This window comes from Stegostoma tigrinum, chromosome 19, assembly GCF_030684315.1.
Source record: "Stegostoma tigrinum isolate sSteTig4 chromosome 19, sSteTig4.hap1, whole genome shotgun sequence".
NCBI classification, from domain to species: Eukaryota; Metazoa; Chordata; class Chondrichthyes; order Orectolobiformes; family Stegostomatidae; genus Stegostoma; species Stegostoma tigrinum.
In genome coordinates this window covers 19,222,839-19,367,017 of record NC_081372.1, presented here as the reverse complement: position 1 = coordinate 19,367,017, position 144,179 = coordinate 19,222,839, and the positions used below count along the sequence as shown (strand labels likewise).

At 39.4% G+C, this 144,179-nt stretch overlaps 1 protein-coding gene and 1 long non-coding RNA gene across 4 annotated transcripts; both read left to right on the top strand.

The window, feature by feature from the left end:
* Nucleotides 1–77,661: 77,661 nt before the first annotated feature.
* LOC125461464 (uncharacterized) lies at nucleotides 77,662–80,767 on the top strand. The gene is made up of 2 exons (XR_007249503.1): nucleotides 77,662–77,909; nucleotides 80,125–80,767. It is a non-coding gene; the product is annotated as an uncharacterized LOC125461464 (long non-coding RNA).
* Nucleotides 80,768–96,508: 15,741 nt separating this feature from the next.
* On the top strand, nucleotides 96,509–116,337 carry gata5 (GATA binding protein 5). 3 transcript variants are annotated; one of them, XM_048550449.2, is made up of 7 exons: nucleotides 96,509–96,611; nucleotides 97,545–98,268; nucleotides 102,950–103,116; nucleotides 104,275–104,400; nucleotides 108,588–108,675; nucleotides 112,995–113,119; nucleotides 113,502–116,337. In XM_048550449.2, the coding sequence occupies exons 2-7, from the start codon at nucleotides 97,740–97,742 to the stop codon at nucleotides 113,664–113,666; spliced, it is 1,200 nt and encodes a 399-aa protein (XP_048406406.1). In that variant the 5' UTR covers nucleotides 96,509–96,611; nucleotides 97,545–97,739; the 3' UTR covers nucleotides 113,667–116,337. The 3 variants fall into 3 exon arrangements, with proteins under 3 accessions (XP_048406406.1, XP_048406405.1, XP_048406407.1); XM_048550448.2 differs by having other exon boundaries at nucleotides 96,551–96,781; XM_048550450.2 differs by lacking the exon at nucleotides 96,509–96,611 and adding an exon at nucleotides 96,968–97,402.
* Nucleotides 116,338–144,179: the final 27,842 nt, after the last annotated feature.

The window sequence follows — 144,179 nt, the reverse complement described above, 5'->3', positions numbered from 1 at the left end:
CATCTCAGTGCTGATGAATCATATTACTTAAGCTGCAGTGGGTCATTTTGTTGGATGTTTTCTGCTTTGTGAGCAGGACCATGCCTTGAATGAACTTTCTCAGTTATAAATGACAGACATGAATTTACTGTGCCTATGCCTGTAATTAGCTTCATTGCATCGTTAGCATGCAGTTGATGCATTTCAAGCTCAGAGAAAAGAGATCACTGACTGCAGTTAGAACACAAACTTCCATTTTTGTTTTAATAGTGTGCATTTGAACTGCAAATTCAGAGGCATTTCTTTTCATTTCTAACATTTCAATTAAAAGTTGATTGCTTGTGCATAACTGACAGTAAAACTAATATAAATGCAGAACTGTGCTTAGCAGAATTTGGACATGATCATCATACAACAAGAGTGTGAAGGTGCTTTGTATTTCCCATCAATAGGCCATAACAAAATCAATTAACTGTATGAATATTTGTGGTTATTAAAGCTAATGTGCAATTTTGAAAAGCCCATTTTAAACTTTGGTAGCATAAATGACAGCTTTGTTTAAATAATCATAAGCAAAGATACTACCAATGATCATAAATAATGATAACTTGACAGCAATTTAAACTTTAATGTTACACTGCTCTGGACTTGTAATCAACAACTAGTGAGATTTGTTTACTCTCAAAGGACCTCTTTAGCATTAATGCATTTTTTTCCCCTAAATCAAGAAAACAGAAGGAAAATTCAGCTGACTGAGAGGGTGCTTCGGCCACACAACAAACTGCTGGTCTTGGTAAAATTAGGCCCAAAATTGATGCAGATTGGCTGTATTTCTAAAATATGCCATTGTTGAGAGCTCCTAATTGAATGTTCGCCTTGTTTGTATTAGTGATATTATACATGCCTCTACTATCCTGATTTATATAGTGCGTTGACTCCAATAAGTTATCTATAGAGAATTTACACAAATGTTTTCTGCCCCTTGCTGTTTTTTAGCTGATCTAAATATTTGACTTCTTGATTTTCAAAATGAAGACCTTTTTTTCTCTACTGTTTCAATCCCTTCTTAGCTCCGCTCTTCCTCCCTTTCCACTGTATCTAATATTTTAAAATTTAAGTATCCTGGAATATTTAGTTGCCAACCCTGGCTACTTTGCAAACCAGTTGTTGTAATGGCAATTAGATCAGACCTTTTCTATCAAGGCTATCATTCCATCAAATTGCTGTGAAGCTTTGTGCTATCAACTTCCACATTCTTTTCTAATTTTGCTGATGGCACATTACTGTCACAATGCCAAATTAATTTTATTAATCTCTCTGTCCATTCCTGATCCAGTCTACCAAAATATTGCTCTGCTTTAAAGATTTGTTTTATGTTTTGTTTTGAATTTCCCTATTCTAAATCCTCCCACTTCACACTTTCTTTTTAAAGCCCCATCTATTGCTCTAATTATTTGATTCAGCAGGACAATGATCAGTCACCCACCATAAAGCAAAGAGCCTATCTCCCAAAAGCACTCTTTCAGCCACATATTTCTCCTTGCAATAAAATGTAAAAGCATAATACTGCAGATGCTTGAAATCTGAAACAAAGCCAGAAAATGCTGGAGAAACTCAGCAGGGAGAAACAGAGTTCATGTTTCAAGTCCAGTATGACTTTTCTTCAGCATTACCCCAGGAGATATTAATAGCCCTGGCATGAGGCAGGCAACATAAACTGCAGGTGTCCTGGTTTTGTTTGAAGAGAGCAGTCAAATTATGTCAAAGGTTCCAAACTATTTCAGTCTCAGATGATGTCTTTGATTATTAACAACCTTTACCCATCGTGAAAGGGCAGGAATCTATGGCCTCAGAGCTGGCGCATGAATGTACAAGTAAATGACAGAGCAGTCCTGATTGATCTGCTGAAGTACAAATGCTGCAGATAAGAAGATTATTTGTAACTTTCCACAAGGTTGTTCCAACAGGTCCGCGTTGTAGCATGCCTACAAAGAGTTGCAGCTGCACTTCAGGCTGACCACTGTTGAGACTGTACCAATTAGACAAATGCTGCATAGTAACATCATCTACTTTTCTGTGTTGACTCAGACTCAGGTTGTTCTTCATTGTCAGGTCACTGTACGAGGATCTATAACGTTAATTGATCGCACAACCCTCTCACACTATCTTCACTTTTTGACTGATGAAGAAGGCAGAGGAATGAAACATTGTATCACCAACGCCTAAACTTTAAATTCTCATATCTCTGTGAATCCTTATACATTCAAAGGTCTCACCACCATATTGAGCATCTCCATAATCACACGCACACCATCACTCTCCCCCAACCATCACCAAACCCCAATCTAAACCATAACAATCCCTTGTCTCACAACTGGTGGTCATGTCTTCAGCCACTTACACCTCACACTACCCTTTAATTCTGTCCTTAAAGCACTCTGGCTTCCTCTCTTCCTTTTGGACTCTTTTTAAGATGCATTCTTGGATCAGGTTTTGGCCACTTTGAGTTCTTCTTTGACTCAACACCCATTTATTCTCCTCTATGAAGTGCTTTTAGATCTCTTTTCTTTATTAAAGATACTCGGTAAATCCCATTTGTCATGATTACGGTTGTGGGTGTGGCAAATCAAGATCAATAGCTCTTGGCATCCTCTACCAAGACTATATCTTTTTCTCATACTTCTCAACTCGCTGCATACAAATTATTTTATTCTGATTCATTGGATGAGGGTGCCACTGACTAGGCCAACATTTATTGCCTATCCCTAATTCCCCAGATGGCAGTTGAGTCAACCACATTGCTGTGGGTCTGGAGTCACAAGTAGGGCACACCAGGTAAGGGTAGCGGTCAATACAGTGTTGAGCTGGAGGAACACAGCAGGACAGGCAGCATCAGAGGACCAAGAGAGCCGATGTTTTGGGTTTATACCAGTCCTGACAAAGGCTGCAAACCCAGAATATTGACTTCCCTGTTCTTCTGATGCTGCCTGACCAGTTGTGTTCCTCCAGCTCCACACTGTATTGACTCTGACTCCACCATCTGCAGTTCTTGCTATCTCGAGATAAGGATAGCAGTTTCCATCCCTAAAAGACACTGGAACTGGATGGGGTTTTTCCTGACAATTGACTCATGGTCATCATTAGACTCTTAATTCTAGATTTCTTTCTTTATGAAATTCAAAGTTCATCCCCTGTCATGGTGGGTTTCAAATCTAGGTGCACAGAACATTATCTGGGTCTCTGGAGTAACAATCCAGCAATAGTACTACTAGGCCATCAACTCCCCCTTATGATTTTCAATTAACCAATCGGGCTTCATAGTGCCTGCAGTCAAAACCGCCTTCAGATGTATCCAATATCTTGAATAGATCCCTTAAAATGGCCACCCAAGTGGACAGGGTTGTTAAGAAAGCATATGGTGTTTTGGCTTTCATTAACAGGGGGATTGAGTTTAAGAGTCGTGAGATCTTGTTGCAGCTCTATAAAACTTTGGTTAGACCGCACTTGGAATACTGCGTCCAGTTCTGGGCGCCCTATTATAGGAAAGATGTGGATGCTTTGGAGAGGGTTCAGAGGAGGTTTACCAGGATGCTGCCTGGACTGGAGGGCTTATCTTATGAAGAGAGGTTGACCGAGCTCGGTCTCTTTTCAATGGAGAAAAGGAGGAGGAGAGGGGACCTAATTGAGGTATACAAGATAATGAGAGGCATAGATAGAGTTGATAGCCAGAGACTATTTCCCAGGGCAGAAATGGCTAGCACGAGGGGTCATAGTTTTAAGCTGGTTGGTGGAAAGTATAGAGGGGATGTCAGAGGCAGGTTCTTTACGCAGAGAGTTGTGAGAGCATGGAATGCGTTGCCAGCAGCAGTTGTGGAAGCAAGGTCATTGGGGTCATTTAAGAGACTGCTGGACATGTATATGGTCACAGAAATTTGAGGGTGCATACATGAGGATCAATGGTCGGCACAACATTGTGGGCTGAAGGGCCTGTTCTGTGCTGTACTGTTCTATGTTCTATGTTCTATGTTCTATATTGAATGGTAGGCTTTAATGTGTTGAACCATCTGTGTCTCAAATAGTTATCATAAAGAAACCCTAGTTGTGTTCTTACCACTGGGAGTCTCAAACACTTACAAGATATAGCACTGTGAGTCTCCCCCAGTGAAATATGCTACAACTTCAGCAAAGCACCATTTATACCTACTTCCTGCATATGACCACCATGCTGACTTAGTGGATAAATACAAACTTTGAGTATCACTAGTCTATTTGCTTTGAAACTCTGATCGTACCTGTGTTGTGAGGAGTGAGTTGATCTCATGCAGTGACGTCTATGCTGTACAAGGTGCGAATGTGGCCTTCAAATAAGATCACACTGTGATGCCCTCCAATCTACTATCATTCATTTTCTGAGCTTGCAGGCAAAAACTGATCACATGAACTAAGTACTGGAGGGATGTTAATGCTTTTGGAATCCCACTTAGATTCTTCAATACAGAAGAGATAAAAAGAGACTAAAATGGGGGATAAAGATATATGAGCAAACGTGCCGAAAGAAAGCAACTTCGAGCTACATTGATGACAAAAGCAAATGACTATATTTATTCCTATTGATTGTATAAAAATTGTCCCAGCTTTGGGAAGGCTGTAATCATTCCCACATACATATTACTGTGGTTTTAGCTATGTTAGATTTGCAGAACTAAAAAATGTTGCTTGCAATTCTACAAACTCTTACTTTCCTCCTTGACATTCATCTGCAATTTTAATGGAATTAGTATACTGGCTATTTTAAGTGGGCTGTCTCTTCAGGCACTAATGCAGCCAATAGCCATTTCTAGGCTATAGTTATGGAAGGAGATTAGTCATTATGGTATCTTACAAGTAATAATTTATGAGAATGAATGAATCCCATCCTGTATGTAATTTTTTCTGATCTGATAATAGTTTATATTGAAAAATAGAGTTAACAATTCAATTTAAGCAAACTTTAAACTGAGCTGTGAAATCAGCTATGCATATGTAAAGTAAAAACAAAAAGTACTGGTGAAACTCAACAGAAATTCTAGCACTCCCTGCTTTTATTTCAGACTTCCAGTAGCTGCAGTATTTGCTTTTATTTGAGGAAGTATATACATAACCCAAACAAGATTTTTAAAAATCTTATTATTGACATTTTATAAATTCAGGTGTTAATTTGTTATTGACATCTAACTTATGACACAACATTCTGTATTTTGTTATGGTACAGCAATATTTATTTCAATATTAACAGATATAATTAAACTTTTTTTTACAAAAAATCACGAGCACTCATATTACTCATGCAAGTTGACAAAATCATGTTTAAACCAGAAGATTATGAGGCTTGTTGGGCTGGGATCACCAAAAGGTCAGTTCACAAGGAGCAAAAGCAATGAAGGGCCTTTGATAACAAAGTGTGGGACTGGATGAACACAGCAGGCCAAGCAGCATCTTAGGAGCACAAAAGCTGACATTTCAGGCCTAGACCCTTCATCAATTGTTACGTTTATCTTCTGAGACTATGAAGTAGAAATGTTCTTCTGTCAGGGCAGTGAAGGTGAATGTCAAGGACAGGTGCTGGGTCATTTTTGGGCCCAGCTAAGTAAGGAAAGACTCAACTTTCTCTTAAACAAGTCAGGGTGTATTCATAGTCTAAGAACTATACAATCTGATTTTCATGCAGTATCTTCCAGGAATGAACATCTGGCTCCCATTTAATATTTATGGCTGACTGCTGGTTGGCGACAGTTTTCTGAATGGTTCATCACCACAAGGCTAAGTATGTTTTGTCACTTTATTTTGCTAAACTTGCCTCATTAAATACCTAAAGCAGCTATAGCATCCCTTCTTAGTTGATTCTAACTCCAGCCTACCACGTGCCATTCCCATAATCATTCAACATTACCAGGATAACCTAGAATTGACCAGCATCCCCAGTGCCAGTCCCAACTTTAGAAGGCTATTGTCCACCCAGATAAGCACTGTCAGTCCAGAGCTTCCTTGCACTATTGCTGATATTTGCCCATCACATGGTAAACAAGGGAAATTTTGGTGCTTCACTCTGCTGGCAAGGACCTGGAGGTCCTGCTGGATGAGGCGGTGCCCAGACATGACATCCACATCACCCCAGGAACAGAAGACGTGATGACCACACCAGATCAAGCCAGTGTGTTCTGAGGCTACCATACCGTTCTGTGCAGTCTCAGCCGTCTGGAGGATTACACAGCAACATAGAAAGAAGGTCAATATACTTCTCCACTCCACTCATGTAAGTGACACCATCTTCTCTCCAATGCCTCACACTCATTCTGTCTCTGCTAATGTACCCACGCCCCACTAAGTTTCATGCTCTACCACCTTTAATAATGCATGCAACATTTTCCTTAACTTGGTGTCACCTGCCCTAACCCCAACACTGCTTACCCCGTGCTGCCTAATCAATCCATCAAAACACCTCCCCACCTCTTCCAAAAATAACCACTGCGCCATCCACTCTTATCTCCCGCAACACCTGCTCTAACTCATTGCAGGAGGAAAACAGCCCACTACAATGCCCAGAAGCAGCAATGTGTACTATCTACAAGATTCACTGCAGAAATTCACAAAAAAATCTTACATAGCATCTTCCACAGCTGTGGTCACCTCAGTCTAGAATAACAAGACCAGCAGATACATAGGAACATCACTACCTGCAAGTTCCCTCTCAGCTATCCACCATCCTGACTGGGAACATATTATTCTTCCTTTAGTGAGGCTAGGCAAAGATCCTGGAATTTCCACCTTAATGGCATGGTGGGAATAACTAAAGTACGTGGGCTTCAGCAGTTCAAGAGGCAGCTCACTACCATGTTCTAAAGGGCAACTAGGGACAGGCAACAAATACTCACCAGTCAGCGATGCCTGCATCCTACAAGTGAATTTAGAAAAGGTAGAAAGTGTCTAGATGGTGGTGGGCTGCCTTACATTTGGTTCATCACCCCTTATGTGGAGAGTCCTGATCTAACAGCCCTGAGGGCTGACTGACCATTTCCAAGCCCCTGGACTGGTCCCAGAGCCAGCGCTTGACTTAACAGTGTTGGGATCGTCTGATTGAAGGCAATCTCTTTTGATTTGACTGAGGACTGCTGAGATCTATGACAAGCTTCCTGGCTTTATATCAGTAATAATTGGCACATTTAGCAAAATACAGTGAGAAATCTCACCAGGTTCTGCGGCAAAAGACCCTCCAAAAATCCTCTTGCAACTGATTCTTAGCCAAAAAAATATGAGATTCAGCCACAGAGAAAATTGCCACTTTCATGTTAATGCAGTTTTTTTTGTCTGTTTTGAAGGTAAAGCTGTCAGTTGCACAGGAAGCTTTCAGCTCAATCAGTCCACATTGAATAGGATTTAAAAGACATGGGGGCTGCTCAAATATGACATCAGACCAGCTTTGTCTCATGCGCAGGCTTTCACTTAGACCTCCGCTGACACTCTTTAAACCTATTGCCATCTCTTATTTAAGGTTTTGAGAAAGCCTGATGCTGTCAAAACATTACAAATTTACCAGCTGCACAGCAGAGCTTTACATATGTCTGTTTGCACACAAACAATTCATAGCCTGCAGTTATTACTTTCAGACTCGCTGCCTTCATTTCACATTCTGTCACTGCCTGCCTTATGTAATATGCAGCTTTGGAATCTTTATCATAAATTACCTTGGTTGATTTAAAAGGAACCAGCTAAACTATGAGGTCTAGAATATTCCCTTCACCATTGCTCAATATCAAATTGCATGGGAAACCAAGAAGATGAGACATTCTCAGGCTTTATACATTAATGGATAATTCAGGTGGGTTCAGTATTGCAAACCAGCAAACAGTCTTGACTGGTCTGAAGAAAAAATCCATTTCATGTGAATGGAGCTAAAAAGCATCTGGATGGGGATATGATTAGAAAGGGTTTAGAGGGATATGGGCCAAAAGCTGGCAAATGGAACTTCATTAATTTAGGATATTGATCGACATGGACAAGTTGGACTGAAGAGCCTGTTTCTATGTTGTATGACTCTATGAAGACTGAAAAACAGAGGTGGGAGTGGTCAATGGGAACAAACAGGGTGAGGCAGAGGTAATGTTTCATGTGTGTGAAGTTTTGAACTAGTGCAATAAAATATCTGACTTTGAAATAAGCACAGAGCAGAGTGGTCAGTGTGGCATTGCCCATGATACATGTACGCAGTCGGTGTCCTATTTTGGAGAGATATTTGTGTGTAGAGTAAACTCAAGCAGAACGTCTGAGCACAAGGTTTCCTACTATTTGATGACAGGTCGTAGGATTTGCTGGCTGGGCAATTGATACCGAATAATGCTCTTCCTTTACTGTATCTGTATATCCTGACTCAACGCTAACTCCTTTGATTGACAGATGCTTGAGATCTACTCCCCTTAGACTTTGAGACATGGTCATTGGCTGAAACACATACAGTGAGTAAGTTGATGGCACATGCTGCAGATGAGACATTGATGAAACATGGTGCTGTACAGCAACATGAACGTTCCCTTGATTCATTGCTGTTGACAACCATGATAAACTGCCGGGCTTTGTATCTTCACTAAATGGCTTGGCGACACAAAGTTATTATAACCCTTTCATTTCTGAATAAGACAGCAATACACTAAAACTCAAAGCAAGCCAGAGTTGCTGTAAGCCTGTAAGTTCTGAATAAAGTAACACTCCTTCAAAAGGCAAGGCAGAGATTCTATGAGAATCCAAGTAAGCACAAAGTGAATGAGCATTAAGAAAGAATTTAAGAGGCCTTGGAAGATAGCCTGCATAAGATGGCTGTGTGTCCCTGCACCTGCCAGGAGTATTCCAATATAAGGTGTCAGTAAGTCCTGAGTACAGCGGCAGAATGTTGAAGCTGTCTTCTGAGTCTGTCAAAGATCGAATATGATGATAATTTGACAATGCTGACTTGTGTGGATGGAGGCTTGCGGTGATCACAATGAAGATGAGCATGAAGAGAAGAAACCAGCAATCCTATCTACTAGGTATTCACTCTGACATTCACTTGGGAGATGGTGCTGCTGGTTCCTCATCTTTCTATCATTCTTTGTTATCAGGGCTATGCCGCCTCTTTTTCTATTACTACAGAGATAGTATGAACTGCTGATGCTGGAGAATCTGAGATAACATGGTGTGAAGCTGAATGAACACAGCAGCCCAAGCAGCATCAGAGGAGCAGAAGAACGGTCCCGACCCAAAACGTCAAGCTTTTCTGCTCCTCTGATGCTGCTTGGCCTGCTGTGTTCATTCAGCTTCACACCGTGTTATCTCTTTTTCTATTATGCTTGTCTTTATGAACTGTTGCATATCCCAGAATATTTATTTTCCAGCCTTGGTCATCTTGTGATCAAAACAATGGTGATTAGATTTAAATCATTTGTCTCCATCAGAGCCATTTAGTTAATTTATATTATTCAGAATGCACCACGCATTCAGACAAAGTGACTTCACTTTTATTTTTCCTGATGTTCTCTGCAGGACATTACTCTGAGGTGCTCCATTACTGTTAAACTCTGTCCCTTCCCATCCCAGACAGCTTGTCTTCAGTCTCACTGATATTCTTTTCTATTGCCTAAACAGATTTCTAATTCTCCTTTCACCCAAATCCTCTTCCCTCAGTTAGTTTGAAACAATGTTTTCCTTAGTTTCATTTTCTTAAAAGTAGTTAGTTGTTGTTATTGTTCTCATTACAGTATTTTAAAATTTAAAAATCAGATAGATATTTTCCTGACCAAAAGGTTTCAGGCCTAATGAAATATCTGATGTCAGATATTTATGATTTGCAGAATAGTTTCAGGATTTGTACCAGGGCAGTTAATTTCACAGACTATGCAATTGATTTGACTTGTAAGTGTTACATTGATTCTAGAGATCTGTAAGCTGATGGTAAAACCATGAAATATTTCAGATCTTTGTGCAATAGCCCAGTTAATCACTGACAGGCAGATTAATTCAAGCTAAAACAACATGAACCCTACCTTTTGCAGAATGTAATTAGTGTTGAAAAGAACAATAACATCTCCAAATGAAATTTTCATGCAAATAATAATTTATTCAATTATAGATTAGAAAATGGACTGGGGAGTGCATTATGCCTGGGCCAAGGATTCTGTTGAAGAAGAGTAATTGAAAGGTGATGCAAAGGGTGACCTGCCTGAGAAATTGATCAGTCTTTTCTCTTTGCAGATGTTGACTGACCTGCTTCAAATATGCAGCATTTCTTATTTTTACGTTAACTCCTGCAAAACAATGACGAGGGAATTGAAGGATGGGTCAGCAAGTTTGCAGACGACACAAAGGTCGGAGGTGTCGTTGACAGTGTAGAGGGCTGTTGTAGGCTGCAGCGGGACATTGACAGGATGCAGAGATGGGCTGAGAGGTGGCAGATGGAGTTCAACCTGGATAAATGCGAGGTGATGCATTTTGGAAGGTCGAATTTGAAAGCTGAGTACAGGATTAAGGATAGGATTCTTGGCAGCGTGGAGGAACAGAGGGATCTTGGTGTGCAGATACATAGATCCCTTAAAATGGCCACCCAAGTGGACAGGGTTGTTAAGAAAGCATATGGTGTTTTGGCTTTCATTAACAGGGGGATTGAGTTTAAGAGTCGTGAGATCTTGTTGCAGCTCTATAAAACTTTGGTTAGACCGCACTTGGAATACTGCGTCCAGTTCTGGGCGCCCTATTATAGGAAAGATGTGGATGCTTTGGAGAGGGTTCAGAGGAGGTTTACCAGGATGCTGCCTGGACTGGAGGGCTTATCTTATGAAGAGAGGTTGACTGAGCTCGGTCTCTTTTCATTGGAGAAAAGGAGGAGGAGAGGTGACCTAATTGAGGTATACAAGATAATGAGAGGCATGGATAGAGTTGATAGCCAGAGACTATCTCCCAGGGCAGAAATGGCTAGCACGAGGGGTCATAGTTTTAAGCTGGTTGGTGGAAAGTATAGAGGGGATGTCAGAGGCAGGTTCTTTACGCAGAGAGTTGTGAGAGCATGGAATGCGTTGCCAGCAGCAGTTGTGGAAGCAAGGTCATTGGGGTCATTTAAGAGACTGCTGGACATGCATATGGTCACAGAAATTTGAGGGTGCATACATGAGGATCAATGGTCGGCACAACATTGTGGGCTGAAGGGCCTGTTCTGTGCTCTACTGTTCTATGTTCTATGATGCGCACAAATTATATGTTCAGATTTATTTGATGTGTTAACCTGGAGCCCACATTGTACATTCTATCACGCACATGAGGTTAATCTGCAGTTGTAGTCACCTCTAAGAATCAGAGACACAACAAAACAAAAGCATTTTACTGCTGATTTTGGGCAGCGATAATGAGTAAACTAATCTCCACTGCAGCATATTCAAAATGAATGTTACCTTGCAGTGACTGCATTTGCTTATTTCACCAATCATTACTCTGCTGAAACTCACACACTTGCTGCAATCGTTTACTACTGTGAGGACAAAGGATGGAGACAATTACATATCCAACTTTTTCACATGACCAATGCCTAACACAAATAAATAAAGTATTGCATCAACAAATTTGCATTTATACAGTACTCTACCAACATACGACGTGGCAGTGTCAATCTTTTGCATTAGTTTGAATTAAGGATTTACATAGATTTATCAGTTCTACACTGGACACAGCTTCCCGCATTCAGACATTTCAAAATAGGGTTTCCTATTAGCAATTAGAATATTTTTCTATATTAGTGGGGATTCAACTCTCTAATTAATCTCCTTGAGCCTGCCCTGACCAATTTACCAGCAGTCTTGTACAAAGTCAGCAAAAATCAGGACTCCTTTGTTATTTTTAAGCATTTATCATCCAACTTCCTGTGACACAGAATCAATCCTCTGGGCTGAATTTTGCATTTTTTTGGATTAACCTAATTGTCAGTTTTGCCGAGTTCATGGAGGGTTTCTGTGAACAAGGCTGAGCAAAATCTCTCACCGTACCTTGACAAACTCGCTTGACTTGCTAGCTATCCCAACTCTATGACTCCCTTGCATTTGACTGCAGCCAAATTCTACCACATGCCACAACGAACACACCTAGCTGCTCACCAGATATTCGCTAAAAGGCCAGCATCCTGTGTCATGTTCAAAAGGCCACTGGTCCACCTGGATGAGCACTGGCGTCCTGAAGCTATCCTGTTCATGGAGAGATGGTCAGTCTAAAGAAGTCAGCAAAAGGAGAAAATGGAGCCACAATTCTCCAACAAGGACTTGGTGATCCTGGTAGATGGCTGGTCTAGGGGAGAGCCACCCTCTTTCCATCACCAGATCCTGACAACCTGGGTAGAGGTTGCCACTCAAGCCTGTGCCGCTTCTACAGTTCAGAGGGATGACCAGCAGTGCACTAGAGGATCACTGACCTTCTCCACAACACCAGGGTAAGTGTCATCCCCTTTCCTCTGCTACCTCACATTCACCCTATCTCTGCACCAACTTCTCACCAAGCCTCATGGTCTGCCATTCTCACTATTGTCTTCAACATTTTTTCCTGGCTCACTCTCACTCTCTCGCAACGCCCATAACACCACAAACCTTGTGTAGGTCTCGCACTGCCTACTCACTTGCCCGAGACATCTCCCCAACTTTTGACCATCTGCATCAGTGCTAACGACTGTGCCAGGAACTTTCACCTCACCTCAATCCTTCCCTATCATTTGTTACAGCAGAAAACAGCTGTAACAATGTAGAAACAGGCAGGGTGGTTGAAAGTGTGCCCAGTATTAGGTTCATCAACACAATTATGAGAAATTTTGTCGCTCGCAGAAAAAGATCCAAACCATTCATGCAGGGATGCCGAAACAGCTATGCCTTGTGAAGTACCATACTACATTCCACTGTAACTCTCATCTTAACCCAATTGTCAGACACTATCTGCTTGGCTCTGTTATCCTAAAGTTGATGCTAGTAAGTAAATGTACGTTCAAGAGTAATGCAAAGTAGTTGAGTGTTGGGTTATGCTCAGTGCTTGGCCATAGAACTGAGCATGAAATTTTTCCCTGGTTATTCAGGTGGAATGCTGAAATAACAATCTTGGGCAAAGCCTATCTTCTGAAGCAAGCTTGCAAAGAACATGGATCTTCAAAGCATATTTTTTTAGTGCCATGAGGTGTTTAGTAGGAAAGCCAAGGTCAAATCATGAGAATGTGAAGAGCTATGATTATGTGGGAAGGACCATATATTGAAGCGAGCTCAAGCAAGAATGGGGTAAGCTGTACATGAGTGGCTGAGTTGATCTTCAAAAGTGCACATGGACTGTCAGTTAATGTTCATGGAGATGTCTACTTTTTAGGGTTTTCACTCAGCAGATGATTTTGGAAAACGGCACACCTATGCACCATGCAATATCAAAGACAAAGGATAAGTTAACAAACGTGGTTCCTGTATTCAGTCTTTTCTGGGAGATGGCCTCAATATTTAAAATGAGCGTCAGGACATTTCTGAAAAAGGATCTAGGCATGAAACATCAGCCTTCCTGCTCCTCTGATGCTGCTTGGCCTGCTGTGTTCATCCAGCTCGACACCTTGTTATCTCAGATTCCCCAGCATCTGCAGATCCTACTATCTCTCTACAGAATACTCTAATGTCTCTGGATTAATAGGTCGGCGAACAATACCACTAGACCATCACCTCCATTGGCCGTAGCAAGTTTGACAAGTGAGAGAAGGCAATGGAAGTATCTTTACACCAATGCCTTTTTTTTAAGCATGTCCAATGATCTAGTCAATGAAAACTGCCTCATGGTTAACTTGTTAACCTCTGCTAAGCCGTACTCAAAACAGCTGGTAGAAACCCTCAAAAACCACCATCACTCCACCTTCACCTTCTCTTACAACCTGACAATAGAACTCTGTTCCTTTTACCCCAGATCAACAACAGGCTAGTGTTGTAGGCATTCCTAATTGACAAGCAAACAGCCTAAAATCAGTACTTTTCACCAAAACTAAACTGTATTAATATAAGGACATTTCATACCCTCAAGGCATCCTTTAGTACTCCACAAAAAAAATTACTTTTGAAGTTTAGTCCCTGTCGTTATGTAGCCAATTTGTTCTGTAAACAGTGATGAAATAAATGACAAGTTAATCTGTTTTGTGTAAGATTTGTTGAGAGGCAAATCTGCTCAAGGCACCGAGAAGAATTCCCTACTCTGCTTAATATAGTATGATGGATCGTTCACATTCACCTGGGCAAACAAATAAGGTTTTGGTTTAACATTTCATCACAGAACAGCATTCTCCTCTCAGTCATGCACTAGCCTAGATTAAGTCCAGAAGTGAGTTTTGATTTTTTTGATTAAAGGACACTGTACAATCATTGAATCAAACAGATATTGACATCACCGCAAAAACAGAAAGTTTTGGAAGTACTTGGCAGGTCCGAGAGCATCTGTGAAGAGAGAAACAGAGTTAATGTGTGTTTTACTTATGCACAACATCATCAGCTAGGTCAACATGTATTCCGCATCTCCAAATGCCATAAGAGATTGGTGTGAGCTGCCCTTATGAACCATTGGTGAGGGTGGAGGTAGGAATACCCACAGTGATTCAAGGAAGGGAGTTCCAAGGTTTTGATCCAGTAACAGTGAAGGAACGGTAAGACCTAGTTTTAGTGGTCCTGCCATGCATCTGCTGCCTTTAACTTTATGGTTAGTAGAGGGTCCGGGTTTGGAAAATGCTATCAAAATAGCCACGATGAGTCACTGTAGTGCTTCTTATATTTAGATTTTAATTGTTATGCATATGACTTTTATAGAAGAAGAGACTGATGATGAAGAAATGGCATAATTTATAGGAACTTAGGACTTAGGAGCAAGAGTAAGCCGTTTGGCCCTTAGAGCTTTCTCCACCATTCTGTGACTTTCATTCCCACTTTCCTGTCTACCATCCGCAATTTTTAACTCTTATGTTGATGAAAAACTTTAGAACAAAAGATCGAGGCATTTAACTTGACCTCTATAGCTCCAGTTCAGAGATGAACATGGCACATACATTATACAAAAGCTCAGAGGCAGATCCATATCTGATGAGTCATCTGCAGCCAGGGTGAGGGGCAAAGACAGTGCAGATACCAGCCTTCAAGAGAGTGAGATTTCACACAGTTTCTGACACATAAGTTTCAGATGTGGAGTTCAATGGAGTAACGTACAGAAAAATTCTGATAGATATGAACCAGATAATATCGGATAATATGCAGATAAATTTCCTCTATTCACTTTTGAATGCCTCCCCATCTCTCCTGAAATGACATGCCCAGAATTGTCCACTGAGGCCTCACTTATGACCTGTGAAGCTCTAACATGGCTAGTTTCCTTTCATTTCATATTTGTCAATATTAATCAAAGCAACTCATACATCAGGCATTCATGTATTAAATGTGTCCCATTCCAGTCTGAAATGAAATAAATGCAATTCTCTATTTTAGCCACTAAGCAGAATCATGACCTGCTTTCAGAAAACCTAAAACTTTATTACATACAATTGTATATTTTAGCCCAGCTGTGTGAGCAAAGGTTAACAACATTGTCAATATATGGCTTATTTTGGCAATAGCTCTCATAGAGCCTTAATGATGGGATTTTGGTTAAATAAACATTGAATGTGCAGAAACACATTTTAGCAACTTAATTATGGGAATTAGAGATTGTCAATGAGATAAAGAGAAGTTGTGAACTAACGGCTAAAATTGTGATAACTTAGGTAAGGGAGTAATCAGGCACCTGTGCAGTTTGGAATAATAGTATTGCTTAACGTTTCTTTTATTCATCCCTAGGATATGGCATCGCTAGCTGGGCCAGCATTATTGCTAATCACTAACTGCCCTTGGAAAGGCGGTTGTGAGCAGCCTTTTTGAACTGCTGCACCCTTGTGGTATAGGTGTATTCACTGTGACGTTAGGTTAGACTTAGTGCTCCAGGATTCTAATGCAGTGACAATAAAGGAACAATGTTATATTTCTAAGTGGCTTAATAGAGCATTATATGTTACAGAGTGTGCATAATGCAGCCTTGCACCCAGGCAGTACTAAGTTTTTCTATTGAACAATAGTACTCTGAAAATAGTGCAGGAACTCTTCTGTATCATATGGGAGTTCATGAATTATGGCAAAATTTTATTGATGTTGTACTGTTACCAAACAGCAACGAAGCGCATTTAGGTGCTTAAACCACATAGCATTCTCTGTCCATCAATAATAAAGTTTAGTATTACCACTGAATCGTTAGCTGATGCTCGAAGAGGTTCAAATGCATGAAGTGTAATTTCCTTAATTTCAACTGTATGACATCAGCCATAGCCTAAGGTGCCAGGGATTTTTAAGCTTTAATGGCATGGTTCTTCTCTGGCTGCAAGAATCTGCCGTCAGCCCAGTGTGGGGACAGTTATTGGTCTAGGGACTGGTGCGGGCCATCAGCAGCTTACAAGCCTGGTCAGACCATGTGTGAAAGCCCCCTGCGCTGTTCTACCTCAGGCCCTTCATAGAAGGCTGTAATATTTATCTTTTTAACTACTGTTCTTATTTTTCTAACTTATTCTATGAATAACTGTAAGATAATGTAACTTTTTTTCTTTATCTCTCTATTTTATTTCTAAGATTTGTACCTCAGTACTTTGTACCCAAGATGGCATGTTGTCATGGGGGCAACATTGTAAACTTTTCACTGTACTCTTGTACTTCCGCACTTCAGTAAACGTGACAATAACTTTAACTCTAATTCTATTTCCAAGCAGGGGTCAAAAGTCTGCGCTGCTTGGAAGGCAATCACTCACCTTTGATTTTCTCCAAATTGATTAACTAATGACCAAATGATGTGGCCACCGTCCATTTAAGGGCAGGTGGGTTTTTAAAACTAAAGAATCAATAGGACACCATCCAGGTTAATAGCAGCAGCAAGTGAGTGAAAGAACTAATGCCACAAAATTCTCCAAATAGTTCAAAGTTAAAGTTTTCAAAAAGGCCTTTGAACACAAGCCATCAATATCAGGAATATTCCTTCTACAGAATGGCCTGCGGCTGGTGCTGAGCCTGGGTAACAGGGAGAGATGTTCCGCCTATCAGAATTATTGGTCCTCCAAGTCTGAGAGGTCACCTCCATGTCACGAAATTGACTCTCACCACCTGAGGAACCAGGATATTATATTCAAAATGGGCTAACAATATTCAACTTTCACCATTTTGTTTTCATATTTGAGACTTTCGTGGACTAAAACATGGTTTGGAAAATGACACTGCTGACCTAAAATAGTCACCATGATGACTTGATAAGCATAAATCAAATATATGAAGTTGCCTGGCTCAGAATTAACACTTATAATCAAGATGCTCTGAACCTCAATGATGCACCAAGAAATTTGCATCTCTTGCTTTATTCACAATACTTGATAATGGCACTTATTGAGAAATGAAAATTGCCCCTACAGCTATCCAGCTGAAAATGAAATAATGACAGACACCAAAAACTGCAAAAGAATGGTATGCCTTTGCCTTTGAGTAAAATATGGGAAAGTAACATGGACTGATGAAAGGAATAATGCTGGAAGTTTCTCTGTCTGTCTATCTGTCTCTCTCTCTCTCTCTCTCTTTCTCCCTCTCTCTCCGTCTCCCTCCATCTCTCCATCTCTCTCCATCTCTGTTTCAAACACAAAAAGCAGTGCTGGTGAAAAAGCACTTGGAAAAAAACATAATTCACTGAGAAGTCAAGATGTGCAAACTTTGCCACTTCTAGAGAAACAGGGCAGCAACTAAACATTTGAACTCAAGTGCTTTTCATTCTCCTAACCCAAGGGACCTTTAAGATCTGGATGTGCTGTACCCTTTACCTTCCATGTCTGTTGCCCCTTATTTGTAAACTCATTACTTTTAGTTTTCTGATTGTGGTCGAGGTCGAGGTAGCATTTTTTTGAGGTAATAGGGAATAAAAATTTCACTTTCTTACACGCAAGAAAATGTGGAATTTGACTCTCCTTCATTTTGATCTGGTTAACTAAGTTTGATTCTCTACTCTTTAAAAACATTCCTTAGTCAAGTTAAATTTCTTTTTTCCTTTGAAAGGACCTTCTAAACCCATGACTATGTCCATCTCGGACAAAGGCAGCAGATACTTGGAAACACATGAAATTTCCCTTCCAAGCCAATCACTATCCTGACTTGGAAATATAACGCCATTCCCTCACTGTCATTAGGTCAAATTCCTGGAATTACCTCCATAATGGGTTTACTACAGCATGTGGACTGCCGTAGTTCACGAAGGCAGCTCACCACCACCTTCTCAAGGACAACTAGAGAGGGCCATAAATGCTGGTTGAGCCAATGATGTTCATATTCTGTATATGAACTGAAAAGCAATTGTAGTGCGATTGCTATGTGCTAAAAAAATGGAAAAAAAGAAAGGAAAACGTTATTACAAATAGTAAGAATGCGAAAAAGGAGTGGGGATCTGTGACACCTTTTCATGTGGCAATGACAGTAGCAGCACAAAGACAGTATTTTTCTCCCTGTGATTTATGAACCCTGATGGAACATGGTACAGATAGCCTCTGACAATAGCCCTCATTAAGCCTTAAATAACTTAATAAGTTACCTGTTGTTCAATGCTTCTAAACCCTTATCTCATCCCCTAGAATGAAACTTGGGGGTAAGACGGACTCAAAGAACAATTTTCCGAGACTAGCAGCTTCCGTTCCCACTCTATGGTTAAAAATCCAGCCCTCAGTCTTGGAAGAGCCTAATCCCATGACCAAGATGAAAATAGCCTTTGAATTTCTTCCGTTTGTGTACAGACATTTCTCCAACAAAATAAATAATTACAGAGATATAATGTGTGGATACACATAAGAAACTCATTTAAACTAGGCAATGAATATTAATATAATGCCACAAATGTATTACATTAGAAATGGTGTTCATTTCCTCCATGGACTGTTGAAACTCAGCTATGAATTCTTAATTTCAGCAACAAAAATTATATCATTTATTTCATAATAGGCAAGTTAAAATCTAAAACATTGCAATGACAGTAGCATTGCTATTTCATGATTTTTTTCCAATAATGAGGCTATCTTTGGTTTAGTTGAAGTAAAAATGTGTTCATTTGCAATTCAAATATTACCAATGAACTATTTTTGCGTGAGCTTGTTAAGTTCCAAAACCTTGTCCATTATTTCACCAGCATTTCGATATTGTTCGGTGCCTCTCTAAATGTATTTATTTTGTAATGTCGAAGATGATGAAGAAGAGCATGTAGCTGCTAGGTAATCATTGATTTCAACCTAAATGTAATATTTAATTGTTGCCAGAGCATGATTAGCAATACAGGTTGCACATAAATATTGATTGCATCTGGTTTTACCTTTCCACTATATTTCTTGATCCTTCTACTGCTTCTTGTAGGTCACACTGGCTGACTGAGGTCCATTTCTACTTAAGCAGAAATTTCTTATCCACCAAAATATTGAGGAGATAAATTTCATCTTCAATGCCTCCCTCAAGTACATCCCTTAAGAACTGACTCCATTCCTCATGCTAGCAACTGTCTGAATCTAAGCTAGGCTACTCACTAGTATTGCATCTTATCCTGAGCTGAATTCCAACCAACATGTCAGCTATCTCATCTAGATTGATGGCATCCAACTTCATGATGTTGCATGTGTCTGCCTGAGCCTCAGCTCATCTGCTGTTGAAGCCCCCGACTTACGTCTTTGCATCTTCTAGACTCAACCTTATCAATAATATGGGCGAAATTCCAAACTCCTACCATCTACATAATTGGTTTAATCTGGAGTATGATTAATGCCCTCATATTCTAGACTCTAGAACCCCTTCAAAATGGCCAGTCTGGCCTGTTTCCAAGACTTCTACCCCATTCCGATTTCTGGAAAGTTTGGCTGCCATGTAGGTATGTGTAGCCTAGTCAATGCAATACATCCACACATTCCAGTTGAATGATAGGCTAAGTTAACTTCCTACAGCCCACAATTTCTGCAGAGTTGTGCCCCTTCCTAGTCCCAAGTGAGGAATCAGAAAAATAATCATCTACTCCTGGAATCCTTCCACTGATGCTTTAAAATGCCAAAATAATCTTTCCTTTAAATTCCAATAGTTATAGTAGATGCATTTTAACTAAAGTGATTAACTATAAGACTGCATCCTGCAAACATAAGTTGCCCATCGCATTCACTAGTATACTGTAAATGCTGAGATACATTAGAGTATTTATCCCACTGGGAAAAGTACTATTATGCATTCAAAACCAAAGGAAACCTGCCATGGATCTCTAACTATCTCAGTATCAAAATCTGAATTCTTTAAATATCCACAAGCCTTTAAATTTAAAGAAAGCTCTGTAGCTTCTCTTTGGAGAAATCAAAATACAAATACCCAGTCCTGAGCTGCTTTGACTGACAAGCTATCTTGTCCAACTGAGAAAGAAAAACAGCAACTTATTTTTAAAATTTCAGTCAACTTTTCTGTTTGGGCTGCGATAATGGCCCATTTGATAGCTGAGGTTATTCCAAATGCTTACCTGAATTTCAGATCCATTTATCACAACAGGAAAGTGTTCACAATTTGCTTGACAGTTTTTAAAAGACTACTAAAGGCTCATATGTCTTTGTGGCTAATGAATGGACATTTTCTCATTTTTGCAACAGATTTGAGAGGGTTAGCAATTTGCAAAATGTCTTCTTTTAGTGATAAGTTTTTCAGTATGAAGCTGTTTGAATAACAGCTCTCTTAGATTATCAAATGTTTAGTTTTGTCATGTTCAATGGGCATATGGAGAGGGTATGAAGAGACATCATATCCCTACAATGCACATAGAGGTTATTTGACCATTGACTCTACACCAACTCGGAAAAGCATCCAACGTCTTCCTAGCTCCCATCTGTGGAAGGGTCAGCAGATCCAAAACATTAACTCTGTTTATTTCTTCACAGATGTTGCCAGAGCTTAACTAGCAACTTCTGTTTTTATCATCCTAATGCTCATTGAATTACATTGGATCCTGCTCTATCAAAGCCTTAATGTTAAAATTATTATTCTTTCTTTCAATCTCTCCATGGTCTACCCTTTACCATTTTTCTCACCTCCTCCAGCCCTGCAGCTCTTTAGGTCACAGCACTCCTTCAATTCTGATGTCTTGTGTATTTCTTTTTTCAGTCGGTCTACCATTGGCAGCTGTGCCTTCAAATGCTGATGTCCCAAAGCTCTGGAATTTCCTCCTGAAATCTCGACATCTCTAACTCTCTCTTCTGCCTTCAGAGATGCCTTAAAACTCATGTTTGTGACAAATCTTCTTTTCCTGTTATCTCTTCATACATTTATGTACTCAACATGCATTTGATAGTGCTCCTGTGAAGGAAAGGAGATAGTAAGAACTGCCGATGCTGGAGTCTGAGATAACAAGGTGTGGAGCTGGATGAACACAGCAAGCCAAGCAGCATCAGAGGAGCAGGAAAGCTGACATATCAGGTCTAGGCCCTTCTTCAGCTGTTTTTCTGAAGAAGGCTCCCAGCCCAAAACCTAAAATTTCCTGCTCCTCTGATGCTGTCTGGCCTCCTGTCTTCCTCCAGCTCCACACTGTGTTATCTTAGAATAGTCAGTTGCTTGTTTTTGACCAGTGCATATTCAATGGGGTGAAGGGACTTTTTTCTGTGCTGTACACCTTAAGACACTATCTTTGACCACATTAAAGATAATGTAGAAATGCAAATTGTTTTTGCTGTTATGAATTTTCTATCACTAATATGACTTCATGCTGCAAAAATGAACATAAAACTAATCAGCAAATGTTCTTGTAAATATAATTCAGTAATTTTAATCTGTTCCCTCAGAGTTTGCCCCACTTCATTTATTTTTCTGAAGGTTCAGCCAAATGTAATAGTTTTGCTTTCCAGCTAAAATTCCATACTCCACACTGAATATTATTCAGATATCATTATAAAATGATGAACTTCTACAAAACTTCTACTTCAGCAAACAAATCCAATTCTAACTATTATGCAAAAACCAGTTTACTCCATCGTTGTGATGATTACTTTCCCAACATATAGAGCTATTATTTTACTCTAAAGCAATAAGCATTGGATTGAATTCCCATAAATGTAATACTCTGTGCTGAAATTGAATTGTCCTATAATAAAGTAGACTTTGGAAACATACCTGTATTCTACAACTTTGTATACATTCCCAAAAGAGGTCCTAGAGCATATTAATGAGATTTTGCTTCCTAACCTTGCAAAAAACAGAATAAATGAAAATATTCAGAATAATTCATAATTTAATGATGAACCGATGAACCCAAGTGACAAGTAAATTGCATGCTTCTCAAGTCACTAGCTGACTCACTTCTCCCAGTACCATGACACATAAGTTAGTAATTCTATGAGCTTAATGGATCTGCTTGCAATCGAATGCTTACAATCAAACGTTGTTAGGTGTTTATTTGCTATTAGAAAATAGATAGATGATGTTGTAAATAATGTCAAATAATTTAATATTCACTTCCACATTTTGTAAATATTGCCAAACAATGTCTTGTTCATAGACACTAGAAAATGACAATATATATCCATATTTGGACAACATTTCAATTTAACAAAAAGTAAATGTTTTTGAAAATGCATAAAACTAGCAATGAGCTGACAGTCCATTTTACATCTCTCCCAATTATTGCTTCCATTGAGTTCAGTCGGCTCAAGTTAGTCAACATGTGAAATGGGCTGTCAACTCTCAATCAACTGTTTTATATTATTACACAAAGTTAACATCTACCCGATTGCGTGAGCTTTACCTTGGCCAAGGCCTGATTCTGGTTAAGTTATGAACAAATGTAGTGACAGCCCATCAGTGTCAGTGTTGGAATGAGCTGCATATTTAGGAAATTGTTAGTTGAATTAGGTAGAATGCCTCTGAAGATCACATTTCCTTTAATCCAAATGGCCTAATTTGACAGTATTTATCATCATAGCCAGACTCAGCAGACATTATTTTAATTAATTCAGCTGCAATTTGTAACTGAGGACAAGACATTAGAGGTTTCATCACATTTTATGAGCGATCATTTGCCCTTCACAGAGTTCTTCTGGACTGTGTTCTGTCAACGCAGCATATGTGCAGATCCATTACTAGGCACTTGGAACAGATTTTCCAAGAAAAAAAATCTAACATTAAATTTGCTGATGTAAAATGTGCACCAATCAATTGAAATTGTTTTAAATTTCAATTCTATACAGCATTAAAGATCAATATCAGGAAAGATAAAATCAAAATGCTGACATTGCTATAAAGCAATCATTAATATGTTGTTAAGTCACTTTTCAGTGCGAAGACATTTAAGAAGTTTCAGGTGCACATTTGTGACTTACAAGCAGTACTGAAGTGATAGACCACGGTCAACAGAGAGTCTGTTACTACCGAGTAAATGCATGTTATGTCATTTTTTTAAAGAAGTAAGGTATTTTATAGCATTTGTATTACTTATTGTATTCTACTTTATCTGTTCCTACCACAATATCTCATGTAACATATATGTACTAAATGTGGGAATTTTTTTCTCTTTTCCTGATACACTTCAGACTTTGAAGGTATCCATTGACAAGTAACCTGACACTTCAACACGATACTAAGTTCTTAAATTACAGATGAGATGAAAATTTCATTAGAATTAAATAACCAAAGAAATACATCAGATAAGACTTTTTTAAGAGTTGGGCATACACTTGAAATGTACATTTTTCTTCAAATCTGAATACAAGCAGATTTGTCTGCATCACAGAAAAGGTAGCCACAACATCTTAGATGCACATAAAAAATAAAGCAGCAACATTTTTCCAGATCCAAATACGGGAGGTGATAGTGGTATTTTCACTAGCTTATTAATCCAGAAACTTGGATAATGTTCTGGAGACCTGGGATTGGATCCTGCTGTGACAGATGGTGGAATTTGAATTCAATGGAAGAAACTCTGGACTTAAGAATTATGACCAATTGTCGAGGAAAACCCCATCTGATTCACTAACGCCCTTTCAGGAAGGAAATTTGCCACCTTCACCTGGTCTGGCCTACATGTGGTTCCATAGCCACGGTGATGTGGTTGACACTTAACTGCACTCTGCAATAGCCTAACAAGCTATTCAGCTCAAAGGCAACTAGGGATGGGCAATAAATAATGCTGGCCCAGCCAGTTGACACCCACATCCCTCAAGTGAATGAAAAGAAAAATCCACGCCACAATTTAAAGGTGATCACAACTTGTGATTTATTTAAGTGGTTGTAAATCTTCCCATGAGCACAGCCTTCATTTTCATCGGCATTAATTTCCCACAAGAGTCATTGTCATTGTCCTGGTTAATAGAATGCTTACAGTCAAATGCTGTTAGGTGTTTATTTGCTATTAGAAAATAAATGGATGATATTGTAAATGACGTAATATAATGCAATCTTCACTTCCACATTTTATAAATATTGCCAAATAATGACTTGGTAATAAACTTTAGAAAATTACAATATATATCCATATTTAGCAACCATCTCAAATTAAAAAATAAATATTTTTGCAATAGCATAAAATTAGCAATGAGTTATGTTTTTTATTCACTGTCTTAGCCCACAATCATCCTGCGCCTACTTGGATGTTCACAGCATAACGCCATTCCTTCCATTTCGTTGGGTCAACATCCTGGAATCCACCCCCTAATGGCATTGGGGTCTAACTACCTACAGAACATGGACTGCAGCAGTTCAGGAAACAGCTCACCACCACCTTCTCAAGCACAACAAAGGAGGGCAATAAATGCTGACCCAGCCAGTGATACCCAAATCTCATGAGTGAATAAAATATCTTTCTACCTTGCCTTTTTACACATTGCTGCAGCATTCAGAACTTTAAAGTTCATGTACTTCTGACTTACCTGGCACAGAACCAGGCAGCTTGTGGAGTTTATCAGCAATGATCAGTCAAGGGGCCAGGCTTGTTGCTTTATGGCACCACGCTACATCAATGGCATACCGCAATATGTGCCAGCAGCGTAGGCAGAAAGTACAAGAAAGTGTTTTGATTGAAAGGCCACAGCTGAACATCTGAGTGGAATTGTCCTCAGTCAAATCAGGAGGCAATTGCTGTCAGTCAGGGGATATGACACAATAAGTCAAGGACAACACCCAATATCAGGCCAGGGGCCTGCGCACTGTCAGATGGGCACTTGGTTTAGGCGGTGTCAGGTGATCCATGCTATCACAGTGTGAGGAGTGGGCCACGCACAGAATGCTGGAGAAATACAACAGGCCTGGCAGTATCTATGGAGAGTGACAAACAGAGCTAACATTTCAAGACCAATATGAATCTTCTTCAGAAGAGCCACAGTGAATTCGGCAGGTCCAGTGCAACCAGAGAGAGGATTAAAGGGATGTCAGACAGGAGCTGGGGCAAGGTATCATTAACACTTCATGCTGTATTTATACGCTGTATAACTTGTGCTGCACGCATTACAATAAGGGCCATGTAGGCACATTTCATGGCCGGCCTTGTCAAAGTCCATGTCCCACTGCATGGAGGATAATGTTAAACTATTATTTGTGTATGCTATGATTACTGATTGCTAGCATAGCTAAGACCCTGTTCTGTTTCTGCAATATCTCCATATAGATTCATTGGAACTGTGAAGGATTTTGCTGTGCCTGTGATGCTATGATAGTGAGGAGGAACAGATGCTCCAGCAAGTCCAGGATCGCTATATGGGGGAATTGAGTTGAAGATCCCTACAGGATGTTGAGGAGATAAGCAAGGCACATAACCACTGCAGATTGAAGATGTTCTGCGATACAGGCACAGAGCCATACAAACTGTTGGAGCTGCACCCAGGCTCTATCCTAGCCCAGTGGATGACAGAGATGCAGCAGGGTCTTGCCTGGAAGGTGAGGGGATGGAAGAAACATCCCCAGATTGATGGAGTGGGAAACATCTTGAGGCGTGCCGGATGAATCAAGAAGGCCAGTAATGAAGTGCCCCACATGCCCCCAACTCCCCAGCCCAACGCTTCCTGCCCAATGTCCAGGCAGATTAACTTTCTCGTTTGTCCCCATATCATAGACTTCCTCTCAGTATCTCAATTTTAAGGATGGGCTAGAAGCTGCCAATCCTTGGCAATTTGATAGCCTCAAATTTGGCTAATGCAGGTGGTCTGCCACAGGCCTTACTAGCCTTCTATAAAATTGGGAACAGTTTTGGGCAGATGAGAGGATGGAGAATGATGTTGAAAAACATATCAGCCATGATTGAATGGCAGAACAGACTTGATGGGCTGAATGGTTTAATTCTGTTCCTTTGTCTTATGGTCTAATGGCAGCAGGATGTCAAATTGGGGAATTTTATAGGCCCCATCCCTCACCATCTGCAAACTAGCCAGTCAGGACCTGTAAAATACTGCCCAAGGTTAATTGAGTTTGTGCTACCAGCTTGGACTCCTCACTTTAATGTCTGGAAAACTGTGATCAATATGGATGCAAGCCTTCAGTTTGTATTTTTTCAGTTGAGCTGGAGGAGGAGGGCCTGTCTGTCCCAGAAGCATCACACAATGAGTTACCTCTTTGGTCCCAGACCACAATTATAATTAAAGGGGAATAACAGTGCAATCAAATCGCATAAAAATATATGATAAGATGGTCGTTACTCGTCAATAACTATGATGTGGAGGTGCTGGCATTGGATTGGGATGAACAGAGTCAGAAGTCACATGATACCAGGTTATAGTCCAACAGTTTTATTTGGAATCACACCAGCTTTTAGAGCCCAGCCCCTTCGTCATGTGCAGTGAGAACACACAGACCCAGAGTTCATAGGCAGAGAAATCAAAAGATCAGTGTGAGTGAAGTTGCGTGTAACTCGGACATCATCAATAACCATATGAGAGCTAAATGACTGCAGGGTGAAGTGATGCTGTCACTGGATTAGTACTCAAGGGGACCACAGCCTAATATCCTTGGACGTGGGTTTGGATCCCATTTTGGCAGAGGGTTAATGTTGGTTTTTTTAAAAATCTGGCTTTAAAGTCTAATCTAATGAAGACAATGCATCTATTTTTATAAAAATCTACGTGGTTCATTAATGTCCTTCAATGAAGCAAACCTGCCACTCTCACCTGGTACATTTTGCAGGTGACTCCAGACCCCACAGTAAAGTTGTTGACTCCTAACTGACTTTTGGGCAATTAGGGACATAATAAATGTTGGCCTTTACAAGTATTGCCCACACCCCATGAACAAATCATTTTATTTAATTGTTTCTATGATAAAGAGAAAGCTTTTTTTACTTGTGAATTGTCATATAAACCACAACACTACACAGAAATGTGAGATAATGAAATGTGAGGCTGGATGAACACAGCAGGCCCAGCAGCATCCCAGGAGCACAAAAGCTGACGTTTCGGGCCTCGACCCTTCATCAGAGAGGGGGATGGGGTGAGGGTTCTGGAATAAATAGGGAGAGAGGGGGAGGCGGACTGAAGATGGAGAGAAAAGAAGATAGGTGGAGAGGAGAGTATAGGTGGGGAGGTGGGGAGGGGATAGGTCAGTCCAGGGAAGACGGACAGGTCAAGGAGGTGGGATGAGGTTAGTAGGTAGGAGATGGAGGTGCGGCTTGGGGTGGGAGGAAGTGATGGGTGAGAGGAAGAACAGGTTAGGGAAGCAGAGACAGGTTGGACTGGTTTTGGGATGTAGTGGGGGGCAGGGGACGAGCTGGGCTGGTTTTGTGATGCAGTGGGGGGAGGGGTTGAGCTGGGCTGGTTTTGTGATGCAGTGGGGGAAGGGGACGAACTGGGCTAGTTTTGGGATGCGGTGGGGGAAGGGGAGATTTAAAGCTCCCCTTCCCCCACCGCATCCCAAAACCAGCCCAGTTCGTCCCCTCCCCCCACGGAACCACACAAACAGCCCAGCTCTTCCCCTCCACCCACTGCATCCCAAAACCAGTCCAACCTGTCTCTGCCTCCCTAACCTGTTCTTCCTCTCACCCATCCCTTCCTCCAACCCCAAGCCGCACCTCCATCTCCTACCTACTAACCTCATCCCACCTCCTTGACCTGTCCGTCTTCCCTGGACTGACCTAACCCCTCCCTACCTCCCCACCTATACTCTCCTCTCCACCTATCTTCTTTTCCCTCCATCTTCAGTCCGCCTCCCCCTCTCTCCCTATTTATTCCAGAACCCTCACCCGAGCCCCCTCTCTGATGAAGGGTCGAGGCCCGAAACGTCAGCTTTTGTGCTCCTGGGATGCTTCTGGGCCTTCTGTGTTCATCCAGCCTCACATTTTATTATCTTGGATTCTCCAGCATCTGCAGTTCCCATTATCACCACTACACAGAAATGTACCTACTTTATCATTCTTGCTTGGCATCCATTGGCTTATGTTTTAAAACTACTCGTTATGACAAACTTAGGTTAGAGAATTGAATTATACATCAGAATCTAAACTCAGAACTACTTTGCAATGAGCCTTTGGAATGACTTCACAGTGGGATAGTGCAAAAGCTATCACTTCCAAGCCGATCATTTTTAAAATGTATAACAAAAACAATTAGAAGTATTTAGGAACACTATAATCAATGCATAATATCTTCCATATTTGTATGACAGACTCAGATAAATAAAGGTCTCTATCAGAGATAGTTGTACTTCTTGTTTTCACAGAATACGCAAAGAGGTCTGCAGGATTGAGAATGAGAGGCTTCATTTTTGTAATTCCTTGACACAGATGTAGAAAATGGATGGTGCCCAATGACAACAATAGAAGCCCACTGAACAATTCCAAAGACAGGGTTTCAGATTACACTATCTGTACTATGGCCATATCACTGTCCCATTTATAATTACACAAATAAGGTAATCTTTGTCATTGTGATCATTTTAATTGTTAGATCAGGTTTATTAAATGCCAATAAACCCTTATCTATGTTTTCCATAAGACAAATTCCATTTGTTTCTATAATTACCAGAACTGGACTTTGGACATTTTAAATTAGTATTACTCATAAGTAATCAGTTCCAAAGATCAAGGACAAGCAAAAAAAAACTTGGTTTAGCCAAACTTGAGACTTAGAACTAAGTCTGACAATACTAAATGTAACCAGATTGAATTTATAAAATGCCAATTAACTTGAAGTAGTTGCAGGCAATTAATTGCTCTTATTTCAAATCTTGATCATGAATTTTAATAAGAATTCATCTATAATTTATGAATCATAGCTAAAGTTGGTTATGGTCAAAAGACTTTCTAATAGACGCTAACATCCTGATTGTGGCTTTATTGAAAATGAGAATTGAATCAATGACAAACCACCACATTTCTGAATAATTTCTGTGTCCACTGAATGGTGCCTAAGCGGAAAACAAAAGCAGTCACAGACATGATAGAAAGGTGAAATCAATTGCATTATGATCCTCCCCTTCCAATTGTAACAGATGTTTGATTTTTAATTGTTTTTATTTGACTTTGTAATTCTGTGATTCCCCCCTTCTTTGCAAAATAAAATTTTTAAATAACTCACAACAATTCTTTTAAGTATTTCGATAAAGGGATGCTTTATTCAAACATTCAAACTGGGGAATTTTTTTTAAAACACATGAAAAGAAGGTGTAAAAAAGAAAATGAAGCTGCAGTTACAAATAACTTGAAAAACTTGTCATTAAGAGGAGATTGCCTGCTTTCATTCTACCCTAATAACTTGAAAAAGGTATTTTGCTGCTCCGTTCAGGGCACTTACAAAAAGTGTTGTGAATATACTTTGTCTTCAAGACAACTTTTTTAGCCCGGGGTCTGCTTGGTGGATCCCATTTGCTCCATCAGGAAACTGTTATGCCTCATCTGCCTTGGATTGCCAAACTCCTCAATTACACTGGATCGAACTGAAGCCTGGAAAGCAGGAGATCCCAAGATTACAAGTTACTGCCCTCAGGGTGCCCTTTGAACTTGCAACCAGCTGGGGCCCATCTGCCACCTTGCACAAATGTAAAATTCCGACAATAATATTTCAAAGAGTGGTAGGGTCGATCCCCTGGTGTCCTGGCCTATATTTATCCTTCAATCAACATTAAGAAAACAGATTAACTGGCTACTATCACTTTGCTGATTGTGGGGGTTTGCTGTGTACAAATCCGTTGGCACATTTCATACATTACGACAGAGACTACAATTTTAAAGTACTTCAATGGCTATAAAGTGCATTTGAAACATCTGCTACTCATGACAAGTGCTATATAAATGCAGGGTTTTTTTTCCTGAGTTGAGGTCTTCCCTCAGACAAGGCCCAACAGAAACTCTCAGTGATATCCAACAGTTGGTGAATCAAAGATAATGGGAACTGCAGATACTGGAGAATCTGAGATAACAAAGTGAGGAGCTGGATGAACACAGTAGGCCAAGCAGCTTCTAAGGAGCATAAGAGCTAATGTTTCGGGCCTAGGCCCTTCATCAGGAAGGGGGGATGGAGAGAGGGTTCTGGAATAAATAGGGAGAGAGGGAGAGGCAGATTGAAGGTGGATAGAGGACAAGATAGATTGACAGGAGACAGACAAGTTAAAGGGGTGGGGATGGAGCCTGTAGAGGTGAGTATAGGTGGGGAGGTAGGGAGGGGATAGGTCAGTCCAGGGAAGACAGACATATCAAGGGAGCGGGATGACGTTAGGAGGTAGGAAATGGAGATGCAGCTTAAGTTGGGAGGAGGGATAGGTGAGAGGAAGAAAAGTTTAGGGAGGCAGGGACGAGCTGGGCTGGTTTTGGGATGCAGTGGGGGGAGGGGAGATTTTGAAGCTTGTGAAATCCACATTGATACCATTGGGCTGCAGGCTTCCCAAGCGGAATATGAGTTGCTGTTCCTGCAACCTTCGGGTGGCATCGTTGTGGCACTGCAGGAGGCCCAGGATGGACACATCATTTAAGGAATGCGAGGGGGAGTTGCAATGGTTAGTGACTGGGAGGTGCAGTTGTTTATTGCAAACCAAGCGGAGGTGTTCTGTAAAGCGGCCCCCAAACCTCCGCTTGGTTTCCCCAGTGTAGAGGAAGGCACAACGGGTACAGTGGATGTTGTATACCACATTGGCAGATGTGCAGGTGGACATCTGCTTGATGTGGAAAGTCATCTTGGGGCCAGGTTTGATCTGAGTTTGTAATAGGGTTTCGTCAGAGCTGATGCATGGGAATTGTTAAGGCCTGCTGCAATGTCCCCCACAGTGGAATAGTTTGCTGAAACTCAGCAATCAGGCGAGCAGGTAAAGAAAAGCCAATTGCTCAAGGTGCTGAAGGGTTACCAACACCCTTGGACCGCTACTTCAACCGTTGAGGTGATAAACTGAAAGAAGTTAATATTTATGAAATGTCGTGTTGGCTAGAACATGTGTCCAAATAAAAAGAAATAATCAATATTTTTCATGTTTCAACTAAATTAGTATGTTGGACAATACGGCATGGTATTCATGCTGGCATTAATCTAACATATTAAATGTTAATTCAGGTAGATGCAGCCAAGATTATAGTCTAACATTCTCCATTGTGTTTGGTTTTTATCTTTGACCTCTTACAAATTTGAGGTCTATTACAGCAAGAAACGTCCAGCAGAAACAGTGTCATGAATTGAGGACATCAAATTTCCAAGTGTAAACTATCCATATAATTTCAAGTGTACATCACAGAATCATAGAATCCCTACAGTGTGGAAACAGGCCCTTTGGCCCAATCTACATATATATAAATCACAAAAATATATTGTACTTCAAAAGAGCTATTGTAGTTGGTTTACAGAATAGCACATACCTAAAGTTCATTGTATAGACACTTCTTTAAGAATCTACTTAGATCTAATTTTTTTCACCAAATTGCACCTCTAATTGAATAAAGCTTCCAACTCTTGTGGTAGCAGTGAGACAACCTATTTCTATGTCTGTAACACCTTTGAAGTTCATTCAATGTTGAAAGTGCCACTGACTTGGCCAGCAATTTTGCCTACCCCTAGCTGCCTGCCTTTTCAAATTGTTGAAGTCCATGCAGTGTAGCAGCATATAGAGTGCACTTAGGTAGGAAATTCCATGATTTTGACTCAGGAACAGTGAAGGAATGGTGACGTAATTTCATGTCAGAAAAATGAGTGCCTTGGAGGGGTACTCGTTCCATGCATCTGCAGCTCTTGTCCTTCGAGGCAGTAGGGGTTGTGGGTTTGGAAGGCCTATTGAAAGAGGCTTGGTGAATTGTCTAGTTTTGGCCCTGCCTCAGGTCATCTGCTGCTGGTTATCTCCAGAAGCTCATACACAATACATTGCTCATGGTTGGCCCTCCACATTTCCTTCATATAAATGTAATTAGTTGTCACAAGTAAATGTTTGGCTTTCTGACAATTCTGTCTGATTTATGATCCTAGGAAGTGTCTTGGGACACTTTACGTAAGGTACTATTATATAGTGATAGGTTGTTGGTTGAACTTAGTAGGAACATTGAAAATAGGAACATTCAGATGAGCCTAAATATAGACTAAACCTAATATTTGGTTCTTGTGGCAACCCTTCAGCCAAAGGTGGTAACAAATTGATTGACAATGTCCAACCCAAATGCTAACATCTAAACAAGTTCTCTACTCTTAAATCTCTCTCTTTAATTTGTATTTCATCACCAAAGATCCCCAGAACATCTATTTCTCAAACCATTCCTCTCGCCATTTGGCTCTGGAGACGTGGCTCCCCTTCAAACTTTTAATCTATAATATCAAATTTTAACTGAAGCAGGCCACTTTCTGGATAATTAACTTTGTAGTTTTGACTTCTGTTTACTACTAAACTGGACATACTTGAATGCAAATGTACAAATACACCCGAACAACAACTCAATTTCATTCCATGTGTTCTTTCTTAAAGTTCTATCACTGTATTTACAGTAATTGTGCTGTACAGCATGGAAGCAGACCCTTCAGTCCAATCATTCATGCCGACCAGATATCTTACATAAATCTAGTCCCATTTGCCAGCATTTGGCCCACATTCCTCTAAATCCTCTCTTTTCATGTATCCATCCAGATGCCTTTTAAATGTTGTAATTGTACCAGCCTCCACCACTTCCCCGGCAGCTCATTCTATTCATACACCACCATTGGCAAGAAAATATTGCCTCTTAGGTCCCTTTAAAATCTTTCTCCTCTCACCTTAAACCTATGCCTTCTAGTTTTGGACTTACCTATTCTTGAGAAAAGATCTTGGCTTCTCACCCTATCCATGCGTCTCATGATTTTATAAACCTTTATAAAGTCACACTTCAACCTCCGATGCTCAGGGAAAAATACCCTAGCCTATTCAGCTCCTCCCTACAGTTCAAGATGTCTAACCCCAGCAATAACCTCAAAACTCTTTTCTGAACTCTTTCATGTTTAACAACACCTTTCTTAAAGAAGAGAGACTGAAACTGATCGCAGTATTCTAAAAATGTCCTGTACAGCTGCCACATGACATCCCAATTCTTATACTCAATGCACTGACCATGAAAGCAAGCATGTGAAAGACCTTCTTGGTTGGTAGAGTTGATCTGGGATTCTGGGCCTCTTCCTGTTCCCAAACATTGGTGTAAACAGTGTAACAATGTAGAATGCTACAAACTACTGTTATAGTGGCTTCCTTCCCAGCTAGTGAATGAAGTAACTGAGCTCAGAGCTCAGTGTTGATATACATCAATTGCATGAGGTCAAAAATTCCAAGAGTTATTTCTTTTTCCTAAATCTCCAGCACACATTTATGTCATTAAGTGTGCTTCAACTTGTGCAGTTATTTTCACAAAATCACTGAAAACGTCATTTACATTGTGTGACTGAGGAGCTATGGCAATTTAATGGCATCACTTTTCTTGAGAAATGCATGTTAAACTGTGTTTAACCTGCAGTTTTATTTTCAAAATCTAACATGTTGGATGCAAACTGACCAAGCCTTTGAAATATGTGAGATATAGTGAGAAATCTGGGAAAATCCCTGAGAAGTCTTGCCAGGTCCTTCTTGAATTTGGGAGCCATATGTTTCATTTTCTAACAGAGTTCTGGATGTTGAGACAAGAGTCTCACAAGTGAACAGCAAAAGGCCTATTAAACAGCATTATCTTTCAATTCCTGCTGGGCAGTAGAATTCAGTATCATAACTGACATCCCCCAGGTCCAGAATGTCATTGATTGCATAAACATTGCTCTGAAAGGGCCATGTCATAGCACAGTGGATTTCATTAATTGGAAAGGATTCCATTCCATTAATGTGCAAGTGATTGTGCTCACTGGATCCACTTTTTAAAGGTTTGTGCCCAGTGCCCTGGGAACAACAATGACTCCTACATCCTGGAGAGCTCTCATGTTCTTGCTGCATTTGGGGGTCTAGATGCCTTAAAAGGATGATTACTGGGGGTCACTGACATAGTTATCAGGGCTGATGCCTTGGTCATGCAACCCCCAAATGATGCAAAGAGTAAATACGATGTAACCCATTTTTCGTTGAGCAGGTGATAGGCCTCCTGAAGATAAGGTTCTGCTGCTTTGACTGGCCTGATGCGACCCTGTCAGTATACTCCACACAAAGTGTTCTGCATAACCCTTGCATGCTGTACTCTGCTCAACTGTTGGATGCTGAGGAAAAGGGAGAGTGTAAATAGGCTTCCAAGGAATTGCCAAGGTCTTTCCCCTATTGTAGGGGCATCCAAAACTAAAGGGCATAGTCTTAAGCTGAGAGGGAAAGAGTTAAAAAGGACCTGAGTGACAACTTTTTCATACAGAGGGTGGTACATATATGAAATGATCTGTCAGAGAAATTAGTAGAGTTGAGTAAAACTACAATATTTAAAAGATATTTGGACAGGTACTTGAATAGGAAAGGTTTAAAGGGATATGGGCCAAATGCAAACATAATGGATAGTCCACTTTGTGAAACCTGGTTGGCATGGACAATTTGGACCGAAGGGCCTGTTTCTGATCTGTATGAAGCTATGATTCTATGACAGGATGAGAATATTGAGCTGGAGAGGAGATTTACTAGGATGTTGCCTGGTATGGAGGGAAGGTCTTATGAGAAAAGGCTGAGGGACTTGAGGCTGTTTTCATTAGAGAGAAGAAGGTTGAGAGGTGACTTAATTGAAGCATATAAAATAATCAGAGGGTCAGATAGGGTGGATAGGGAGAGCCTTTTTCCTAGGATGGTGACGGCGAGCACGAGGGGGCATAGCTTTAAATTGAGGGGTGAAAGATATAGGACAGATGTCAGAGGTAGTTTCTTTACTCAGAGAGTAGTAAGGGTATGGAACGCTTTGCCTGCAATGGTAGTAGATTCGCCAACTTTAGGTACAGTTAAGTCGTCATTGGATAAGCATATGGACATACATGGAATAGTGTAGGTTAGATGGGCTTGAGATCGGTATGACGGGTCAGCACAACATCAAGGGCCGAAGGGCCTGTACTGTACTGTAATGTTCTATGTTGGTAAACAAAATTCGATGTTTGGAGGCTTCCCTGTGTGTGATCACCCTATGTTGTACATTGATGAGACTTTGGGCTGTAGTGGGCAGTGAGGATGGGTTGCTTAGGCTTGGAGATGGCTGCAACATAGGATGTGGCAATGTACCCATGAGTTATGCATTCTGATGCTTGAATAGTGATTGTGGTAGGAATGTGCAGATGTATATGTACAGAAGTGTTAGCTGTGCCACCTCTGTGCTGTAATAGTCATTGATTTGTGGATGCTATACCGTTATGTTGATAGTGCGGAACAGCTCCAGTCTACCAATTAGTGCATGGCTGGCACTCCAACATGGTGCCAGCTTTGTTGACGATCATTAACTCCCAATATACCAGCAACGGCAAGTTCTTCTGTCTCTGGCAAGTAGCAGAATCGGGCTAGCATCAGATGAAAGGAGTGCCATTGGTAAGGTTGGCAGATAAAATAGAGAGTTTGGGATGATTGTGTGAGAAAGTTCATTAAATCCTGTTGAGACAATCTCTCCATGAAATTTACCAAAAATGGAACTTGGCCAAATATGATAAGTTTCATCCCATTGATCTGTTTTCCCTCCATTATTGCTGAGGCTAACATTCTGGAATTGAGATGTTAGACAGTTAAGCTGTCCCATCCTGTTTTTAGTTTAGTAATGCAGTCATCTGTATTTTGGTAAATCATTTTTAAATCGACTACAAAATGAATTGTATGACTGGAGCATTCATAGAACATAGAACATAGAACATAGAACATAGAACAGTACAGCACAGAACAGGCCCTTCAGCCCACAATGTTGTGCCGACCATTGATCCTCATGTATGCACCCTCAAATTTCTGTGACCATATACATGTCCAGCAGTCTCTTAAATGACCCCAATGACCTTGCTTCCACAACTGCTGCTGGCAACGCATTCCATGCTCTCACAACTCTCTGCGTAAAGAACCTGCCTCTGACATCCCCTCGATACTTTCCACCAACCAGCTTAAAACTAAGACCCCTCGTACTAGCCATTTCTGCCCTGGGAAATAGTCTCTGGCTATCAACTCTATCTATGCCTCTCATTATCTTGTATACCTCAATTAGGTCCCCTCTCCTCCTCCTTTTCTCCAATGAAAAGAGACCGAGCTCAGTCAACCTCTCTTCATAAGATAAGCCCTCCAGTCCAGGCAGCATCCTGGTAAACCTCCTCTGAACCCTCTCCAAAGCATCCACATCTTTCCTATAATAGGGCGCCCAGAACTGGACGCAGTATTCCAAGTGCGGTCTAACCAAAGTTTTATAGAGCTGCAACAAGATCTCACGACTCTTAAACTCAATCCCCCTGTTAATGAAAGCCAAAACACCATATGCTTTCTTAACAACCCTGTCCACTGCCCTCCAACCCCACCACACCCGGCACCTTCCCCTGCAACCGCAGGAAATGCTACACTTGTCCCCACACCTCCTCCCTCACCCCCATCCCAGGCCCCAAGATGACATTCCACATTAAGCAGAGGTTCACCTGCACATCTGCCAATGTGGTATACTGCATCCACTGTACCCGGTGCGGCTTTCTCTACATTGGGGAAACCAAGCGGAGGCTTGGGGACCGCTTTGCAGAACACCTCCGCTCAGTTCGCAACAAACAACTGCACCTCCCAGTCGCAAACCATTTCCACTCCCCCTCCCATTCTCTTGATGACATGTCCATCATGGGCCTCCTGCACTGCCACAATGATGCCACCCGAAGGTTGCAGGAACAGCAACTCATATTCCGCCTGGGAACCCTGCAGCCATATGGTATCAATGTGGACTTCACCAGTTTCAAAATCTCCCCTTCCCCCACTGCATCCCTAAACCAGCCCAGTTCATCCCCTCCCCCCACTGCACCACACAACCAGCCCAGCTCTTCCCCCCCACCCACTGCATCCCAAAACCAGTCCAACCTGTCTCTGCCTCCCTAACCGGTTCTTCCTCTCACCCATCCCTTCCTCCCACCCCAAGCCGCACCCCCAGCTACCTACTAACCTCATCCCACCTCCTTGACCTGTCCGTCTTCCCTGGACTGACCTATCCCCTCCCTACCTCCCCACCTACACCCTCTCCACCTATCTTCTTTACTCTCCATCTTCGGTCCGCCTCCCCCTCTCTCCCTATTTATTCCAGTTCCCTCCCCCCATCCCCCTCTCTGATGAAGGGTCTAGGCCCGAAACGTCAGCTTTTGTGCTCCTGAGATGCTGCTTGGCCTGCTGTGTTCATCCAGCCTCACATTTTATTATCTTGTCCACTTGGGTGGCCATTTTAAGGGATCTATGTATCTGCACACCAAGATCCCTCTGTTCCTCCACACTGCCAAGAATCCTATCCTTAATCCTGTACTCAGCTTTCAAATTCGACCCTCCAAAATGCATCACCTCGCATTTATCCAGGTTGAACTCCATCTGCCACCTCTCAGCCCATCTCTGCATCCTGTCAATGTCCCGCTGCAGCCTACAACAGCCCTCTACACTGTCAACGACACCTCCGACCTTTGTGTCGTCTGCAAACTTGCTGACCCATCCTTCAATTCCCTCGTCCAAGTCATTAATAAAAATTACAAACAGTAGAGGCCCAAGGACAGAGCCCTGTGGAACTCCACTCACCACTGACTTCCAGGCAGAATATTTTCCTTCTACTACCACTCGCTGTCTTCTGTTGGCCAGCCAATTCTGTATCCAAGCAGCTAAGTTCCCCTGTATCCCATTCCTCCTGACCTTCTGAATGAGCCTACCATGGGGAACCTTATCAAATGCCTTACTGAAGTCCATATACACCACATCCACAGCTCGACCCTCATCAACCTTTCTAGTCACATCCTCAAAAAACTCGATAAGGTTTGTAAGGCATGACCTACCCCTCACAAAGCCGTGTTGACTGTATTTGATCAAGCCATGCTCTTCCAGATGGTCATAAATCTTATCCCTCAGAATCCTTTCTAACACCTTGCAGACGACAGACGTGAGACTTACCGGTCTATAATTGCCGGGGATTTCCCTATTTCCTTTCTTGAAGAGAGGAATTACATTTGCCTCTCTCCAGTCCTCAGGTACGACTCCAGTAAAGAGCGAGGATGCAAAGATATTCGCAAGTGGCGAAGCAATTGCATTTCTCGCTTCCCAAAGCAGCCGAGGACAAATCAGATCCGGGCCTGGCGACTTGTCAATCTTAATGTTTGACAAAATTTTCAGCACATCAGCTTCGTCTATCTCTATCCATTCCAGCATGCACACCTGCTCTTCAAAGGTTTCATTCACTACAAAGTTCGTTTCTTTCGTAAAGACAGAAGCAAAAAACTCATTTAGGGCTTCCCCTACCTCCTCAGGCTCCACACACAAGTTCCCTATGCTATCCCTGATCGGCCCTACTCTTTCTTTGACCATTCTCTTATTCCTCACGTAAGTGTAAAATGCCTTTGTGTTTTCCCGGATTCCTTCTGCCAAGCCTTTCTCGTGCCCCCTCCTGGCTCTCCTCAGACCATTTTTGAGCTCCTTCCTTGCCTGCATGTAATCCTCTCTAGCTGAACTTGACCCTAGCTTCCTCCACCTTCAGACTGAACATTATGCTGATCTTTAAAATGAAGGGAAAAATGAATAACAATGCCAGTTTATTCAATTCAAACTGTGATTTCATAAATGAAGATGGTAAAAGAAAGATAATTTTTTTCCTTGCATAGTGGCAGATATGTGTAATAGATTTCTGTCAAAAACAAGTTAATGTTATAGCAATTGAATCATTTTAAAGTGCATTAGATAAGCACAGGAGTTGAAGATTTCGGAGAAGGCATAATAACTGAATATGGTGTGCCACATGGCATCATTCTAATAACATTGGTACAATGAAATATCAGTTGTGGAATGCGGTTAATTCCTGGTCAAAAATGTGGGCTGTAATGGACAAGTATCTCCAACGTATCATATATTTTCACCTTTGAAACTCAAAGGAGCATACCATGGAATGCTCCACATTTAATTTAGAACCAATCCATATATGTTTTGAACATGGTCTGTTTAAATATGCTGGCAAAATGAGCTGAATTAACTTTTCATTCACATATTTGCAGCTTTACTGAATATCGAGGACAAAATAACAGATCAATTGATGCATACAATTCCCACACTGTTTTAACATTTTTTTTCCATGGGAAGTGAGCACTAAAGGCAAGTTTAGCATTTGCTGACAATCCCTAATTGTTCCTTTAACTAAACAGTTCACTAAATCATTTCAGAAGGCAATTTAGAGTCAACCATATTTCTCTGCATCTGAAGTCACATGTAGGTCAGAGCAGGTGCGGACAGCAGATTGTCTTTCCAAAAATGCTAGAAGATATTGAACTAGGTGGATTTTTACAGCAATTTATGATTGTTTCACCATTAGGAGTAGTTTTCTCCATACTAGGTATTAGTGATTGAATTTAAATTCCAACAGCTAGCATATTGGTACTGGAACGCATAGTTCTCTGGATTACAAGTTCATAATGCTATCACTAGGCAACCATAACCATTGGATATCGGTGACACACCATGTTATGCTAATTCTGAGTTCTGCACGTGTGCAGCTATCTGGACCGCACAGGCCCTTTATGGTAATGTACATAGCAGTGAAGTAAATTAAATGAAATGGACTCAAATAGTACACAGAAATTAGAGGAGACATTGCCAGCAACACAGCATTTATTGTTATCCTTAAATGTCCTTCCAAACTGTAAGTGGTAGACAAGTAACAACATCAAATTTCCTTTCTTTTGTATTCTTGCATAATAAATACATTTTATATAACATCTCAAGCTTTCTAGTTCTATAATTTTGTTTTCAAACCTAAGTTCAAATTGTCAACTTCCCACATGGGATTTGAACCTATGTTCTCAATTTTATTAGCCCTGTAACGTAACAACAGCACTTCAATCTTCACGTTAAATCAGTATACGTGTTTTGTAACCTGCAATCAAAACCATTCTTATATACTTAGGGAGAACGCAACAATTCAGCCTTGAAATAATGCTATTACATAGGGCACAAATAAGTACAAAATGTGAACACAATCTGAAAGTGTATTTTATCCATAGTTGGGTCACAATCAAGGAGTCCCTACTTATATTGACTCTGAATGTCTGGCACTTCAACCATGGTCTCTTTGGAAAGAACTCTACATATATCTGGTACATTCAAGGAAGGAGAATAATATTTTTCAAATATTAACAACTGAAATGTTTGAAGAATAGGCTATAAGACTGCCCACAACTTTTTAAACAGATGATGAGTAACTTTACCAAATGTCTAGGAAAGGATCCTCATGAGCATTTGTATTCTGGATTTCACTTAGCCCTCCTGCATATCAAACTAAACCAGTGTGAGAGCCCTGTTTCCAAAGAGTCTCAATCTGTTTCTCTCTAGGGTCAGGTCAATACCTTGCTCTACAGGTTAACACTGATAGTTTAGTATCGGAGGAATTGCTGACTATGTTAAAGTGCACAAAGGCCTGAAACAAAGAAATAACTTAGCACAAGCTATTCACATTTTTCTTTATAAAGTGAATAATTTGCCGTTCATCTATGGATACTTCTGTAATAAAAAAGATACCTCATAATATTTACAATTCTACAAATCTAAAGAATGTGGTTTATGTAATGCCTCAATATTTAACCACAAAAAATGCATTTACATAGCATTTTTAGCATAGCAAAATGACCAAATGTTATAAGTGATGGCCTGTAGATATCACATTGCTATTAAGTTTATTGACAATATTACACCAAAACAACAAGTGGTTAATAACATGGATATAGGTTGATACTGAAATTATTTCAGCAATATAATAAATTTTCAAAGGTTGCTTTTTCTTTCTGACCTGAGTTGGTGCACCAAATTAAGTACGTACTAAAAGTATTCTATGAACATGAAGATGTGATAATTACACAATGACAAAGTGGTCTTTAAAGCATTGGAAGAGCAGAACAACTAGGAAATTAGTACCAGATGAAAGATATTCAAGAGAACTGAGTAGGGATCAGCATACATGCCTTTCAGTTCAAGTCTCTAAATTTAATACCAGTCATGTATAATTAAAATCCACTCTATTACAAGATAGTGTCCTATAAAAATTGGGTTTAAGCGGCTTCAACCAATTTTAAGGGGCTGCTGTTCTGAAGTTTGCCATAACTAAGCAAGTTAGCTTCAAGAGGTCATATGAAAAATGCCACAATGATTCATTTCCCCACTTATTTCCAAAGTGGCAGGGTACAATTCCAACAGGTAAATCATGGTCATCGTGGATTAAAATAGAGAACTTGTTATTTCTAAAGATGTCTCTGTTCTCTCTTACTTACCAGACCATCTCCTCACTTCATGAAAGAAGATTTTTTCAAAAATGTCCAGCTTTTTTGTTTATTTTCTGGTATAATCTATTAAAAACGCGTGGTAATTCAATGCTTCATTTGTGACTTCTGTAGCCAAATGTCAGAGTGTCTTACTCATTGATTTTCACCTCCACACTGTGGAAAATTGTGAACTCACCCCACACCACTTTCCATAACCCCCTCTACAACACTCCCTGTGCATTCTAGCATTCACTGGCAAATAACATTAGTAGGTTAACACTCAGCTGTACCAGACTGTACTTCTGTTTCAGTAGCACTTCGATTTCACTTGGAGCTCTGTCATTTTCCGAAGATTTTGTTTTTGGTAAGGATGAAAGCTGAGAAAAGTTTAATATACAATTGTAGATTTATTTCAATGTTATATATCAATATTTTGTTTGATCATAAATGTGTACAGCCATAGAGTATCAAAGCATGGAAAGAGGCCCTTTGACCCATTGCAACCATGTTAGTCATCTAGCACCTCTGTATTCTACTCTCATTTCCCAGCACTTAGTCCATAGCATTGCATGCTATGATGTTCAAGTGTTCATCTAAATAATTCGTAAATTGTATGATTCTCCCTGCCTCTACCACTCTTTCTGGCAGAGTTCCAGATACTTTCCTTCCTCTGGGTGAAAAGAATGCTCTTTAAATCCTCCCTAAAATTCCTGCCCTTTCCTTAAATTGACCCCCCCACAACCACCCCCCCACCCCCGTCACCCACCGCCCACTGAAGGGAAATGCTTATTCCTATTGACCCTGTCTATGTCCTTCATAATCTTGTCGGCCTCGGTCAAGTCTGCTTACTCCAGCGAAAACAACTCCAGCAGATGTAATCTCTCCTCATAACTGAAATATTCCAGCCTGGGCAGCACCCTGCTAAGCTGCCTCCACACTCTTTCCAATGCAATCAGATCCTTCCTCTGGTGTGGTGACCAGAACTGTACACAGTATTCCAAATGTGGCCTAACTAACATTTGATACAGCTCTATCATAGCCTCAAAATTTTTGTATTCCATCTCACAACTAATAATGGCAAGTTTCCCAAATCCTCTTGCCCTCAAAGATCTATGTACATTCACACATAGGTCCTGCTCATTCTCTGAATTACCTAGGATCCAATGGCTCATTATCTGCCTCCCCCATCTCCCTATATATTTCAGAATCCTTTCCCCATCCCCCTTTTCTGATGAAGGGTCTAGGCCCGAAACGTCAACTTTTGTGCTCCTAAGATGCTGCTTGGCCTGTTGTGTTCATCCAGCCCCACACTTTGTTATCTTGGATTCTCCAGCATCTGCAGTTCCCATTATCTCTTATGTACTACCCTGCCTTGTTAGTCCTCCCAAAATGCATTATTTAACACTGTTCAGGATTAAATTCCATCTACCACTGTTCTGCCCATTGGACCAGCTCAACAATATTGTCCTGCAGCCTAAAGGTTTCCTCCTTCCTATTTAAGTCAGCAATTTCTGTATTATTTTTGACTTACTGATAATACCTGTTATATTTGGGTACAAATCAGCACTAATTATCATTCCAAGTGAAAATGAATTCTGTCCCTGAAATTTATTTTCACAAAAGATTCCCTCCCCCTGATGTTGTACACACTGGTCTATGGTTCCCTGGTTTATCTCTACCATACTTCTAGAATAATGGCACCAAATTATGCAAAGACCTTGTCATTTTACTCTTCTGCATTTTTGTTCACAGAGAAATGAGAAAAATTTCTGTTTTAAACCAAGAATTGCTGGAGGATTATTGCAGTTTTTTGTAGTAGGAAACATTTTCTCCACTTGGAATGACAAGAATTAATCAATAATAGTCAATGCAGCTTTGTCAGGGATGGTCATATCTGACAAAATTGATTGCTTTTTTTAAGAACTGACTAAAGTATGCATGCGGATACTGCATGGACTTCAGTAAGGCTTTTGTCAAGGTGTTGTATGAGAGACTGGTCAAGAAGGTAAGAGCCCCTGAAATTGAGTGCTGTTTGGTAAATTGAATCCAATATTGGCGTATTGGCAGGAGGCAAAGATACAGGCTGAATCTTGTTTCTGTTACTGAAAGCCTGTGTGCACGATTCAGTACTGGGTTCCTTGCTGTTTGTACATTAATGATTTATACGTAAATAGAAGAGATATTATCAGTAAACTCACAAAGCTGCAGCCAAGGATGTGTGCATTTGGAGATTCAGCTGAAAACAAGTAGCTGATTAATCTATGGATTAGCAGCCAGTTATCGATGACAAAAGCTTTTTACTTGCCAACAACCCTACCGATTGGGTCTCAGGTAGCTGAGCTGCTTGGGGCTGTGAACAAGTGAGTGAGAATCCATCAAATTTTCACCAACTGAAGAACTATGTTTGCTGTCTGCAGCAAAACTCACTCCATGCCTGGAGAAAACCAATTTATTCTTCATTTAACTGTTGCTATAAACGGTGGCTTCTAACTAATAAGCCAGAAACATTTTATAAGATTGAACTAACCACTCTGTACCTCCTGCAAACCTCCTGGAAATGGAAATTTCAAGGAGCAGACCTTTGCAGATCATAGGACAACAGAATTGCTTTCCCAATTTGCCCTTAGTCCACACAAAGGACAAAGAACAATACAGCACAGAAACAAGCCCTTTGGTTCACCAAGACTCATGCACTGACATATATTGCCTTTCTAAACTAAAACCCTTTTGCATCTAAGTGGTCCACATCTCTGTATTCCCTATCTATTCATGTATCTATTCATTTAGCTCGGCACAACATCATGGGCCGAAGGGCCTGTACTGTGCTGTATGGTACTATGTTCCATTTGTCAATGTGTCTCTTAAATGTTGCTGTGAGACCTGCCTCCACCACTCTTCTGGCAGTGCATTCCAGACACTCACCACCCTCAGTGAAATAAAAACTTACCCCTCACATCTCTTTTAAACTTATCGCCTTTTACCTTAAACTTACGTCCACTTGTAGTTGATATTTCTACCCTGGGAAAAAGAGTCTGACTATCCAGTCCATTCATGCTTTGCATTATTTTGTAAACTTTTGTCAGTGTCCCCTCATCCTTCAATGTTCAAGTGAAACCAAACCTCACAGCTTATACCCTCCAAACCAGGCAATACCCTGGTCAACTGTTTCTGTACCCCCTCCGAAGCCTCCACATCTCTCTGGTAGTGATTTCAAGTATTACAATATTTCAAGTATTACCTAATTAAAGTTCTGTAGAGCCACAACATGACTTGCAATTTTAAACTCTATGTCATGATTGATGAAGGCAAGCATGCAATATGCCTTCTTGCCCACCTTATCCACTTGTTTTGCCACTTTCAGGGAACTGTAAACCTAGATCCCACTATGTGTTGATGCTACTAAGGGTTCTGCCTTTTACTATATACTTCCTTCCACACAACCTTAAATCTTTACAAAACATCTAACATCTCTTATTTTTCAAATTGACATGCCCTGGAGTATCAACGTACCCCTGCCAAACGTCACTAACCATCATGTCTGACTCTTTGTGAATATTGAAGCAAAATATTTGTTAAGGACTTCACCCACTTCCTTTGGCTCCACATATAAATTCCCTCCTTTGTCCTTGAGTGGACCTACTCTTTCCGTAGCTACCCTGTTGCTCCTTATATTTGTATGAAACACCTTGAGATTTTCCTTAATCCTGTTTGTCAAAGAAATTTGATGGCACTTTTAGTCCTCCTAATTATTTGTTTGAGTTTGTTTCTGCTATCTTTATATTCTTCCAGGGGTTCTGACTGTCTTCAATTGCCAAAACCTTATGTATGCTTGCTTTTTCTTTTTGACTAAATTCTCAATTTATCTTGACATCCAAGATTTCTGAATCTTGTTTACCATTCATTTTCACAGAAACGTGTTGATCCTGAACTTTAATCAACTGGTCTTTCAAAAACATCCACATGCTAGATGTGGATTTATCCTCAAGCGATCAGACCCAATCTACACTCCCTAATTCCTGCCTAATTTTGTGATAAGTTAACCTTCCCACAAGTTAATACATTCATCCAAGAACTGTGCTTATCTTTACAAGTAATTTAAAACTTACAGAATTATGGTCACTGTTCCCAAAATACGCCCCCACTGAAACATTGATCATCCATGTATTTTCTTCCTGTCTACACATGTCTGCATATATATAAATGGATGTTTATGAGGAGGTTGAGTTTTAACAAATTGAGTTATAAATATTTTTGATCTATCTGTTCAGTGATGTTATTACACAGCTCTGGGGCAGATAGGACATGAACCGATGAATTAGAATTAGATTTATTGTCAAATATACCCAAATGAGTACAATGAAAAGTGTATGCATCGCCACTTACAGCACCATCTCAGGTACAATGGTCGCTAGCCACAGCTTCTTCAGCAACAGTTCCTAAAAAAGTAGAGAAGTAAAAAGTCCAACATTGCAGATTATAGGAAAAACTTATAAAATAGGTAAAAACAGAGTTCAGCACAACAATTGCCCACCCAGTCCAGCCCAGACTGGCACCCAGCCTCCAGTCCACACCAGGCCTTGTGTCCAGACCCTTCCAGGCTTCACCTTAGGGTTCATGAGCCTGGGAGATCACTCTGGAATCATCTCAAGACTGAGAATCTACACTAAGGCCATGCCAGACCAAGAAACCACCTCATACAGCCAGAAGACCACCACACTGGGCTGAGAGACCGCTGCACTGGCCGGACCACTGGGACATCACCATACCAGGCCAAGAAAACACTACCCCAGGAACAGGAGGCCACCATGCCAGGCTGAGAGAATGTCATGCTGGACCACCAGGAATCACCATGCCAGGCTGAGTGGATGCCCTTGTCGGGTCTATGCTGAGGTTGAGGGTTCCAAGACCAAGAGTTCGGAGGCCGGAGTTCTGAAGCCGAGAGGTTGTAGGCTGGGAGGTCAGGAGGCATCGAGGTCGGGAGTTCCGAGGCAGAGAAGAGAGAAGAGAAAAAGAAGACACAAGTGAAAAAAAGAACAGGAAAAAATGTAAAGAAAAAAACTGAGTGGATGAGCTCCAGCTAAACAATCCTATTGCACTACCAACTTGAAATTTCTGCCTAGCCCAGAGATAGGGACACTACCACTGTGCTGCTCACAGTTCATAATTGTTTACCAGGCCTGGTACATGCATTCTGTCAACCTGGGTCTAAAATACGGATAGTTGAGGAATTTTGTGTACGCTATGAAAAGTTTAACAATGTGACTACTCTGGGAATAGTAGGATTTGATTTCTAGTGCTACCTGGAGAGGACAACAATAAGCTGCCTTGTTTCCGTTTATGTTTGGAATTGCTCAACTACTTGCCTATATTTGATGTTCCCCTACTGTGGCAATGACAAGATGTGGAAACTGGGGACGGGGCAACACTGACTTAGTGGATAGCCAGACAGGATGCAGCTCAGGAGATGTAAAGTGTGTAGTATGGTAGTTAAATGTATGATGGGCAGTATGCCTTCATGGCTACTTTTCTATGATGGTGCTGGTGAGGGATAATGCTGAATTGCCAATGCTTGTCTAGGCGCACAGCACCCTTTCAAAGGTCATGTGCATGCAAGGGATGTAAATAACTGCTAACTACCAAGCTGTTCTGGGCACATCACATGGTAAAATAGAGGTAAAATCAGACATGAGAGACCTTAGGGGACATGGTGTGTAATGAATGTGGTGGGTTTGGTAAGATTCAGCGTGAAAACCCACTAGGCCTCATGGTGAAAATTCTTCCAAGAAACATGACACAACTCAGACTTAGCCAAAAAAGTAAAATTCAGCACAGTAAAATAATTCTGACATTCTATTTGTAATAAGTGTGAGTTGAAGAAGGGCAGCATCCTGAAATTCCTATTTTTAGCAAACAAAGTTCAAGGACAAGTTTAAGAATACTTGTCCAGTCCATGATAGCTATTCATGAAGTACAGTCACTCATTAGTATCAAGCTGTTTTATTACATGGTTACAAAACACTCGTGATTGTTGAAAACAGTCATTGATGCAGAAATAATTTATAAGTGATAGATGCTAATAGAAATTTAAATCATAATTTACCTTGCTGATTAATTGGTGTGGGAGTATATATAATTTTGAGCACTTGCTCCAAATTCAAACAAATTGTCTCTCACCAGCTGGTATAATAATAGACTCTTTCTGATTTTCAGGATATATCAAAGTTAACAGGTTTCTTGGAATTCAGTCAGGCACAGAAAGCTTCTTCAAAGTTAACTCAATCCGCCCTCTGGCAATGAGATCATGTGCTTTAAAAACCGGAAGACCTGCTGGTGCTGTAAATCAGAAACAGAAACAGAAGTTCCTGGAAAAGCTCAGTAGGTCTGACAGCATCTGTATTTTTGCAGTTCTCAATGAACAGATCGAGTGGGAGTAAAAGGCCAGAGCGAGGGTTCCAGGTGGATGGAGTGTGTTGGAGCTGGGTGAAGGGCTCTGCGGGACAGGGAGAGGACTCTTGAACAAAGAAACTGGCACCGAGGCAAAGCCGATGGAAGAAGAGTTCAATGTCTTGTCTTGCCTGGAATTCATTAAGGTGGGGGCACAGAGGGGTAAAGCTGAGACCTTTGCTGAGTATAGGGCATTCAACATTGCAGAGCAGAAGGCTAGGAGGGATGGTGAATACCCAACAGGAAGTAGGATTGGGGGAGGAGAAGATGTCAGAGAGAAGGGGAGGGAAGGAAGGTTCCAGAGGACCATGGGGTCTCTGAGTTGTTACATTATGTGGGCCTTGAAAGGAAAAGAAAAAGTTTCTTGTTAGCATGACAAATGAGTTGGAGGGTGAAGTGGAATTGCGGAGTGGTACAGCCCTGGGCCAGAGTGTTGCGATATTAATGGAGAGAGAGGTCAACAGTGTGCATGTGATGCTGCATGACACTGAGTGTGGGTCTCAGGATGCAGTGAAAGCAGATGCTGTCAGATCATGTTCTTTATCTGTCGTTAACATTCCTGTGCATGCTTAATAAGGATGGGCAGAAGTTTTGGCATTAAAATTGAAGATAGTGCGAGTAAGTTGTACAAGATGTCCCTGTTGCAAGAAATATGAACTAAAGCTGGCAACAAAATATTTAGAACTAAGAAAGCTACAATTAATATAACATTGAAGTATGAATAAATATAACAATAAGTATAAATTTAAGTGAATTTAAAAATTAACAATCAGTTTAGTTTCTCTATTACAATAGCACACAATATTGTAAAAAGAGCCTATACTCTTCGAGTGAGCATCAATTAGCCTTTTTAAATGAACCTATTTATAAAGTATAGTAAGAGGGGACATGCTGGTGAAGCCTTACAAACTTAAGCCTCACTTCTCTGTGATCTAATATCTTCGTAACATAGTTCCTTTTGCATGTGTTCTGTATTCCCAAAATAAAGGTGTGAGCTCTATACTCGATATCTGCTTACTGGTTAATTGCAGCCCATTACTGGTAATGACTATACAGGATTCCATGCATGGAAAGGAAGGTTTTTGAAGAGGTTATCACAATTGCACAGACAGATTGGCTGAGCGCTGGACTTTGATCCATGGGGATAAGAGATTTTCCATTCCTTAAACACAAAACGATCAATGCCAAGGTGGTCCCATCGACCTTACTGATAAGAAAAAGGACAGGGGAAGTCCTATTTGCTCCTGTCTATCAGTAGCACAGATGGTGCAGTTGGCCACCACATGCTAAGGTGAGTGAGAAATGCTAGGCCACCTTACTGATTCATCATGCTTGGATTTTCCCTTAGAAACATCCAGGTGATCCTAATAGATCTTCTGGAAGGAGTTCCAGTGGAGAGGTTGGAGGACCATAAACCATTCAATGATAATAATGGTACAATTGTGTTGTTCAAAATACTACCACTGCAGGATAGCGTTATTCAGGAAATTTTCCAGCCAGCCTTCCAGATAAAACATGTAAATTTGCGTACATTCTTCACCAGGTAACTGAGCCTCACAAAATTTACAGAATTCTTCATAGTGGCAAGAAACAGTTGGTGGTTAAATGTATAAGGAATCACAGAATTCCAACAGTGCAGGTAGTGACTATTCAGCCCATTGAATCCACACCAACCCTCCAAAGAACATCCCACACAGGCCCACCTTACCCTTGTAACCCTGCATTTGGTGTGGACAACCCATCTAGCCTGCACATCTTCGGACTGTGGGAGAATCCACAGCACCTGGTGAAACCCCACTCAGACATGGGGAGACCATGCAAACTCCACACAGGCAATCACCAAAGGCTGGAATTTAACCTGGTCCCTGGCACTGTAAGGCAGCAGTGCTAACCACTGTGTCACTATGCCATCCTCAAATTCTTGAAGAATTATATTATTCCCCTTGCTTGAGCTATTAATTGAGATCTTTGATTGAGCATCAACAGCAATCTGATCCTGCCTTTGTACATATTCTATAATCATGTCATACTGCATCACTGATCAAAATTTCGAGACATTAGGAAGTATCTATGAAAGCTCCCTTGTGTTTACTCATTTTTAGCAGAGACTTGTGGTCAGTTTCAATTTTGACGGATTATTGTAAAAAATGGTCAGAGAATTTTCCATGTGCCCAGGTCACTGTGTGCACTGCTTTCACAGTTTCAATGACTGCATACACTTTGTCAGTAACATCTCTGAAAGTATAGTAGACTAGTTGCCTGATCCCATTATGTTGAAGGTGAATTCAGACTAATTCCAGATCAATGAATATGCATTCACTGCTAAAATAACTAGGGTCATATTATGCAAGGGTCTTGAACAAAACAAGCATTCAGTAGAGTAAGCCCTATTTACACTCAGTCCAACATGTTGCCTGATTTTGCTTCAAAAGCTCTCTGAGAGGCTCATTAATTTGGGTTGTGTAGTAAGAATTTTACCACCTGTTTCACCATTCTCATATGTCATTGAAGTTCTATAATATTCCTTGATGGTAGAAATATCTGATGGCTTCGGTCAACACAGATCTGCTGTGATTTGAGTTTGAACAATATGTTAATCTGTCATTATGTTAGCCTTCCAATATGTTGGGCATCATCCACTGGAAATTCTCAGATACAAATGTGAGGCCAAAGGACACACGGTTAAAATAATACCCATGGAATGTTATGAATATTATCAATAGTTTGGTGCCCTCATATGGGCGAGGTTTCCAGAAGCTATTGTTCACACCCAGCTTGCTGAAGGTTGGGCTATTTGCAAGCTTAGCTGCACTCTTATTCAGAAATACCATTGAATGTTTCTCCCATTGCACTGCCTGGCTCAAATGTGTTAAGTTGATGCAAATTCTAATGAATCCGTTCAGTTTAGGAGCTGGCATCTTAGCTGAGCATGATGTAATCAGCATGACTATTGAAACAGCATTCTTGGAGCACTGCCTCAATCTCCTCTGTAACCTTGATTCTAAGTAGGTGTTGGGACATCCTGAAGCTTGTGAAATCGGTTCAAAATCTCCCCTCCCCCTACTGCATCCAAAAACCAGCCCAGCCCGTCCCCGTCTCCCTAACCTATTCTTCCTCTCACCCATCCCCTCCTCCCGCCTCAAGACGCACCTCCATTTCCTTCCTCCTAACCTCATCCCGCCCCCTTGACCTGCCCATCCTCCCCAGACTGACCTATCCCCTCCCTGCCCCCCACCTACACTCACCTCTACTGGCTCCATCCCCACCTCTTTAACTTGTCTGTCTCCTCTCCACCTATCTTCTCCTCTATCCACCTTCGGTCCGCCTCCTCCTCTCTCCCTATTTATTTCAGAACCGTCTCCTCCCACCGCTTTTCTGATGAAGGGTCTAGTCCCGAAACGTCAGCTTTTGTGCTCCTAAGATGCTGCTTGTTCTGCTGTATTCATCCAGCTCTACACTTTGTTATCTCGGATTCTCCAGCATCTGCAGTTCCCATTATCTCAGTCATGGGCAGCATACAGTTTTTCAACAATTTCTTTACTGTTGAGAATTAACGTTACCTGAAGTTTGCCTTTTCACCATGAGGATGATTTCCCTTGGACTGTGCTATTGGACGAAGATTTTAGTAACTGCCTATAGCCATTAAAGGCTATGCAATGAAACAGTGACTACAGTTTTCACATCCAATTTAAAGTATGCACGGTGATCATTGATAGCAATATGCATACTACAATATTAACTGTCCTAATCCAGGACCTCTCCAGTAGAAAGATATTGCAGTGGGGATTTATCTATAAAAACAATTGCCTTGTTTTACCTTACTACAAGCTTAATTAATGACAAGGAATGCTGTGATTGCAAACATGGCTTTCTGCCATGTGGAGCAGGGCCTTCTCCCACCCCTGGAGCTTTGGCGCTCCATTTCAGGAAGGCTGTAAAATTGCAATTGGTGCATTTTCTGCACAGTTCCTGTGATGCTGATGAAGCACGCTTTAAATGTTACAATGAGACGAGGACTGCTCCCATCTTTTTAACACCCTCCTGATGTCCTCAACAATTTTTTTTTTGTTATTTTTAGCATGCGCCTATCTCACTAGAATTAAGTATGTGGTCAATGAGACAAAAATTAAGCTTCCAATTACCAAGATCTTCTTGAGTAAAATTTTATTATATTCAAACCCTGAGAAAAGAATTCCAAAAATAATGCATCAAACACACATTGAGATATAAAAATAGACTGAAAGGCTGGGATTTTTTTCGCTGAAGCTTAGGAGGTTGAGGGATTAGCTTAATGATGTCTAGAAAGTCATGAGGGGCATGGATAGAGTGAATGATGTTCATCTTTTCCCTGGGGTGAGCAAGTTCAAAACTAAGGGGAATATTTTTAAGGTGCCTTGCAAGAACTGTGACAAACACTACATTGGACAAACTGGCAGGAAGCTAGCCACCAGGATACATGAACAGCAACTAGCCACAAAAAGACATGACCCACTATCACTCGTATCCTTACATACAGATAAGGAAGGACACCACTTTGATTGGGACAACACATCCATCCCAGGACAAGCCAAACAGAGACATGCACGAGAATTCCTAGAAGCATGGCATTCCAACCGGAATTCCATCAACAAACACATTGATTTGGAGCCAATCGACCCTGAGAAAAAGAACAGGAAATGACATCACCAACCCAAGGAAACCTAACCAGATCAATAGAAAGCGGGACATAACACCAGAGCTTCGTAGGAGGCTCACTGATGATGTTACCTAGAATGGTGACGAAACATCTGAAAACTAACCTTCCAGCTCAACGAGCAAACTCACATCCAGAACCTCAACATGAGCTACAAATCTTCTCAAAACTCGCTAATATTTGGATGTGTTTATGAATAGGAAATTTTTGGAGAGATTTGTGCCAAGTGCAGACAGATGGGACTGGTTTCATTTGAGAACATGGTCAGTGTGGACTAGTTGGACTGAAGGGTCTGCTTCCATGCTGTATGACTCTATGACTATGACTCCATAATTCAGATAATAAAGTTAGAAAGGAGAGCGCACCTGGTACAGATAGGGAGAATAAAGGATGCATGGTTTAAAAGTCTTTAGAGTTCTTGAAGTGTTACATTTTTATCCTGAGACCACAACGATTTATTTGTTGACTGGCATCCTCAGCAGTGGTGAATCTGCAAAGGTTTTTGAGTTTTTGGCAAATATTTGTTTCCCCATCTGTGTTTTCAGTGTGTGCTGCTTTCTGAAATGATGAGAGACATAAGAAGAGAGAAAGATTTGTTTAGTCCTTTCCAATCCATGTTCTTTCTCCCAGCTCTGCTGCTCCGAAGCAGCTGTTAAAATATAGCACAGTGTGCATTTCTGAGTCTGGCTTCATTGTCTTTTCAAGCTGGCTAACCGACACACAATTTATTTTTATCTCCAATCTGTGAAATGATCATATAAGTATAAATTAAAGCAGTAGATACAAATTTCTTGATGTTGATGCACTTACCTGATTTCACTTTCTGGTTGAAATGATAATCTCCATGGATATGGTTTCAATCATACCACATGTGACACCTAGATTTGCCTCAAGCCATGGTCAAATGATTATGGCAGCAATGTTGCATCTTAATTTGCTCTTTCTTCTTCAAACTGTTATAGCCTATTTAAAGTATCAGTTAACATTCAATAGTCCATATTTATCACAATTGTCACATGTTTTGCACACACTGTGGTGACTTTACCTTTGTTCAGACACAGCGAGATCCTGTCTATCTAGAACATTTGTCAATGGGTTAGAGAAAAGCCCATTGCTCACCAAAATTTTCAACAGTCTCCTGCAATGCTGCATGAGTCAGTCAGCAGACTCTTCTGGCGATCATGTCAGTCTAAAGACATTCACCAACTGCACATATGGTCATTAGGCTTCTTTTCAGATACTCCATTTTACTTACCTCTGATTCTATGGGCCAGCCACTCTTGCAACCATGTGCTAAAGTAGAGCTTTTCCTTTATTCATTAATGGAGCGAGGACATCGCTGGCCAGGCAGCATTTCTTATCCATCCCTAATTGCCCCAAGGGCAGTTCAGAGTCAACCACATTGCTGTTGGTCTGGAGTCACATGTAAGGATGGCAGTTTCCTTCCCTAAAGGACATTAGTGAACCAGGTGGGTGTTTCCCGACAATGGATTCATGGTTATCATTCAATACTTAATTCCAGATATTGGATTCAAATTCCATCATCTGCCATGGCAGGATTTGAACCCAGGTCCCTAGAATGTTATCCAGGACTCTGGATTAACAGTCCAGCGATAATACCACTAGGCCATTGCCTCCCTAAATTTTGCACTCTGACAAGTGAGAAGTAACCGTCCTTATTGAATGTAACCATTTACAAGACATGAAGAGAAAAGACATACTGTTAAAGCCTTCCAGGCTGAGGCTGCAGACTCAAGTGACCTATGACCTGATGTTGCAACAATATAGTTCTTTTCTTGCATGCTAAGTAACTAATACTGGAGTAAAGGTACAATCAGCTGTTTACTGTTCTGACAAAGCATTGTGATGCAACTAGATGTGCATTGTGTGCTAATACAACCAATAGTCACTTGAAGGCTAAATTGTGTTTTAATTGTGTGATAGATTTGCCAACAAAATCAATCAGAATGATTACAATATTGTGTAATGTACAAATGCTGTAAATCTAATAAATAATAGAAAATCAATGTAAACATTAACAGCCTCTTTATTAAATTAAGTCTGAGCATTTCTGTATTCTATCTATGATAGAAACCTGATTTTCTTATTCAAGTCTCAATCATATATTCATATACACTGCAAAACCCAATTAAACATTTTCTGACATAAAGTGAATTTTATAATTGATGCCTGAGTTTCTTCATAACTAGTAATGAAGTAATGAGCAAATAAATCAATACATTTAGCTGGCTTGTAATGATTTTAAGATGATATTTGGGTCAAATGTTCTGCCTGAATACCGTTATTACAGGGTTGTTCTAATCCCCAGAATTCAGCAAGGTTTGAACCTTTGCAAAACCTTGCAATTGTTGAACAGATCTGTTTCCCACAATCTGTATTTTTGCACTTGTCACTGCATAGTCCCACATACTTTTGGAAAAGACCACTTGAAGCTTGGGCAATTACAATTGTTTTCTCTCTCTCTGCTTTATTCCTGTTTCTTGATCTTGAACTGTTCACGCTTATTCAGATTCTGTGCTACATGAATCTGACATCAACAATCTATTTGATGAAGACATTTACAGCAGTAGCCTTCATACAATTATCTCCATTGAGATATGCACAATATGCAGACAACAATAAACCAATTTGTTTCTTTTTAAGAGGTAAGCGAATTGTGATCCAGAAGTCTGTATCAGGAAGAATTTCTCAGTCAGCCTTAAGTAACAAAAAAGCAACACACCCTGCACCTTTACAAGCAACTGATGCAGGATAAAGAGGCTTGTCTCCACAGGATTCTTGTGTTGCAGTAATATTGTGAGGTCTGGGCTCAAGTCACACTCCCTAAGGTGTGTAATAATATCACTGAACACATCAATTTAAAAGGATCAATTAACATCCATTGTTAAATTTATTGTCCTTTATGACCAGACAATGTTCAAGCAAGGTGAGGAGGGGAAATCAGCTCCCTCTTTTTAAAACCCTCTCGGTCAGTCACAGAAGATATATTTTATTTCTATTTAACTGACACTCTCACACTTCAATTACAACACGGTCTGCTGGATGGAGATGAAGAAACCAAATTATATGGCTCTCCTGAGTGAAAGAAAGAGAAATTTTACTATTTATTCTAATCCTGAGAAAATAATAAAAATGTGACATAAAACACAAATGCAAATATTAGTAACTAGCTTAAAAAGAATGTGAAGCGTATATCACATAGACAGTCAGCCCAAAATGAAGTCCAGCACAGCCTGGAGTCAAGGCCTGGTGGAGGCTGGAAACTAGGTACTAGAGTGAATTGGGCTGAAAGGGCTGTGTTTTGAATGTTTTATTTTTCTATTTTCTAATTTATTCCTACAATCTGTAATACTGGACTTCTTTATTTCTTCATTTTTCCATTATTTTTCCTAAGAACATGCACTGAAGAATCTGTACCTAGGTACTTTGTACCTAAGATGGTTGCTGCCTGTAAAGTTTTCACTTACACTCATTTAAGTACATGTGACAACAAAGCTAATTCAATTCAATTTAAAAGGAAAGTGCAGTTTAAAGTTCTTATGGTCCTTGAGTTGTGAGAATGACCTGTGTCCTGTCTGTTCAGCTGTTGCTTTGTTTCTTCATCAGTGACAGAGTTTGCAGATAACCTTTAGTGAACGGTTGTTTTTTTCCAAATTGCTATTTTTTTTACTGGAAATTGACTTCAAGATTGTAAGAGCCAGAGCAAGAGAGGTAGAATGTCTTCTTGTTCTTGCTTACAAATCTATTTTCCCTGTCTTTGTTTTAAGGCTCGAAAGCAGCTGTTGAAATATAGCTCTATATGTATTGCAGAGTCGAGTTTCATCTTGTCACTTTTTCAAACTTGATGATCCCAAGGTGTATTTCATCCCAATATGTAACTTCTATAACATATAAAATGGGCTGTTGTGCTGCAGTGAGAGCCTACCTCTGGACCAGCAGGCTCAGGTTCACGTTCCCTGACTCCAGAGGTATGTAATAACATCTCTGAACAGGTTATTTCAAAAATATCTCCAGAAGTTGATAATGAACCAGAAGGTACAGATCAGAGCTTCACCACCTTTTATAACCTTTTCTGTTCAACCTGAGCTTTGTTTACTGATGGATACATGAGCTCAACTTAACCTCGCCAAATAGGTCAATATTTGACCTTCTTAAAAATCTCAGGTAGACAATCAGTTGATACAAGTCAAATATTGACAGCGCATTTTTGCTATGATTATAAGAAAGTAGAGTAAAATCCGAATTGTCTGGTACCCATCAACCACTAACTGGAATTTCTGCTATTCCCCCTAACACCACTGTTACTATGCCATGGTATGATTTTATTTGATTCCTTCTATTGCCATATTGGGCAATTGTCTGTGTGGAGTTTGCACATTCTCCCCGAGTCTGCATGGGTTTTCTCTGGGTGCTCCAGTTTCCTCCCACAGTCCAAAAATGTGCAGGCTAGGTGGATTGACCATGCTAAGTTGCCTGTAGAGTTTAACGATGTGTAGATTAGGTGGGTTTTTTGGAGAAGTGTCTGGGTGGAATGCTCTGAGGTCTGGAGTGGACTTGTTGGACCAAAGGGCCTGTTTCCACACAGTAGGGATTCTATGGATTCTATGGGTAAGCTGTGATGCATTAATCAATATTTTAGTGCCTTGAGACATTTTCCACATAAAAGATGAGGTACAAATGCACATTATTGTTCTACTGAATCATAATGGTTTGATTAACATATTGCAGCACTCCAAGCTGTTTTGGGGTGATAATTATTAATTTTAACTCAACTACAATCAGCATTAAAAAGGAAAATACGAAGTCTTAATTCTAAGCAAAGCATTTTGACCTTAATATGCCAATTATAATAGGGGTTCTGCAATGGAGATGATAGATTTATGACAAAATTTACAAAATTAATTTACCACAGAAATAATAATTTTAGACTAATGTTTAAAATTATGGAGATTTTAATTCACACTGATTAAAAGTCAAAGATAAGTCATAATCAAGGGGTATAATGGCCTATTGTGATCAGAGATAATGGGAACTGCAGATGCTGGAGAATCCAAGGTAACAAAGTGTGAGGCTGGATGAACACAGCAGGCCAAGCAGCATCTCAGGAGCACAAAAGCTGATGTTTTGGGCCTAGACCCTTCTAGGCCTGAAACGTCAGCTTTTGTGCTCCTGAAATGCTGCTTGGCCTGCTGTGTTCATCCAGCTCCACACTTTGGTATAATGACCTAGTCAGGTCATACCATTAGTGATGTGTCCTGTTGTACCCTCTGAGACATAAGAAATATCGTCAAGTCCATGAAGTGATTCTGAGAAAAGCAAGAAAATGAAAATGTGTGTCAGAGAATTGCATTATGAGAAAAGGGAACTGATATTTGCCTTTACATTGATAAACTATATACAAGATATGTATATACAAGCTGCGTTTTTTTTGTATTTGCTTGCCTGATTTCAGGTCAATCTGGTAACTGGTGGATGAAGTCAGTAAATTGACACTTATCACCATGATACCATTGCAAAAACTTACTTGTTAATTTTGCTGGAGCGTCACTAGAAACAGACAACATCAGACATTGGAAGTCCAGCTTGCTTGATGGAAAATACAATACATGAGGTAGACAATTGCATCGCTTTACTATTCAAGAATCCAGAATATTCTTGAATCTTCAGACCACCGGAAACAAATGGCAGGCCTTGCTTAGGATGGATCAGAGATGTTCCATTGCTGAAATACAGGGGGCCCAGATTAGTAAGATTTTGCTGGTGTAATTCAAAATGATGTTTGAAGTTGTTTTAAGCTTTATAATGTTATTTAAAGATTCTAAGGATTTTTAAAGCTTTTTTATTACCAAGTTTTAAAAGTTTTATGATCTATCAGTTCTTTCTCATGAAGGATGAGGATACCTGTTATAAGAATGCATACCTGACCAGATGGTTTAGCTGGACTTCAACCCCTGCCTGGTGCTATCTACACATTCCCATCTGTAGGTGCAAATGAACTCCTTCATCATGGCCACCATCATTGCTTCAGAAGGCTATGTCTTCCTCACAGCCAATATCTGACCCCTACAAGCTGCCAAAGAGCTTCAGGCTCATCTCATGGGGGAATCTTATGGCTGGCATTGATCCAATTTCTCTAACAGGCCCTTGAAGAACAGGTCTCTGTCATTTGATGCGGCAGGTCCAATTTTGACTCCCTAAAGTTTCTCATTCATCGGGTTGGCCAGTTTATTGTTTTGAATTATCAGGCACACTTTTGCATTTTTATTCTGATAACAGAACTATAAATTTAAAATGAAACCACATTTGTTTTGAGTTGCAAATAAGCAAGTGAGGAGCTTGTTTCACAGTAAGTGAGTATTCTGCGACATGTGTACTTTCCATGACAATTTCTTAGACACCAGTGCTGAATTTGTAAAATATTGATAGTCAAGGGAGATAAATCTATAACAGAATTGAGAATATAAGTATTGTATAACAATGAGTGTCATTTATACAACATCATCAATGGAACATAATCAGGCAGAAACTGACACCAATCTAGAAGGAGGCCTTGGGGCAAATGACCAAACCATAGGACAAAGCAGTAGTTTTTAAGTTGAATCCAAGTGGAGAAGTGAGAGGTGGAGAAACAGAGAAATTTAAGGTAGAATTCAAGAACCTACTGTCTAGACAAATAAAGCAAGGCTGCCAATGGTGGGGCAGAGGCAGTTAGTTCTGCAGAAGGCCAGAGTGGAGGAAGGTAGGGTTCTTAGAAGATTGTGAGCCTGAATTAGGTAGCTACAGAGATAAGAAGGGCCATGGAGGAACTTAAAAGGAAGAATCAGAATGTTAAAATATAAGCATTCCTGGACCAAGAGCTATAGGAGGTCAATGATTAGAAACACGATACCTTTGCTATGAATTAACCTCTGATGGGAAGAGGGAGTGAGTTGAGGGAATGGCAGGGATTGCCCAGTCATCATCTCCTTATAGTGATTCTCACACCTACATTTGTGGCAATTATTCATCAGTTAAGGCATCTCCTTAATTACCAATCTGAATAACCAGCATTGACACACACATCCGCATCTTACTACAATCTCACGTCCGTCCTTTGCAGTTGCCCTGCGCAAATGTCATTATCCCATCTTCTCATGAAATATCATTTTCATAATTATAACTCATTTTCTCCTTCTAGGAGAAGAGACCACAGCCATCAGGGAGCGGCAGTTACTGACAACCTGATGAATGTGGAAGGCAATGGACTACAGGTCAGCAGATGTTGGAATGATGGCAAGATCAGGGTCCCTAGATACCAAGTGATAGAATAAGATATCGCACACTCACTCATGTTGACTTAACATCAGCAGCCATTGAAAGATGATATATGATCAATTCTGACTTTGAACCCTTTCACCTGTGTTTTTACCATGAAAGAGAAGATGGAGAAAGGATGCACAGAATTACAGCCTTATCATGGCATATCCATTCCTCCCCGTAGAACATGATTGCACCATCACCTTCGTTTCTTGCTGACTCCTGTCCAATGTAAACTTACAGCTTAATAATTGTGACACAGGCTATAGTTACTTAAGTGACAGAAGTTCTTTCAGTGAAAAGGGAAGACTGGACTTTACATGGAGTTTCAAGGCTTTTGAAAGGTTCAAATTTCACAAGCTGCTTCCAGTAATGGGACAGAGCTAAAACCAATTGAGAAAAGTAGTGTGCACAGGGAAAGGGGGAGCCCTTAGGTCGGGTCTTCAGACAGCAGTTCTTCTACCTGTACGTAAAAGTAGTATTTTCAACTATTGCAATTGACCAAAGGAATAGTCCTGGAATTGTGCCACTTCCTCAAACTAAACCTCCGGTCACTGGGCAAGGCAAGTGTAATGCTTCTAGTGGCTGTCAATGTGGTCATAGTTCTCAAATTCTATATCAGCAGGTCCTTCCAGTGATTCCTGATTTGCATCTTCTAGATGGACAGGCTTTGGGGAGTCAGGAGATGAGCTACATTTTGGAGGATTCCTAGCTTCTGACCTGTTCTTAAAGCTGCAGTACCTTACATGGCTAGTCCAATTCACTTCCTGCTCAATGGTAATGCCAGGAATGTAAATGGCCATGTGAATGTAAAAGTTCAAGATTGTCGTTGTCTGGCATTTGTGTGGTGCAGATGTTACTTGCCACTTGTCAACTCAAACCTGGATATTTTGTGCATTTTACTGCATTTGGACATGTCTTCTTCCCTAACTGAGGAGTCAAGATGACACTACCCTGAAGAACTCCTGAACAGATATACGGATAAAGTGACTGACTGACTTCCAACAACCAGAAATATTTTCCTTTGTGCTAGATACGATGATAACCAGAAATGTGTTTACCCCTGTTTCCTGATTCTAATTTTGATAAGGCTCCCTGAAGCCACAATCAGCTACCACAATGGCCAAGGGCAATAACTTTTACCCCACCCCACCCACCATCTCCACCCTTGGGATTCAGCTGCATCCATGTTTGATCCAAAGCTTTGATGAGGCCAGGAACTGAGTGGCCCCGGCAGAATGCAAAGTAAGCTGCAGCGAATGACTTACTGCTATGTAGATGCTGCATGATAGTTCTGTTGAATATTTTCACCGTAAGAGGGGGCTGCCAGTTCATCTTCCACAGATCCAATGCCATCCACAACCCCATGAATTACAGGAACCTGCCAGAGGGCAGATTGCTGAATGCTGTGAGATGCTATAAGAATTTTTGAAAATTGCCATTCGCAGCTAAAGTTCTCTTAATCTGATCCTGCCGATGAGTCTGTCGCAATATGTTTGGGTGATGTGTATATTTGAATGCTGCAGCCAAATGGAAGCTATGAAATGTGGATGTGAGGTTTGCTGTACATGAGGATGAGTGGATATCCGATAAGTTTGCTCCTCCTTTTGAGAGATTATGGGGGTATGGTGCACTGACCATTGTCTGAAATCAATAATACATTCAATAGAAAAAGGCATTTGAAAATATATTCTCCCAGCCTGTCCACTTGCGTCAGTCATGGAACTTCTTCAGATTCTGTATGCATGTCCCAACCAATGTTTGGCTTTGCCTTCAATGGCCAGCTGTTCTAAATGACTTTTCCACATCTGTTTGAGAGCTACCTGACCTTCTCCAGATGTATCACCTCTTTCCCCTTGCTACATTTCTGAAATAAAATCTCCAACATTGGGCAACATACTGGTTTAGTGGTTAGCACTGTTACCTCACAGCGCCAGGGACCATGGGCTGATTCCACCCTTGGGTGACCGTCTATGCAGAGTTTAGACATTTTCCCCATGTCTGGGTGCTCTGATTTCCTCTCACCGTCTAAAGATGCAAAGGTTAGTTGGTTTGCCCATGCTAAATTCCCCATAGTATCCAAGAATATGCAGGCAAGGTGAATTAGCCAATACAAATGCAGCGTTACAGGGATAGGACGGTGGTTGGGTTTGGATGGCATGCTCTTCAGAGAATCAGTGCGGATTTAAAGGTTGAATGGCCGTCTTCAACACTGTATGGATTCTGTGATTGCATTCAAGAACGTAAGAACACCTTCTTTGACACTGTGCCCATTATTCTTCTTCCTTCTTGCTTTTATGCACTTCCCATCCAGGTGAATGGGTTGCTACAGCAAAAATTCAGTACCTCTTCAAAAGTTGTAAACTGGTTTAAAGAATTGAAGAGACAACACAGCGTGAAGCTGGAGGCGCACAGCAGGCCAGGCAGCATCAGAGGAGCCGGAAAGTTGACGTTTCGGGTAAGTCCTGCTCCTCTGATATTGCCTGGTCTGCTGTGCTCCTCCAGCTCCACACTGTGTTATCTCTGACTCTGGCATTGGCAGTTCTTACTATCCTTTAAAGAATTGCAGGCTAGCTTTAAGTGGTGCTAACTTGTGCTTGCCTTGCATGATTGTGTATTGAAGTCACTCGACAGTATGTTTAGTTTAAGGCTGCATGCCACAGTCATGGAAATTAAGTGGGCAGCACAATGTTTACATTACTTTGAATGGATGCAGGTTGAACAACTTCTTACTGTAAGGTGAACAAGTTTTGATGGTGGAAACTTATCTGCTCCTTTCCCTCCCTCTATTACTGAGGAACAGCACCCATTTGTGACTTCATTTTGATAGCAATCACAAGCAGCAAATCAGTAGATAGGGGTATATGATTGATTAGACAATATACTGCAGCAATGTATTTGATCTGTGTATCTTTATTCCACTCCATGAATCTGCCTTCATAACATACAAATAATAAAAAGATTTATAAGACATCTTGATCAGCCATGTGGGTCAATTATCATGGCAATCGCATCACTGTTTATTTTGTTTGTCATGAATGTGTTCTTTTATTGCATTTGCAGTCAATTTTTAAAGCTTTCATTGTACAAATAAATCTGCTAAAATTAACAAAACTAATTATTTTTTATGCTCTTGTTGACTGATGAGCCAGTATCAGTAGCTGTACTGTAGCTTTCTGTTGTTTGATATTTCCTCCTCTTGTGCATCATTTATCAGGAAGTGGAAATTTATACTTCGCACTGTTATTTAATTGATATGAGTTTTAATAGTTTAGCCCCTGCACACAATGCTTTAAATGGTTACAAAGTGTAGAGCTGGATGAACACAGCACGCCAAGCAGCATCTCAGGAGTACAAAAGCTGACATTTCGGGCCTAGACCCTTCATCAGAGAGGGGGGTGGGGAGAAGGTTTTGAAATAAATAGGGAGAGAGGGGGAGGCGGACCGAAGATGGATAGAGGAGAAGATAGGTGGAGACGACAGTATAGGTGGGGAGGTAGGGAGGGGATACGTCAGTCCGGGGAGGATGGACAGGTCAAGGAGGCGGGATGAGGTTGGTAGGTAGGAAATGGAGGTGCAGCTTGAGGTGGAAGGATAGGATAGGTGAGAGGAAGAGCAGGTTAGGGAGGCGGGGACGAGCTGGGCTGGTATTGGGATGCAGTGAGGGATGGGGAGATTTTGAAGTTTGTGAAGTCCACATTGATACCATTGGGCTGCAGGGTTCCCAAGCGGAATATGAGTTGCTGTTCCTGCAACCTTTGGGTGGCATCATTATGGCACTGCAGGAGGCCCAGGATGGACACATCATTTAAGGAATGGGAGGGGGAGTTAAAAAGGTTCACGACTGGGAGGTGCAGTTGTTTATTGTGAACCAAACAGAGGTGTTCTGCTCCTCATCATAAATGTTTCTTTAAAAATGTGATCACATGATATTTTGATATTGATATTCTGAATATTTTTGTTCTATTTAGAGTTTTATCATATTTTTGTTTAATCCCATTGTTTGGAACCAATTCCAGGTTTGAACTCAAGTGCAGATATTGACCCCTTAAATGTCCAAATTATTCTGAAAAATTATGGTGCAATATTTAGGAACAGCCTGGGACTTATTCATTCTGTAAGGATTTTTCAAATTGCTCAGCGCTTTTGATTAGTTAATATGCACACATCTTGAAACATGGAAAAAGCAGTAGTTCAGGAAAATCTGATATGGTTGGATTGTTTGTCACCATTATTGGAGACACAAGCCAACAATTTGGAGTAGAAGTATGCTATTAAGCACTTCCAGCCTGCTGCACTATTCAGAACGATCAACCCTTTCCCTGCCTCTCCCGGCTAAAAGAGTAATTCAGTTAGTCACAATCCCTCACATCTCTGCATTTCTTTTTCTTTTACAATTCATAAAATTCACTTTTGAAGGCTACTCTTGGATCTGACTCCACCTCTAATTCAAACAATTCATTCCAAATCCAAGTGACACCTTGCATAAAAACAGCTTTACCTCGTATTTCTTCTGGTTCTCTTGCTAATCAACTTAGGCCCATGCCTTCTGGCAGCGCAGTTTCATATTTAATCATCGTTTTGATTCCAACCAGTTCCCAGTTTTATTCTTGTAATGGCAAGTATTCTGTGGCATCATGCTCAGAAGGTTGACACAGATTTACCAATATTGGATTTGACACCCTGTTACTTCGTTCACTTTACCACCTTTCTAACTTGTAAACCATTAATAAATCATTAGGTGGTTCAAGAATTGGCTGAAATACATATATGAGTTCACTGGCTTAGAAAACACAGTACAAGTTTGCTTACTCACAGCATGTTGCTTTGTAACCCTTCCATGTTCAGTTGGTTATAGCAGTTTCTGATAGACAGTAGTAAAGACTGAAAGATAATAATCCTGTTGCCAATGAAATATGTCACATAAAGCTTTATTTGATTTTCTGTGCTGGCCTGCCAGTAATGCCTCAACTTAAATTTATCACTTTAAAAATATTTTGATATTATCACAGTGTTTTGCATATTATTTTTATTACTGGTAAGGGCAAAGTTTTCTTCATTCATTTAACATTTATGTTTTGCTTATGCTGCTGTCAGAAATTGGAACTAACTGGTCGCGTTAAGAAACTTCTCTGGCGTGCTTACAAATTTACCTATTAGATGAATAGTAATTTAGTAATTCATGTCAAAATTAGTTATGGGCTATTTGTCTGAGTTTATTTGAATTTAATTGTTTGCTGTCACTGTAATAGATTTATATATGTTTTCATTAGGCATATATTATGAAGAGTTTAAAATAATGGAGCTTTTAGTACGTGGGGCCCAAGCAGTATTTAGTGCACAGACACTGCAAGATCTTGATTATATTTGAAGTTCTTGTCAGTTAAGGACAGCGTGTGGAGTCTGAGAGAGATTGTACAGCTGCTGCTATCAGTTAGGGTTAGTTTGTGGAGCCACTGAGTCATACTGTAGTTGGTGCTAAAGCACTTTTGTTATGCAGAACCATGTCAAGACGTGGTTTCATAGATTCAAATGTTAACCCTTTTGTCATATCTACCTAGATCCTTTATAACATTGAGAATAACAAACTAAAAAGAACATGAGTGCCCTAGAATGAGTGTATACTCTTTTCTTTATACCTATATCTCTTATCTTAATGTAGACAGAATTGCTAACAGTGCTAAATGGCAGAAACAGGTGCATTTATATAGTGCCTTTCACAGACTCTGGATGTCTCAAAGTGTTTTACAGTCCATGAACTACTTTTGAGTGGAGTCGTAATTTTATTGCGGGAAACACAGCAGCATGTTTGCACAGTTTAGTCTACTATAGATGGCAATGTGATCATGGCCACAAAATCTGTTTATGTAATATTGGCCAGTTGTCTGGAATAATCTATTGCTTTTTTTGTAAAATAGAACGATGATTTTTTTTGCGTCCACCTGACAAGTAAGACAACACTTTGACTTAATTTCTCATCTGAAAGACTACACATCAAAAGGTGTTGCTTTCACTCAATGCTTTTCTGGAGTGCAAGCTCATATCTGTGTGTAAAGTAAAACAAATTTGGCTTGGAAAAGATTTTGAATGGAATGGAATGCATTTCCAAATGGATGCTTATTTTTTAAAAACTAAAAACTGATTTATCCAAAACCTTTCCTATCACCACAGAAGCTATACAGTCAATCATCCTGAGATGCTGCTTGGCCTGCTGTGTTCATCCAGCTTCACACTTTATTATCTTGGATTCTCCAGCATCTGCAGTTCCCATTATCTCAAATTGGAAATCTGCAGGTCTGGCCTGGGCTGCAGCATTCTGTAATATGTAACTCCAAAAATGATTATTACTGGGGATTCATTTATGGAAAACATCACAAAAGAGGCCAATTTAGATTGAACCTGATGTCCTCAAATGATCACTTCAAAGCTTTGGTAACTCATTAAAAATTAAGTGCAAGAACTGTATCTGATTTTAATAAAGATATAGAACCATCACCTCATTCTTGCTAGTGCTTGTTTCTTTCTTTCTTTTGTTTCTTCTTAAAAGGCAATATTTACCTGGATTAAATAGCCAACCAAGTCAATAAATTTCCTGTTGCATTAAACTATTATGTAGAACTGTGAGTCATAGATGACTCAGCACAAACCAGGGATCTATTGAAGAGTTTCATCTTTCTACTAAAGAAAAGATATTGCCTGCAGACTTGCAGATTATAGATTATCCTTTGTCAACGGGCAATATGTAATAAAACATATTATAAAATCACAAGTATTTTTGTAACTATGCTTTTGAGTGGAATGAATTCCAACAATAACAGAAAGCCTAAGCCCATTCAGTTTTATCTTAATGCATGCAAATATGCATGTAGTAATCTATATTTTGTATAAATTATGCAAATTAGAGGCCATGACATATAAAGGCAACATAAATTGGTTGCTTGATTTATGCAAGCTATAACTGATCTTTTTTCATTTGAAAGCAGAATCTGCCTAGAATTGCATATTAGGATATAGCTACCCTCAATTCTTAGAAGTGTGATCTTGTCCTTAGCTGTCTCCTCAAACAGAGAGAGACATTGGAAGCTCTGATGAAAAGTTGTCAACTTGGAATTTTAACTCTGTTCTTCTCTCTCCACAGATACTGCTTGATGTGCTGATTATATTTCAGTACTTCCCGCTTTAAGTTCCACATTTTCATCAAACATGGTATTTTCTTTTGTTTAAGCTAGAAGCAAGTTACTTCCCACTAGGAGTGCAAGACATTTTAGTTGTGGCTGGCTCAAGAGCTATGTTGGCAGATAGTTGACAGTGAACAGCTAGACTGTCCTTTGGATCAAGGAGTGGTTAACAATACAGAGAAGCCTAAAAGGACTGAAAATAAAACCTGTAGTAGAAAGCAGAACAATATTTTTTAAAGGAAGAAAGTTGACTACCTACATATCATTTGACAAAGTATTGTGTTCATTTGGACAACATTGTGCAAAGTGCACCAGGTAATAATGAAGCGTTACAGTGAGTTTCAAGATATTTGTGACTTTATCAGGTAAGTTTATAATCCATAAAATAAATGACGTGCCTGCTGAACTGCAGTTGGCCTGCATTTTTCCTCAGAAATCCCATAACCCTTTTCAAAGCTTTATATCACTGAAATCCAGGGTGAGCCAAAGGCAAAACTTTCCATTTCGCTTAAACAAATAATACAAGCAAATCACTTTTGAAACAGGTCATTTACAAAGGATATTTTTCACAGGAATTGCTGTGCATTTGTTCTTACTTCTTCAGCCAATTTGTCTCATTTACTGAAGCGAAGTCTACTGGGACACAGAAGCTCAGCCCAAATTCAGAGATAGGCGTCTGACAAGGTAAAACAAAGCGCAGAGATTAAAAACATGCTCTGGGCAGACAGGAGCCTAACTCTCCCTGTTAAAGATTATTCAGACTCCTTCTTTGGAAACCTCCACATTCTCTGAAATCCTGGCAGTAGTCTAGCAATCTTGTGTAAATTGACTAAATTAACCCATTGCATACATGTTGCTGTAAGTGCTAGATCCATTATCTATTTGTAAATTTCTCCTTAATCAGTCTTTAAAATCAAATATAAAATAGACAGTGTACTTTTGAACAACTACGGTTCTACGAAACTATTAAGCTAAATGATACTATTTTCATGCCTTTCACAACTATCCATGTAACTTCTCTTATATTAGGAGAACAGGCAGTTGAGATGCAAACTCCTCCATTCCTTGCAATGTCAATATTTTCTTCATAGTATGACTAAGAAAGAGGGTGTCGAGTGGGCACCCTTTAAAATATTCCTTTGCATTTATTTATTGTAGGAAGTTGGAGCTGACACAGTCGTACAGATCTAACAGAGTTTATGGAAAATAGAACAATGACAAGGTGGGGGTGTGGAATTACAATTCTGTACCACCTCTCAGTGAGTCACAGAACATTAAAAGTCACAGATTAGACAATGAGTAAATTAGAAACACTTAAAAGACAGTTATTGCTCAAAGGATGAATAAAGGTGTCCTGCAACTCAATACAATTGCACAATTGTTCTGTAATTTGTTCTGCTTACCTATTTACCTGTTTACTGACATTTTGATGCACTCTCTGATTCAATGTATGTTCACAACTAATTGCCACTACACTATCACTTGTACATGTGTCTTTCTGGCATTTTTGTCAACTGACTTGAAGTGGACTCAATCTCATAATCCATCAACTTTGAAATAATGTTGACTAATCTACTACACAAAAATAGATATTTAGCCAAGTAAAATGAACACTTGAATTACAGAACTGCTGGCCTTTCTTTTTGTAATTTTCAGTGTTCACATTAAGTAGAGTGATTGGTTGCAGCATCAGAAATTTGAACATTTTTACTTTTAAGATCCAATTTCTGCAACAAGTTTTCTCCACTCAGGTTCAGAAAAAGAAACTAGAAGAAAACATGGAATGAAAAATAGTAATATATCTCACAAGCTTAGAATTGGCTGCATGAAAAGAAGTTATAGTTAGACTTATATGAAACCTTCACATTTTTGGAATCTTTAGCAATATTTTTCACCGCAGGCGCATTGCTGTGATATATCAATCTCTAAGGGCCTATTTCTTTTAATTAGTGAGTTAAAAATGTCAAAGTGTGACTCACTGCCCTTCATAACACTTACATCTAGGGACTCTGGCTAGAAATGCTTTAAAGAAATATGAGTTGCAAAGACCTTCACTCCCTTTAGTACTTCAGCAAGATAGACAAATTGGAAATCCAGAAAAATGACAAATTTTAGCAACATTTTATAATGGAATATGCAATACTGAGTTAAAACCTTATCAGAGAAAGTTTAAACATTTCTGCAAACAAAAGGATGTATTGATTGACAGCTTTCCAGTATATGCAGATTTCTAACACAAAATGCCCTTTAAAAACTAAAATGCTTTAGAAGTCACAATAAATCACATAAGTGCAGTAACATTCGTGACCAATATGAATATTTTATTCTACAGTATCAATAAAAAAATTATGAAAATTTAGCATGTATGAAGTCATTTAATAATATCAATTTCATGATTGTATCATTTTTAGGTAGAACAGAATATTTTGAGTTGAACACATTATTGTGTGAAAAGTTCCTCATTTTCTTTACCAAATGACCTACTCAGTTTTATTGTTACAAAATACTGAGGTTTATTCTGACATTGCCACAATTTCATTACAAAGGGACTCCTAAGCTGACTATTAAGTTCTCAGTGTTGGTTCTGCAGCTGAAGGTACTGGGCTAGCTCAGTACACACATATTACACTGTTAACTTTTCATGTGTTCTGTTTGCAAATCCAATCTCTATTCAATTTGTTGAACTATTCCATTGTGTTACTAAATAATTGTCAAGTTTATCAGTGGGAGTTGTCCAGTAACTGCCAGCAGACTAACAGAACGCACATCTCATGAAAAGTCAACACACCAGAAATGTTTTTGTTTTCCACTGTCATGGCCAGTGCAACAGTGAGAACTTTAAGAGTCAAAATATATTGAGCATGAAAAATACATACATATATTTATGAAAATTGTGGACTGCAAATCTAAAATAAGTAGAAAATTCTGAAAATACACAAAAGTATTTGTGTCCTGCTAAAGAGAGAGACAAGTTAAAGTTTTGAGTATTGACCCTTCTTAAAAATTACTCAGAGAGAAAGTTTATATCCAAATATTATTATATTTTTCATTTTACACTCTAACTGTGTGTCCCACATGTTCTGCAGATATTTATCTCAGCATGATCTCTTGTGAACTCCAAATAGGAATGTCATCATCGTTTTAACAAGCCTGTTTGAATTTAATTACAAATTGGGCTAGCTTTTTAAAGCAAATTCTAAAACAAGAGTCAAAACAATATTCAACATTTCAATTTTTTATTATTGGGGTAAACAACGTGTTCCTTAAAATTTAAATTTGGATGTCCATGTTCTGAAAATAGTGCAAGCACACAAAATACCTGTATTAAATTTCTGACAAGGTAAAATTATACATATTCATCAAATCGTACAGGTGAAATAAAATACAAAACAAATCAATAAGATTGTATAATAAGATTGGCACACCAAGCTGCATGTGGTTAGTATCAATAATACCAATTGTGTCTTGTAATACTATTGATGTAGTGAGTCAGTTAATGCACAATATTCAGAAATTAACACGTTTGAATAAGAGCTCTTGAAAAATCTTTTTTGATAACAGCAAATTAACAACAGACATCCAATACTCATATTATCTTAAAATGAATCTCCTTGACAAAGTTGCAATTTATCCCTAAAACACACTGTTCAAAATAATTAGTATAACATTTTGATAACATTTTGCATGTAAGAAATGAACCATCTCAGGGCAAATAACTACTGGTTAGATATTGTAAGGCCTTACATAGGGTTTCAATTTTGGTTTGAGTACTTAAAGTATAAATGAATGAATTTCATGAAAAGGCATTGTACTTATCAATTCAGTACTTAATTTAGATTACAAAATGTGTGGCGTGCACGAGAATCTCACTCTGTATCATGTTAAGCTACCAGGGTTCAACTGTGAAGTTTGTTGGGGTCTGTGATTGAATGACCTTGCCAAATTTACAACCTCACATATGAATATTGGAATTAAGCATTGAAACAATATTCTGAATATTAGTCACTGGACCCAAAATATTGACTTTGCTTTCTTTCCACAGATGCTGCCAGACCTGAGTCTCTCCAACAATTTCTGTTTTTGTTTCAAATTTCCAGCAACCTCAGTTCTTCGTTTTTCTTTGATTCGTGAACAAATAGCGTTGGTCATAGACTTTGTTCCTACATTAATTCACACCTTGATGAAAAGAGGCAAAATGTTGGAGGAATAGTATCAGAGATAATGGGAACTGCAGATGCTGGAGAATTCCAAGATAATAAAATGTGAGGCTGGATGAACACAGCAGGCCAAGCAGCATCTCAGGAGTACAAAAGCTTTTAAAGATTTTATTATGTTGGAGGAATAGCTTCTAATTTCAGCCAGACTAATGAGTTACAAGGTTGATGTTTCATTTTTTTCTTTCTTTACCGCCTCTAGGAGTGATGCTCGAACATAAAAAGATAAACTTGTTTTGTAATTAGCATTAATTTACAAACTAAATGACCCATAATTCAATATGTGTAATTTCACTTACAAAGATCTTTAGAACGGGTGGTGTGCAAAAGTTCAAACTCACTTTGGTGCATTAAGAAATGCCTTGTTCTGGTTAAAACTTGAATTTTTTTACTCAGCTCATTATTAGACATTTGGTCCATCTGCTTTTTCATGTCTTCCTATCATATGAGAGGGTTTCTGGCTTCAAAAACAGACATCTGTGTGCTACTACTGACAGTCCTCTGCTTGATAAGTAGAAGCTTTCTTTCCCCCATTGTTAATTTTAGAAAAGAAACCCTTGAAACGTATAAAGGTTATGCATATTGCATGCATGGAAAAGTTGAGAATCAAATATTAATAATCATGCAGTTGTGGAAAATTTTACATGCCGGTTTGATTTTTCTTTTCCTTGCAATGTGCTCTTTAGATATAGATGGATTTCTGTCAAGACAAAAAACCCAGAAGTTTTTATAGTTTTAGTTATTCAGTACAATAGAACAGATTGAAATATTCTGTTTACAATCTAATACACTACAAAGAATCCAAATAGTTAGCAAAAGTAACTGAAGATCTGTTGTGTGCTGCAGTGTAATATGTACACAATGCCTGCAGTCAGCTGGGATGTTCACATTTTATTGAACCAAACACTTTGATAACTATTAAAATACCACCATAAAGAATGACAAGAATTAAATTCAGATAAGATCATATGACTATAACAAATAAGAACAGGATAAGGCTGTCCAGCCCCTTGAGCCTGCTCCACTATTTGATAGGATCATGACTGATTCAAAATTCTTTACCCAACATTCCATTTTGCTGCCCTTGCCCTCTAAGCCTTGATTCCAATACTGGGCAAGAGTCTATACATGAGGAATCTATCCAGTGTTTTTCTATGGCAAGGAGGTCCAAAGACTCACAACCCCCTGAGAGAAGAAATTCCCCTCATCTCAGTCTTAAATTGGCACCCCTTTATTCTGAGACTGTGCACTGTAGTCCTAGACTTTCCCATGACGAGAAACATCCTTTCAGCATGTACCCTGTAATGCTGCTTAAGAATCTGATATGTTTCAATGAGATCACCTCTCGTTCTTCTAAATTCCAGTGATTAGAGTGCAAACCTGCTAAGCCTTTGGTCATAAGACAATCCTTCCATATCTGGGATCATCTTAGTTAACCATCTCAGAACTGTCAATGAAATCATATATTTCCTTAAATGAGGGGACCAAAACTGCTCACAACATTCCCAATCTCATCTCAACAGCACCTTGCATAGCTTCTGTAAGACTTTTCTCCTCTAATTGTCCAACTGCCTCAAAATAAGGGATAATATTCCACTCGGAGATAGTAAGAACTGCTGAGACTGGAGTCAGAAATAACATAATGTGGATCTGGAGGAGCACAGCAGGCTAGGCAGTATCAAAGGAGCATGAAAGTTGATGTTTCTGGTCAGGAACCTGCTTCAGAAATGGGGGAGGGGAAAGGGAGCTCAGAAATAAATAGAGTGGAGGGGTGGAGCTGGGGAAGGTAGGTGGGATGGTGATAGGTGAGTGCAGGGTAGGAGTGGTGGGTATTTGTCAGTGAGGGGGGAGTATCAGAGGGGTGAGAGAGAAGATGGACACGTAGTGTCAGATCAAGGAGGTGGGGATGAAGGGGAGGGTTGGTCATGGTATGAGGCCGAGCATGGGGAGATTTTGAAACTTGTAAGAGAGTGTGCTTGAGGAGCCGCAGTGTAACCTGTTGTTGGAGGATCTGGATGTGGTCTGCGTAGAAGTTGTTGTGGTCAGGACCAAATTGGGACAGTCTGAATGTAGATTGGAAGATCCAATTTTGTAGGCAGATACTGAGAAAGGCAATGTGGCTGTAGTACTTGGTTTGCTTAAGTATGTGTTCAAAAGGTTTCAGGGCCAAAGAGATTACCAGATGGTTATAGTGGGAGAGAGATCCACTGAGGTCTTTCTGGAGGGAGGAGGATAACTTCATCAAGGTAGGCATCCTTAGAAGAGTATCTCATAATATTCCACTAACATTCTTGATTACCTGCTACACCTTTTTGCTAGCTTTATGTGTTTCAGGCACAAGTGCTCGCAAGTCCCTTTGTGTTGCAGCATTCTGCAATTTCCTTCCATTTAAATAACATTTATTCCTTTATTCTCCCTTCTAAATAAACTAGTTGACATTTTCCATATAATGCAAACAAAATGCACTTTGATCAATATAAGCTATATGATGCAAATGTTTCCTGACAACCACATCACCCCAATCACAACTTCATGCCATGTTATATCACTGTTTTTCAACCTTTTCCGACTCATTCAGCCGACATTAATGCAATGGCTTTTCCCTTGAAACATTCTAGTTTGGATCATGCAGTAACAGTTTCAGGTGTAAGATGCTGCAGTGCACCTGGTCCTGAGGTTTGAGACCCTCTTCTGAAGGTTGACTCAAATTTTGAGTTCCAGAGTGTAGACTGTTTCAGTCTTAAAATATGTAACCAAACAATTTCCAGCAACACTTCCAGATCCCTGCAAACAGGAAACATAAATTTACAAACAATATGTCAAAACCACTGAAGAAAGCTATTCCACCCTCCCAATCTGTCAAAGTGTGGTTGATAAATGCCCAAATCCATTCAATCACCATTGCTTCATATCTCCTGATATAATTACCTAACACAAATCTAACAATATCAGTTATGAAAGTTATAATTGGCCCAACTTCCAAAGCCTTTTAGTAGGAGAGTTCCAGACAGCCTTAAGATATTGAATTTCAGATATCTACTTGCATGAAAAAGATTCACTCCTAAATTACATCCTACTTGTTTGGCACAGTAAAGTAATATTAAACAATATAGTTTGCAAAACTGAAACTTGCAACATTGATCAATATCCTGAAAATGCAACTGTTGACCTGATGCTTGCTTTCTATGCAATGCAATACTTAGAAGTGTCAAAACTCTCTGGCCAGTATCAGTGTGTAGTAACAATGATGCAATATCTGCATGTTTTGACACTTTTGTCCAAACTGTTAGGTTTTAACATTTGTATTAGGGTGGGATGGATGACATTGATACTTTCTTCATCAACACAAAATTAGATGAACTTGCAAAGCATGCAATGGGCCCTTACAACTTTTAATTTGGCTTGTAACCACACTACAGATTTAGTGAAACTAGCGCAAACTCCAATTAGTATGAGATAGCATCTCATAATGGGTTTGATACCAGGTAACTTTGCAACACCGAACAGAAGTTTAATTAATATTGATAGAGTTTTTTTTTCTGTATCCTAGTGAATTAAATGCTTGATGTACGTAGCTACTTTAATTTTTTTGAATTAATCTATCCAGGCATGATGCAACGTACCTCTGAGGCAGTTGGAACTTGAACACGAGCCATTTAGTGCAGAGGTGGCTCTCTATACTGTGCCTCCAGGCCCAACGGCTCTAACTTCATTCATGCTGATGTTCAGTCTAAACTATTTCATTTCGCTGTAAACAAGCACTATACATTTTCAACCTTATTGTAAAGGGTTTTAATTGTGTGCAAAATTAAATCTATAAGAGCCCACCCTGATTTGAATCAAATTATTACATAAGTACGTACGTGGATACCACTTCCCGAACTTTGAAATTTAACTAATATGTAATGTTCCGATGACATCGTGAACCAGCTAAGAACGGCCTCAGAGCTCAAAATCGGAATCTGGCATTTTCGACCTCCTATTGATGGATTTAATTTTAAATCTATTTTGTTTTGACCAACTAACATTGCTTGGTATAGTTCTGCTTGACATCAGGCCCCAAAGACAAATCCATTTCAAAATATTTGATGCGGGATAGATCTTCATTTGTTTGATATGAAAATAGCGCTGAGAGAATTTGCTGTGTGTTAACGCGACAGTTTTAGCATTATCGTTGAACATTGTGGCATTGAGATGGATATGTAAACATAGGATCGGATCGAAAACTTAACATCCAACTACACCGGGAAAAATGAAGCCCTGGAAATCTTGAACAGTTCGGCTTTTTCTCTTCCCAGCGTCATAGCATCAGGAAATATCTGGGGATTAATACTAGGGAATTAATACTGACGAATTGAGGTTTGGAAAGGCCGCTGTGAATTAGCTCCTACAGGAGTTCCCCAAAGTTGAGGACGATTTGTGTTGGGTTACCGTTTCCAGTGCTAATGCACCCTCAGGTTCAAGTGATAACGGAGCTTCTGGCGCCATAACGCCTTTGGAGGCATTATCCAAGTTACACTGAGTCACACTTTGCCTTAGTTTGAACTGCGTGGCAACTGAGAAATGAGCTCGTTATGTTTTCAGTGGCCTTTTCGGTCAGTGTGATTTCAATTCCGTGAGATGCTGTTATCCTTGATAACGCATCCAAAAACCACTTCGCACCGATGCAAAGGTCCCCGAGAAAGTCGCTGGGGTCCCGCTGGATGAAGGTGATACTGACCCCGTGTGAAATTGACAGATTCCCGTTAGAAATGGAATGCTATTTAAATACGCTATTCGGGCAGAGGGAGTGATATATAAAATCCTCTGGGTCGTCAGGCTATCGTATCCGTTAGCAAGTATTAATAAATCATCAGCATGACGTTTTTTATTCGAAGCATTGGTGTTAGCAAAACTGTATGTAATTTATTGTAACTCCGCATTTGCTCAAATTTCAACTAAACGAGTTTATAGTAATTGAGGCGGGTTCAAAAAGTTGGACTGTATGGAATATTAGGGACGTTTGCGTGAAATTTTGATGACATTTCAGCGGGTTACACAATATTCTGAAGGATACAGGCCATCTATTTATCAGGTTTCCATGAACTCAATCGTGTGAATAGTTTCCTGATCAAGGCAAATAAATTCAACAAACAATCGCACAATATTCCTCTTCCCGATTCTGCGCTTCTGAACTCCTGTTAGAAAATTCAGTTCCTATCTGATGCTAAAACTGATGCTTAAAGTTAAATGTAAACGATTATTAAAGCCCCTACTCCAGTTTCAATGCAAGGGCACAGCCTTTTTTTATTAGACTGGAGGGTGGGGATCATTTGCTTGTATAGATTTGCAGTCGTTTCACTGATTATTAGGGTTTTGGTAACTATTTAACATGGGCGTTTGCATTTATCTGACCTCGGTTTCTGGTTCCAAACAAGGTAACTATGCAACCGATTTGCACTGTCCCTAGCACCACGAAAATGTTGTTAATGGCATCGTTGCAAAATTATTAGCCGTAGCGGCCTGTTGTGAACTCCCCAGAGGCGAAATGTACATACATACATACATACATACAATTGCTCTTTCGTCTTACGGAATTGACTTTAATTCCGATATTAACCACGTTCCAGGTGACACTGAGTCTGCTGCCTGGTTCTTTCAACACAGCCGCGTCTATCCCTGCAGTGTTGAAAAGTAGAATTGCTCGTCTTTGGGTTTTTTTTAAATTAAACATTAATTTCTGCTCAAAACCTGTAGCGGTTTGCTTAATGTAATTAATACGGTAGACCCAGAATGTAGTCGGTAAAGTTTTCCCCTATTCGTTGAATCAATTTTATTTCCATTTTATAAATGAATTGGAGCTCAAGAGCCCAAAATAGGAGTGGAATTTAAAATGTTTCCATTATATAAATAGTAACATATGGGAGCCGTATTCGGGCTAAGTGAACAGAACCGTGTTATGCACCAGTCTACTCAGGCCCTGTGCAGTATGTTTAATTTCCAATGATATCACTAGAATTGATCGTTGGGTGGGAATCTCGTTACATGTGTGTGAGTTTATGATCCCATCTTGATAAAGGGTCTGGAAAGGTGTTTTCTTGACATCCCTTTTGGACTGGCAGTCTTGGAGTAATGGGAAGGCAACACACCGTGACCCGTAGCAATTCTAGCCCCAAAAGAGCGCAGGATCGCCGCAGTGAGCTGTGAGTATTCGCAGTAGACGGGTGCACTCGTCAATAACTGTGACAGACATATTGATCGCTTTGAAGAACTACCTTTCAGGTCGATAGTCGATGTGCATGATAACAATGTCGATCGTTTTGTCATCGTTGTGCAATGTCTTCGTTCACAAATCAGTGAGGGAATATTTCATTCAAACGGAGCGTTCTTTTCACAGTTTGATAATTCTCGCAGCAAAACAGGGAGCTTTGGTGACAGTGATGGGAGAACAGTTTCATCAATTGCCCGTGAAAATTAACCCACCCAGCCCCCCTCCAAAAGTAAAACCTTCGGCCCTTCAACCTTTACCCTTTCCTCCTCCATCACTCTGGAAACGGGGACTGTCAAGACAAACTTTTCAGTTCAACGTCTCCAAATATTTATTTCAATTTTGCTAGAAATGTACGATTCCATTTGTGGTTTTTATTTTGGATGTGGGGATTTATTTTCTATACGGAACGCTCCGAACAAAAGCGAAAACATCCTGTTTCGCTCAATTTGATTGTTTATTTATTTTGTATGAAATTTGTAATAATCTTCTCTGCGTGCCCCTTTGCTGAAATGCTTCGGGTGACTGCGCTGGTTCAGGTCCCCTCCTGCAAAACATCTACCTTTAAATGCAATATGGATTGTCATCGATTTTAAAAGACTTTATTTGAAGAGCATTTCCTGAAGCATTGAAATGTCAGTCGCTGCGGCGCATCCCTTTTCAAAAGGTGGCTGGAACTTTTGCTGTCAGTGGCGACTTGCTATGTCATAAACTCTCAGCTCCCACACGTCTGTAGGTTTTATTAGTCAATATCTGAACAAAGTAGAGGAGGTGGGGGAGAGTGATACAAGACCGGGTCCCGGGGGCGCCGCCAAGTCTGTAAGAAAAGCAAAAGAAAGGACCTCGGGAATATATTTATTTAAAAAGGAATGATCAGACCTTCATATACATAATCCTTATCTCCTTCGTCGGCGGCGATTTTCCAATCGAATACAATGAATGAAGACGATTCCCGTAAATTTGGGGCCAACACTTCCAAGCACACATTTTTTGCTTTCGTGGGGCAAGTGGATTTTGAAGATGCTATATTGTGAAGCTACTGAGGAGACATTTGAAGGATTTAACCAGCATTATATAAAATGTTGGCAACAGCTGAACAACTTGTGCCAATGGTTAAATCTGCATCTATCGACAAATACCTATTAAGTTATTTTGCAAACAGTACAATGAGGGTATTTAGTTAGTTCACTTATCCTGGCTTCTTCGCTGTGAGGCCACGATATTGCTGGGCCCACTCACACACCTTGTAAGAGCTTCGAAATGAGTCTCCACGTCCTCTATGAATAACATACGATACAGGCAAAACTTCAGACAAGTTGATAGGACGCCAGTGAGGTTTCGAGCAATGTTTAAATACTTACAGTTAGTTCAAATTAAATTTGGGGCGATAGAGGTTCAGCCTGCAAACGACTAGACAAGGGAGGTGAGTGCGTGACTCCACACTGATCCACTAACTGCAACTGCACCAACAAATAGAATGGGGCACCGCTAGGAATTTGTTGCTTTAATATATTAGGGCCAGACGGATTTACAACTTCCATTTATATAGGGCCTTCCAACATACTGAAAGGTCCCATGATTATTTGTTGAGGAATAAAACTTCAAATGAATTTAAATAATCACTAGCACAATCTGAAAAAAGCTAAACTAATTTTTTTACATAAAGAGGCATATTTCTCATTACTTGTTCTTAAAATCTGTTTTCGAACATTTTCTTTTCAGTTTTTCTTATCCATTTAGTCACTTGCTCCCACATGAAACGCCTTGCGAAAGATCTGAAATTATAACTTTCGAGCCAGTTTTATGCTTGAATTATATTTGATATATAGCCTGTCGCCTAACGATCAATTCGAAAACATCGTCTCCCAAATGAGCGGCGTTCGCTCTTGTTTGAATATTTTTTGTTTCGACGCTATTTGCTTGACACGTTGCAAATAATAAAACTATCGTTAAATACGACTGTTTAAATGAACGAACGCCTATCTATGAGCTAGTTTATTATTTTAATTTAACGCCACCCGGTAAAACCGCTCATGCAATTTTAACGCTGCAAAACAGAATATATTAGCTCAGTCAACATTGCAGAGTTGCCTTGAGTTAACTATTTTCTACAACTATTACTTTATTTAATATGTCTTTTTTTCTCGTAGGTTTAAATGGAGCGAGCAGTTTAAATTCTCCAACATCGAAGATTGGACAGTAGATTAAGGAATTGCGTATGTTCCCGGTAAAGGCTAAAGCAATAAACCTGGGTATACATCTAGAGATCTGCGGTTTTGTTTATTGCTAAGTCACGTTAAAGGTTTGAACGAAAAAAACGAAAGTAGATGAGTTTTATAGAAATTCTCATCTTCCATAAAAAAAGGAATCTTCCTTCCAACAGCGAGGCAAAGATACTCGCTAAAGTTGCAATAGGAATTGGGAAGGATTTGTTTACAGCCGAAGAGAGCTACGGCTTCTGTGTTACCAAGTGTGAGCTAGAAAATCCAGCCTTTCAGTTCTTCACTCTGCACATCAGAAGAAGCAAACCAAAAATAAGAGAAATCCATTGGACTTTTACAAATGTAGGAGCTCCTTTTTAAACTTATTTGAGTTCTTCAGAACGTAAACTAGCAGAGGGACTTAACAAGCATTTAACATCGGAATCGGAATTGCTTCAAAGGTGTTAGCTTACAGCGTCTGATTTAAATGGATTGAAGCTACTGGAGAGAGCTTTCGTTTGTGAAATCTACTTCCTGTAGCCAAAGTATGTGTTTCTTATCGTATTTGATGAATAAAAAGCTCGTTTTGAAATATTTATTTATTTAATTAATTTGTGTGGCTAGAAGACAGAGAAAGCCATCCCGTTGCTTCAAAATGAGTAAGTCTCACAATTTACTCCCTGTACACCAATTAATGGCACAAATGCAGCACACAGCATGAAACAGTGTACAGATACCAATACAGAGGCAGAGTACAACTAAACAGCAAGCAGAAATACCATATTTGCAGAAGTACGTACAATCATCGTTCGAGCTTCACAGCTTTCAATTGGAGAAAGAGATGACATAAAGGAAGAATTTGAGATAAACACCATTATGAATGTTCCTTCTATGGCTGTAATAATTGTAATAGTTGGGTCTATGTGGTGGAAAGATTTTGTGGACGCCTACAACCTATACAATGGAAACAGGAATGACTGTGAGTATATTTGTGTTGTGATCACACCAATGCAAAAACTGAGAGCTTAAAGTCCAGCTTTCATTTATCTAGATGCCTGGGTATCTGAAACCTTGTATTCCCAAAACTCAAATGTGTGAATACACCCAGGAAGCCAACAGCACGATCATAAAATAATGCATAAAATTTCAAACCACGCAAGAAGAGTGAAATATCTCCATGCAGAGATCCATAAGCCTAGGTACAAGCAGACAGATTCCATATGGACTGTAATGCAAATAGTTCACCACACCTCATGCAAGGGGAAAGTTGAGGAGGATAGTTCTTCACAGTAACTTCAGCAGAAATTGAAATCGAACAGTTGGTGTCACTCTATATCATGAACCAGTTGTTCAGCCAACTGCACATGCATCAACTCAGAAAGAGATACTGTGCAGTCACCAAGTCAAAGTAGAAAAACTACTCTATATCTGCAGGTGGATAAAGGCCTCATACAAATACCAAAAGACAGTGAAACTCAATTCAGGCTCTCTGATGAAGGGTCTAGGCCCGAAACATCAGCTTTTGTGCTCCTGAGATGCTGCTTGGCCTGCTGTGTTCATCCAGCTTCACACTTTGTTATCTCAGAAATACAGATATATTCCAGTTGACGCCATTATTTAGAGACAGATCTTACAGGACTGGCAAAAGACACAAAGATCCCACAAAGATATATTACAGATAAGGAGATTCATTCATCACTGCAATAAGGAGAAGTCCATAATTAAATCAGTACTGGAAGTAAAATCCCATGCAAAAGTACGTCATACATCTCTACTAAAGAGGTGGAAACCTTATATTGACACCAGGACAGACAGTCAGACCTTATAAAATACTATTATGCAGAGATAGAGGGAGAAAAATGCCCTGCTGCCAAAGAGATACAGAAGTTGAGCCATAATGTGTGCAGTGAGTGAGACTCCATCCTGACACTGAAGGCTGCTTTCTCATCCAACTGCTAATCCCTCAACTAACAGATCAGATCAAAGCATTGCGGTCCAGCCACAATCAGTTGTGTACAGTGATAGGCATTTAAACAACAAACCACGGAGGATGCTTCGAATCGTTCCAGTTCATGAACATAGCATGAGCGTGTGAGTACAAAAGGCAAGGCTGAAGCATTTGAAACTACCTTCAGACTGATGTAGTGAGTGGCTTATTCATTTTAGTCTCCCCTGGATGTCTCCCAAAAGAGTCATACAGCACAGAAACAGACCCTTTGGTCCAACTCGTCCACGCAGCCCAAGTTTCCCAAATTAAACCAGCCCCACTTGCCTTTGTTTGGCCCATATCCCTCTAAACCCTTTACTTTTGTGTACCTGGCTGAATGTCTTTTAAATGTTGTGACTGTACTAGCATCTACCACTTCCTCTGGTAGTTCATTCCACAAAAGAACCACCTTCTGTATGAAAAGGTTGCCTCTCAGGTCCCTTCTTAAATTTTCTCTTCTCACCTTAAAAGTTTGCCCTCTAGTTTTGAACTCCTCCACCCTGGTGAAAAGATCTTTGCTATTTATCATTTCTATGTCTTCATTATTTTATAAACCTCCACAAGGTGACCCTCAACTCCAGGGGAAAGAGTCCTTGCAATCTTCAACCAGTTCAATTTACTCCATAAGATATCAAGAAATGGATAAAGGCATTGAGCATATTGATGGTTATGGACCCTGAGAAATCTGCAATTGTAATGTTAAAAGCATGATTTAGAACTAGTTGCATCCATAACCAGGCTGACCTTGTACAGCCAGGGCGCCGCTCAACAATGTGGAAAATTGCCCAGGTACCTATGCTTGGAGAAAGTAGGACAAATCCAATCTGCATATTGCCAGCACATCAATTTATATCATCTGCACAGTGGTGACAGCTATCTTTGAAAGTGCTATCAAATGGCAACAGCTCACCAATGACCTATTCATCAATGTTTAGTTTGGTTCATCCAACCCTGGCTTAGTGCAAACATAAATAATGGAGCTCAATTCAAGTAGTGAGGTGGGAACCGTTGTCTTTTGACACAATGATATCATTTAAGTGTAGCAAAGAAGAGCTTTAGCAAAATTGAGATGATGAGGCATCAAGAAGGAAATTCTACGTTGGTTGAATTCCTAAATAGCGCAAAAAAAGATGGTTGTGCTTAGTTAGAATGCAATAATCTCACAGAATCATTGAATCATACAGGACAGAAGAGTCCCTTTAGCCCATCAAGTCTGTACATCCAAAAATATACTACTATCCTCACCAGTTCCACTTTCCCATCTTAGTCCCATAGCCTTGAATGCTATGGCAATTCAAGTGCATTTTTTATAAATTGTGATGTTTCCCACCTCAACTATTCTCCCAAGCAATGTGCTCCAGACTCCCACCACCCTCTGGGTGAAAAAGGTTTTCCTCAAATCCCCTCTATCTGCCATTGATCCACCCATCTGACCAATCTGTTTACATCCTCATTTAACCTAATACCTCCCTCCACACTGCCAACCATTTGACCAATCTTTGTATCATCCACAAACTTGTTTATCATCTGTCCCAAATTCCCATCTACATCATTTATGAATATTACAAACAATAAGGGCCCCTGCACTAATCCACTCATATGCCACTGCACAGCAGGCTCCAGTCACACAAATATCCTTCTGCCACTATCCTCTGTCTCCTAATTAAGCCAGTTTTGAATCCATCTTGCCTAGTTATTCTTTTACCTTTTTTTATAAGTTTCCCATGTGGATCTTGTCAAAGGCTTCCCCGAAATCCATATAAACTACATCAACTGCCTTATTCTCATCCAAACACTTGGTCACTTGCTTGAAAATATTCCATCAGATTTGTTAGATAAAACCTACTTCTGACAAAAACCAGGCTGACTATCCCTGCCCAAAGCTTACATCCCTTAAAGGAGATTAATTTTCTCCTTCATTATTTTATCCAATAGTTTCTTTACTACTGATTCCAGACTCATCGATCTCTACTTCCCTGATGTATTTCTATCATCCTTCTTATAAAGTGAAACCACATCAGCCATCCTCCAGTCTTTTGTCACCTTCCCCATGGCCAGAGCAAATTTGAAAATTTGGATCAGGACCCCTGTAATTTCCTCCCTCATTTCTCACTGCTGCCTGAGATGCAATCATCCAGACCTGGGCATTTGACCACTTTTAAATTTTTCAACATCTCCAATACCCCTTTCCTTCTTAAATCAATCTGCTCACCCCAGTACTAGCTTCAAGAGTTCCTCAGAATGACTCATAGAATACAACAATTTTCAGGGTTCATTTTTAAATCAAAGACCTTTCTTGAGGCCAGAAGGAGATGCTCACAGTGTTCAGGACCATTTATAACTCCTCAATAACCAAAGTAATTTTCCCTGCATGCAGAAAGAGCTGAACATCATTCAGGTTCAGGCTGATAAATGGCAATAGTATTTGTGCTACACAAATAACTGGCAATGACCATCCTGGACAGGAGCAAAAAAATTAACTCCTTACATCCAATAAGATGACCATCATTGTATCTACTACCATTAACGTCCTAGCAATTATCATTGACCAAAATCGTGTGGCTACAAGAACAGATCAGAAAGTAGGACCTCATCACTGAGGAACTGATCTCACTCCCAAAGCCGGCCCTCCATCTGCAAGGCCCATGTCAAAAGATGATGGAATAATGTCCACTTACTTGATTGAGTGCAGCTCCATCACATCTAAGAACCTTGATACCACAGAGGTGAAAACAGTCCCCTTGACCAACATGGCATCCATCACCTTGATCAACAGCAGCATCAGCCACAAAACACAGTGGCGACAGTCATATCATTAAAAAAAATTCCATGAAATAACTCCTTCAACAGCACCCTCATAGCATGTAACTTCCACCCACTGGAAGGATAAGCAAATGCATTAGAAATCCATGACTTCTACATGCCCTTTCAAATCACACACCATTCTGATTTGGAATGATATAATTGTTCCATCACTGTCTCTGGCTCAAAATTATAGTAGACATTTCCTAACAGCACTTTAGGTTTACATGCAGCATATGGATTGCAGCAGCTCAAGAAGGCAGCTTGCCCCACCTTCTCAGAGTTTAATAAGAATGGACAATAAATATTGGCCTTATCACAATACACATGCCCTACAAATGAATAAAAACAAAGCAACAGTATTGTTCAGTACCTTTGGAGTAAGCAAGCAGAAACTGCTGCTGTTATTCTTCACCACCGCAAGACTTACAGAAGTCAAGAAGAGATTCAATAACTTCTCAAGGGTAACCGAGGGAAGTCAAAGTACTCTTGCCAATTCACATCTTCTCTCACTCATACATCCTTCACATACCTCCACTCAACAACTTGGTGTTAGGAAACTCACTTGTGCAAAAGAAAACCTCGGAAAGAGTTGAAGCACCATCTTTACTCAAAGTTAGTCTGGATGCCAGAGGGCCTGCTGCAATTCTTCAACTGCACTTCATTCAAAGTGACAAGGCGCCGCTACCTCTCATCATCATCATCATCATCATTGTGGATGCACATGTTCATTTACGTCTGTCTATGGCATTCACATGCCTTGGACATTGGTTTCCTTCCTTCCATAGGAATTATTGGCCCATAACCAGCACCCAAGGAATATAATTACAGGAGGATAAGCTTTGTATTAGCTTGAGCATTAAGCCAGGTACAGACTCAGGAGGAGTTGGATGAACAGAAAGTTTGTAAAGACTGGGAAATTCTCACATTTATGCATTCACTGAAGATTTCACATTGCTTCAACACGTGACCATTATAAATGTGAATGTAAGCATATCTAAATAGAATATTCTGTGATTCGCATTGTAATAACATTACAAATAGGAGCAGTCATATGGTTCTTCATAAGATTATTGCTTATTCTCAGCCACCAATTCAATTTCGTGCCCAATTCACGTATTGCTTGATTTTCTTACAGTCCTAAATTCTATTGATGCGAGCAATGAAGATATTCCATAATATTGCCTCGGAAACTCTGGGAATTTTAATTCCAAAAATTCATAACATGCTGGGTGAATAAATTGTTCCTTGTCCTGAAATTTATCCCCTTATTTTGAGACCCAGGCCCTTATATTGTTATTCTTTTTCTTAGGGAGAGATGCTTTAATGATTTGTAGAAAGAAACCAATTTTTTGAAAAAACTACTTAAGGCATGCTCACTGTCTGCTGGCACAATCAGATTTTCAAGCACTATCACAGCATTAACACTTCCATCAGAGTTTCTTTACTGCTGCATCATTAGTGCAGAGATAAACATTTTGGAGAAATGACAGAGGTAGCCAGAAGTATTCAAATTTGTTGAAAGTAACTGTCTGTTAACTGACAGTTCAATTCAGTGGGTGCATTCTGCATGGCATTGCCATTACTGTTCAGAGTCCATTTGCCAACTCTCCCTCACACAGTATAAATGTTGGTTTATCTCTTTAATATTCTTGTACAATGTCCTGATGAATGCAAGATGAAAACTTCAATGCAATGTTTCTTTTATCAAAATTCATTTCTTTTAACCAAAAGTAAATACTTGTTTGTGGACATTGCATTCTGAGTTCATTTCCATTAACCTTTGCAAAGCTTTAACAGTGAATGAAGCTGGGGGTTCCTTTGACTTTCTAACTTAAAAAAAAACTCATTAAAAATAAGAATCATTCCAAATTACATTAGAGGAAAGTGAATGGATATAAAGTACATTCATTTGCTGAGTTAAACTTTATTAATTGTAAGTAATGCACTAACTATATTTCTCATTGTTGACAGTTCTAATCTATCATCTTTCTTTTCAATGTAGCAATCTCATGCCTTGTGGATGGCAGAAGTTCTCCACACTGTTGTTTACATTAATTTCTTCTTCACTTTCTGGAGAAACACATCTTTCTTAATTCTGTAGTTATGTACAGTGCAACAAGCTCCAATAACTCTGGAGTTGTTGATTTAGTATTATTGCATAATATCACAGCATTTATCCAAGCATCTAAGATGGGACTTGTAAATGGCTACAGTTTGGTCAATGATATTGCAAGGGCCTCATTATACCTACTGTCTCATTCAAAAAGTGAAAGCACAATTGGCCTATTTCCATGATAATTCCAGTCATTCATAAACATGACTTTGAATCTTAACGACTAGTGTGATAATTCATCGTAAAAAAACTAGTTAAAATGGTAGCATCCACGGTATTTGGATAACGTAACATTATTCTCTGTACATAAACTTGAGAGTGTGGTCAAATGGGGCTTTGAATTTATTTATTCAATTGCTTCTAACACTTGTTTGACCTGGTTAGTTTATAGGTCCTGGTTCTCAATCTACATTAGATAGTACAAAATTTACACAGTTTTCATGAATTAGCAGGCATTGCTAATGAGATAACGTCTCATTTGATTGGAAAAATTTACAGGTCACCAGATGTTGCTTGGGAGAATCAGGTTTTAAGGGGAATTTGTGACATAATGCTGATACAGGTGAAGTGTTAATCTGGGGATACAAGTTCATGCTTCGGAAACAGGGCAAGTGGTAGAATTTGATTTCAATTAATAAATCTGGAATGTAATGCACATCCCAGCAATGGTGACCATGACAGCAATCATGTACTGTTACAAATAGCCATCCAATTTACTAATGCCCTTTAGGCAAGGAAATCTGTGATTATGACCCAGCCTGAATTCCAGGTGACTCCAGACCCAGAGTGATTTTATTTTTATCTGTTTACTGAAGGCATCTGTGGCCAGGTCAGCATTTATTGTACATCCTTAATTGCCCAGAGGGCGGTTATGAGTCAACCACATAGCTGTGTGTCTGGACTCACATGTAGGGAGGACTAGGTTAGGATGGTAGTTTCCCTTCCCTAAAGGACATTAGACTAGATTAGATTCCCTACAGTGTGGAAACAGGCCCTTCAGCCCAACAAGTCCACACCGCCCCTAGAAGCATCCCACAGAGACCCATCCCACTAAAACCCACTCACCCCTGAACACTACAAGCAATTTAGAATAGCCAATCCACCTAGCCTGCACATCTTTGGACTGTAGGAGGAAATCAGAGCACCCTGACGAAACCCACGCAGACACCGGGAGAATGTGCAAACTCTACACAGACAGTCGCCCGAGGCTGGAATTGAACCCGGGTCCCTGGTGCTGTGAGGCTGCAGTGCTAACCACTGAGCCACTGTGCTGCCCCATTAGTGAACCAGATGGGTTTTTTTCCAGACAACCAGCAGTGGTTTCATGGTCATGATCAGACTCTTAATTCCAGATAATTCCTGAATTCAAATTCCACTAGCTGTCGTGGCAGGATTTGAACCCAGGTCCCCAGAAAATTACTTGTGCTTCTGGATTAACAGTCTAGAGATAATACCACGAGGCCACTGCATCCCTCACCTTGCTAGCAATATCTGTATCCTATAAACAAATGCAATTTTTAAAAAAGTTCAAACAAATTAAAGACTTAGATGGATGAACAAACTATTCTTTCCTAATGGAAATGAACTTCTCATCTTCAGCCAATGATGCATAATTTCTGTTCCTTTCCACCCCATCCCCAAACAAAGTGGATTTGAGCAAAGCGGAGCCTTCTGAAACATTGATTTCTGGATAAGACTAATTAAAACATTCTGATTTGTACACAGTAGTGAGTCAGCATGTCGGGGACAAACATCATCTGTTATGTCTCGCTCTAAGAGCCATACTCTGCATTCATCTGTTTCATCACCCGAGTGATCCTTGTTCTATGCCACAGTGCAAAGATGCACGTTTTGCATTGCTACTAAAAATAGCAGCCGAAGTCCTGACAAAACCTCCAAAGCACCAAGCAGATCTACAAGCTGCTGAGTAACATAAGCTTTTTGCCTTCAGTAAACGACATTGGTGTTACACAATAATATTAATAGTCTGTACGGGAGTGAGAGAAAAAAATGGTCAGACTGCCACTTCAATGCTGCAGGACAGACTTCCAACAGTTCTGAAAGAAGACATGATTTTTGAGGAATATATTTTTTGTAGAATTTTAGAGCAAATATTCTGTACAGAAAAGACATCCTGCATCATAACTCTGATTCCTGGAATGATGGGAATGTCTGATGAGGAAAAACTGAGGAGACAAAACCAGCATTCTCTAGCATTTAGAAGAACAAGAGGTAGTTGCACAGAAAGCTACAAAATTCTTAAAGGGAGAGACAAAGTAGATGCAGAATGGATGTTTCCCCTAACTGTGAGTTCTAGAACCAGGTGACTGTCTCAGAATAAATGAAATGTTGAGATACTGGAACAAAGGTTGAGATGCCCATAACAGGACAAAGATGAAATTAGAATCCTGAACAAAGAGCCCTACATGGAGATCAGTACTGAAAATGCAATCCATACTGGTAGGTTTAGAATTAGAATTTATTGTCACAAGTACTTTAGTACAGAAGTACATGAGTACAGTGAAAAGCATGCAATGTTGCCATTCCTAATGCTATCTTAGGTACAAAGGTAACTATGTATAAAATTTGAGGTACAAAGTAGAAAAATAAAGAAACAAAATTAAATGTTAAACATTACAGTCCCCCTGAGTATTAAAAAAATTATTTAAAAGTTCAAAGTTCAACAGTTTTTCTTAAATGCTTAGCCATGCTGAGCTCACAATCCGTTCAAGGGCTCAGTACAGACTCCAATAGAAAGACACAGAGACTCCATAAAAGCCATTTACGACTGAGGTAAGGAGAAATTTCACTCAAAGAGTGATGAATCTTTGGGGTTCTCTACCCTCAAGGTCTGGAAGCTCAATCATTAAGTTCAAGTCAGAGGTTGAAAGATTTCTAGTTATTAATATTAGCTAGGTAATGTGGGCAAATTAAAATGAGGTAGCTGGTTAGCTAAGATCTGGAATGATGGAGAATGCTTAAAAGGTTGAATGGCCTACTCCTGTTTGAATATTATGATTTCACTTAATAAGTTACCGAAATTACACTGCAAAGGAGCAATAAATCACAGGATGATCCAACCACAATACAATCCTATCTAACAATAAATAAGAAAAAGAAAGCGCAGACACCAATAGAGAAGGAACGACATGAATATATGCCAACTAAAGGCTGATAAACCCTATTCAGATATAAAAAAAGGATAGTCCTTGTAGATACCCATACAGTCATAGAAATATATCAATATAAATAATAAAAGCTCATTCAGAATCCATTACAAGGCTGCACACACACACACTGGAAATGATCACATCAAATCAAATCAAATCATCAGATCACACCACATCATGTCAAATAGAGTTACCACATACCAGTACCAGTAGAGTTACCAGTCAAAAGAATAAGATCTCCATCGTGTTTGCAGTGCAGTAATTCATGAATAATGCATAATAGATTCCGAAGATTTAGAAAAAATGAGTTCCCATTGATACATTCTCAGAGCCCAGTGACAGATACCAATGCAGAAAGTCAGGTACCATGCGTAACTCTATAGGGAGAAATATAGACTACATTCAGTGAACAACAAAGAGTGGGACCTTATAAAACTCCAAAATAAGGACAGACACCATCAACATTGCAGATGTTAACACACTAGAACAAAGAGTGAGATGCCTATACGGGGACCAATAGAGCAGATAAGTGTGCAGTTAATATAAAAAAAACGGGGTTTACTTATAGGCCATCAGGCTATTAGAACGAATCCTTACCTGGCGCTATAGATGCCTCCTCTGTTGGATAGAATCTGGCACAGAGAACCCAATGCAGAGTGTGCACCTACAGAGGCTAATACTGGAAATGCAATCCCTACTGTACTATAATATCATTGCTTTAGGCAGATTTAAAAGAGAGGTAAGAATGAATTACTTCTCGCAAAGGATTGTTAACCTGTGGAACTCACTACCCTAGAAATGCAGTAAATGCCAGAACATTGGATAAATTTATGGATGAAATAGATTTTTAATTAATAATGGGTTAAAAGGTTATGGGGAGTGGGCAGGGAAGTAGAGTTGGGGCCGAGATTCGATCTGCCACAATCATATTAATCGGTGGAATGATTCAGGGGGCTGAATTGCCTGCACTTATTCCTCTTCCCTATGTTCTTATAAGCAAAAGAGGAAGCCAATGAAGATTCCAATAGAGAAAGAGAGAGACATCACACAGACCTTCAGTAAATGACAGCACATGGATACATATATGGAATGACCTTAACCACAGAGGTACATCTGCAAATGGTTACTCAACATAAGTATGGATATCTGAATTTTAAGTTGCAAACCCAAGAATGCAACCTCACACTGAAGCTAATGGAAAAACTGAGTGCTAATAGAAAGTGAGATATATTGATAACTGAAATGAGTGCATTGACTTAAAAGGTTGAACTCCTGGGCTTGTTTCCACCGGAGATAATGGGAACTGCAGATGCTGGAGAATCCAAGATAACAAAGTGTGAAGCTGGATGAACACAGCAGGCCAAGCAGCATCTCAGGAGCACTGTGCTCCTGAGATGCCGCTTGGCTTGCTGCCTTCATCCAGCTTCACCCCTTGTTTTCTTGTTTCCTCTGGAGTTCTGCAGAGTCAGGATGTCTTGGCTGAAGTAAGTAGGATCCTGAATGGTCTTCACAAGTTTGATATGGGTCTTTCCTCTTGTGGGTAGGTTCAGAAACTGCCAACATTGTTTTAAATTTGGGAGCTGTCCCTTTAGGACTAACGTGAAGAGAACGTTTTTCTCTCCGAGTTGTGGTACTTTTGAGCTGTCTACCACAGAAGGTAGGAAGTTAGGAATACTTTTGGGAATACTTTTAAGACAGAAGTATAAAGGTTCTTGTTAAACAAGGGAATCAAAATTTTCAGGGGTCCGCCACATAGAAGTATGGAATTGAAAAGACAAACAGTTTAGCCATCCAAAGTGGAGCAGGCTCCGGGGCCGAATTGTTTAATTCGTGGTTTCATGGTGCAAAAAAATTCTTACAGCTGGGGTGAGTCTATACAATCACCAAGTGTGTGAATTCCTACACCAAAAACCGAACACCCTCTCCTCCTCACTCAACATACAAAACCTTTACTACAGCAAGACCTCAGGTAGTAATCTATAACATGTTGATACGATGGGGGTCGAGATAGGCTGATTTGGAAGAATGAGAGAGCAGCCCTCCGACAAAGTGCGCGTCCAAAGAATTGAGTCACTGTCGGACAGCTTCATTGTGGCGGGACTTATTTTACAGAATTTACCTCACTGCAGCACCAACAGATATTTTGCTTATTTGAACATGAAGTTCACGCCAACGTTTTACAAATATATATATAAATACGTAACTGGAAGGTTCTCGATTAAACATACTCAAGCCATATGGTTCATATTATTCTCGGCAAGTATTAACGCTTCCCGTGTTTTGATGCTGACAGTAATTTTATCAAAAGTGGACATCTTACCTCATTGACCAGATTCAACAGGCACGTCAATTATTTGCAACCGTTTCGTTAGAACAATAAAGAAACTTTGAGTTGATTCCAATAATAATATACAGAAACGTTGCAAAAATAATAAATTAAATCTTTAATGTGACATAGCCTACTGTAAAAACGTCTTTTCAGCTTTAAACATGCAGTTTAAAATATAAACCATTCAGTAACAAATCGTTTTCAATTTAAAGTCTTTATATAAAATTAACCGTGCACATACACAATTAGATACGATTAAATAAGTCATCATCCGGGTTAGTGGTGATGGCGGAGCCAGATGCAATAATTGGATGATTTATCAGAAACGCTGGGTTTTTTTGTCCGTTGCTGGCACGCTCGAAATACACATTAACTTTGGAAAATAAATTTGGAGTTAATATTCAAAACGGACGAAGAAATTTCGAGAATTACCAAATGGCATTGGAAACAGTGAGCCTGTAAAATTGATTCAAACCTGTTGTTCGCAGTTAGGATACAAAATATATCAATTTCGAAAGGTGCACGCAAATGTATAATTTAATGTAGTTAAGGTAAACAGCTTCAAATCTCGAAATGTTCATGGTGGTGAGTAAATTAAAAGTCATTCTTGTCATTTATTATCTACGATTACTGCTGATCTTCCACGTGGTTTTCGAAACAGTTATATTTATTTAGTTTGGGATGACCATTTAAGCTATTTTATTGTAATGTGGAATTTGGAAAGCATTCCGAAGGCGAGTCCCTCGCAGTCGCCTGTGTACCTGAACATTGAAAATACATTGGGGTTTACTCTGTCAGAAATAAATGCAGCGTGCAGTAACGAGTCTGATCACATCATCCTCGATTCGCTCACTCTCTCTTACACACATACACTGTTTCTCTGTCTCTTTTAATTAAGAATCTATTTACATTATCAGTCGAGGGCAAACAGTGTAAGATGACATTTTCTTTTCACTTGATTGCCCCTCCTTGTAGGACTCCTCCTCATGTCACGAGTCAGCAAACTCCACAAAACCTTGTTACCTTGAAGCGGAGCACACACACAGTTAATGCAATCATCGAAGTCATCTAAATTATATTAAACACATCCAGTAAAGGGGGATTTTACTGTTTACTGTTTCGATATAATTGAATTTACGTCTGCTGTCAGGAGCCAGTTATTATTATCTCAGAGGCGAACAAACACCACAGCCAATCACATTACAATGCGTTCATTTACTCCACATCTCCGAGACAATTACATCGTCACAATTTTGTCCTGATATTCCAGACCATTAAATAAACTACCCTAATCCCTAATAGCATTGACAGAAAGAGATTACGCCAAACGATCAGCATTAGGATTAGTCCATTTTTTTGGCTCGATAAACTTGATGCTATATGATTTCTTGGCCATTTTGTTCGAAACAAAGGTTATTTATAATTTTACTTAAAAAAATCAGATTAGAATTGATTACCACGTCATTGTATTCCTGAAACGAATCAGGAATGGGCACCTGTGCAGTTGGGAAGCAGAAATTTCAGAATGTGCCTTAAACTCACGATTGTAAAATCCTTCTGTTGTCAGGGTCTGTCCGACAAGACAAAGTAAAGTTACTCCGCACGTACGGTTCAAGATAACCTCTTGCACTGACGGAGTTGCGTTTATCTACAACAGAAACATTTCAAATTGCAAAGGAGGTAAATCTAATGAAGGGATGGAGTGAGATTTTCCTTGAAATTACGGGGGTGCAGAGGGAGAATAGTTTTCAGTGCATACTCCACTTGGAATCAAAGATATGGGCAACGCGAAATCAAAGTTAAAGAATGACCCGAGCACTACATCGAATGGTTTCAGTGCCGTTAATAATATCTAAAATGTCTCGTCCAAGCAGCAGAGAAAGTGACAATTGATTGGTGTATCGCAACCTTTGAAAAATAGATGGATAAGCTTTTTTGCTATATCTACGGTCCTTTTAGATCTATGTCATACTGCTTGCTGCCTAGCTTGCAAGTTATCCCCACTTGCCTTAAACTATCGAGGCGTTCTGTTACCCCAGTTGAAAACGCGCAGAGTTCTTGCTACAGAGTTAAATGGCTTGGTTCAAGTTATCTCCCAGGTCGGACAGGAGAATGGAAAAATAATAGCAACGGGTCAACCTGACCCAAGAACACCACAGTTATTTTTCACTTCGTTTCGACTCCTGGCCCCGCTTGAAACAGTCTCTATGAGGAATTTTACAACGAACAGACATGCACACACGCATTCAAACACACGCCCTCATAAAAACATACATACATATATAGGTGCATGCAAACACGGGTACATGCATGTACATACAAACGCACGCGTACATACACTCAAAAAAGATACACGCACATACAAACAAATGTACATGCAGGCATGCAGACACACACATACAAGCATAGGTCATAGATATTTAATTCGATCTCAATCAACGTCCTTGAAAAACCCTTGGAAACTATCAGTTTTTTCGCCAAAAAGATCACGAATTAAATGTGAATGAACAAGAGTGAAGCCCCAGTTTTTATTTTCTGGTCTAAAACGCATGCGCTATAAATATTCCGCCGAAAAGTGACAGCATAGACCATATGTTGGCAAATTGTGGCATAATGATTTAATGATGCTCCAGATATCAATTCCTCTAAGCAAATCACGGCTGATTTTAAAATTAGAATGCACTGATTCTGATATTTCTGTTTCCATGGTCACTGCGGATAAATCATTCCAACGCAATCATTCAGTGCACGAGAAAGGATGATTTATTTCCCGTCTATTCTTTTTTGTAAGACTGGGAATTTGGAATTCACTTACATATCCAAGAGTTAGTCGCATGCAAACTAAATTGAAATGTTGAATATACCAGGCGCGCTCACATTATATTGTACCTCCTGTTCTGCCTTAAACGTTAAAAATCGAAATATTACAAATCAAAGATACATATAATTTCAATATTACCGTTTCTATGTTTGTAATATATGTTCCTCACATGAAATGGCAACGTGTATATTTAGATAGATATACCCAGGTTTTATATTCAGAAGTTCTATACCCCTTTTGTTTAACAAAAATGAAGGAGAACTCTTACTTCAATCAAACGAGAGTGAAATTAACAATTCAGAACGCTTTGAATGGGCGACAGAACTTTCGAATAGAAGCTCTATGGACTACGAAATGTGGCCATTCACTGAATATTTACAGGCAGTGCTTGACTAGGCCTCTGGCTTTGTAAAGGCGGGGTTTCACTTCACTCAGTTGAAGATTGAAACATCAAATTCGCGTTAAATAGGAATAAAATGAGGAGCTTCAAGCAAGGACGTTGATAGTGATTTCGATATCAATAAATAAATGGTATCTATAAATTGGAAATGCATTGCCCGGTTTCATATTCCACTCGAAAGACTAAAATGCATTGGGCAGAATGTGCAAATCCAACATAAATGCAATGTTATAATTATTAAAACGGATCCTCCATCAGCAGGCAAATATTTTGATCTATATCTGGTGCTTCCATTAATGTTACACCTACCGATCTTTTGTAAAAGAAATGACCTCTTAAAATTGTATGGTTTTGCTAAGTTTTCCATTGCGTTTGCATCAAATTTATTCTCAGCGTCTAACGCCAGTGTGTCTTAGGAGAACGCGAGCTGAAAGACAACCTTAACTTCTGAAATACACCAATTCATGTTCATGTTTTTTTCTGTTTATTTCAAATCTGAGCACGTGTGTTGACCTTCAGAATATTATTTTTCAATAGCCCCTTCTGGTACGGTTAAGAAAAACAGACGCGTGACTAATATCTTGACATTGTTAATTCTCCTGAAATTGGATTATGAAGGCTAACATGAGCTGGGAGCCTGTCTCTTTAAGACACAATGTCCTGCTATGTAAATACAGTGGAGGAGGAGTGGGTGGAGGGCCGGAGTCACGTGATCTCCGAGCTACAATTAGTTCGGGCAATTGGCAGGGTTCAAGCGGAGAAAAAGCCAGCCAGCTTTCTGAAATAAGTCACCAATCAAGATAGGAAACAGGTCAGTCCGTATCAGAGCCACCCGGAGCAACAGTTCCTTCACTGTTGCACACCGGTACAGACCAATTGTACAGTAATCTCTCCCAAGCAATACTTTTGGTCATTGTTTTTTTAAAGAAAAGCTTCCTCCTAATTATTGTTCCTTGCGGCTGGTTGCGCTGGATTCGATTTGTAAGTATCCCCGGCCAAAATACTTCGCAAAACTGTGAATCCGTCGGTTATAGGTTTTATTTTTCTCTCTCCCTTTGCCCCCTCCTCGCCCTTATCTGTCAGGTTACGTTATCTCCCAGATAGAGGATAAATGCAATGCCTTCTCTAACACGCTATTGAGGGCCGGAGCAGTTATCGAAACCGCTTTGTGATTTGTGTGTTCGCAGATAATAGAAACTAAATGCCAGCTCGCAAAAAAAGTTTTTATATATATGTGTGTATCTGGCGCCTTCTATTAAAGGTTTCGGCAATCTCTCATGGGAATCCTACCTGGGCCTGGGCGCAAAAATCTCTGGGATCTTCTGCCACACACGGACTGGGAGCGGGGAATCGCTCACTTCGAGTACCTGTGTGCAATTTATCCCGAGGATTATAGTCGAGCAGAATATCCGGGTCGAATGGAACTTTTCTGCGTTGAGCCCAGTACACAAGTGAAATTGTTTCTAAAACGCTCTTTTCATCTACTTTATGAGCAAAATGCCCATTAAATACGAATTTCAGACAGATTCCCGCCCAGCTCCCACCTCGCTTCCGAATTGGATCCAAAGCGTTATTAAATAAAATGACAATCGTGCTCTGAATGTAAGATGTCATGTTGTGAAGTTACAGAAAGGTTTGCGAAGTTAAACGGAACTTTAAATCTGAATGGAATCGAAACGAGTGGCAGAATTTGTCTTGGGGATGTTCTGCCAATGGCCTGTAACTGATGCCTTGTTTGTTTCAGGTCAATTTCTGACTCGGGGACAGAGAGCGCGAACAGACACGATTAAAAAGGCTTTGACCACCCGCTGGTATCTGTTTGACTGAATCGTCTTGTTGATGAATAATACCGGCCTGAAGAAGATTTCAGTACATTCCGAACTCAAAACCTTCCTCCGTGCTTTTTCACAAAGCGCCAGGACCTTCCACCCCGTAGAAAATGTACCAAAGTCTGACACTGGCAGCGAACCACGGACAGCCCAGCTATCCCCATGAGGTTTCCGGCAGCTTCATGCACTCTCCGACCGCCTCACCTGTGTATGTGCCGACCACCCGTGTCCCCTCCATGCTCCCCAGCATACCGTACCTCCAAAACTGCGAGTCGGCCCATCAGAGTCACCATCTTACCAACCCGACCGGCTGGCCGCAACCAGGTACCGACAGCTCCGCGTTCAACCCCAGCAACCCTCATCCTTCCACCACCTTCTCGTATTCTCACAGTCCCCCCATGAGTCACGGGGCCGGCAGGGAGGCGGCTTACAGTAACCCCTTGGTCATCAGCGCGAGTGGCCGGGAACAGTACGGCAATGCCCTGGTCAGGTCCGTCAATGGATCTTACTCCAGCCCGTATCCCACCTACGTCGGCCCAGAGATGACTTCGACCTGGCCACCTGGGCCTTTCGAGAGCAGCATGATTCACAGTCTCCAGGCCAGGCAGGTCTCTATGTCTGGGAGGAGGTCCAGTCTGGGTAGGTCACCAATATCTTTTTTTTCCCGATTTGCTAGACAACCCAATAAGACACAAGCGTAACTTTACAAGGAGCGTATCAAAAATGCAAGCGTTGGATCGAAGGGCAGCGGGCTAGTCTCCAAACAGAATGTAACTAAATAGTGTGCATCTGCTTCGGGCAGGTTAGGTCCTTTAGCCACTTGTGTTGATGTTGCTTGACAGTACGGTCCACGTGTGAGTCAGGCTGAGTTTTTCAGTCAACAGCCGTGATGATGACAAATAGGGGACAGCATTTGGAGCCCTACAGCAAGGAAGCATGACCTCAGGGGCAGCAGCGTTTGGTAATTACTTGAAATTACATTCACCCAGGGAGTGCCATTTCATTTTTAAGAAAACCAAGTCTTGGGCCACATTTTCACTCAATTTCGGGCGATTGTTTTCTGATGCCGGTGAGCAGTTGACATCAGTTATTCAAAGCCATTGCTCGATGACATGTTATTCGGTAATAGCGCAACTGTTTCCAACTCACGACTTCAGTTCAGATAATCGTTAATAATTAAGAGTGTTGGAGATTCTAGAAACCCAATTGTCTATCTAATTTGTCTAGTATGTATCCTGAGATCAACAAAACACAAAGATTCTCATTGCAACTGACTGAAACCAGTATCAATCTCTGTTCACGACATTCTGTTTTAATGAATTGAAAGGGGGGAAAGACAAGTTTATTTTAGTGCATTGAGCCTCATTGTATTGATTGAATCATTTCAGGCTTATATTTGCTCAAATAGAGATGTATCACATGGATTGCAGACAGGTTTCTCATATTCAGTCTATTCAATGTGCATTCAGTCAACCCATTGAACTTGCCTGCATTTGCATTGATCTGTTATGTTTGGAATAAACATCCTCTGCAAATGCTGTGAATGTCTGATAAAGAGATATTTATTTTTTTCGTAAAATATGATGCAGCTAAGCAGAAATGAACCGAAACGCTTTAAATTCGATTATATTTTACGAAGTGCCAGGGTGTAGTTCCGACCATCTGAAGTCCTGTTGGTGCTTTCAGTTTCCATCAATTTCATTTTGCTCCTTTTGCAACCTCTGGTTTTGTTTTATAATTTTTTGACACACATTCGTATTTAATTCTGTTTCTTTTAAGCCCACCGTTGTTTTCTCATGGTTCCCGCTATATTCCACGTGAGAGGATTCACAGCCTCTACCCTTCTTTCCAGAGGAAAAGCTGTATATCCATGTTTGCAACATTTGAGCAGTCGCTGGGAGGAGATGAGAAGTGGGCTCCAGTTTAACTCTGGAGCAGTTAACCATAAGTCCTTTTAGACATTTATAGTATACACCTAAGGAAGCTTTTGATTGGAGCTTGTAACACATTTCGTGGGTTCGAATTAATCAAGGGGTTACAAGGCCGAAGCAAAAAGATGAATCTTACTTTATTCTTAGTTCAGGTGTTAAGTGTATTTTAATTGAGAGTATATTAATTAAGCGTTTTGAAAGAGAAGTCACATCCATTTCTTGCATTTATTTACTCAGATTTTAATACCTGACTTACATATTTAAACAATCTTACTGCATCTGCTCTGAAAACGAGTCAATATTTAGGTATCAGATAATACGATCATCTTCCTTGGAGTTGTGTTTCTAACAAGAGAACGTAGCAGCAGACGCCTAGTGAGCATAAAAGTGTTAATTTAGGCTTGGAGGCACCCTGCCCTTCGCCTATTAAAATCATATTCTCTTTTATCCATTTTGGGCACCTAATGGGGTGCTGAACTGTTCAAAATCGAATCGATTAGTTGGTCTCATACCTGTTTTAGTTAATCCTTATCTCAACAAAAATTCAGTTGAGAAAACGCGAGACTGTAATTTATGTCATCGGCCCCGGCACTGAACAATGGCGATTCCCTGACTCCTCCAGTCATTTTCTAACACTAAACAGTTTTGAGGATGTTTAAAGTAACATTCGAAATTTATGGTTTGCAAGCCTATTAAGCACTTTACTGGATCACATTAGCTCAGTGCAGACTCCTTAAAAAGTTAAGAAGTGCTCTGGCCTCTTCTCCAAAGCAATCTGCAGATACAACCCCTCATTTACTACAGATGAAAAGAGGGAGAGAGAGAGAGAGAGAGAGTGAAATTTGATCAACCATTTGAAGTATCAAACACACTTCATTACTTGTTAATACCCGGCGTCAACTTTAAGTGTCATTGTTCAGAATTGATGGAAGCGTTTCCCCCGAGAGATTTTCATTAAAAAAATAAATATAATTCATGTCTCTAAGTTGTTCAGTATTAACTTATTTAAATGATAAACTATGATTTAATAAATCTCAGTGACTTAAATCCAGACTGAGGGACAGTCTATACAATCTTGTTTTCTTTTGCTCAACGTATGTTATGAATTTTGGTTCTACGCCGTCAGCTAGTTCAAAAAGTATTTTACACTGCCAAATATATTGTCAAATTCTTTTGGATCTGTCTGCAGACTTTTAAAGATTCTCATCCTAGGAATGCTATGACTCCCAACACAGACCACGAGCTTTTAGTTTGAATACTAATTGGGATCTCCACACTTGCCGGCAGCACTAAATTTATCAAGATTAAATTTTTTTGGGAGAAGGGGGTGTTTTCAATGTTCTACAATGTATACTCATATTATTTGGATGTCGATGTTGTTCACTCACTACAGACACAGACACATGCAAATATAAACCTTGATTCCAGTGAAATTCCTTTTATAATGAATCTGATGTAAACCTAGCTTCGCGCTTCGGGAGTGGAGATGGATTACTGGAACCGCTTCGTTTGATTTGATCATTAAGACGATTTTCGTTCTTTCCCAAAAAAAAGCGATAGACGGGGTAAAGCAAAACAAAGTGATATGTGTATACTATATATACATATTATATATATATAAAGTATCCTTCATATATATATATATATCTCCTTCATACATATAAGAAGGGGTTTGTTTATTACACGCTTTGACATCTTGCGGGAATCAATCCAGAATGTTGACCTGCTTTCCGTCCATAGGCTGTTATTTGTCACCCGAGTGTAATAGGTGTGATTGATAAATCGAGTAGTGGATCACAGAGCGTTCTGTAACACAAATGAGCATTCCATCAGTCTTGTGAGCCAGTCTCCTTGTCGCCACCAGTCAACATCCAAAAAGACTTTGATGAAAAACGGGAAAGTTTGGCAAAGCGTTAGGATTTCTATTACCGACCTTGCTCCGAAAATACCCACAAAGGAATCTTTTTTACCCTCTCTCCGCTCCTCAGAGATCATTTCTGCCTGTTATTAAAAGATATTTTTACAGGGTAGAGCAACTATGTGACACGTTTGGATGCCATTTGATTTCCATCGGAAGAAAATTTATCGCCCCTAGAACCGTTCCCCCGCAACCAAAATAACCATTTGGACTGTTCAGACATATTGAACCACACGACATACAGAGCTTTACAGTGTGGACATCAGATATGTATCTTAGAGCCAGTGAATTATATGCACTTATTATGATGCCGCATATCATTTCAAACATTCTTACAATGACGTTTTGCTATTTACTTGGAAAATACACTGAAAAAAGTGCATTTCACAGATGATTATCGTTATTGCTACTTATTGGAATGGAAAGTCGAGACTTTTGTCTGCAATTCTCTGCCAGATGCTTGGATTTAATTTCTTTTGCTTCTCAGACAGGCAGTAACACTAAAGATTTATTCTTGCTCCAATTTTTAAAAAAAAATTTTAAAATGCTCAGATCGCCTGGTTTCCCCTTTTATCCCAACAACGTATAGAACTTCTAAGAATTGTTCGACCATGCAATTACTGGGGGAATAAAGGGTAATAGAGGGACAAATTCATCCACTTCTGAAATTAAGAAATCTGGTAGAATAATCGGTCATATTGGCCCATGATTGATTCCTTTCCCCTCCGTTCCACCCTCCACACCCCCAACCTGCCGCCACCCCCCACGCTAGCACGCGCAAACACACGCAGACACCAAGCAAACTAGTCCTTCTCATTGTGCATCCAGCGAAATGTCAGGAATGCAGAAATTTCTATGCTGTGCAGCTTATGCCCAATGCAATGAAATATCTCACCGCGCATATATGACAGCATGGTCGAGCTACCATCAATTTTGTTGATCAGATGACCCGAGCTATCTTTGAATTTGAGGTCCTGAGGGTCAATAGCCGCTTTGAAATCGGTTAGCCCCACATCTAAAAGTCGTGGTTAGGAATTTGGACTAATGGAACACCTCAGATTCTAGGGAAATCTTATTTTGTAAAATGCCCTGTGATAAGTGGTGTTGGAACTGAACGATCTGGACACTTCGTACCAGCGGTTGGCAGTTTGCGAGCGGACCATTCAGTGATACCCCAGAACTCCAGTTCAGGTTGGCATGGAAATGAAATAGCTTCCCTTAAAATGTTCGAGGCAGTTGCCCTCAGTTGCTTCCAACTATGAAGTGAATGTAAGATAACATTCTCCAGGACCAAGCAATGTAATAAATCATGTAATTTATTTGAGGTAAAACTTATTTTTTAAAGATCACTTTTTTTAAACAGGATGCATTTTTCCCGACAGTCACAAATCTCTATTATGCAAACCAGATGTCACTGATTTTCCCTTTCACCACCACTCACACCTCCCCCCCAACTTTTTTTTTATGATAGAGATGTTGGAAGATTTCCCCGAGGGCCGGGAGTGTGTGAATTGTGGGTCCATGTCTACTCCCCTCTGGAGACGGGATGGGACAGGCCATTATCTGTGCAACGCGTGCGGATTGTATCACAAGATGAACGGGATGAACCGACCGCTCATTAAACCACAAAGGAGATTGGTAAGCAGGCCTGAGTGATCTTGGCTCGTCAAGAAATATGCCGCAACAGTCCAGAGCGTCTCCCCAAGCGCCACTCCTTTGTCCGTCTTACAGCCCACTGTTTTGTAAAGTTGAGCAAGACGAGGCGGCCCTTTCCATTTTGCCTCTTCTCCACCCCATATAAGGAAAACTTAAAAAAACGAAAGGACTTCGTTCCCGTCTGAACCCGGGCGAAAGATTATTTCTACTGATTATCTTTCCGGTTAAAAACCTGAGACTTTTCCCTCTCCTTTGTTGCCAGAAAATGTTTAATGGGGACCTGGAGTGTAACTCAAAGCTTCATTAATTTTGGGATGTGGATGTGACAAGAAATTGACAATTGATGGTTGGGTTTGGGAGAGTGAGTGAACGTCCCACTACCAAGTAACCAAAGTCAGGGCAAGTCCATTCACTTTCGAGAGTAAATGAAATTTATGGCACATACTGCAGAAAAAAAAGTATTTGACTTTCTGTCTTCTATCAGTATTCTATGTAGAATGGGGCTTCAAAACAAACTCATAATTTTTATGTGTTAAATAACAACACTACTTCACAATGTTGGGGGTCAACAACTTCCTTGACAAGGTCAGAGTTGTGAAGAGGCCCCTTTCAGAGGCCCATTCCCCATTTTCAATAAACTACTTAGGCCTTGACAATATAAATTATTTTAGCCTTGTGCCTTTCAATAGCAGGAGGGGGACCTTGATCCTTTATCGCAGTGTGAAAATAACACACACCAGCGTGACTAGGGTCATTTTTACTGCACAAACCATTTAAGCCTCTAATAGCTGATACCTCGCAAGTTAAAATGTAGCACTCACAAGAAATTGTGAGATTCCTTTCTCAATATGGATTAGAACACAGTAACACAATGAGACAAGTATCGAATGCCATGCTTTATTATAAAGTCATGAGATATGTTTATATCACCATGAACATAGTCATGGTAAATAAAATTGGCAGCAGGGGAGAGTCATGAACATGAAATGTTAAATTACAGTCTTGTGACAGCCATTCAAAATAATTTTGCAATTTGTTAAGCACATTGCCACAGTGTTGCATTACAATCTTAGATCATAATAAATAATAAATAGAGTTTGTAATATTATTGATGGCTTGTGCAAATCTTTTGTTTTATAGTCATCATCTAGACGAGCTGGTTTGTGTTGCACTAACTGCCACACTTCTACTACAACCCTTTGGAGAAGGAATGCTGAAGGGGAGCCAGTGTGTAATGCTTGTGGACTATACATGAAACTTCATGGGGTAATATTTCTTTACTTCTTGAATTAAATAGATCTGAGACTATAACACCTTGCAAACTAACAGCAAACTATAAACATTATATTAATGCTAGTGCTTCTTCCCAATAATCACTGCCTTTATTAAAGGTTCTTCTTTACTTATTATTTTCAATTCGAATGGTTAAAACTTGTTAAATAGAAACTGTAATGTCTGTCAAAATATTTTCTCTCTCCACTCAATCACAATTGTGATAAACATGTTTATCAGACTAGTTGCACTTATAAGATGGGTGACTTCACCTTGAGCAGCAGCTTTGTTCTTGTGTTGAAATGTTTTCTTGGAAATGTGTTACATAGAACTGTATACATTATACACCAAGGGACTTGTATTTCCTACTCCCATATATGCTTATCAAATGTCTCCATAGATGTTTCTATCCTATACTGCTTAACTAATTTCAGTGGAAAATACATATTCATTGCCCGTTGGAGAAAGAAGATCCTTTTGATTTCCCTATTTCAGTACTCAGTAATTATCTTTTATTGATACCTTCTTATTTTGCTGTTGACACAAGTGGAAGCATTCCCTTTCTCAGTGGAAATTCCATGTCGTTTTAGAAGACATTATTACAGATTGCCACCAACTCCTTCCACGATAAAAGAGATCTAACTTATTCAACCCTTCCTGCCAGACAAAATATCACATTTCTGGTATTATTCTTGTAAATCATGTTTCTGTTGCATTTCTCTGGTGCCTGTAAATCCTTTCTATGACATGGTAACCACTCCCCAAGTATCATTTAATCAAGGCTTCACAGTTAATTGGTATAACTTTCCCATTTTTCAATTCTACGCCCCCCCCCCACCATAAATACATCTTCATACTCATTTTACTTTCTTAATGTAATTAATAGATGAATGATATTTAAATATAACAAATGAATCCTAGACTACAGCCTTGCCTCTGAATCTGATACTTAAATTAAGTTTCAACAGATTCATCTTATTCTCGATCACAAAGGTTTCTGGAAGTTGTTCCGATAGCTACAAGAAAACTGTAGAACTAAGTGAAATAATCAGTGTGAAGTTGAAAACCATCAAGTGTAATATAGATTGCAACAGAGATAATGGGAACTGCAGATGCTGGAGAACCCAAGATAATAAAGTGTGAAGCTGGATGGACACAGCAGGCCAAGCAGCATCTTGGCTCCTGAGATGCTGCTTGGCCTGCTGTGTTCATCCAGCTTCACACTTTATTATCTTAATATAGATTGCAAAATGTTTTTGAAGTATGGCATGATGTTTCCCTGTAAAGGTCCCTTATATAAAAAAAATGGTTGTTATTTTGATGGTGCATTGTTTCAAAATCCTTCTTGACAGGTTTTCATGATTTCAGTTTCAAAGTCAAAAGATGTGCAAGTTAAATGGATTAGCATGGTAAATGTTGTGTTATGGGGCTAGGATAGTTATCTGGATGTGATGCTCCTTGAAGGGTTGGTGCAAACCTGATGTGCTAAATAGCCTCTTTGCCTACTGTAGGGATTCTATGTGTGTGAAGTATTAAGTTGGTTTGACATGTGGTTGTAGAGTTGACAATAATGCTGTAGAATGGAAACTAGTTGCCATGAAATCTGATGAGAGGAGTCAGATTTCTAATTTCATTAGCTTCACAGAGTACAGTAAAATACAAAGTTTTATCTAAGGAGTCTTAAATTTGTAGATTGTATCAGACTGAATGCAATGAAGTATCAACATGTTACAATCCAAAGGAGCCCAGACAAATTAGATTAAAAGGCAGCGAGGTGGTAAAAGAAGTTTCAACATGGCTGTGACAAATCACGAGATTAGGTGGAGAAAGCAAGAATGTGGGTGACAGAACAAATATTTTTATTGCACATGAGCTGTGAGGTAGGTTATTAACATGTGTGCTTTAATGTTTGACAGAGGTGAAGAAAACAAACAAATTGAATACCTCAGAGGTGTCACTTATTGAAGTTATCTTAATCATGAAAAAATGTCTGAAGGACTGTATCAATTTTTGATTGCCACATTAAAAGGAAATTTAAGATACCTTAAATACATATAGGTTACTTGGTTGATTCTAGGGCTTAGAAGGCTATATTACGAGGAAACACTTATCCATATAAATCCGTTACTTTCTGGAGATCATAGAGGCCTTTCAAATTTAACTGACAATTGTAAATTTTGATACAGGCAAGTTCTTTTGTTAAGCACAGAACTTAATGATAACGGACCACACTTCTAAGTTAAAGTTGACAAAGAAATGGAATTTTAGGTGCCCAGTTTTATAAGGAGGTGTACGATCAGATTATCAATGGCTGACATGAAACATAATTCCATGGCAAGTGTTTTTAGAAAAGGATGAAATGAATTGCTGTTAGAGAAGGAGAAAGAAAACTGTAGTTTCATTATCTTGGTATAGAAACCTGAGGGTTGACAGGAAGGACCAATTCCTTCTTCCCTGAATAATATTATGCTATGACAAAAGGAGAATTTTAAGAGCACTGTGATATCCATTGAAGTATCGATGTTAGAAAATTCTTACTCTGCAGATTTTTGCATAGGACACACAATTTACTATTTGTCCTTGGCGTGTGAAACCAGTCTAATGTAATTGGATATTTCACAGCAAGCAGATAATACAATTAAAGAATCTAGAAGATCACATACATGTTTCAACAGAAGTGAAAAAATAAAGACCACACTTACATTGATATAACATTCCCTCATGATGCATCAAACCACTTTACAAGTAATTAGTTTTTTTTAAATAAATTCATTCCTGTTCAGTAGTTAAACACAGGACCCAGTTGTTCACAAAAGTAAATGGACTAACTTGCTATTTGATGATGAAGAGGTGAATGGTGGTTGGGACATCAGAAGAACTCTACAGTTCTTCACAAAATACCTTTGCAACAGGTAGGCAATGCCTTGGATTAACATCATTTTTGTTAGGCAGAATGACTGACAACGCAGAATTGACATAATGGCTTCACATTTAGAAGCAGAACTTTAACCTGTAACCACTTGATTCAGAGATGAGAGTACTACCAGTAAACCCAGCTATGTGAAGTCTATAAATCCATTCCCTAAGGGATCAAATTACTTCAAATCATTCAAAAGTGTGTCATTTGAATTTGATTTAAAACACAGTCTTTTGGATGTTCTAAATTGTTGAACATAAAGAACGCAAGTCTCAACTTGTTCTTTTTGGTTTTGAAATGAATAACATGCGTCCTTGTTATGAAGACAGTGCAGGAAGTATATCCTTCAATACCTGAGCCTTATGCTGAAATCAGAATACTTCAACATGTCATTTGTACAGTAAAATAATGTCAAGTATTAAGAAAGGTTGCACTCAAAGTGGAATCATTAAACACAGATGTCAGAACACAAAAAAAGCATTTTTCCAACTAATTTGCTGCACATTGACCTATCTCATACAAACATGGTCTTATTAACAAACCTTATTCAAGTGATGGTGAAAATGAATGTTTTTTTGATTAGCTAGAACCGCTAATATTCTTCATATATATTTGAGTCATTATCCCACATAAGCTATGCAAAATGCAAATAAACAGCCCCTCAAACCCTTATTATATCAATAGAATTGCATACTGCAGTCAAGTGAATGGAGTAGTGACTGTCTATAAATATCACAGGAAGCAAGAAATTCCTACATGCAACTCCTATCATCCAGCAACATTGGCTTGGCAATGAAAGTTTCCACTTTCTCTTGGTGAGACAGTGATGGGCTGGTACAGGGCGTGCAGTCACACTTGTTGCATTTTGATGAATTGAAGGGGTGTTGACCACAGATGTACATATCCATCTACGTAGAACTTTCAGCATTGCACAGTGCCTTGGAATATGATTAAACATATATCGGCAATTTAACACATTTTGATTTCAAAATAATTACCTATAGCAGTTCCATACTGCAAGATTTGTAGCTTGTCTGTGTTGATAGTGAACTTAATGCTCTCCAACACCCTGGCAGCTTCAAGGCTCAAAGGAGAACAAGCTACAAGTGATCCAGGGTTTGAGCAGGTTCCACAGAAACTATACCAAAAGCAAAATATATATAATTTTAAGGTGGATTTGTGTTGAACTTACTGCAACATGCAAAGTGATATGCTGTGTTTTATATGGGATTGGAGTTAATTATATTATTTTTATATTGTGCAGGTACCACGCCCACTGGCCATGAAAAAAGAAAGCATTCAGACAAGGAAAAGAAAACCTAAGAATGTTAGCAAATCCAAGGGGTCCTCAGGTAAAAGGCTTAATTATGCTTCTACATGTAGTTATTTCTCTGTGCTATCCTGTCACTGTCTCACCAAGAGAAAGCCATTGCCAAGCTAATGTTGTTGGATGATAGGAGCTGCACGTAGGAATTTCTTGCTTCCTACCAACATGTAAGCGATAATATCCAGAAAATGATTTTTCCAGTGCTTGGTGAACATATTGATGTTCCAGAACTGTGCTCCTCTAGGACTTCATCCAGACTTAACACTCTGCAAAAGTATTCATTCATAGTAGTTAAAACTTGATTTTCTTCTTGTGCTTTCAGGCTGCATTCTCATTTATTCAATGTAAAACAATATAATGCACATCGTAAAAGTCGCAATCTTTAACATTAATTACACCTCTAACCTTAAATGCAGCTAGAATCATTTTTCTCCAAGCCTCCCATTATCATTCTAGCTTACACTATAGTGAGAAATGGTAGAAACAATATGTAATCAATCTGACATGTGTTAGTCTGTTGAAAAGGTTTATTAGGTTTGAGTAGTTTAGATTAAACAAAGCAAAACATACTGTGTGAAACATTTAAGTAGATGTTTGAGTATACATTATAGAATATTTTTAGATGGTGAAGCATGCAATAAAATATCCAGAAGGGGGTTCTGCACAGATGTGTCTCAAGAAAAGCAAATTAAATCCCTTACCAAATCTTGCAGGGATATTTTCATATCTTTTGATATCAAAAGAGAGTTATTCTCAAATGATATAGAGGAAGCAGATCTTGTATAACGCCCTTTGCACACCAAGAGTAATTAGATTTGTTTTTGATAGATTCTGTGATGTAAACACTATTACTAATATGCCCCAGTTATAGGTTAAGTTTGTGTTAATGGTGTTCCAGCCCTAAAGGCAGAACTGAAACTGTGCACCATTCATACTCCTGCTTTCTCCCCCATTTCCCCACAAAAATCACAACCTGTAATTTAAAGAGCCAGTCATATGCAGGGGAAACACTTAGAATCCCTACATTTTGGAAGAGGCTATTCAGCCCATAAAGTGTGCACTAACCCTCCAAAGAGCAACCCACCCAGACCCAGCCCCCCACCCCATCCCCAAAACCCTATATTTTCCCATAGTTAAGCCACCTAGCCTGCACATGCCTGGACACCACGGGGAAATTAAGCATGGCCAATCCACCTAACCTGCACATCTTTGGACTGAGGGAGGAAACCAGAGCACCCAAAGGAAACTCATGCAGACAAGGGGAGAATGTGCAATCTCCACACATTCAGTTGCCCAAGGATGGAATTAAACCTGGGTTTCTGACACTGACAGGCAGAAATGCTAATCACCAAGCCCTATGCTGCCCTTGAGATTCAGCAGCACTGGATCATATTCCATGTTAAATAGCCAAAAGCTGACAATATGGCAGTAATAGGAGATCTTTGAAAGAGCATTCTGGGGAAACAAGGAGTCTCTGCCTCACAGCCACAATTATCCTGCTCAACTCCTTTCAGGATTTTTTGTTTGTTCATGGTATGTGTCTGGTGCAGGCTAGCCTGGCACTTATTGTCCACTCCTTGTTGTACTTTAGAAGGAGGTGGGGAGCTGCTGTTGTCTTGAATTACTGCAATCATGTGGTGTAGATAACACCCACAATGTTGTTAGGGAGATAATTCAAGAATTTTGATCCAATAGTAGGAAAAAATGGTATGTTTCTTGGTGGGGATCTTGCAGGTGGTGGTATTCTTTTACACGATTTGCAGGTTTGGAAGGTGCTAAGGAACCTCGGTGAGCTGTTGCAAGGCATGTTATGAAACATTACACACTGCTGCCACTATGTTTGCCAGTAAAGGGCATTCCTTTGTCCTGGAAAGTGTGAAGCATCCTGAGTGTTGTTGGAGCTGCACTCATGGAAGAAAGTGGAGAATATTCCACCAGAGTCCTGACTTGTGCCTTGCAGATGGTTAACAGGTTTTGAGAAGTCAGGAATAGAGTTACTCACTACAAGATTCCTATCCTCTGATCTGCTTTTTTAGCCATAGTATTTATTGTGATTCCAGCCCAGATTCTGGTCAATGGCAACCCCAAGGATTTTGAAATTGTGGACACAAAGTTGACACAAGTGTTTTTCAAACTTAAATTTCGCTTGTAAATATTCACATTCCATTGATTATACTGCATTGAGGTGAGCATCATTGTTAGCTATTGATACTAACTTAGAGAATTACAGGCACATCTCATGGCAACAGCAGAGGTAGAGCATTTCCTTTATTGTGGAAGAAACCCATGGTTGTGTTTTTTTCGTTTATTCCCTTTTGAATGTTCATGCTATAGTTTGGTGTTGTACCTGTCACCCTGTGGAATATATGGTAACTTGCAGCCTCAGATGACCCTTTCATTTTTTAATAATCAACAATTTAGTTGGATATTTCTTAATCATCCTATTCAGAGATATTATGGCACACTCTGAAGGAGTTGGGACTTCAACCCAGGGCTCCTGCTCAGAGGTAGGAACACTACTACAACTACACCAAATAAGCCCCTCTCTTCTGAATTGTTCATGACTGTCAACTAGGATAATTCAAATGATATGGCTAGGCACAAACCCTTGCGAGGACTCTGTCAGCCAGCACCCTGGATACTCAAAACGGGCAGATTCTGATAGCACTCTTTAGGCCCTTTCTTTCCTTCCTTGTCTGCCCCTGGTACTAACCAACACAATCAGGATACCAGACCCATCTCACTTCACTTAACCATGCTCCTTACCCATCCTTTGCCTTCCTCTGGTTCCATCTTCTACTCCTCCGTGAACTCAACCTCGTGATATAGTCACCCATTTTTCACACTGACTCAAATTTTGCAGTCCAAGGAAGAATAATATATTCTGCCTCTCCCCTCCCTTTCGGTGTAGAGTGAATGAAAATTTCTGCCCTTCCACACAACTTCTCAAAGCCACCTTTACGTGAACAGATGCCATTGAAAAACTAGTTTTACACAAGTGACTGTTCATGAAATGTTAGTGTATTATAGGCATGAACCGAGAAACCAAGACAAGGTTTGATGCACCAGTGAATTTACCTTTGCAGCTCAACCCATGTTCAGAAAATAGAGATGCCCCATCTCATTAGGCCACATCACACACCTGTTTTCCACCCTTCAGACTTCGTAAATTCCCTGCCTCCCCACCTTAAGATTGAATGATTACAATTTTTTTGAGTAGACTTTGAGTGTCTAGTATCATAGCGGGTGAATGATTCATTCTTGTTGAAGGACATGAGTAAAATAATTTTTCTTGTTAAAGGTGGTAAGACTGTTTAATACTATAACAATCCACCATGAAATGAAGACTCAGTATAGTATGATAGTGCCAAGACTATTATATTACTGCTTTGGGAACTTACTTTTCAAAGAATCATAGAATCCCTACAGTGTGGAAACAGGCCCTTCAGCCCAACAAGTCGACACCAACCCTTGGAGCATCCCACCCAGACCCATCCCCCTATAACACAACTAATCTACAGACCCCTGAACACTACAGACAATTTAACTTAGCCAATCCACCTAACCTGCACATCTTTGGACTGTGGGAGGAAACCGGAGTACCCGGAGGAAACCCACACAGGCACAGGGAGAATGTGCAAACTCCACACAATCAGTCACCCAAGGGTGGAATTTAACCCAGGTCCCTGGCACGGTGAGGCAGCAGCGCCAACCACTGAGCTGTTAACTTATCAGCAGAGTGAGAAAAAAAATTACCCAACCCCCGTTGCCAAATTCAATTCATTGCTGGCAGTTCTGCATCTTGGATTAACAAGTTATGCATCTAAGCCACAGTTGAGCACATAATCTATGCTAGGGCTTTAGTGCAGTTACTGATAGGAGTGCTGAATAGTTGGAATTACTCTCTTCCCTGGCACTATTTGAATAAGAATATGGACTTCCAAGATTCGTGCTTCAACTGACGCCACCTAGTTAATCATTCATCTCATTTGCTGTTTGTCAGGTTTTTCTATATGCAAAATTGACTGCCTGCAAATTCTTCAAAAATAACTCACTGGATGGAAGAACCTTTACCATAGTGGATGAGAAAATCTAACATGGCATAAAACAGAGTGCCAATTTGCTGTCATTTTGCACAACAAGCATTAGCTAATTTGGTCACCTCATATTTACTTCAGAAGCTGTGAGAATTCTCTCTCCATTAATTGAAAGAATACCTCAATAATCAAATAGGAATTGTATGTCTTTATATATCTTTGATATAATTTGAACTTTTTGTATATCTTTGATATAAGCCACACTGATAATAAGCTGAATTAGTTCCCAAATTCTGTTTTCTTCAAGGGACAGCTTCAGGAACCAATTCCCCATCTTCTATGTCGAACTCTGAAAATGCATCAACTATCAAAACTGAATCTGATCTGGCCTCATCTCCATATGCAGGTCAAACAGTTGTGTCTGTTTCTCAGGTAATGTAAGAGGAAATGCAATTTCCTTTGGCATTAAATGTGATCAAGCGTGTAACCTAAGAAAACAATTACATAAAACAGGTAGATTGATTATTTAGTAGTTGGAATAAGATAAACAATTACTAAGTCTTTGCATGTGGTTGGAAAATATCTCAAATGTAATTACTGAATTTTATTTTGTTAATGGATTAATTGTAAATGAGAAAAGTATTATCTTAGTGATCATAGAATAACATTTTGTAGTTATATAATAAGCTGCACTTATACTTCAAAGTTCAAAGCACAAAACTTGGTTGGAATGGAATAAATATACATATTTATATAAAATAAATTATTCCTTACACCATTACTGGAAAAAGTTTAATGATTCTTATTTCTGTAGGCTCCACCCACAGCTATATTAAGTCGAGAAGACTTGAACCGTGGTCCTTCACAATTGAAATATGTACCAGAAGATTATTCTTATACCTCAGCCACTGCAATCCCACAGACTGGAGTTAATGTTCCACTCAGACAAGACTCTTGGTGTGCTTTGGCACTGGCATAAAGTATGATCTTACAAATTTTCTACTTTTATCATTCAGAAGACCCAGATACTCGAAGGAGTTGAAAGAAATAACTTGAACCCATATATTTGCATTGCATATTTCTAATTGGTGAAGTATCGCAAAAAACTCACATACCTGGCCATCCCTACAAACACACTTGATTCCGGATGTAGGTACAAGCTTTATTGTGAATCAGTAAATTTCGACATCCCTGGCAACAAGCGATCAAGTGAAAAGTATGCTGTTCATCTCAAATGTGAATGAAATCAAAACCATTCTTTCAAAGTGCCTTCTTGTGAACTATTTGTGAGTGCAATTAATTTCATTAGATCAGCAGTGATGACTGATCCTGTTAGGCTGAATAACTTAATAATTTAATGGGAAAGTGTGAACAGAAATTATTGTATGTTATGTTGAAATATTGGTTCTTTTGATAGACAGATATTTCACTTCTGCTTTGAATATTTTAATGTTATACTAAAAAGCATTCAGTTCCTTTTTTGTAATTGAACTGTTAAAATATTTTGCCTTTTCAAAAACAGATGAACCAATTCATCTATAATCTATAAATATATATTACAGTTCAAGGCTTCCAATCTCTACACAGAAATATACAAAGGTTGTTAATGGGGTAAAAAAATGAACAGCATTTGACGTGTATATTATGTTGTAGAAAGGTTATGTTAACAATACAAATGTTTTGCATATCCAAAAAAATACACAAGTTGTAACTACCTTTGAGACACTGTTTTAAAATGTGTTGTGAATAAAAGTGTAACCATGACAGCGTTTTTTTTAGCAATTATTACCAAAGAGCTAAACTATGAACCAGGTACTTATTATTGATTCATGAGTGTTTAAGTTGAGCTATCTTGAGGTGCAACTAAGAATTTAATCTGTAAACTGTAGACAATATCTCATTTAGTACACAAGATACCTCAAAATAGATTAAGACAGGTATTTTTCACTTTTAATCATTTTCATTAAAAATGCTTCATTATGTGATTCTTATTTCATCTCTAATGGTTTATTCTGAATATTTATTAGCCAGTTCAAAATTATACAAGCAAACATTGCCATTACATCAATGGCAAATATCCCATAAATATTTTGAACAAAAACATAGGACAAAGATCAGCACAGCACAGGAACAGACCCTTCATCGCACCAAGACTGCACAACACATGATTCCTTTCTAAAATAAAAACTTTCTGCCTCTACATGCTAATGTCCTATGATTTCCTGACTCTTCATATATCTGTCAAAATTTCACTTAAAAGATGCTATTGTATCTGCTTCCACCACCACCTCTAACAACACATTCCAGACTCTCACAACTCTCTGTGTAAAAGACTCGTGTCTCACTTTAAACTTAGCCTTTTTGCCTTAAACCTATGTTCCTTGCTAATTGACATTTCTACCTGGGAAAAAGATTCCAACTATCCATGCTATCCTTCAACATTATATGAAAACAGACCATGTTTGTGTAATTTCTCCCCATAGATAATACCCTTGAAACTATACAACATCCTCGTAAAATGTTCCTGTATCGTCTCCAACGCCTTTACATCCTTCCTGTACTGAAGGACCAGAACTGTACACGATATTCCAGATGTAGCCTAAATAAAGTTCTATACAGCTGCAAAATGACTTGCTAATTTTCATACTCTCTTCCCTGACCAATGAAAGCAAGCATGCTACATGCTTTCTTGACCACCTTATCCAACCTATGCTGCAACTGTCAGGGGACTGTAAACCTGTATACCCATATCCGTTGTTATGTTAACTCTATGAAGTGTTCTGCTATTTGTTGTATACCTTCCCTCCTGCATTGGATCTTCCAAAATGCATCACATCCCATTTGTCCAGATTAAACTTCATTTGCTATTTCTCTGCCCAAGCCTCCAGCCAATCTATATCCTGCCATATCCTCTGGCAATCATCCTCACTGTCTACAGCTCTCCCAGTCTGTGTCACCCACAAAAGTACTAATCAGGCCACTTACATTCTCCTCCAAATATATGCTAAATATATTGTTTACTATTACATATATTGTAAACAACAGGATCCCAGCACTGATCACCGGTCACAGCTCTCCAGTCAGAAAACACCCTTCCATCTCTACCCTCTGTCTTCTATAAGTCAGTTCTGTATCTATCTTACCAGTTCATCATCGATCCCAACAACTGCTGCTAATAAAATAAGATTCAGTAGAAATCAGAGGAATTGTTTTCCAAGCAATTTTGTAAAGTACTGAAATATGGAAAGAACTGACTACTGCCATAAAATGACATGATAGTGAAGCTTGAGTTAAATGTGGGTTCTCTTGGGTGATAAATGATATGGCAACTGTGTTTTTTTTAATTATGCAAAATATGGTGCCTATTTGCTACCATAATAAATTTAAAGCAAATGATAAAACTAACTGCAAAGAACTAGAAAGAGATGATTAGTTTTAGAAAATACGTAACTGAAGTGATTTGAGTATCACAATTTGCCTCCTGTTATTGATCTTCAATTTACTGACTGTATCACACATTTTATACATTTTATCTTAGTAGAGTGTTGTGCACATTTCAAAGGGCTAATTAGTTTATGATTGATATGGACAAGGAAATTATTACTTTCAGTGCTTTGGCTGTCAAATGTTTCATCCTTGTAAGGCTGATAATAAATACAGATAATTACTGAACTCCACTGATGCTATATATTGAACAATTATTTTTATATTTAATGCTTTGCTTATTTTTCTTTCCACAATGTGGAGGTAAATATGCCTTAAAATTAAAGATCAACTGATTCCCACCTTAGCAAATATTTCTAAAACAATACTTAAATATTTCAATAATTTATTGCAGCAAATTAGGATTTTAATCAGTTTTTCTCCCCTGAAACCTATTTGTTAATCATCTGTTCAATCCTATTTGATGCCCAAATGGATATATCAATTACGTGTATTGCGAAATAAAAACACCCAGATCATCCCCACCAAGGAACTTGTGGGCTTTCTCCTTGGCCTGGTCAATGGGTTCTAGGCTAGAACCAATCCCTTTATTCATTCATGGGATGAGGACATCGCTGGCTAGGCAGTGTTTATTTCCCATCCCTAATTGCCTAGAGGACAGTTAAAAGTCAACCACATTGCTGTGGGCCTGGAGCCACATGTAGGCCAGACCAGGTAAGGATGGCAGTTTTCTTTCCTAAAGGGACACTATTGAACCAGATGGATTTTCCAATAATTGGCAATGGATTCATGGATATCATCAGATTCTTAATTCCAGATATTTATTGAATTCAAATTCCACCATCTGCTGTGGTGGGATTTGAACCCAGATCCCCAGGATGTATTTTTTGGTCTCTGGATTAACAGTCCAGCGATAATAACACTAGGCCATCGCCTACCCCCCATTCATGAGGCTGATTACTCTGGTTGTGTCCCAAGATTTGATCTATATCTCAGTTATCCACAGACAAGGAACATACTATATACTTGAGGCCTTCAACAGCTGATAGGCACTGCAGTGGGCCCAAGTGCACGTTCAACACTAATTTAATAAAGTGATTTCAATTATTAAGTACCCTTTCTTTTGTACAACTTTATAATGTTTTTGGCCATTCTAAAAGTGGTACTTTTTAAAATTTCTTTGGGGGTGATGATATTAGAACAACCCAGCATGTCTTCTTAAGACCATAAGATGTAGGAGCAGAATTAGGCCATTCGGCCTATCAAGCTTGCTCCATCATTTGATCGTGGCAGGGTTGCTTCTAAACCCCATTCTATTGCCTCTGTCTGTAAGTCTTGATCACCTTACTAATCAAGAACCTATTTACCTCTGGCTTAAATACACTCAATGGCTTGGCCTCCTCAACCTTCTGTGCCAATGAGTTCCACAGATTCACCATTCTTTGGCTGAAGAAATCCATCCTATTTCATTTTGAAAGGGTTGTCCCTTCACTTTTAGACTTTGCCCTTTGGTCTTGGTCTTTCCTGCTAGTGGAAGCATCTTCTCTACTTCCATTCTATTCAGACTCGTCAGTATTCTGTAAGCTTCAATGTGACCCCCACCCCATCCTTTGAAATTCAGAGTCCTGAACTGTTTCTTGTTCAAGGATCATTTTTGAGAGACTCCTCTAGGCTCCCTCCAAAACTAGCACCTCCTTCCTTAGATGCAAGGCTCAAACTACACTCATGGATGAATTAAATGAAACATTCCCACTTTTCTTAGTGCTGGTGTTTCCTAATCTGGATCTGTGTTAATTTCCTGCTCCTTATTATTGAGTGATCAGCAGGCCTAGAAAATATATTTATTTGTTTCCAAACTTATCTCAGGTAAGGTCTGAAGATTTTATACTATAACAAATACTAATTTGTTAAAACTGACATCTTTTCATTCTTTGGCCAAAATTGCAATTAGTAGCCAATCATGAAAGAAATAAACACCAAAAGTGTTTCAAATAAACTTCTGACTGTGTTAGCTTTTCATGGAGAGCTTTTCCTTGAAATTGGATTTGGAAGGTTTAAGTTTAAAATGTAGATATATGTTATTGAACTCAATTTTGTATGGTATAGTAACTAAATTCTCAAATTACTGAGTTGGTAAAATTTATCTCAATCTTTGGGCAATCCCTCAGAATCAATGGGTTCTGAAAAGGTTTGTAAGCTCAATGCGTGATCTGCAACCTGTTGTGGGGCAGGTAACGGCTCGAAGAGTTGTGTGGATGAAATGTTTGGACGCGAAATCTTTATACCCTATCTGAACAATTATTATGTATATTGTACCACTCCGCTAAATATTATCAATTGCAGGGAGGAACAATGATGCTGGGAATGAAAGATATTTAGAATTAAATGCTCACCAAATTTTCTCACCAATTTAAACCAGACCACTGAATTTGCTGCTACAGTCTATTCTCCGTTCTACAATTATATTCTCTATTTACTTGCCTGAATTCCAAAGGGAAGGGCTAGTGCAAATAAAACGTGTATCTGGACATCCCCATTCCTAACCACCAAATCACTAAACATTCTCCTCCAGCCCTGCACCCATTCTCTCACTCCACTTCTCCCCCACCCCTAGTTGAGCAGCTGAAGACACCCCAACCCCTGATGCAACAGCTAAATTCCATCAAATTTTCACGCTTAAGTTATAAGAAGCCTCGAGTATTTAAATTAAGTTAAACCAAGTAAAAGTCGGTTGAACCACTTATTTAAATCTGTTGTCAAGCTGGATGAACAATGAAGCTTGGATGAATTCCAAGCTACACTAGTAGTAATCTCCTACTCAACAACTTCTCGTGACAGAAACTTTCTCTTTTCAATCATTTTTCCCCCAACGTTTTGGCATCATTTAAGGGTAAAGTCTCATCAAATACTGTTTCTAACTTACAATTCACCAAAGCTGTTCTTTACTCATTTGGAAAGGCTTGAACAATGGTTAACCTCCCCTAAATTTGTTTCCCTCTTCTTTTATCAACAATCATCTGTACATTGAATGTCTTACAATCACCTCTTAGGCTCCCTGCAGTCAAGGTTAAACTGGCCTCTGGTTTCCCTATGTTGTGCTGATACCCTTCCTATGAGGTCATCAAACCATTTGGATTGGAGGTATTAGTCAAAATGGTGAAAACTCACTGAATTCCAAAAGGGTTCCAGCAGATTGGAAAACGACCAATGTGATTCCCCTGTTCAAGAAGGCAGGGAGACAAAAATGAGAAAACTATAGGCCAGTTAATCTAGCATCTCTTGCTGGGAATATGCTAGAGTCCATTATGAAGAAACAAATAACAGGGCACCTAAAGAAAACATAATCAAACAGAGTCAACATGGTTCAATTAAAGGGAAATAATGTCTGATAAATTTGCTGCAATCCTTTGAGGACATGACAAGTAGATCTGATAAAGGGAAACTGTTATATGTCATGTATTTGGATTTTCAAAAGGTATTTGATATTGTGCCACATAAAAGGTTATTGCTCAAGATAGGCATGCTCACTATTAGTAATAACCTGACAGCATGGATTGAGGATTGGTTAATATACAGAAGACAGAGTCAGGATTAATAGGACTTATTTCAGCCTGAAAAGATGTAATGAGTGGAGTGTCACAAGGATCATTCCTGGTGCCCAAATTAAACAGTATATATTAATGACCAGGAGCAGGGGGTGGAGTGCAATGTGGCCAGGTTTTGCTACTGATACAAAAATAGGTGGGAGGCCATTTAGGATGAGGGCAATCTGCAAGTTGGTATAATAGGTTTAATGAGTAGACAAAAATCGGACGATGTAGGAAATGTTAGAAAGTCATAGAACAGGCGCTTTGATAGGAAGAATCAAAAGGCACAGTATTTCTTGAATGCTGCAAGTGAATCCAAGAAAAGTACAACACAGAGAGATCTAGGTCTTACTTTGCTTGAACTATTAAATATTAAAATGCAGATGCAGCAAGTAAGTAAAATGGCAAATGGAATTTTGGCCTCTATTGTTTGGAAGTTAGAGTTTAAATATGAGGAAGGCATGTTAACATTTCAATGGGTTAACTTATTAAGAATGGCAAAGTCATTTTGGCTATTATTTAGTAGGATTTAGAAGAATGGGGCGTGATTTCTGCAGGTAGGATGGTGAAGAAGGTGCTTGACACACTTGCTTTCAAAAGTCACAACAATGAGTACAGGCATTGGGACATCATGTTCCAATTGTTCAAGACATTGATAAGGCCTCATTTGGAGTACCGCATACAATTCTGGTCACCCTATCAGAGGATGTAATTAAACTGGAAGGGTGCGAAAAGATTTACAAGGATGTTATTGAGATTGGAAGGTTTGAGTTATAAAGAGAGGCTGGATAGGCTGGGACTTTTCACTGGAGTGTAGGAGGCTGGGAGGTGATATTGAGGCTTATAATGTCATGAAGATAAGGTGAATACCCAAGATCTTTTCCTCAGGTAGGGAAGTCCAAAACTATAGGGCACAAATTTAAGGTGAGAGGGGAAAGATTTTAAAGGGTCTGAAGGGGCAGCTTTTTCACACAGAAGGTTATGTGTAAATGGAACAAGCAGCTAGAGGAAAGGGCAGAGGTGGGTATAATTGCAGCATTTAAAAGATTTTTGAACAGGTCCCTGAAGCAGAAAGGTTGAGACAGATATGAGTCAGATGCAGGCAAATAGGACTAATTCAGTATAGAAAACCTGGTCAGCAGGAATGAGTTGGACCAAAAGGTTCTGTTTCCATGGTGTATGACTCCAGGGCTAAAACCATTCTGAGGGGCATTCACGGGATAAATGCTGAGGACATGTTTCCGTGAGTGAGAGTTCTCACAGTCACAGAATACATGGACATTCATTTAAAACTGAGATGTGAAGGAAAGGCTGGAATTCACTACCCCAGAACATTATGGACGTTAGACCATCAAGTATTCAAAGGTAGATAGATTTTTGAAATATCGATGAGTTCAGGGCTATAAGGAGCTGGCATGAAAGAAGAGTTATAGCTTGGGGCAGATCAGCCATGACATTATAGAATGATGTGGCTGATTTGAGGGGCTGAATGGACTACTCCTGCCCTATTTCTTATGTTCAACTCTTTGCTCAATGTATGGAATTCATCCTTTGATTGCCACAAGAAAGTACAACAATGCATCCAGCAGGGAACCGTGCAGCCCAATAGCATCAATGTGGACTTCACAAGCTTCAAAATCTCCCCTTCCCCCACTGCATCCCAAAACCAGCCCAGCTCGTCCCCTCCCCCACTGTATCCCAAAACCAGCCCAGCTTGTCCCCGCCTCCTTAACCTGTTCTTCGTCTCACCTATCCCCTCCTCCCACCTAAGCCACATTTCCATTTCCTACCTACTAACCTCATCCCACCTCCTTGACCTGTCCGTCCTCCCTGGACTGACCTATCCCCTCCCTATCTCCCCACCTATACTCTCCTCTCTACCTATCTTCTTTTCTCTCCATCTTCAGTGCGCCTCCCCCTCTCTCCCTATTTATTTCAGAACCCTCTCCCCATCCCCGTCTCTGATGAAGGGTCTAGGACCGAAACATCAGCTTTTGTGCTCCTGAGATGCTGCTTGGCCTGCTGTGTTCATCCAGCTTCACACTTTGTTATCTTGGATTCTCCAGCATCTGCAGTTCACATTATCTCTGATCCAGCAGGATTTGTGTCTATCTTAGACACCTTATATTTGAAAGAGTTTTTATTTAAAAGCTTGTATTTTCAATAACTCACATTTAAATTTTTTTAAAAACTGACAAATCCGATGCTAATAGAATTTGATTGGATGGAAGAATAAAATTTTCCCAGGCCATGAGATGAAGGTTTGGACACATCTAATGATTTAAATCCACTAAAGTGATGTCAAAGTGGCACTTCGACATTAACCTATCCTCTTCTGCCTTTCCCTGGCATGGATTCCTTAATAACCAGGAAGCTTCCTTGGATCTGCTGGGAAACCAATTAAATTGAATTGAAAAGAAAATTACAAACTTATTTAACCCTGTATTCTGACTTTGCCATTGAGTCCCATTCTGTGTCAACCCAGTTGGAAGAGGTTAATGAACATCAGGAAATCATTGCTCACTACAACTAACCTAGCAACTGTATAATGGAAGAAACTGACAAGACTGTAGTCAGCTACCATGAAAGACTAAGGTTGATGAGTGTAATGCTTTCAGGTTGAATTCGTGGATTACTTTGGGAACAACGGCTCTGTCTAATAATTGTGAAATACCTCGGTGTCCACTAAGGTCAGTCTTGACTTGTTGCCTGTGCCCCTGAGGGAGAATTGGAGTGCAGTCCAGTGCAGCAGCCACATCAACTTCAGTAACAGCAGTAGATGCCTCCTTCACAGCCATAGGTAGATTCACGGAACTGAGAGCATAAACACTGGGCTGCACCACAAAGGGGATGATGCCCCAGAACAGGGTCTATAGATCAAGGGCAACCTGGTTGACATGTCTGTGGAGAGGACTAGACCTGGCTCAAGAGAAGGAGGAGCACACCCAGATTGCTGTGAGAAAGTAAGTGAGGAATGGAAGAGGAGGAGAAGGCTGAGAAGCAGCCAGTTGTGTTTCTGGTAAGTGCAGACATTGGCATGTCTGAGGAAGGGCCACTTGACTCAAAATGTTGACTCTGATTTCTCTCCTCTGATGCTGAACACCATGCTGAGTTTTTCTAGCAATCTCTCTTTTTGTTGCAGACATTGAACTGGTTGCCAGGGAAGCATTCACTCAAGCATGTTTCATTTAAAAATTGTTTTTGCAGTATTCCATGATTTTCATAACAACTTCTGTGCAAACTGCACCGTCACCCATTCTGCAACCTTGAATCTACAGCCACCTCATCAACCAGCACTATTTTTTAATCTCCACTGTTCACAGACCAATGAGAATGGAGAATGCAATGAAGCAGAAGCAATAACAATGAAGGTTTTACACTAACTCTTTTCTTCAATCTCATAAAGAACATTAAACCTGAATCAGGGCCCAAGTGAGCCTCTGCATGAAAATAAAATGTCTTTTTCTCCATTTGTGGAATGTAGTCATCACTAGCTCCACCAGCAGTTGTTGGCTATCTCTCAATGCCTATGAGAAGATAATGGTGAGCTGCCTTCTTGAAGTGGTACAGCTCATGGGGTTGGATGCACCAACCATGCTGTTAGGATTTTGACTGAGCAACGGAATGGAGAAATAGCACCAAGTCAGAATGGTGCGTGTGTTGGAGGGAAATTTATGGGTGGCGCTTTTCCTTTCCTGGTTTTTATTAGATCTACATAATCCTACTCCACTGTTATCAGCAGAGCTAGATGCAAACAGTTCAGCCTGTCTGCTCGAGCACATGAGATGTCTATAGTAGATGTCCTCAGTATTGTGGAGCCAAAGTCTATGCTAAGAGGACTTGGGCAGATGCAGACTTCGTCATCTCAGAGAGAGACAGCTTGTGTGGGTCTGTCTGGTCCTCCCACCCTTGAGGGACAGGACCTCTCTTCTAGCCTACAGCACCTGCAACATAACCTTTGTTAGTTAGATAGCCAGGATGAGACAATCTACGTCTGGTCTCCTCACTGGGATTGGGAAATGGATGGCGGCCAGCCCCACTTAGTAGGCAATACTATAATTAGCAAAACTGATAAACAAGAACAACAGCAGCAACTTACGTTTATATAGTGACTTTAATATCATGAACAATAACTCTCCAATAACTGTCCAGCCTCTTCAATAACATTTTTCTTTTTATTTTCTTGGATGCCTAGATCTTGCTGTTTCAATGGTTGTTTGTTTTCCACTGAGCCCTGCTTGAATTCTTTCACTAGATCACCATTTCTAGCATTAATTGCCAGTGAATTGAGTGACTTGCTGTTTTTTGTGTGTGCTGTGTTCTGTTTTTGCAAATTTGTGTTTTTCTTCTGCAATGGAGTATCTAGTAAAACAGGACATACCCATGTCCTTGCAACACTGCAGTAACCAGGATAACTGCACAATTGTAAGTCAAGACTCTACAGTGATTTTGCAAAGTGATGTAACATGTGTAAGATGTGTAATAATATCATCTATTTCAAGAACTGGAATTTAAACTAGTGGCATGGGTTTTTTTGTCTACATGAAAGGTAATTAACTTATCTACCTTTCTGGTGCCACAATTTTAAGCCAGTGCATGTCCAACAGCAGCTAACAGGAGCACTCTTGGAGTGATAATGTGTATTTATTTGTACTATGACAGATTTATGGTTGGACAGAGCAAACATTGAAGAAACCAGTTTGATTTTGGTTTAGAAAACCAACATTTGATAATTTACACACAGAATGAAAAGCTTTTGGGCAATTTGTAGATTACCCAGCTAGGATCAGATGTGACAACAGTTTCTCCTGGAAAAAGGAATTAGTTCAGAAGTGTTAGAAAATAGTTTGCATAATTGTAACAGTTTTACTTTGAACATTCCAAACTAGAAGTGGTTGCCTAGAAACCAAAAAGGGTTATTTGAAGCTAAGAAAATTTAAGCACATAAATACAACAAAGACTTGCTGAAGATTTGAAACAAGAACAGAAATTGCTGGAGAAACTCAGCAAGTCTAGCAGTATCTGAGGAGAGAAAGCAGAGTTGATGTTTCAAGTCCAGTGGCCCTTCTTCAGAACAGAATTTAAGTTTATTTGTGTGAATATCCAAGTTAAAGATTATCAGCTCTCACGACTGGGAATTGCGATAGAAAAGGGAGAGCTATAAACTGGTGGCTTGGCAAATACATAGGATTTTATTTTGCCATGTGTTTTGAAATCTTTCAAATTGTATTATATGTAAATAAATTGATTTGCTTTATTTTGTGTTTATTTACATTTCATAACCAACTTCTGTCTACTCTTAAAACCAAATCTGCAGTATTGCATGCTTATATTTCAGTGTAAGACCACCACATGAAATTAAAAAAAACACTATCAATCAGATTTTAGTCTGGGATCTGCCTTCTCCTTAAGTAAAATCAACTTGTATCATAACAGTAATCAATCATCCCCGTCAAATCTCATTAAGCTAATGCTATTTTCTTAACCCTAAAGGAGATGTAATTTGTTAAGATAGTGATTCATGTATTCAAATAATACATTTCCCCTTTCACAAACCTCCAATTTGGATTCCCAATAAGATCATCTAATGATAAGTTGCACCATATATTCTCCAATGTCCATTTCTCTAGTTTTATTTCCAGATCACTACTAATTTATTTGGTTACTTACTCAACGTATTGTGTGGGTAAGCAGTAATACTACCTGTCATTCTGATTCTTCAGAGCAATGTACCTGAAAAGTTTGTTCATTTAGCTCATATCACAGTGATTCGCTAAAGGAAGTATTGAATTTGAACCAGACACCCTGGTTAAAAAAAATGGAGATTAATTTTAATTTTTACAGTAAACAGCACACAGCAGTGGTATTTTTGTCTGACATTACATTTTTTATTGTAAAGCTATGAAGATCCTGTTGAGACAAACTATATTTCATTCAGTTTTCCTCTCAAATGTTCCCCGTGGAATGGTTATTTACAACTGCCAGGAAGTTGTCCAATAATAGTGTCGTTGTACAAAAGGGCATTGGCGCAAGATTTCCATGAATGCTTCTTCCTGTTGTCCATGAGTGTTACAAAACCAGTAAGTACGTAGTTGCTTTTTTGTTATTGAACGTTAAGTGCTAGAAATATTCTGTTCAAGTTCTCAGGGGCTGAGTTTTAGACTTTGCGAATTTTTGTGGAAATGTAGAAACAAATGAAATGTATTGAAATTATAATAACTATTTACCTAATGTTCAGAGGAAATGTTCAAGTGCCATCCCTTTGAGAATTTGTAAACTTAATCAAAGTGAATAGAAGGCTATTTAAGATAATCAATTACACTTCCTTTCATGCAGTTTGCTCCTCATCAAAATTGACATGAATTAGTTTAATGAACAGGAACATTTTGAAATACTGACATAGGCAGAGGGTTAGGAATAGCTCAATGAGACAATGTATCGATCAAAATGTGATATGGTTCACATTTTCCAGAGAAGAGTATGAAACTACATTTAAGGAGAAATGGCAATAAATGTAGATTAAATTAGTTGCCACATTCGATAATCTGTTCTGTTTTAAAAATGGCAGACCTAGAGATTTCAGAAGGGTGGTATAAGTATTCAATCTTAAGGAAATTTGAGCATATATATCTCCACAGGAAATTTGTGATCTTTATTTTGTATATTTATGATCAGTTCACTGAAAGACTCCACTTTCCAAAGGATAGAACGATGGCCATCTATGAGGTATTTAACAACTGTCCTTCATTGTTTATTGCAATGTCTTTCTATGGAAGTTGAAACAGACCAGGGCACAGCCTTGATATCAGTCATGAGAGCTTTCTGCTATTCTAATGAATTGTGCAACTCAGCTTACCATTTTAGATGCTGTTGACAATAACTATTCGTAAATAATTTTGATGAGTGTAGGTAGTCTGCTGGAGGTTGCGTACAGCTCCTGCAGCTAAAAATGCACAGCAAACTGATGCAATGTTCAACCTACATGCCCTCAATGCAAAACAAATGCAAATTCCAGCTCAGTTATTGACTTCCAGAATGTTGGCAATGCTTTTGTGTGCTGCCATGATCCCAGCTGATGGTGATACTCTGTCACTCATATGTCAGAATGAAATCTGACTCTATTGATCACACATTTAAAATTTGCTGTTCATTACTGTGGTCATTAGCCACTGAAACTTACTTGCATGAGGCTGCAGATGTTCGTTAACGATAAAACATAAGTTAATTTCACAAAAGAAGATATAAAGACGCAAACGAGAAGACAGTTGGAAAAATCCTACTGTAAATATCAAAACGAAGTTTCAACCCATTTTTCAACACTATCCTTTTACAGATACTCAATTCTAGAGAAATATAATTATTAACCCAGCTTTTTAAATCTTAACTGAACCACCTCAGTTTCTTTTCTTTAGATTGAAACGGCAATTTTAAGACTTCATTCCATATCTGCTGGCATGAACCATTCTGATGACCTAAACTTTCTCAGTTCTAACGACTTGATCATCTAAACAGGCACTCCTGGTAAGGAAATTCCACAGACAGGAAACCAATTCAGCTGAGGTGACCATTCCCTTAAAGAACTTGATTCCCCTGCAAGGGGGAACAGTTCTACCTTCTGAACTGAAATCTGAATTCTCCTGAAATGAAGACTTGAACTCTGTCTTGAAGTAAAAGCTAAACAATTTGCCTTAATGTGTTTACTTAATCTGCCATTAACCCAACAGTTTAAACATTTTATTCATTGACACAACAGAGCACTGTTAAGCATATAACATAGGCCCTGTTCAAAATGACATTTTCGGTCACTGTCCAAATAATATTTTGACCTTTTTAAAAAAATTAGTTTACAGAACTGACCCATATACATTTGTATTTATTTTAACATTCAAAATACAAAAATGATAACAAATTAGACACATTTATCACAGTGTATGCACTCTGAAATAGAGCTCCAGATCATTGTCCATTCCTTCTCCAAAGAATATGAGTAAATGGATATTTCAATAAACTCCTGGAAAACTATGGTCCTCTTCCAACAGTGCAACACTGCCCTCCATCAATTTAGACAAATCCTGGAAGAGAGAGATCTAGAAAATGTAAACTTTGGGCACCCCCTGTCTATGTAGGTGGTCTAAACAATGAAAATTATCATTGCTTCCAATGTACCAGCTTAACCTTCAGCCATCTGAGGCAAAGAATATTTGTGGACCATGATCTCAAACCTGAGACTAATGTCATGGTTTACCAAAAAGTAATGATCACTGTGCTGCTATTAGGTTTGAAAAATACTTGGACAACCTGGATCAGGCTCTTCAAAACATTGAAGAAGTACTGCTAGCAGTGCCTTTGCAAGATCCTCCAAATCCATGGCAAGAAAATTAGTCTGCCAGCAAGACCCAATTAGGTTTGAGGGTTCATGATCATAGTTACCAAAGGTAGACCACTCATTAGGAATTTTCAGATAACTTATTAGGTTTATTTAGAGGTATAAGTTTAGATGTGATACATCAGTTAATTAGGCAGAAAAGTATAAAATCCTGAACAGATTGAAGCAGTGGAGGCAGCATCCTTGTCTTTCAGATGAAGAGCTCCATAGACCTTCTTCTTCCTTTCCCGTGCATCTTCTACCTAAAGGGATCAGCTATTTAAGGAGGACTGGCACATATCAAGGAGTTGTTTTTGTACCCAGTTTCTCGGGGTTGATAATTTATGCTATGTCAATCACCCACTTGAATCATTCTCACTAATGGACAGAGGATAACTACCCACAATCTCAAAATATCTACTGTCAATCTTCATTGAAAGATTTTTTCCTAGGGGAGCAAAATTAGTTTCACAGTTTTGATAATAGGGTAACAGATATTTCTTTGATGTCTACTCATGAAACATCGGAACATTGTAGCTGGACTTTATTGTTGCCTTATGCTTGTTTGTTAGAAATTGTTTATGTTTGAGAAAGGAACATGAACTCTCATGTGAAAAAATATTAACTTTAAGAAGAAACTAATTTTGAATAGAACCCTTAGGAAAGGAAATGTCCTTAATGACTCCTTGCAACTATTTTGTAACCAACTTACCCACTTCTAAGGTATTAAGTTTGGCTTTCTAAATTCTTGAATATATACCATGGATAACAAGCCAAATCTATTATAACTATCAACTTCATACTTTTGTAGGCTACTAAACAGTTACATCCTCAATTTAACTGATGTTGTCTACCAAATTATATCAGATACATTCCCCTAGTTTTTGAATTTCCTGTTGTTTTTCAGTGTTTCACTGGGCTATTTTTTTTTAATAGAATCCCTACAGTGTGGAAACAGGCCGTTTGGCCCAACAGTCTACACTGCCCCTCCGAAAAGCATCCCAGCCTGTCTCATTCCCCTGCTTCTACATTTCCCCATGTTGAACCCAAACATCCCCGGAAACTATAGGCAATTTAGCACGGCCAATCCACCTAGCCTGCACATCTTTGGACCGTGGGAGGAAACCGGACCACCTGGAGGAAACCCACGCAGACACGGGGGGATTTAGCAAACTCCACACAGACAGTCGCCCAAGGGTGGAATTGAACCCGGGTCCCTGCTCCTGTGAATCAGCAGTGCCAGATGTTTTTCTAAGTTAATGGTCCTCTAGAATAGATGTCATATTTGGGATGAGTAGGGAATTATATGAGCCAACTGGGAGATTATTTTAAGGACCTCATTCTGCCTAGGGATATTTATTCTCAATTCTGCAGTGTTATACTTGGATATGGGGACAAAGAAGTGATCTTTTATTATAGTTATCTCAGTATATTGAAAGCAGAAAGTAGGCTTCAAAATGGGCAAATATCTCTGCTGTATTTCAGTGTTCTGGTTTAGTTGATAGCTAGATCCCCAATTCTAGTGGCAGACAACCCTTTCCTCTAGCTTTATTGTCCTGTTGGTCTCCCTGTTTTGTTGTTTTCCTCTTTCCTTATGTTAAGTTGTTGGATTTCTCCCTCATTGCTAAACTTCAGCTTGTCACATGTTTTCGGGACAAATGCAAATTTTCTAACGCAATGCTTTGTTTCAAATTAAAATTTAAGATTAGAATTTACACCATTACAACACAGAAAGTCACTTTTTAAGCACTTTTCCGTAAACCAATTCTTTTTAAATTTGTGATGCATTTATCACACTTTGTTCCAACACTGAGTGAACTTGAATTTAAGAGTTCCTCTCATTTTGCTAAGTGCAATTCTTCAAGGTTTCAGGATAAGGATTTTGTATCAAGCGACCAAATTCCATTTCCATACCCCTTGCCCTCTTTTTTATCTTATATTCCCAGAAAGAAAGTAGCATTTCCTGTAAATATACCAACGGATTCTTTGTCACCCACTTCTGGATCAATCCTTACCCTGTCCTTGGGGACATTGTCTATTTTTTTGCCTCACTACATCAGAGAGGCAGAGTACTGGGGGAATGAGCTCTCAAGTATATCCCAACACAACTGAAGTGTCATCCCACCTCCCCAGACTGACCTATCCCCTCCCCACCTCCCCACCTACACTCACCTCTTCTGGCTCCATCCCTGCTCCTTTAACTTGTCTATCTCCTCTCCACCTATCTTCTCCTCTATCCATCTTAGATCTGCCTCCCCCTCTCTCCCTATTTATTTCAGAACCCTCTCCCCCTCCCACTTTTCTGATGAAGGGTCTAAGCCCGAAACGTCAGCTTTTGTGCTCCTAACATAGAACATAGAACAATACAGCGCAGATCAGGCCCTTCGGCCTGCTGCTTGGCCTGCTGTGTTCATCCAGCTCCACACTTTGTTATCTCGAAGTGTACCTGTCATTCTTTTTGAGGTATTAGACATAGCTGCTGTCTTTTTACATAGTTGGTGGGCCCAATGCTGCTTGAGTTTAGCTAGACAAGGAGAAAAGTCTATTTCGTGTTCTAACTTCTCACTGATTTTAATATTTTCTGTCAGTAAATCAATACCAAGATCATGTTTAGTTTAATAGCGGTTTTCTCCTTGTTAACACATTGCATTGTAAAGGATGGTAGAACTTTCCTGACACTATTACTTTCCCCTTGCAGCATATTTACCAACTCCTACAGCTCTTTATTTTTCCTTTAATACCAACTGTAAAGCAGAGAGCTGTGAGCATAGGATACCTTATTCTAGATTGCTTCTAACTCAATTGTTCTTTTCAGAAACTCATTAAAAAGCCTGTTAAGGTCATGATCATAATTTTCCTTAATTTCCTATACAGCCCTCTTTACTGAAGTCCTTACTTTTTCTGACATATTATCTGTCTGTTGCATGCTTGAATATTCTATAGCATTGTACCTTCCATATATTCTACCAACTCACCTCCTGACTCCACAAAGCCTGTCCATCAACTAGAAGACACAAGTCAGGATTGTGATGGAATACTGCCCACTTACCTGGATGAGTACATCTCCAACAACATTCAAGGAACTTCATACCATCCAAGGCAAAGCAGCCCACTTGACTAACATAATGAAATGTGAGGCTGGATGAACACAGCAGGCCCAGCAGCATCTCAGGAGCACAAAAGCTCCTGAGATGCTGCTGGGCCTGCTGTGTTCATCCAGCCTCACATTTCATTATCTTGGATTCTCCAGCATCTGCAGTTCCCATTACCACTTGACTAACAGTTCATCCTTAAGCCAGCAGTTCTACCACCAACAATTCTCAGGCATCCACAAGTTGCAGTCCAGAAATTAACCAAGACTCCTTAGACAGCACCTTCTAATCTCACAACTCTACCAACTAGAAGGAGAAGGGCAACAGATATGTAGGAACACTGTCAGCTCCAAGTTCCCCTCCAGCCACTCAAAATCCTGACTTGAAAATGTATTGCTGTTCCTTTAGTGTCACTGGGTCAAAATCCTGAAATTCCCTCCCTAGTAGCATTGTGAGTCTACCTACACTAAATGGCTTGCAGCGATTCAAAGCAGCTCACCACCACCTTCTCAAGGCAACAACAGATGGACAATAAATACTGGCTCCTCTTGTGTTGCCCATATCCTATGAATGAATAAAAGCAAACTTCTCTGAGAATGCTGCTTCTGGCACCATTTATTTCATTTTGGGGGCTTTATGACCAGAATTACTTAAAATTGGCAGTTGATTATTCATAAGGAATATTCAGATAGTTGGTTAGAAACAACAGTTGAGATATGATACGTTAGTTAATTAAGTAGAAATGTGTATGACCCTGCAGATTGAAGTGTTATGGCAGCATTCCTGTCAGCAACTGAAGGGCCCTTTTGGTCTTCTTCACCTGCTCCCAGCTCATTTTCCAAGTGAAGGAGGCAGCTATCTGCAGACAACTATAGCTTGATGTGGAGAAATTGATGTACAAAGTTTCTAGAGGCTGGTAGTTTACAGTATGTTAGCCAACCACTTGAACACTTCTAGCCAATGGACATGGGTCAATGACACATGACACCAGGATAAGCATTGCCCAACTTCATCTAATTGTTTGTTATCATTCTTCCTAAGAACGAAGCCTTCAGTTTATTAAACACTGCCTTGCTAGTAGGGTACATTTGGTGTTAGATATTCCTTTGTCATCAGCTTATGGAACTTGTTGGTCCTGGTGCCCTTTGCTGTCACCTTTCTTTTGTCACTGTTTGTTGTAAGTTGTTTATGTTTGGAGAAAGTAACATGCACTCTTATAATAACAAGAAATACAATTAAAAAATCAATCTTAAATGGAACACAATTTCTAACAGTTTTTTTCTCAAGCCAATGTCATGTTATTAATCATTGAAAAACAGCACCTTTGGGAGAAACATGGCCAGTGGGAGCCTGACATTAAGTCCCTGAAGCAGCTGCTGCACTTGGAACTCTACGGCATCAGCAGACCACCAAGATGACAAGGCAAAATCTATTGGAATGTCCTCAAAGCATCTCTGCGCAGATCAGACATTCCTGTTGACTTTTGCAAGTCTCTTTCCCGTAACTGACCAAGTAATTTTCACATTTATTCATAGGATATGGCCTGCTCTTTCTTATTCCTAATTGCCCTAGAGAAGACAGTGATAAGCCACCTCCTTGAACTGCTGTAATTCATCAATGTAGGGTCACCAATCGTGCTTTAGGGAGGGAGTTCCACAATTTGATCCAGCAACAGTAAAGGAATGACAACGCAGTTCCAAGTCAGTATTTGTGACTTGGAGGAGAACCGTTGACGGTGGTGGTGTTCCCAGGTATGTTTCCTTTCTTCTTCCACTTAGTATGTACCATGGGCTGTCAAAAAAGCCTAGGTGACTTACTCAGTGTATCTTGTAAATTGCACACACTTTTGCCACAGTGCCTCAGCACTGGATAGGATCAATGTTTTAGGTGGTGGCAAATCAAACATGTTGTTTTGCCCTTGGTCATGACAAGTTTCTTGAGAGTTGCTGCAGCTACGCTCACCCAGATTCATTCAAGAAGTCACTGAGTATGTTCATGAGATTTTGTTTGGAACACACAGAGCAAAGTCAAGGCATGAGATAGAGGGCTCAAACCCATCAAACATTTTATATGCTCAACCCTTCAAGGACCATCTGCCCAGCTTGCAACAGAGTTTGTAGATTGAGCGTTAGACTTATCAGCCGTCACTGAACTTCTTGAACCAGAGTGGGAGCAAGTCATCTCTGATCATGGAGGACTACAAGAAGAAGTCTTGACATTGTTATCAAGGCAATACTTGTTCTATGACACAACTCACCCAGAAAATTCAGATATTGACCTTCTACATAGTATTGAGATCATCCTCCACTCTTGTGGTTGTAGAGTCAAGTGAGTAGTCAACACATTCCGACTGTTGTAAGAGACTTCACTTGTGCACTTTCCCTAAATTTTTTCACTGTTCAGTGGTTTTAACTGTGTTTCCAATATTTTTGCTAGGTATGGTAAAAATATTTTTGAGAGTCAATGGTGTTATCATGTCAGTTTGTTAAACAGAAACAAGTTCCAGTGATATTTTTTCATGTTATGAGGAGTAAACACATCTGTTCATCTAATTTATGAGAAATATAAGGATTTCTCTATTTTCTTTTTTGTCTTTGATTATATTATCTTCAACAATCAGATTTGTGCTTTAATTTATACCAAACTCTTTCATGTGATTGTTGTTCTGGTTATCCAGAATTCTCATCAAGGAATGTTTTAGGACAAAAGCATATTCTAAGACAATTTAGAGATCACAATGATCTTTCTCAGCAAAGTCATTGACATTTTATGAGTAACAGCCTGGGCCTTTTGTACTTGGACTTGCTCTTTATACCATAAAAATTATATGCACAGGGATTTGCTTAAATTTAGACAGCTAGTACTAATCAGAATGAATCTATAAAGATTAATCTTTTATTTCTAGTATGTAGTATAATATTGAAAACATTTGGATTTTAATAACCAGGGCATTTTGAAAGTGTGTGACACAATGAAAAGGACAATTGCTTCAAAGAAAATGCTCTTAAAGGAACACCTCACATCCAAAAGTTATTCGATTTGTACAAATCGATGAATTTCTTTTTAATCAATTTAAGAGATTGGATGGCTGCAATAGAAGATGCAACAAGTCCCAACTGCACATTTATGTTTGCCCTAATCCGTCCTCTATTCTCCTCAATATTTCTAAGGAAATATCCAATGGTAATTGATAACTGGCTGAATAATTGACGTAAGTGTGCAAAAACCCAATCCATTCCACTGGAATTGCTAAAGATTTGTTCTACTGATTTTTCTATTATATGATCCAGTCAAAAGCTGACCATTGTCATACATAATGCCCTTGTGAAATTAGTGAACAGTCCTTGTTATCAGTAATTCTTGTTTGTTAAATGTTCAAATGATGGGAATATTAAAGCTTCCTTGGGGTAGCAATTGTAATTCTTTACAAAAATGTTGCTGTAATGTATATTTGTATCACACTTGTTACATAATAAAACATCCAAAGCATATATAGTGGCATTATGCAACAAAATGTGACTCTAACCAATATTAAGAAATATTACAGCAGAAAATTAAAACTTGATTTAAGCAGAGTCTTAAAGGACAAAAGCAAAATTGAGAGGTGAATAGCCTTAGAGAGGTAATTGCAGAGCTTAGAGTTTAGATGGCTGAATGCACAGTCAGAAGTAGTAATTTAAATCAGGGATATTCAAAATGCCTGAATTGAAATAAGTGCAGATATTTGGAAGGTTGTGGGGTTAGAAGAGGTTGCAAAGATGGGAAGGAGTGAGACCAAGGAGGGATTTGAAAACAAGGATGAGAATTTTAATTTATATGTGTTTCTTAACGAGAAACTAATGTAACTTAGTAAGCACATGGAATGATGACTGAGGAGTAACATTTGATACAAGCAAAGACATGGGCAGCATAGATTAGGAAGACCTCAAGTTTACAGAGGGTAGAATTTGGGAGGCATTAGAATGAGTGAGTCTAAATAAGATTGTAACAAGGTTTTCAGCAACAGGAGAGTTGCAGCGGTGGAGGAGGATGGCATACTCATGTGTCAAAGCTTGAAGAAAGGCCAAGAAATATTAGGGGTTGTGTTCCCTCTGAGCTGCACAGTTGCATGCGCACACAAGCCACTACATTGTTCAATGCATGGTGGTCAGCATTGGCACGCCGAACACAGCATTGACTTCTACCACACAAGGTTTTGGAGCCACACATAGCTAGGAAGAAAGGGGAACTCTGACTAGGAGATATAGCTTATCTTTGTTATAAATACATGGGGTCAAATGTGATTTTGATAAGAGCTATTTTGGTATTCTGGCCTGAATGAAAATGTACTGGAGGAGTTCAAACGTAAAATATAGACACAAATTTGGAGTACAACAACACATTCAACATTATTTAGTGGATAGGGTGTTTGAGATAGATGGACAAGGAGAATAGTTAAATTTTTTAAAGGAGAGTGTGGTGACAGCATAGATAGAAAAAGGATATGACGAGAGAGTATATACATTAGCATGTGAGATAAGAAGGAAATTACAGTCATTATTGGTTTAGCAGGAATGGGACCCAAGAAAGCTTGATATGTGAAAGAAAGACATACTGCTGTTGGAAGCAGTTCAAAGAAGATTTACTGGGCTGATACCTAGTATGGTGGGATTGAAAACAAGTTGACTAGAATGGGCCTGTACTCACTGGAATTTGAAAGAATGACAGGTAACCTTATTGAAACATAGAAGATTTCTGGCGGGGGGGGGGTGAGTTTAACGAGGTAGATGCAAAAAGGTTCCATTCCTTCATGGAAAAGCCTAGGACCAGAGGACGTATTCTCAGAATAAGACATTGTCCATTTAAGGCAGAATTTTTTTCTCATACAGGACAGTCAGTCATAGAATTCTTTACTGTAGAAAGCTGTCAAGGTTCAGTTGTTAAGCATATTCACAGCTGAGATAGACAGATTTTTAATCAGTAAGAGAATCAATAATTATGTGTAAAAGACAGGAAAATGAAGTTGAAAGTTATTAATTTAACCATGACATCATTGAATTACAGAAACAACTTGATAGGCCGAATGGCTTACTTCGACTCGGATGGCATAGTCTTACGGAGGTAGGTGTTGTTGACAGGATGCACTTGGAGAGAATATGAGAAGAATGAGAAGGAAATTTGGAAAAAAAACGCATTCAAAGCCAGCACCAAGGAAGAATTAGAAGAAGTTCAGTGGGGAAAGGAGGAAATTGACAGTGACAACTGATCAATGGTGTCAATCTTGGTGACAAAAAAATTTGAGGTATAAATCCTGGAGCTTCCACCCTAACAGCATTGTGGATTTAATTTTACTACAAGGACTGCTGGACTTCAAGACGGCAGCTCACCACTGCATTTTACAGGGCAGTTAGGGGTGGCCACATAAATGCTGGTCAATCCAGCAATGCTCATATCCCATGAATGATCTTTAAAACTCAATTTCCTATCAAAGAACAAATGCAGCTGGTCAATAGTCAAAAGAGATTATGTCAACAAATTAGATCAGATCAGCTCTGGGCTCCCAGGCATATTATCCACAAAACAACTCCACATAGATAAATTGAAATAAAATGGGTGATAAATTAATAACATTACATACACTGCAACAGTTCTGTGAAGTATCAGTAGATCTCCCTCTTGAGTCACCTGCTAACTTGGAGCCGAAGACATTGGCAATTAGTTACGTACATTTTAAAAATCTGCTGCATTGTTCAGACCCTGAGCTATAACAAAAATGAAATTCTGATGCTGTATTCAGGGATGATGGTGCAACTGCTGCGAGTTGTGTGCTGCTTGAGAGGACTTCACAATATTACTAACCCCCCTGCAATGGGGTATCATTGAAGTCATGTAGTTATGTTGCCTTATAAGCAGGCAATTGGCATTATCCTTTTGAGATTAAATTTATCTGTGTGGTGTTGATAATTGACTGCAATATAGAAGTGGCCACTTTTGCAGTTTTATCTATTCCATGCATTGCAGATAAAGGTAAATACTTAGCACACGTAATTATTTTGCTTCTGTTTTTTTTAAAATTCTCATACGGCTCTTCCAACTGTGAACAACTTCCCTCATTTCACAGTCTGTCAAGCTGCTGCTCAAGGTTTTAAACTTTGCTGTTGGTTAATTTGTCGTTTCAAATTAGATACACATGGAATCCAGCAGAGTTTCTGATGAATGTGAATGAAATATTTGCCCATTCACCTGAAAGATTTGATGTTCCTCTTCACTTTTTACTCTCTTCAGTTCCTAAGGATCAGCATGTGGACCCAAAGCCACAGATAGCCAATCCCTGACTTAGAGAGACAATTTGGTAGACACACAAGAACTTCAGGTGAAAGTCCACAATCCAGAGTTGGAAATTTTTTACCATTCCTTCATCATTGCTGGATCAAAATCCTAGAACGCCCAAACTAATAGCCTACTTTCACTAATAGACAATCTGTCACAGCACATTAAGCCAATTCACTGCCATCTTTTCAAAGTAATCAAAGATGGGCAAAATTGCCAGTGACACTGACATTTTGTGAATGGCATTTTTAAAAAAAATAGCATTCATACTTATTCCAAAATTTATAAGCACCAATGATGGAGCTTAGAAAGTTTTGTAAACTCCAGATAAATTGAAGCAAAGTATAAATTCAACTTCAAAGTTTCTTTAATGATAATATCGACATATTTTCTGAAGTAATTTGATCTAAGACATTGCTTTTAATTGAACCATCAGACTGCTGAGGGATATCATTCCCATAGCTAAGCAAGCTGTAGTGAATAAATGATAAATTATGAAGAACAAAAGAGGAAAACGTGGAATAACAGAAAATGGGAGCAGGAGTAGGCAATTCAGCCCCTCGAGCCTGCTCCACCATTCAATGTGATCAAGGCTAAACTTTCAACTCATTTCCATGTTTCCACTTAATACCCATACTCTTTGACCCCTTTATCCCCAAGAGCTATGTCTAACTCCTCCCAGAAAACAATCAATGCTTTGATCTCAGATGCTTTCTGTTGTTGTCACAGAAAGAGAATTCCACAGGTCCACCACTGGTATGGGTGAAGAAACTTCTCCTCATTTCAGTCCTAAATCACCTACTGTACATCCTTATACTGTGACCTCTGTTTCTATCCAGACTTTTCAGTCTAGTTTTGTTAGAATTTTACAGGTTTATATGAGATTCGCTCTCATTCTTCTAACATAGGAAATAGTTATGAATAAATTTGTTAAACATTAACATCAGAAGAGGAGTCAATGTTCTAGATATATTGAATTTGATATTCTGTGAAGTTCCTTTGCCATGACATTGACACTGGCTGCGTAGAATTAACAAATGGAGGAACAGAAGGAAGTGAGTTCAGATTGCTCAGTGGTCTATTCAAGATCAACAAAAGACCAGACCCCCTCAATGTTAAATCTATTGTGCACGATGGAGATAAAAAAAATACTTACAGTTAATTACCTATGACATAATAGTTAACATCCTGTTGTCAGATGCAGCACATGTAAGTGAATTGTATGGATGGCTAAATTTGAAACTATTTACCAAACACAAAATATTCAACTATTGAAATACTGTATCTAGATTGAAAAAAATAACCGTGCACTTTAGATAAATGCAAGTGATAACAGAAAAAGGATTGTTCTTGACCAACCTACTGAGGAAGGAGGAAAGGTGTGTTTCATTCAATAATTCAGCTGAAAAATAGTGAATAGAAGAATGATATAAAGTAGAAATAATTGCCATAGATGGCACCAAGATCCTAGCATGTTGCTGACATTTATGTTTAGAATAATCAATACTTCTTTTACATAATAAAGTGCACCAAATTTTCTAGTTACCGTTTCAATGATTTTAAGCTTTGTAACTATAGGACAAACCCGGAGACACAATTTATCTCTAAAGTCTCACAAATTTGACCTGATGTTGTTGTGATCCACGTAAGATATGCAGAAAATTATGTTTAGATGCCAATGGGCACATCAAAGATTTTTACATGGTTTAATTATTGTTCCAATTGTTCCACAAATGCATTTGAACTTCTGTATACAATGAGCTTAATTCTAAACATTGATATTATCTGACAGAAAAATTGTGAGTTAAAGGTTTGCCACTGGTATTTTGTGCAGCACTTTGAGCTAGAGACAATTTAGTTCTTGCGCTCCTTGCCAAGCTTCAATCATTCTGAGGCGGTCTTGAAAACATTAATACTTCTTATTAAGCAGGAACCTTGGTCTCCAAGGTTCAACATTTGCAATAGCTGAGCAATGGTTGGAATGACCTGCAGTCTTGGACATGGACTTTCCTCTGTTTTCCCTTCATTCGCTCTTTGTTCATGTTCATTTCTGTAAGTCTCCAGGTGAATACTGAATATGTTGCATTGTTTTAGCATGCTGGACTCTGCACATCTGGAGAAGGCAAAGAGGGAATGTGATGGAGGACAGCAGCTGTCATCTGAAGGTGAAGACCTTGGGCTGGAGGAACATCATCTTCGTCATGTTAGGGCAGTGCAGTGAGTGCGATAACTCAGGTAGGACTTAATTTACACCTGATTCCAATAGACGCAAGATGTGTGAAATGATTGTCAATAAATGTAAATTTATTTTTTCTCAAAAGGCTAAAGGTCCCTGTTTGTTCCCAGTTGCAAATACAGCATTTTTATTTGTTTTTAAGTCACTTCTCCTGTTGTTTAATAAACGTTAATATCTTCAACCACTTGAAGGCTTTCAAACATGTGATGTCCCCACAGTGCACAGTGACAGGATATGATACTATATTGGATGATAAGTAAAGAGTCATGACACAAGAAATGCAAATGGAATTTTGCTATTTAGTGCAAAAAAAATGGATTATAAAAGTAAAAGAAGTAGTGTTACAATCATATAAGTTGTTGGTGAGGCCACTCCTGGAGTATCACGTCCAGTTTGGTCTCCATACTTGAGGAAGGAAGTGGTGGTACTAAGGAAGTTCGGAGGAGGTCCATCAGATTGATTCCAGCAAAGGGCTGTAGTACAAAGAGTGATTTAGCAGCTTGGGCTTTTGGTCGCTGGAGTTCAGAAGAATTGGGGGGGCGCGAATCTGACTGATGTTTTGGAAATGTTAAAGTGGCTTGATAAGCTGAATAGTTAACAGATGATCCTTTTGTGGAACAGTCTCAAACAAGAAGTCCTGGATATAGAGTGAGAGGAGGTAGGTTCAGAACTGTCTTGAGGAAAAACTACTTCTCCTAGAATGTTGTGAATCTGTGGAACTCACTGCCTCAGAGTGCAGTGGAGGCAGAATCAATCAATGGATTCAAGAAAGAAATAGATGTGTTTCTGATGAAAAACAGGCTAAAGGGCAATGGGAAGCCAGCAGGGAAGAGGAGTTGAGGCCAGGATAAGATCAGCCATGTTCACTTATGGCTGAGCGGGCTCAAAGGGTTGAATTGCATAGTGCCACTCCTAATTCCTATGTTTCTAACATGGTATGGGACAAAAAATGGGTAACCTGACTAGCTTCTGACAGTGTGCTATAGTTTTTCACAAAGATTTAGAAATCAATGGAGCTTATCAGGAACCAATTGCTTCTTTCTGAGTAGATTGTAAATTCTTAGTCATGCTGTATGTGTCTATAAAACACATAATTACATTCTTACAGTTGCAGTCACAATGACAGTCAAGCAGGTAATGATGCAATGTAGCAATATGTTTACGAAGTGTCATCCTATGGGGACTCTGAAGCTATTCTTTCTCAGTTTTATCTCACAACGTGTACTGTGAAGGTCTATCCATGGCTGCTGGCAATTGATCTGGTGCCATTTGTGGAAATCCCAGAATGACCCAGCAATGGTGTGTACTTCTGTGGTAGGTGAGTACACAATAGCGTGGGTTGGTGTACACGTAATGAGATGAGCAGATAAGAATCGCTTGAGATAATTCACTGGCACTTACAGAGAGGAAACCTTATCAAACTCCCCAAAATTGCTGACTTTGGATAAAGTTCAGCCCTTAAACTCAGGGCTTCCGATTCCCAAGTTTAGTTGCAACCAACAAGCCACGGTCTTCAGCTTTTCTGTACTCCTTAGATCAGTAAACAGCTTTTGGCAGTGAACTTAAAGATGTAATGCTGTGCCCCTGTGGCAGAGTTTCTCTCCTTTGTCAGTGAGGAACAGAAGTTCCCTGAGGGCCCATTGAATCCATAGTGTCACATCTGGGGAGACATCACCAAAATAATGTGCAGCTTTTGAACATATGCCTGCCATTCTATCATTTCATTGGCCTCTGACCCCAACTCCAGGATTTGTTGAACTTCATGGGTACAACATTCAAATATGTGGCACCATTTGGTTTGCCTGGTTAACCTGGGCCAGGCAATATCCTGACTGCTTCCCTGAACAGCCCACAGGATATTCTCCAGAGACATGGGCACAAAGACAACCAGGTAACAAGGTGCAAAATTTGAGAGGGAATGTCCTTCCCCCTCTCCCCCTCTATGTAAGTGTTACTCATTCCTAGTCAGCCCGTAACATAATATAGGCAATATGGTCTGGGAACATAATATTATGTTGATCTCAACTGTATACTAGCCTTAAAGATATATCCAGCATCTGTACCTGAGCTGGTAGCTGTGAGGGTTAGAATAAGTAATAAATCTCTTGGTCAATGCTGTGCTGCTATTCTTTCTCCTCTTGCATTTGCTTGTGGCTTGATAGGGAGCTGTTCATGGGTGTGAAACTGAGAATGGAAAGTTGATATGTGGGAATTGGATGAGGATGGGAAGCAAGAAGCCCACAATCACTCCTTCTGCAGTTTGCTCATCGTGCCAGATGAGGGTGAAGTCTGATTTCAGGCTGATATACTGCATGTTGCACCATGTGTAATGCTTGTTTCTTTGTGGATAGTTTGCAAATGGCATCATCATATTAATCCAACACATATACCCACAAGTGGGATAATTATTCCTTGAGGATTATGCAACAAATTGTCAAAGAAGTGTAATTTCTGGATCGTAGTAGGCAAAGTCCAAAACTGGGAACAGCTGAAAAGGCAAAGGCCAATAAAAAGAAGCAATCATTTTATATTGCTGAGCTTCAGAATTTATTAGCCTTACATGCAATTTTCTGAGTGCTTGACATTGTGCTCTAGCTGTTCAAAATGATGTGGGAATCCAAAGAGCTTATCAGGAGTTGATTATTTTTTTCTGAGTAGACTGCAAATCATTAGTAATGTTGCATGTTCATAAAAAAAACTTAATATTTCATAATCATCACAAAACTCTGAACAAATCCATGGTTTTATGCTATTGTCACAGATATATTTATATGCACCTCCTTTCACTGATCACAATAAATGATATACAGTCACATTTAGTGATTATTACATCACTGACCAGGAATTGTTAAGATTCCTGATATTGTTAAAGGTGTATGCTATGGAAGTTGTGTCATTAAAATGGGGAGATTGTGACATAGTCTTGATGTTACCGAACTAGTAGCCTGGACAGCAGGTTGATGTTCTGGAGGTGTGGGTTTGAATCCCATCATGGAAGATGCTAAAATTTGACTTTCATGAAAATATCTGGAGTAAAAGGTTAGTCTAACAGCAGTCATGCAACCATTATCAATTGTTGGAAAAACTCATCTGGCTGACAAATGTCTTTCAGAGAACACTGCCATCCTTACCTGGTCTGCATGCAAGGGACTCCAGACCCACAGCAATGTGGACTCTAACCTGCCCTCACAGCAGTGCGGGATGGGCCAAGGGTGCTGGCCAACCCAGCGACATCCATATCCCATGAATGAAATAAAAGATAAATTAGTTTCTGGTCCTTCCTATTAGATCAGGATTATATTTAACTGATTCAGATTGGACATTCACCACATAATAGAATAGAAGCATAATAGAACGATCAATAACAGTTCTGAACACGTCACTGGGGACTCAAAACATGAACTCTATTTTTCCCTCCACACAAGATTCCCAACCTGTTGAGTTTCTCCAGGATTCTCTGGTGTTTGTCTTAGAATGCGAAAACAGTTCAGCTGTGAACAGTAATTTGATTTTATCAATGTGTGGCATTCTTTTCATTCACACATTTAATCTTTTGTTATGATACTACAGCCTTATGGGGTGTGTTTTATCCTTTTTTTAAATGAAAACAGGTTGAGATAGAGTGAAGAATGGTCTGTTCCAAGCCAGCTCTAAAGTAAACAGCTTTTATGAAGTCTTGGAGATTTTTTTTAAATGTTGAAACAATAGAAGCAGCATGAAAAGGTGGAGTCAGGCTCCCATAGAACCAAAGATTTTGTTTGAATTTCAGCAGTAGTTGGGGTTTTGAAGTTGACTGTGGAAACTGCCTCTCCCTGTCTGTTACAGCTAAAAGCATGGGTTCTCATTGCACTGCCAGAATTGCACTTAAGACAAATTGTTTTTCTGGCTTTGCCTTTGCTAAAGATGTATTGGGGATGTTATCACATTAGAAGAGTTGTTGTTTAGTAGTTAAATAACCTATTATGTAGTTAAGTTTTCCATAGAGTTGAAGCTATACCAACTCTTCTTTCTTTTGTTTGTATTCTTAACCCCAGTTAAAATAAAGTATGTTTTGTTTAAAGCCAAACAGTGTGACAAATTGAATTACATCTGGAACACAGCATCTTACACTTGCCTTTAAATAAGACAAAAGTTATGATCTAGGCTATCTCCTTGATATATTTACAGGGGGTTTGGTCTGGTCCATAACAATATTAGACTGTAATATTAAAGTAAATGGCAGAGTTATCGTAGTGCCAATGCAATGTGTGAGATTGCTGTTTTCAAAATAAAATTAGTCTAACTTAAACATGTACAATATTTTTCTGAAAATTTTATGTCAAAATTGAAAAATACAATGGTCATATAATTATTGCAGATATTATACTGCATGTGTAGCAAAACATAAGCATTGAACAGGAACTTACACTTTAAAAATCTAAATTATGTTGTGATCTGTCAGAAAGATCTGTCAGATAGT

What these genes read in the sequence shown, in the direction of transcription:
- gata5 (XM_048550449.2), top strand. Translation starts at nt 97,740, where the DNA reads ATGTACCAAAGTCTGACACTGGCAGCGAACCACGGACAGCCCAGCTAT. An exon ending in TGGGAGGAGGTCCAGTCTGG is followed by an intron (nt 98,269 to 102,949) that starts GTAGGTCACCAA and finishes TTTTTATGATAG; the next exon opens with AGATGTTGGAAGATTTCCCC. An exon ending in TATACATGAAACTTCATGGG is followed by an intron (nt 104,401 to 108,587) that starts GTAATATTTCTT and finishes TATATTGTGCAG; the next exon opens with GTACCACGCCCACTGGCCAT.